Genomic DNA, 144179 nt, shown 5'->3' on the forward strand with positions numbered 1-144179 from the left:
GGGCGCGGCCATTTTGCCGCCGGATGGGCTGCCTGGGAGAGCCCAAAGGCAGCCCAAATTCTACTGAATAAGCCCAATTAACGGCTTCATAACGGGTCTCCGCTTCCGCCCAGCCACCATTTTAGGTATTGTAACCTGGTGGCTGGGTGTGAAGTTCTGTAGCTTGTCCCACCCGCCCACCCTTAAGTGAGGGCTTGGGGGGGGTGGAGTTTGGCGGCGGTTGATATCGGGCAGGTGGCAGTGTTTGGGACAGGTGCACAGGGAAAAATTTTGCTGTATGGTTTTGTCGCTTGGAGCAGGTGCAGGCGGAGTTTGGGTTGATGTTGGCCAAGTTTGGCTGGAGTTCGGGTTTTTATATTGATGTTTGGGGATTTGGGGAGCGGGAGCGGGGAAAGGGAAAACAGTTGTGGAGTTACATTAGAGGGGTTAGTTACAGTTGCAATAAGGCAGATAGGTCTGCAGGTTTTACAAGGTTTGGAGTTAAGATGTAGGGGAGAAAATGATACATGACGATGTTATGGAATTTGTATATCTGTATATGCAGGGTGGGGGGATTGTATCATGTGGGGATCGTAGGGGTGGAGGGAGACACAAACCTAAGGGGTCAGGTAACTCGATGTCTAGAGAGGTTTAGTTTTGTGAGGCGGTTGCCAGGGGTTAATACATGTGATGTGCACCTGTTTCAAATAAAGCGGCCTTTTACACACAAAATGGTAGTCGGTCTTGATTGCCCCCTTCATCCCTCCCAATCTCTTCGCCGCAGGCACCGAGTGTAGAGGGCGGTTGGCTCTGCTGATTAAACCAACTTTCAGTGAGCTTTATGTGGATTTGCACAGGATAAATGTCGGATCATGGTTCCAGGAAGCAGGAGCCTCACAGAGGTGCGGCCATTCTGCTTGCGGGCCCTCTGATGCCCCCAAGAAGTCATGAGTAAATGCTTAATAAAATGTTTAAAGAAAAAAAAGAGAATACAAATTGGTAAGGCTGCCCTTAAGTTGAGAATGTATGTTGACAAGGTCATGGCCTTGGTGATGCACCAGTTGTTGTCAGTCCCGTCCATCAAAAAGAAAGAGACTTTTGGGACAATCTTCAGATTCAAAAATCTATCTTTCTAGGTATGATGAAGTTCTACTGCTTCTGCTCCTGTGCAATGTTACTCCTTATGCAAGTTGATCCTCATCCGGTGAATTTTCAAGGTTGTCGCCTATCTGGGCATCCAATTAGCGTCCTCAATGGCTAATACCGTTGTGCTCCACTACCTTCAATTCTCAGAATACTGAAGCAAGACATTCAGAAATGGTGCTTACATTTCTCCTGGCTCAAAAAGAATGCCGAAGCCAAGATTAAGGTTCTCTTTCAGGCGATTGCCTTTCCTTTCGCCCCTTCGCAGATTAAAGAGTTCCAATTATTGATTAATACAAAAGTGATAACCTAGGGTAGCTACTACATTCCTGTACCTCCTGGCATCTAAAGGAGGGTTGCCATATCCATATTTACTGACCTACACCTCGGCCGAATAACTCAGATTCCTGTGCGAATGTGAGAAAATAGAGACAGTGAAGCAGTGGTGTTTTGTCAACCACCTCATTGGGCGTTTCTCTATTGTCCCATTGTTGCGGAGGTCTCAAAGGAGTCTGAACCTTTACTCCTCTCCCATCACCAACATGACTCTTGCAATCTGGGACAATTTAGGGACTCACCTCAATTTCTCTTCATATCCTTCCCTACTTTCACTAATTAGTTACAATTTACTTATTTATCTATACAGTTTTATATAGCGTGAACTAGATCCTGAAGGATATTAGAGCGCTTTACCAATTTTAGGCAAAGGTAACACATTCACAATTTACTTTGGTGCAGGTAGGAATTACTTATATTGCTAGAGAGAGCATAGATGTGTGATGGTGGGCTCCCTATTTGTCAAAGGAAAGATCAAGCTCCTTGAAAATATTAAAAACACAATACAGTTTGCCAGAGATTGAACACTTCTATTATTTGCAAGTATGACACTGGGGCCCAAAGCTTTCAGTCGGTCAGGCCAAGATGCCTCGTAGACACTCACCTTTGAGGGGTAGATTAAAAATGGAAGCCATGACTGTCACATCATATCTAGGTTTTATAAACAATTTTTGTGGCAACATTGGTAGTGAGAAGCCTGTGTCAGAAAAGATGGCAAAAAGTGCTGGGGAATGAGATCAGTGATAACGACAGAACTAGGCTTTATAATAGTGCATGTGTAGTGATTTACAATCTTAAGGTTTTGGCGTTTGCTTTTGGAAATTTGTTCCCTGCATTACACTCTTGAAATTTAAAGGATACATTTCAGGTGAACCATTGCACATTTTTATTAGGGTATATTAGATATGATCTGTCACATTTTGTAGCATAGGAATTATTTTACTTCTATATTTGGTATACTGAATTTTAAAGGGTCGGCTATCTTAGCAGTATATCACATGGTCATGAGCATGGTCTTGCAAACTGTTAACATTGAACGCCGAAACACTGAAGATTATTCCACGTTGGTTCCAAAACTCTTACCAATGCCTTCTTCATTACAAAAAACTCTTTATCAATGGCCAAATGGAATTTTCACTGATTGATGCTGTAGGAAAGTAGGATCTCCTTTCATGGTTACCCCCACTTTTTGCTGGTGTCAGTATGTTTTCTGACAAGTCTGACCAGGATCCTGCCAATCAGAACCCAAGTCACTCAGCTTCCTCCCTAAATTGACCATGGTAAGTACTTCTGTACCTCCACAATTGGCTATTGGTGTACCCTTGCAAGTCTCTAGTATATGGTACTAAGGTACCCAGGGCATAGGTACACGAGGGGTCTCCCATGGCTGCAGTATGTATTGTGACATCCATGAGAGACCACTCAGACTGTGACTACAGGCCTGCCATTGCAGCCTGTGTGAGTTGGTGCTTGCACCTTTCACAACAGATTTAAGTTTCCTTATATCTGAGGTCACTACACCTAAAATCTATAAGTCACCTGTATGGCAGACCTTTCAGTCCTGAAGGCAGGGTGCTTGGTTATGAGTATGAGTGTGCCCCTGCAAGAGCAGGACACCCCTACAAACCCCAGAGTTGATTTTCGAGGCTTTTTAAGTACAGTCAGCCCTTTTGATACATATAATGTACATCAGTCGTTACGAGATGTCTAACTATGTAGTGACCGCACCGAACGCAGTCATGTTTAGTATCAAACATGTTGTAATCATACTCCATCACTGAGTCCAGTGTTGAAGTATGATCCCATGTACTTGGGTGCTCCCTTAGGGTACCCCCTTGTACTCACGGTTACAGCCTTTCAAGGTCTGGCAGCAAGCTAGTGCTGCTTCTGACCGCAGACATGATTCTACCCTACTGCTGCTGAGCCAAGCTCCAGACACACATATGATGGATGCCTGTGTTTCATTATGTCTCATTGAAAGGTATCTGCTCCCAGGCACGGGTCCCTCGGATCCCTGCCCCGCAAGCGCAGCAGGCGCCACCTTGGCAAGGTGAAGAGCTTTCCCAAGGATGACCCCAGCAAGCCCATCCACCTAACTGCCTTCCTGGGCTACAAGACTGGTATGACCCACATTGTACGTGAGGTGGAACAACCAGGTTCAAAGGTGAATAAGAAGGAAGTGGTGGAAGCGGTTACTGTGGTGGAAAGTTCTCCCATGGTCATAGTTGGAATCGTCAGCAACTTTCAGACCCCCAGGCCTGCCTGCCCTGAAGACCGTCTTCGCTGAGCACATCAGCGATGAATGCAAGAGGCGCTTCTACAAGAACTGGTACAAGTCCAAGAAGAAGGAGTTTACCAAGTACTGCAAGAAGTGGTAGGACGATGAGGGCAAGAAGCAGCTTGAGAAGAACTTCACCAGCATGAAGAAGTACAGCCAGGTCATCCGGGTTCTTGCGCACACGCAGATACGCCTGCTCCCTTTGTGACAGAAGAAGTCTCACCTCATGGAAATCTAGGTGAACGGGAGCACAGTGCCCGAGAAGGTGGACTGGGCCCGCGAGAAGCTGGAGCAGCAGGTGGCCGTGGGTGGCGTCTTCGGACAGGATGAAATGATTGATGTCATCGGAGTCACTAAGGGTCATGGGTACAAAGGTGTAACAAGCTGATGGCACACCAAGAAGCTGCCCCGTAAGACCCACAGAGGTCTGTGAAAGGTGGCCTGTATTGGAGCCTGGCATCCAGCCCGCGTGGCTTTCTCCGTAGGTCGTGCAGGTCAGAAAGTCTACCACCATCGCACAGAAGTCAACAAAAAGATCTACAAGATTTGTCAAGGCTTTTACACCAAGGACGGCGAGGTGATCAAGAACAATTCATCTACTGACTACGACCTATCGGACAAGAGCATCAACCCCCAGGGTGGCTTCGTTCACTATGGAGAGGAGAGAAATGACTTTGTTATTACTGAAGGGCTGTGTTATCAGGACCAAAAAGCGAGTGTTAAAATTACGAAAGTCCCTCCTGGTGCAGAGCAGCCAGCGTGCCTTGGAGAAGATTGATCTCAAGTTTATTGACACCACCTCCAAGTTTGGCCATGGTCATTTCCAGACTGTTGAGGAAAAGAAGGCTTTTATGGGACCACTGAAAAAGGAACGCACCGCCAAAGAGGAGACTGCATAATTCATTGGACAGTCTGGACCAACAGTTGATGCTCTACAATATGCCTCTTTGTTAATAAAAAATATTTTGGATATTGTTGTTGAGTTATCAGTGGGGTTGGATACTTTGCCAATGAATGGCATACTTTGGAAGTATACTTACATCCTGTTACCTGTTGGATTGTCAGGATGCCTTCATCCCCAAGTCTTGTTCACTGTCTGCATTTTTTACAGTGCAGCTAGACTGCACTGCACCTAGCTGCCAAGGTCTGTGTGGGGACCGTCCCCCCTCCCCCCAAGATTTAGCAGCTTGTCAGTCGGGGCATTAGGATGCAGCCCTGCCACCTGTGATCCGCTGCATACTGCTATGAGACTATCCCAACACTCTTAATTAGGAAGTATTCATGAGAACACAATCTGTGTTTTCATGATCACTGCAAGCACTGTTCCGGAGTTTGCTGATTTCTATCAGTGTTTCACAGTATAACGCAATGTTCCTCTGTTATAGCGCTCTGATACCTACGGGTCTAGCCAGCGCTTTATAATCATTTTGATGTACCTTCTAATGCAACGTTCCCCTGGTTAAGCGCTCTGATACCTCTTGGTCTTGATAGCGCTATATAACCGTCGCAAATCAAATAAACTAAAAACTGTCTTTTCTGAATGCTGAGACCTGAGCAACATGACTGATGACCACTGAAGGAGTGGGTTTTTCTAAGACCCAGCGGTGCCAGGGACAGCACCTGAAACCTTTGTGGGTTACCTGTTCCGGCGTACAAATGACAGAGACACGGGACACTTCCTTCGGCGTCAAAGATTCGAGGTTTATTTACTGCAGGGAACACAGAAGTCACAAGAAGTACATAGCATGTATGTTCAAGGAGACTGCTTTGAATTGTATCTGTGGATCGCTCCTTTTATACAGTTCTTCGTCATATGATAACATGGCAAACAAAAGGTTACAACCCGGTTCCCACAGTAAATTTCATAGGGGGTCGCTTTCATGTATTCAGGGTCCCGGAACATAATTACAGTCGCATTGCCGGTTCCCAACTGTAAAAGTACTTCTTCTCATCATTAGTACATTCCATTCCGGCAGTAAACGAATCAAGGAAGAGTCAGAAACAGGTGCAGAGGAAGACGAAGACAGCGAACAGATTGAAAAGAGTGTAAGGGGGTGGTATCAGAGAACACGATTGCAGGGATCAAAGGAGACGTGCCTAATGAATGCACAACTGAGACAATAGACCGACCGGCACGGCAAGATGAGCCTCGAGCGGGGCCATCTGCCTTGCAGTGTCATCCCCCTCGTCATAAAGACACCCTCAAAGGAACACGTATCTTCCCCAAGAGTTTGGGAATCCCAGGGTCACGAAGCGGACAGTGTCCGTTCGCTGGCTACTTGAGGGCAAGAAACAAAATGGATGCCGTATCTAAAATGGAACCCGTGGGTTCAGATGAAGAAACCCACGAAACAGATGAACGGTTTAGGTTAGCACAGCGAAAACGCGTACACCCACTAGACTCGTCATTTGCGGTTCATAGATACCAGACTCGACCATATTCGGGCGAGTCGAAAACACCACTTACAATTGTCACAGAACTTCACCGGTGGAGCTGCTTAACAGCTAATGAGGAGATTGGCCCTGGTTTCCCCTTTGACCGTCACCTACCCAGCCGGACATTGGGCATAGTTCCTCCTCGTCTCCCCGCTATTACTCCTTCCTCCCCTCCCTCCTACGAATTATTGAAACATTGTTTATGTGCAGTGTACCTTACTATGCTCTTGTATCTGATGTAACTTGTAACGCAACGATCCTAAATGTAAAGCGCTCTGATACCCTCTTGGGTCATGTTCGCGCTATATAGAACTTTATAAATAAAATAAATACAAAATACAGAGCAAATCAAACATTCACCCCCAGTCAATAGATCTGGGTTAAATCCATTGTTCTTTTGCTCACCACCATGCCACTCCAGATTAGACCCAGCCATATGCAGATCAGTCTTGACCCTATACCTCATGGGAACAGTCCAGCCCAAACTGTAAAGTCAGGTCCTCACTGGACCAGAAACAAGCATCCTGGGACCGGTTTCGGGGCATCACCCCTCATCAGCCAGGCTAGCTTGAATCCAGTGACACAGTGAGCCTGGGACCCATGTCTGGGCATACCCGGCACACTTAGGGCGGGAAAGTAAAAGACACACAGATGATGGACGGAATGCAGAGCAAATCAAGCATTCAACCCCAGTCAATAGATCTGGGAAAAATCCATAGTTCGTTTGCTCACCATGCCACCCCAGTTTAGACCCAGTGTTATGCAAATCAGTCTTGACCCTGTGCCTCATGGGAACAGTCCAGCCCGAACTGCCAAGCCAGGTCCTCACTGGTCTGGAAACAAGCATCCTGGGACCGGTTTCGGGGAATCACCCTTTATCAGCCAGGTTAACTTGAATCCAGTGACACTGTGAGCCCGGGGCTGGGGCAAGAAAGCTAAAGACACACAGATGATGGATGGAATGCAGAGCAAATCAAACACTCACCCATAGTCAATAGATTTGCGGTAAAGTAATTGTTCTTTTGCTCACCATGCCACCCCAGTTTCAACCCAAGCTCAAGCAGGAGAAGGTAGAACATAGGTTTACTGTCGCAGGGAGGTGTGACCACCACCCAGACAAATCTTAATGTATTGGGCTGCGGTGGGGGCACTTGCCAGCGCCACCAGATTGCTATGAATACACATTTGGTGCCCTCCTTGCATACTCCAGTTTGAACCAGTTAAGGGAAGCCCTTGGCTCCAGCTTTGGTGCGAAACTGGACAAAGGACATGGGAGTATCCTCCCCTGTGCTTTGGAAGCTTCCTTTGCACTTACATGGGACAAAAGCAAGCAGATAGCATGCTGGAGGTGGGCAGGAGATGTTATGCAATGGGCACCTTGCACAACTATTGTAGTCTTGTCAAAAGTTGGGAAGGGTACTGGCAAGAAATCTTTTATAAGAATAGAGGAGATGCAGGGGCGGTTTCTCCATGAGGACTGTGGGGCGGCGCCCATCTGAAAATTCTTACACATTTACATTAAAAATATAAAATAGATCGATTTATTTAGAGATACAATAGTATCTCTAAATAAATTGATGTATTTAAGTCTGGGTTGTCTATTTCAGGCTTGTCCCGCCTCGCTCTGAAGCAGGAAACGGAAGACAGGCAGTAAATCAACTTTCTTAACATGACGCATGACGCAGGGCTTTCTATTTTAAAGCCCTTCATTGATATTGGGGTCTCTGGTTATACTATGCACACTGTAGGCCAGTGACGCAATAAGATACCGGCATGAGGATACAAGACGCGAGGGAGCCTGTGGAAACTAATAATAAGAATTGGAAACCCCGAACAGGGGATGGGACATTAATTATTCCGTCACAGACCATTTGATCCTTTCATTTTCCCTCACGCTACATGGACCGTGTAGCCTGGAATTATCGCCACATTAGAAAATTGAACTCTGAGGATACGTACAGCCATGAACAAGTCACATGTACTAAATTGCAAGAGGCGACGAAACACGTGTTGGCTTGGAAAAACCTGACCTACTAACATCAGGAGGACTCATTAAAAAGAAAAAGAGAGAAAGAAAAAAGTCTACTGATTTGCTTCCTTTAACTTGGTGTATTTAAGAACTCTGAAAAGATTGTTTTATGATTACACGTGTGCTTGTGTGTTACCGTAACTGTATTCTGGTTCTCCACAGAGATTTAGAGAGGCAGGTGGTTCTCTCTAACCCTAAAGCACCGTCCAAGGTATTTGAAGATATTTGAACGAATATTATGTGTTAACAACCAATAGCGCCTAGAACCTATCACCTATACCACCGGTCTCACCTTAATCCAGTGACGCAATAGGCATCACAGTTTGGGGTGTAGGAGACTTCATCCCTGTGTGATTATAGACGTCCGTGATTCAAAGACATAGAATCCACCCTTTCGACGCAAGTGAGAGTGGATGCAGGGAGGTCTGATCCAGTGCCTTGTTCCCGGTAGTGATTACAAGCTAATGCTATGTTCTGTATATTGTGCCGAGACCCCTCAGGATACATATCTAACATAAAGCAGACATATTTGAATGCCAAAACTCCTTCCACAGGCCTCAATGCTATTTAATTCAGACTCACTATTTCTGAATTTAAACATTTCCAATGTGAATTATTTATAAGACATCATTGTTGTTACTTATTTATCTTAAACAGCTAACATCCAGTGACAAAGCTAATCATACTGACAGGCTTTAGGCGTATGTCAGTTGCTTTGCCATTTATCTGGATAAAATTACATCTCAGAGAGAAACCAAAATACTGGTCTGATGGCATACTATGGGAATCACAGAAATTTCTTTGGCATGTTCCTTTAGAGCACCCACTTTTTTCATCTCACTTAAAGACCTGTCTGCACATATTTCTATATGACTGGTTACAACTAACATCTGTGGGTGCTTCTCGAAGTTGGGTTAAAGCATATTTTTCCAAAGTTAATGCTGCATGCAGTGCAAGACACTGGGCAAGCATACATTTTAAAAGGCTAAAGTTGTCATGCAGAACAATTTACACATTACAGTAACTATTGAACAAATTAATGCAAGAAAATATGGGGCAGTTTTTAATGTGTTTAATATTTCAAGACTATACGTTCCCACTTCTTAATAAGCCTTGCTTTATCACTACATTAATTTGCTTTAAAATGCACCATTTGCCAATCTTTTTTCATTTCTTTCTCGGGAGAGGGACTCCCCCTGGACCCCAGATTTGTCCATAAAACTTGTTCAAAACTTGAAATATAAAAATCATGCCTAACGTTTACGCCGCACCACTTCCAAATGTTACCAGCCGCCACTGAGGAGATGTTTGAGGAGTAGGTGCCTAGAGACCCTAAATGGTCCTTTTGGGATTACCATTTAAGAAGACAAGGTCATACCAATTCTAAAAGTGGTGAACAATTCATTTTTGCTAGAACCTCCACAATACGCGGTGACCATCTCGAGATGTTTGAGGAGTAGGTGCCTAGAGACCCTAAATGGTCCTTTTGGGATTACCATTTAAGAAGACAAGGCCATACCAATTCTAAATGTGGTAAACAATTCATTTTTGCTAGAACCTCCACAATATGGTCCATCCCTTTTCTTATGGGGTAAACATGTGGAACCACAGCTGGGAGACTAGAAAAATCCTCTGTGGGTACAGTTTAACCATGGGAAAAATTACATTGACACTGGAACACAGGCTTAAATCTCTTGATTCAGACTTGTCCCTTTCCTATTGTTAATGTCAAAAGAACTCAGGGACTCACTTGCCCTTGATATCTTAAAAACAGCATCACATCAAGCAAAAAGTGGGGGTAACCATAGAAGCAGATCCTACTTTCCTACCGTGCATTAGATGATTTTGAGTTAATCCCATAGGGGAGAAAGAGTGGGAAACATGAGAATCAGACTAAATAAAGAAATAAATTGTAGTTGATAGGAAAAGTATAGGTTGCTGGCCTGGCTGAATGTGCATTATTAGTTAGAACTGAAATAGAAAATAGAGTTTAGAGATGCTGAAGTTGAAGGAAAGGAATGAGTTGGTCTCATACTTTACTGAAATTAATAGCGATGGTGTGTATTAGTATTCCATTTAATCCAATTTAATCCAAAGAATTCTATGGGCAAAATGTTCAATAAACAGTAAGTCTTAATGTCACAGGAATACCTATGAGAAAAAGAAAGTAAGTCCCTTCACGTCTTCAGTCTGTTAGTAGTTTCGTCCATATAGATCTTTGGAGTAAACTGAATACTCACTGATCTGACGACTACTACACACCATTGCTATTAATTTCAGTAAAGAATGAGACCAACTCATCCTTTTCTCTAAAATTCGGTATCTCTAAATGCTATCTTTACTTTCTGTTCTAGCTAATGATGCACATTGCGCCAGGCCAGCACCTTATACTTTTTCTATCAATTACTATGTATTTATTTGATCTGATTCTCGCAGTTTCCACGCTTTCTCCCCTTCGGGATTTACTCAAAACCATTGAATGCACTAACTGTTATCTATGGAATCATGGAGGGAGATTTCTATTCTCTTCATTGCACAAGTGGCTTTTGGTGCCCTGTCACTTATTGTGATGGTCATTCTGGAACAATGGATTCAAATTCTTAACTTTTTTTACTGTCCTTTTGTCTTTTGATTCTCACAGCCTTGATAAAGTCCTAGGCATATCAGCATGAGGGGGAAAAACACGTGTTGGCTCTTTCCGAAACCGTGATTAAACATCAAGTATACTTACCATCAATAAAAAGTAAATGTCACATATTAGTGTTGTAAGTGTGTGTGCAAATTTGTGGACATTCACAAATTGCTATAAGACCCCTTTCCAGCCTGGAAATTGGTGTAAATTACTCCATTCCCAACTCAGGCACAGCCGGAGGTAACAACGGACAGAGTGGGGCCTCATAGACCTGAGTTCTCACCTGGCGAGGTAAGGTCCATTCCTCGTTCAAGACGGGTGGTATCTGCATCCTTTGAAGCGGTGGATCTGTACAAGGTTGCATTTATTCCAACCTCTGAGTTTTAACTTTAATTTTGTTTTTGAGTGTGCACAATTTGGTCACTTCATTTAATGTAGTAGCAAAAATAGAAATAGATAGGTCCGGAAGAAAGCCGAGGACTATCTGTCCAATAGGCTGAATCATATTGACCTTACCAGAAAGCAGTTATTTTTTTAAACTGCTTCTTGCACTGCTTTTTATTAAGAATGGTAGGAGATGTCTAAAATAAAGATTGTTTCTCTTTTATCACTCCTTTTTTATCTCTGCACTTTACACCTTTGCACTGCACATATTTCTCATTCTATGGGATACTATTTGTGATCAATACTCTTGTATAGCAAGAGATTCCAATCATTCTTTTCTCTGGTCTTTCTTCTTGACACACTTGAGATCCATTCGACAGAGATAACCTCTATGATCAAGAGGTATAGTGGTTGGCTGGCAGGATACCCAGATGATGATATTGATCAACAAGGTAATTGATGGGAATCCGACTTCTCATTGAGGGTCTTTCCAAATCCTACTCTCTTTTCAACTTTACAAGTGAGCATACAGTACTCCTTTTTTCACTCCTTTGTTGGGTCCGCCTTTTTTGTAGACGCCCGGGTTAGTTGTTGTATTTGGTAAAGTTACTACAGCTAATGGCTAGAGTAATTCTCCTTCTACAAGGAGAAGGGGACCTGCTCATCCCCAGATTTGTTAGAGTGTAGGGGACGGACTTTCTAATAAAAAAAAACATTTCCTCATGAAAAACTGTACATATGTGTAGCACGCTCCATCCCCCTATGCAGAAATCTATGGCATGTAGATTTCCGCACAAGGGGAAAAGAAACCCTTGGGAAATGAATCATGACATTCTCAGTTGTATGCATTGAAAACTACACCCAGTGCATACCTCAAATACTTGTAAACTGAAATAACAAGCATTTACAATGCAATAGGTCTTCCAATTGCGAGATTTTGAGCCACTGGCATTGAAAATGTCAATGCCTTTTATTTACGTGCTCAAAAAAACCTGCAATAATGAAAGCAATTGTCACTTTCAATACTGATAGGTCGAAGTTTCTAAAATGCAAGACCTATGGTATTTTTAAGTTACATGTTTTAAGCCACACACCGTAATTACATCGGCCATACCCCTATGAGAGACCCCCAGTTATTTCATCCCACTTAAAGCCCTGCCTGTGACCCTTCACATTGGTCCATATAATCCCCCAGCAGCCCTTCCACTAAGTCCAATGGACTTATGTGATTCTGTGGCTGCAACATTTTCTAGATAATTATATATTTGACGCCCTACCATATAATCCATCATCCTCTGCCTTAATTGCAGATTTTAAGAAAAAAGTATTTCTAGCTAGAAAAAATTACTAAATACACTGCCACCCGTGTTGCTACACAGTGACAGGTCACCTTTTAGCTGCTGATTGCTGTATATAAGAATTAAACAGATGTTTCCAATTAGCGTTTTGGTTTACATGGACTACTGCATACGGAATGTTTATTTTTCTGTTACTTTGCTTACATTCATATTTTAGCTCACACATATCACGTATCACTTAAATTGGTTGGACCAACATCCAAATTCTTCCCTCGAACATATCTGCCAAATTGTTTTAGTCTGGGCTGTTTGCCATTCCAATTGGATCTTATGCTACTCTGCTTTACACACGATTTTCCAGCCCTCCTTCCCCGCCAGCCCCAGAAAAGAAAGTGAATATTACGGTGCCCCTTGACTGTGCCGCTTCGCCTTTTACTTGTCACTTTTCTCACCAGCGTCTGCATATGAATCATGGTTCAGGGACACCACCATGTCCGTTGCCCAGACAACCGCTTGTGACGTCACTAGGCGCTGTCCGTGCCCTTAGAGTCTTTCAGCGCTGTTGCCCCTCTGCTCTGCTTGGATGTCCGATTTCAGCGTAGTTGTGCAGTGGAATACAGAGGGTCGGGATCCCTCTTCCCAGAGAAAATTGGGTGGATTTGTTACGAGAACTGGGCCGAGAGATGGAGATTGGAGAAACCCTATCTGGTATGTCATACAAAGTTTAACCAATCACTAGGAGAAAATGAAGGCCAGCTGAGATTAAAGGGCACAAGAATCTGTGATTGGTCAGTGTTCTCAGGCTTGGCGTGGGTTGTTACCATGAAACCCCTTGTGAATAAGAGGAGAGTCTTAGCAGCCCTCCTGTTAAAAGCATTGACATAGAAAGGGGATGCAACGGGGAATTTGTTACTTCAGTGTCTGAAAACAGAGTCTTAGAATCAGATGGCATGGTCGGCTATTTCGGATTGGGATCACAACCTTTTACTTCAACTACAGGAACTTTAAAAAACAATCCAAAGGTTCCGTTTTTAAACAACACAGTAAAATATGCAGGTTGTTTTTTAGCTTTATGTATCATTTTAACAGCTAGAGGCACAGTTTATAATATTAGATATCTCTGATAATTTAATTAATTCTAGCAGCAGAAAAAAGTAAATAAGTAGTGGCAAAGCAACAAGATCTGACCTAGGAAAGACCGTATGACATTTCAGTATTTTGGGAGAGACAAATTGAGTGTAACGTTTCAACCACGGTTGTGACATAGACTTTTCTCTTCTGAAGTAAAATGCTTCCTTCTGAAGTAAAATGTTTCTTATCTTTATGGGGCCATGTGTGTGGCCCCATAAAGACAAGAAACCTTTTGCATCAGAAGGAAGGCAGACTAGCCCGTCCAAGTGGGCCGTCTGTGATAGAGAAAAGTCTACGTCATCAAAAGCTCTTTCCCAATGGCTGGCCACCGTTTAGCATAAATGGTGACGCCGGCCAATGGGTAAGAGGGACAGGGCTCAAAGCCCGATACTGAAGCTCCCTCAAAAACATAAAATCTAGCCAGCGACACTGCGCATGTGCGCAGCCCATGCAGGCGAGACCTAAGACGTAGACTTTTCTCTTCTGAAGTAAAATGTTTCCTTCTGAAGATAAAATGTTTCTTAAATTTACGGGGCCATGAGTTTGGCCCCATTAAGATAAGAAATCTTTTGCAGCAGAAGGAAGGCAGACTAGCCCATCCAAGTGGGCCGTCTGTGAAAGAGAAAAGTCTACGTCATCAAAAGCTCTTTCCCAATGGCTGGTCACCGTTTAAAATAAGCGGTGACACCGGCCAATGGGAAAGAGTGGCGGCTCTTAAAGCCAGATACTGAAGCTCCCTCAAAAACATAAAATCTAGCCAGCGACACTGCGCATGTGCGCAGCCCATGCAGGCGAGACCTAAGACGTAGACTTTTCTCTTCTGAAGTAAAATGTTTCCTTCTGAAGTAAAATGTTTCTTAAATTTATGGGGCCATGAGTTTGGCCCCATTAAGATAAGAAATCTTTTGCAGCAGAAGGAAGGCAGACTAGCCCATCCAAGTGGGCCGTCTGTGAAAGAGAAAAATCTACGTCATCAAAAGCTCTTTCCCAATGGCTGGTCACCGTTTAGAATAAGCGGTGACACCGGCCAATGGGAAAGAGTGGCGGCTCTTAAAGCCAGATACTGAAGCTCCCTCAAAAACATAACATCTCGCCAGCGAGACTGCGCATGTGCGCAGCCCACGCAGGCGAGACCTAAAAAACATAAAAAGTATGTTCAGGTGGAGATGTAAATACATGCCTGAAAAATATTTGATGTGGAGCATACATTGCAGGTTTATACGCCGAATGGGGCTCCTCCTTTTGGTCCAAATAATGTAATATTGGGTATTTAACATAAAATAGAAAACAACCTTGGAGCTTGGCCATGTTAAATAAAAAACGAATTACGCATGTGCTGTGCATGAATCTGCGCACATGCATCGTATGATTAAATGCAACAATTTTTTTTTTTTAGGTTAGGTAAAAATGCCTGCACTTAAGATTTAATTTTTCACAACTGGTGCACCAGAATTTGATTGTCTTCTCTTGTTCAAGCTCTGTGTGAGAGAAAAGATTAAAATCCATATAGAGATTAAATATTTCAGAATGGAAGGATGGATTGGAATGAGGAAGACAGAAAAGAAAAGCGAGTTAGAAATGTAGTAGTGGCAGTGTGAGTGCTGTAAAGGAGACTGATAGAGAGTGATTAGGAACTGTTATTATTGGTGGAGACTATTTAGCTGTACTCCAGGTAAATAGTGAATTGCTTTCTGCTATTTACCTGGCCTTTGGGCTAAATAGTCGAGCTTGTTTTACTATTTGGCTGGCAGCATTTAAAATAGCAGAGAAACATCACTAGTTACCTGGCCACTAGCTAAATAGTAGAGATGCTACACAGTTTGGCCAGCGGACATGCAAATAGCAAGGCAACAACTATTTATCCAGCTGGTGGCTAAAGCAGAAATGATGTACTGTTTGGCCAGCAACCATACAAACAGTAAAGATGCTTTACTAAGTCCCTGACTTGGGGCTAAATTGCAGACATTATGTATTGTTTGGCCGGTGGTCAAGCATATGAAATGGAACTTCACTATTCATCTAGCTAATGGCTAAATGGCAAACAGCATGCATTATTTGTCCAGCAGCCATGAAAATTGCCAAGAAAACTCACTCTTTACCCGTTTGCTGGCAAAATAGCAGAAATTATGGGCGATATGGCTGTTGACTTCATCAATAGCAAAGAAGTTTCACTATTTACCCAGCAGCAGGGTAAACACCAGATAGTATGTACTATTTGGATGGCAGCCTTGGAAATCACAAAGAAACTTCATTATTTTCCTGTCCCACTGACTTAGTAGCAGAATTTATGTATTGTCTGGCCAGCAGCTGTGCTAATAGTGAATACACTTCAGTATTTTTCTACTTTTTATTCTTTTTAATGTTAACAAAACAACAGCACAGATTTCCATTATTACAATTAACACATCAAAGTAGTCAGTAATCTGGTACATACAGTTTAGCATTGTCATATTAATTCTGTTCCGGCCGTCATCCACTAGAACATTAGGGGTCTGACTCCTCTGTGAACAGTTACGACGGTTGCTCAAGTGCCTCACAGACGTTCCCTCTATATGTATTCCATTTCCCCCATACTTGCATCCATTTCTTAGGGCATCCCCTTGATGCATACACTGTTTTCTCCCTAAACATGCACCAATCCATATCCTCTTCCCACTCTCTCAGGGTTGGAACTGTCTGCACTCCCCACGTTCTAGCAATGTTTCTCTTGGCAACCATCAAACCCAGCGTCACCCATGTTTTCTCCCTGTTCCTCAAGTCCGTTGGTTCCCATATGTGTAATAAGCACTGTTTGGCATCCGCTATCACTGGTTCTCCCATAGCTTCCCTCATACATGAGGTGACATGCTCCAGTATCTGCTGATATGAGGGCATTCCCATATTATGTGAAAAAATGTGCCCTCTTGGCCACATGATCGTCTACAGCCAGACTACTGCCTATATCTCATTTTGACCAATGCCGGCGCTGTGACGTAGATTCTATGCAATATTTTTAGCTATAACAGTTCTAGTTTGGAGGATATTGCCCCTTCCCTTGGAGATGCTAGTGCTTCCATTCACTTCTTCCAAGTCGCTTTCCCATTTTGCACGAAGTTGCGGAAGTGGGTCAGGTGAGTGATTTATCAGCTTAGAATATGTTAGGGAAATGGCCTTCTGGGGCATGTAACCATCCAGGAGTCTATCTTTGAGGGGTGAGAACTCAGGAGGGGTTTCTCCCCTTGGGATCGCTGCTTGGAGTGGTGCCGCACCTGTATCAATCAATCAATCAATCAAGACATTTATAGAGCGCACTACCTACCCGTACGGTCTCAAGGCGCTAAGGGGGGGTGCCGTTACTGCTCGAACAGCCAGGTCTTGAGCTTCCTCCTGAAGGCGAGGTGGTCTTGGGTCAGGCGCAGGTCGGCCGGGAGGGAGTTCCAGGTCTTGGCGGCCAGGTAGGAGAAGGACCTTCCTCCTGTTGTCGCTCTACGGATGCGTGGGACGGCGGCGAGGGCGTGGCTGGCTGATCGGAGGTGGCGTTTGGGAGCGTAGAAGTTGATTCGGTTGTTGAGGTAGCTCGGGCCTTGATCGTGTAGGGCTTTGTGTGCGTGGGTGAGGAGCCGGAAGGTGATTCTTTTGTTGACGGGGAGCCAGTGCAGGTCTCTCAGGTGTCCGGAGATGTAGCCGAACTGCTCGGTCTCGGCTAACTCGTAACTCTGCTGGAGGGCCGAGAAAGGTACCACGCTTCCTTTAACCCAAAGATCACCCACCCGTGAGATCCCTATTGAATCCCATTTTTAAAATCCTTTCACTCTCCAGAGGGAACCCAGTTTTTCAGTATCCCATAATGGGGTTGCCTGCGTTATAGTCTTTGCCGATCCCATGCTCCTCTGGACCAAGTGCTTGTGGCACCCGTCAGGTGAAATCTCTTGGGCTTTGAATACAACGCCTGTGTGTGATTGCTACCGTATAGTAGCCATCTGTCCCTGGCATATCCCGGATCATTCTGGGACCGATATATACTGTGATTGATGGGCACTAGTTGTGATGCCCAGTAGTACTTTTTGATATTTGGTAACCCGATTACCCTGTCATTCCAGCGTTTTACAAGTTTCAGGAATGAGATTTGAAGCGGACTATTCCCCCAGAGCAATGTTCTTTGTGCTGCTTCCACTAATCGAAAGTAGGATGCAGGGACAAGGGCAGGTGAGTTTTGGAGAATGTACAGAAACTGCAGCAGTGACATTATTTTAAAAAGTGCAGCTCTACCCAAAAGCGACAGCGGAAGAGCCTTCCAGTGTTCCACATCGCTCCTCAGCCGTTGTAGCGTTGGTAACAAGTTAGAGGTCTAGAACAATTTGGGGCCCATAGTTATAAAAATGCCCGGATATTTAAATCCCCCGGTAACTATCGTAATTTGATACTCTTTTGGCAGGGTTGGTGTTTGGCCCTTTAATACAAAAATAAGCGATTTTGACCAATTGATAGTGTAACCCGAGTATGTTCCAAAGTTAGTAAAAATATTAAGTACCCTATGTAGGGACCTCTTTGGGGAGGCCAGGTATAACAAAATATCATCTGCATAGAGAGATATACGGTCCTCCCATCCCTCCTCCCAGCCCTCTGCCCAGCATAGCCCTTGAATTACAGGGTCCCTCTGTATCCAACAATCCAGAGATATACGGCCCTCCCAGCCCTCCGTCCAGCGTAGCCCTCGAATTACAGGGTCCCTCTGGATCCAACAAGGCAGATGCTCCAGTGTGAGTGCACATAACAGGGGGTTCAAGGGTCTCCCCTGTCTCGTTCCCCTGTGGAGCATTGAAAAATTGCTGATTTTTTATTGTTGACTATGACCTGTGCAAGTGGGTCAGCATAAAATAGTCGGACCCAGTTAATAAACTTGGGACCAAATCCCAACCTCTCCAAGACAGCAAAGAGTTATGGCCATTCTATGGTGACAAATGCCATAGTAACATCTAAGGATACCACCGCCACGTCTTCCATTATGGTGTTTGCCCTATCACCACATACACTCTCCATAGGTTTAGGGCCATGTTTTGTGACGGCATAAAATCAGACTGATCAGGATGAACCAACTCGGGTATTACCCGGACCAGTCGGGTGGCTAGTAATTTAGCTAGAATTTTGGCCTCCGCATTTAGCAGTGATATGGGTCAATACAATGTGCAACTGCTTTTGGGTTTACCGTCTTGTAGAGAGCCACCGGGGCCATCTACTACTATGTTGCCATTTACACGCATTCACACAGATAAATAAACGGCCGGAGACCGCTCGGGGGCCTCCGGCCACGAGAACGAAAGCAACTGTCTTGTGTAATTATTATTAGTGCAGCTGAGGCCTAGTTCCACCCAGGCCCCGCCAACCTACATTGGTGATAAGACCAGTCGCACCCCGCGTGTGCCCGCCTACTTGTCTGGCTCCTGCCGGGAGCGTGCGGTGCCCAACCGCGTTGTCCTGCTCCCTCTGCTGCCTACTGCTGAGTGGTGTCCTGCAGGGAGCTTGCGGTGCCCAACCGCTTCGCTCCAGTCTGCCTAACGCCTGCTGCCTCCGGAGGCCCTGACTGACGCGGCCTCGGTCACACGGCGTCTGCCCGCCTCAGGATCACTCTGGTCTGAGCCCGCCCGCGCGTCTGCGACCACGTGGGTAAGTGCCTGCTGCGCGAGTGCTCCAGATGCCTCGCTGTGGCCTAGACGCCCTGCCTGCCCCTCGTACGCGGAGCTGCTCGAAGATCATGTCTGCTCCCGCCCTCCCCGCAATCAAGCGCCGCGTCTGGGACCGCCGGCTTGCGACAGCTCTCCATGCCCGCATCCCGTCAGCGAGGCCCAGTGACAGGGCTGCCCCTTCCACTGCCTCAGCGCGCAGAACACCGTCTGCACGCAAACCTGGGATCCTCGGCTGGGGGCCGCTTGACTCGCTGCATAAATTGGACATTGTCAAAGAAACAAAGGGAAAAAATACACATGAGGGAATAGAGCTGATTGTTCGGGAGCACTAAAGGCACACAACATTGGCACGACTACGCCACTGCAGCACACTGATTACAGAGGAGGAGAGCAGGAGACATTGTGGAGAAGGATAATAAATATTGGGATAAAGCCACACAAAAGCCTGCCTCTTTCACGCTTTTCTCTCTCCCACAAAGCTGCGCCAGAGGGCCAACAGCCCCCCTGCACGCAGGTGTAGCCAGTAGGCGGCCAGCGACACAGGAGCTCGTGCTAATGCCCCCCGCCCAAACGCTAATTGTCAGCACGCAGGCCACACCCTTGCACCTACGCACCCTCACACGCCACAATGAGCAACCCACCAGCGGCTGATGCTGCTGCCCAGCAAGACGGAGGACTCAATCCAGACAGAGGTGCCAATCCTCCCCCAGGGCACAGTCACACTGCGGTTGCACCTCTGCCCCCCTTCAGTGACGCCTCAGAATCTGCCACTGCCATGCCGAGATGGATTGCATGGGTTGGATGACTCAAACTCTACTTTAAGGGGACAAGGGAAACCAATGTCACAGTGAAACGGTCACTCCTCTTCTACTATGGGGGCGCGGAAATCTATGACTTCTTCAAAACGCTCCTCAACACGGGAAATGACAATGACTACGCAGCGGCGGTCGCCGCGCTCAACAGGCAGTTTGACACCCAACTTAACCCTGACTTTGAGAATTTCAAGTTCAAGAGGGTGTGGCAGAAGGACTCAGAGTCTGTTGATATGTTCTATGCACGGCTGCGCCGGCTGGCTAGCACATGCCCATTCACCGACCAACGGGAGGAGATAAGGGACCAAATCATCCTGGGTTGCCGCTCCAAACTCCTGCGGAAGCTGATCTTTCATCAACCGGTAATCTCGCTGGACAAGATCCTGGTCCTGGCCCGCTCCTACGAGCTATCGGACGTCAGAGCGGAGATAATGGAAGCCGCCCTGCACACCGTTGCCGCCTCACATGCGCCCAAGCACCCGTCAATCATGGAAGAGAGGATGGAAGCAATTCAGTGACGCCCCACCACGGCTCGCCAAGCGCCCAAGCCGCCACCAGGTGGACCATGTGGCTATTGCGGTGAAGATCACCCTGCAACAATCGTCTGCGAGGCGAAGGGGAAGACATGCTCCCGCTGTGGTAAGCAGAACCACTATGCCAAGGTATGCCGTGGTGGGCGGTTTAGACAAACGTCGTCAAGGCCCAGAAGGATGCTCCAACGTGTTCGCCAGGTCTCTCTCGATGACCCACCTTCGACAGCAGACGCCCAGCCACAGGAACGATGCCCGATGTATGAAGATGAAGACAAGGAAGTGTTTGTGGTGTTGTACGTCAGCAGAATGGGCACTTGTCGAAGGCCACCTCCCATGTGCTCTGTCTCAGTCGAAGGCACCGCTGTACAAGCCCTCATTGACACCAGTGCGTCTGTCAATGTGTTAGACTCGGAGCAGTATGACTGCCTGTCACCCGACCCCCACTTGCACAGTCCACAGCCCGAATCTACACATATGAAGGGACTGACCCGCTTCCTCTCCATGGAGTCATCCAGACCACAGTCGCGAGCAGAAACTACTCCACCGAGGCGAGGTTCCACATCACCGAAGGAAGAAAGGGGACTCTGCTCAGCTGCTACACGCTGAGGACCTAGGACTTGTCTTCTTCGCCAATCAGATCCATGACTCCCCGCTGAAGCGATGCTGAAGGAATTCCAGGCTCTCTTCAAATGACTGGGCAAGCTTAAAGGCAAGAAGTTCAAGCTCCACATTGACCCCTCGGTACGACCAGTGGCCCCCATCCACCGCCGGGTGCCGTTCAACCTTCGCCTGCAAGTGGAGGAAGAACTGAGAAAGCTTGAAGATCAAAAAGGTCTCTGGCCCCACCCCATGTGTGTCCCCACTGGTCCTGGCACCCAAACCCAAGCAACCTGGAGCCATTCGGTTCTGTGTCAACATGAGGCTTCCAAATACCGCTGTAAAGAGAGAGCGTCACATTACTCCCACGACGGACGACATCATGGCGGACCTAAACGGGCTAAATGGTTATCCAAGCTAGACCTGAACGCTGGCTACGATCAGCTGGAACTGGAGCCCGGGAGCAGGTATATCACCACCTTCTCGATGCACGTTGGCCTCTGCAGAAACAAGAGGCTCAGCCACCGAAGTCTTCCAAAATGCCATCAGAGAAGCACTGTTGGAGCTGCAAGGTGTGATCAGTGGGGGAGTGTGGCTCAATGGTTAGAGCGGCAGACCCTGATGCAGAGTTCTGGCCCGGGACCAGGGTTCAATTCCCACCTCGGCGGGTCTTGGGCTCAATTTCCTCGCACCTGACAATTCTCGCCTCGGTGCCTATTCTAATCATGGGCCCCACGCTGCAACTCTGGGCAATAGCTTGCTTAACCTCCACACCGCCCCAACAGCGCTAGGATGCCTGGCTTCACCCTGGGGGTGCCCAGGAGTGGACACTTCACAGGGAAAGCCAGGAAGGGTTCCACAACGGTATGAGTAATAGCGCCAGGAAACTGCTTGGTGGCAGTGCGCTCTACAAATACCTTGACATTTACATTCATATTGAGTGATGATATCCTTGTGTTCTCAAACACGCTAGAGGAAAACCACAACCACCTACCAGCCACACTGAAGAGGTTAGCCGACTGGGGTTTGACTCTACACAAGTCCAAAGGCTTGTTTTATTAGGAGATAGTTGGCTTCTTTGGCTATACATTCACCCGAGATGGGCTCCTGGTGGACCCTCAGAAGGCTGAGGCCATCCATGCAGCCCCACTGAAGTGAGGAGCTTCCTCTGCATAGCCACATATTGTGGGCGTTTCATCTCCAACCTCGCGGCCATGTCGGAGCCACTCCGGGTTCTCACACGCCTTGACCACAAAAGGGAGTGGACAACGGTGGCCAACAAGGCATTCCAGGACATCAAAGCAGGACTTCTAGACAAGACGGTGATGGCCTACTTCCATGCAAGGCGACGCACAGAACTGGTCATCGACGCCAGCCCTGTAGGTCTGGGAGCGGACCTCCTCCAGGAACACGGCTCGGAGATCTGGAAGCCAGTCGCTTATGCCAGCAAGGCCCTTACTGACACGGAGACCAGGTACGCTCAAATTGAGAGAGAGGCGCTGGCTATCAAATGGGGGTGCCAATATTTCCATTTGTATCTGTGCGGCTAGGAGTTCCACGTTGTGACACACCACAAACCGTTACTCCCATTGTTTGCAGGTTCATCCCAGTCGGCACCCCCGAGGATCGAATGATGGGCCGTGCAATTACAGTCGTACAACTTCAAGGTAATCTATCGACCAGGGGCCCACAACCCAGCCGGCTATCTGTCTCTTCGCCCAGAGTCAACAATGCCATCGGACCCATCGGCAGATGCCTGTACCACGGAAGTCTTTGTTAACATGGTGTCGCAAGGGGGATGTCCCACGGCCATTATGCTCGAAGAAATTGGTCGGGCCACCGAGGACGACCACACTCTGTCCCAAGTGAGAAAAGCACTGGAGAGCAATGGATGGGCCCACTTCATGGATGGAGCCCGAGTCCTCCGGCCCTAAGTCAGCCATGCCCGACAACAGCTCTGGCAAGTCTGCCATGAACTTAGTTTGGGGGAACAAGGAGTTGTGATAAGAGGACACCTTATCGTGGTCCCGGAGAGTCTGTAGAAACAGATCCTCACGCAGGCACACATGGGCCATCAAGGGATGGCGAAGACAAAGGGCCGGTTGCGGGACAAGGTCTGGTTCCAAGTGATGGACTCTATGGTGGAGAAAATGGTGAGACAGTGCCATGCTTGTACCATCACCGCAGGAGATCCAGCACCTGCCCGTGTGATCACGGAAGAACCGAGCAAGGATCCCTGGACACACATCAGCCTGGACTTTGGGAGCTTCCCAGATGGAAGTCACATGCTGGTCATGGTTGACTCATTCTCGAAGTTCCCCATTGTCGAAGTGGTGTCGTCGACAGCATTTCCCCAGGTGAAGAGGGTCCTGGACAAAACTTTCACAATGATGGGACTGCCGGAAGAGGTGAAGTCCGACAAAGGACCCCCATTCCAGGGCCAAGAGTTCCAGGAGTATCTTGAAAATAAGGCGGTTCGCCACTGGAAGATCACCCGGCTCTGGCAACAAGCAAATCGGGAAGTAGAACGTCTGATGAGAACACCCAACCGAGCGCTGCACATCGCTGTGGATGGAGGAGAAGATGCTGAAACAGCTCTCGACCAATTACTTGGTGTATATCGACAGACCCCTCATAGCACCACTAAGTGTGCTCCGGCTCATCTACTGTTCAAGCGGGTCCCACAAGACAGTATCCCGTCAGATCCAATGTGGGTGCCTGTGGAGCGGAATGATGCAGCGGTCTAAGCAAGGAGGGAGGCAACAAACCGGAAGGCCGAAGAGCCCAAGAACCTCAGCTAAGAGGTAGTGATCAAAGACCGACTGTGAGGAAAAATATATATCTATATGTTTGCATCAGTCAAATAAGTGAATCAATCGCATATTCTCCTCCACACTATCTCAGACCCACTGAGCTAACTAGGTCTGCTCTGACCAAACTGCTTGCTCTGTGCTCCTGAACACCCCTCCCTTTACAAATCTATTAAAGCCTGACCCCATGACCTGTATTGCCCTTTTTGACACGTCCTGGGATAATAGCTGTGAAAAGCCTCTGAATTGTGAAAGTTGCTTAAACTTGCTTTGTGGTCCCTTGTGCCCTTATATTGCTCTATGTCCTGGGCCTGCATGACACTTCTATTTGTATATGTACAACCGTATTTGGCCTTGTCCACATCTTATGATTTTACTGATGACTGCACTTTCTGCCCTATATATTCTCCTTGGACTATCTATGAGGGGCAGAAGGCTTTAGCTTGTTCCAAGACGTGACACTGCGTCTGCCTTCTGACTTGGCATGCCAATAAACAGACAAAGGTGCAAGAACATTTCCTGTGTTTTGTGGCAGCTGGGGTCTGTTTGTTTTGCGTCTCTCTGAGGAGGGTTGGAGGATTTATCACCCAACTTAATGGATTTATTACCCAACACTGACACCCCCGGTGGAAGTTCCAGACGCCCTATGACCCAGAGGTATGGATCGTTGTAGGTGTTCAAGGGACCATGATCACTGCTCAAAAGGGACAGCACTCCGTAAGGAGGAATGTGTCCAGTTTCAAGAAGACAGCTGAGAGGGAGTTGGACCAAGAAGCATCCGACTACCAGGACTCCCTTCCATGTTTCTCCCCTCCTGCCTCACCCAGCATGGGGAGTACACCACCGGAGACACCCCGGCAAGTCAGCCAAGGTTGTGCTGACGCTACCCGGTCGACTCTCTAAAACACCGCCACTGAGTCGTTTGGGGTGTCCCATCCAGTCCTCCGGCCGTTCACAGTACACGGAGCCAGAAGTATGGTCTCCGGCCAACTCCTGTGCCAAGTCAGCGACTGAAGGACTTTGTATATACGTCTCAGTGAACTGGGAGGACTTGATGGTCCAGAACTGAAAGAAAGGAGAAATGTAGAGAGACACCCGGGCCATCTACTACTATGTTGCTATTTTCACACACTCATAAATAAACGGCCGGAGATCGCTTGGGTCTTCTGGCCACGAGAACGAAAGCAACTGTCTTGTGTAATTATTATTAGCGCAGCTGAGGCCTAGTTCCACCCAGGCCCCGCCGCACTACACGTCTTTGTGTAGGACTACCAATGTGGCTAATTTTGGTCCTGCGGAAGAAGACCCTTTTCAAGACAAATACACTTCAGTATTCACTGGCCGCTGTCTAAATAGCAGAGAAGATTCACAATTTGCCCAATAGCCGTGTAAATGGCAGAGAAACTTCATTATTTATATATATGCTGTCTTAACAGCTGGAATTATACATTAATTTGCCTAACACAGATTTCAATAGCTGCTTACCATCAAGTAGAACTGAAAACAAGGTGTGAACATAATTGGCACCCATCTCCTTATAAAATGTTGTGCTGAAACTCACTTACATTCAATTTTCACCTGAAAAACACAAATTAATAAATCTAAATGTCCCATTAGCAATTAAAGACAATGTTTGAATATTTCCAAGTTAGTGTGGACATAGCACAGAATGCCACTCCATTATACCATGGCCTACACACAGCGACTTGGGAGGCCTATTTTGGAGCTGCCACATGCTTCACAAATCCTCTTGCTCCTTTAGGTTTACCTGAAGAGGTCGCTAATGATAAAGACTATTAAATACTTTGGAAGACTAGGTGAAGTTGTTGACTCTTGTGCAGATATATACTCACTCATACTCACCAAGTCACAGGAATGCATAACACCAGATTTAGTATTACCAAAAGGCTACATGTTATCAGAACATCTCTTTTTCTACATTTAGTTTTCATCCACCATATCAGTGCATTTTATAATGAAATAACACCTGAAATTAGTGATTTGTAAAAGCTAAGTACAGAACAGGAAACGTTGAATCCCAATGACACTGTGCCATCTGATGTTTAGGGAGATCTTTTTATAATAGAAACAATTTCATTGGGCCCATTATGCAAGTCACCAACTCGTTATAATTGACAGGCTTCATTCCAGTCTAATGGCAGAATGAACAAAAACTACAGATCCTAATAAAATTGAATATATGTACCTAGCCAATGTCAATTAAGTCAATGCTTTTGTCTGATTCCTTCGTAGCTATGTTCTGAAAATAAATAATTAGTATGACAAAATGACTATGTGACTATGTGATAATGGCATTGGTACCCAATTCTAACTAACACCTATAAAAAGAAGTGTAAGAACAGAGGAACAACCTGATTTCCAAACTTGAAACTTAAAAGGCAGCCTCTACGCACTGCCTTTGTAGACCTATGGGGACAGTTAATTTCCATCCTCTTGTTTAAATATGTTTTAAGAAATGGTGTAGCATTGATTTTCAACAGCCAGTGGTTAGACTAAAGTCAACATATATGGCCACTTGGGGTCTGATTACAAGTTTAGGTGTTTTTTATCACTTGTGATAAATACCAATATCACGGGGTACGTTATTTATAGGGTGCTATATATAACACCTATTACAAGTTATTGGGGAATAACATATGGATTTTGGTATTTAAGACTCCAAAATCCGCATGGTATGATAAATACCATATACATTTTACCTGTTAAATTGCGGCAGATTTGAGGTATTTAACGCATCTGATAATTATCAGATGCATCGACTACTTTTTCACTTGTAATTCCGACTTGTGCATAAACAGGAGTTAATGCACGAGTCGGATTATAATGAGCAACTCATAATCAGGTCCTTAGATTCACTGTGCTTGAGTCTCAGCATCTCTTACATTTTCTGCATGTAAATATGATGCATGTAGTCTTTACCAGGCCACTGTCAGTGTCCCATAAACTGACAATAAAATGATTCTTTAATGATTCTTTAAGTTTTACTGTGTGTGGTGGTCCTTGAAGTATTAACTAGGAATGTGTTAGTGAAACTTATAGAAGCACCTGAAATGTTCTCAGAACAATCTTGGTGATAGATTGAGGTTAAAGTAGTAAAGGATTGTGACTATTTGAATGTTTCATTGCATTCCAAGATCAGAAAGTTTAACTAAGTTAATGGGAGGTAAGTCCTCTTCATCGCTTGGATTGGAAATGCTATACCATCCTACCCTGTCAGTTGTTCTGGCTATTCCTGTGTCATAACACCCCCTCTAAGCATACTTAACAGTCATGTCTGTCCCATGTAAGTTCTCCATCCTTTAGCTTTTTTGTTTAATGGGGCTCTGATGACTACGGACACCCACATTTGACCTATTCTAAGTTAAATTGACTACTCAGTCATCATCCCAGGCTTTATTATTGGCATGTCCTAGTAGCAGCACATTAATACTGCATTAGCATAAACCTTTTACCTTTACCCTGTGTTGCTCACAAGAGGCTGCGGTCTCTTGCCTTCGTAATGTGTGGAAGCTCAGTATATTTTGAGTACTAATACTGGGTGCTGGAAATTTGCCCCTTCAGCTAGGGTGAAGGATCCCCCAGTTCTACTACATACTGCGCTCCACTATTGGAAATTAGCAATAAAATATTCTAACACACCTGTTCCATATGCCCGAATGTTCCTCTATGCGGCTTACCCACGTTACAGGGTGTATTATCTGCTACTAGAGTACGCAGTTGGATGGACAATGGCGAAAATACTGGGGGGACTTATTTCTGACAGTAACTTAATGCCTCACGAAGAATTCATACAGACATATTCAGCCCCTCCCACACTGTTTTTAACACATGCTGCGATTACACAGTATGTACGCAGATACTGGCTGGTGGATCAGGAAGAACTCCGACCTTTGAACTATTGCAGACTTTACACATAATGGGCCATGGTAGCCATCTGATCAGATGGCTGAATCGAGGTGTACAGCCCCACTTGGGAGTATCCTTATTGACTATTCATCATAAATGGGAGGCAGAAGTGGCTAGAGAGTTTACTGATAGGGAATGGGTACTGATCATCGAGTATCCCAGACGCATCTCTCGAAATGCCCGGCTCAAAGTAAAACAATTGTTCGTACTTCACAGGGCCTACCTCACACCGCTGTGATAAAGCGCATGTACCCAACTTCATCCTCAGAGTGTCCTCGGTGTCAAAACCCAGAAGCAGACTTTATACACATGGTATGGGCTTGCCCCTCCCTTGTAGAGTTTTGGACAGAGGTTATACATGGCCTAACACGTCTTACTGAATGTTCCTCCTGGAATACCCCTGAGGCCTGCCTGCTAGGGCTCTTTCCTGTTCCCAAGAAGGTAAAGGTACTGCGTCATTTTGCGAGCTTCATCTTAATGCTGGCCAAGAGGCTCATCACGCAGCGGTGGAAATCGCTTAGGGCGCCACACGAAGTGAAATGGCGGGAGGAGGTTATAAAATGAGCCACTGCTGAGAGAAAGGCGTTGCAACGTGAAGAGTAGAGAGGGTTGAGGAAGAAACCAATATTTCTGGGCTGGGCCCAATTACTGGAACACTTCAAAGTACAAGAGGACACTCTTGCCGATTACTGATCGGCTACGGAGGGCGCGGACCATGCCCTTTTCTTCCTTCCTTTCTCTCCCCCCATACTACCCCCACCCTTGGGCTCCGGTGTTCTCCGGTGTTCTCGCACTGCCCGGCCCAGCAAAGGATTGGAACAGATACTAAGAGGCATATTAGGATGGCGGACGGACCTGCGTCCCTCCATACCAATTAGGATGTGACCGCCACCCTGGCGGTCACATCCCGTATCTTTAACCTTGCAGCGGGTGCTGCTTGAAGCAGCATCCGCCGCAATGTTAAAAATGCATTCTTTGCATTTTCATGCACAAAGCGGCAGGCAATGCGCGGTGCCTGCTGCTTTGTGTATGTAAATGCAGGGGGGTACCATAGGTACCGCCGATGTGCACCCCCCACCCCCCGACACCCTTGGGGCCCGCAACGGGCCCCCAAACACAAAAGACCACATGCTTTTCCATGGCAGAAAAGCCGCTGTGGAAAAGCATGTTTACGCATCCTTATGTCGCGGTGGGTGTTTGCAATGTCCGCGGCGGTGAATCTGCATCCTCCGGGCCGGCTGTGGCTTCCACCGGCCCGGAGGATGCGGATTCACCGCCAACATAATCGACCCCTTAGTTCATAGTAGCACACCTTTTCTGTGTTTTTGTGTTGTTCTATTTATTTTTCTAATCTTGACTCAGATCTGCTGCACGATATTGGATAGTTTAGTTATAATTGGTGTCATCATATTATTTCTCTTTGTGTAACATATATTTGGTTTACTCCACCTTGTTCATATATGTGACCTGTATGTGTAAATGGATCACCTATAGAAGCATTGTTTATAAACCCATTATTTGCTGTGTAACCATTGTCATCATTTGTTCCAATGATGTTAAGTATTTAACATACACATGATGGAATGTAATGTGATTTTCAACAAAACTGAACATTTAATATTAAAGTCTATGTAAAAAAAAAACAGTGGTAAAGTGCTTGTGCTCCTCCTTTCAATATGGTAAAATTGGTATACACCTGATTTGTTTATTTAATTTGCCTATAAGTCCCTAGTATATGTTACCAAGCGCACCTATCGCCTGTAGATTAAATGCTACCAGTGGACTGCAGCAGTCATTGTGCCATCCACTGCAGCAGCCAGTGTTATCGTAAGGATTTTTAGGGCCTGGGCAAAAAATATTTTGATTTCTCTATTTGGAATAACTTTCAATTTTGTTAAGGTTTTTTTGCAAATTCAAGACCTATGTTTTTTGGCAATTTTGAATTCTACGTTAAAGGTTAACATACAAAAATGCACAGAAGCAAGCTAGAGAGAAAGTTCACTGTGCTGGGGATGTGGGGGGGGGGGGCTTGAAGGGTGGGTGCCTCGGACAATCGCTCACTTTGCCCATGCCTTAAAATGTTTCTGGTAGTTGCACTGTAAAGCATGTTTCCAGGCCTACCATTGTAGCTGGCAGTGCAGTTTTTAAACTGTAAATTCAGCCTGTCAAAATAACCCATTCGGACTTGCGTAAACCTTCCTTTTAAATATTAAGTCACCATTAAATAGGCCTTACTGCCCATAAGGCAGGATGCCTAGTATTTAAAAGTAGAATATGTAAATTGTAATGGTAAAAAGTGACTTGCCACTCACAGCTATTTTTACTGTAGCAAGGATGGCTGGCTTTTCCATAGGAATGCACTGGGATGCAATATTAAATACTAATACTGTATCTCAGGAATGTGACTAGCTAGAAAAATAATAATCAACTATTTTAGGAGTTATTAAAAATCCAATTCAATGATAAAGTCAGATTTGTTTTAAATATTACAGAAAAGTAACTTTTAGGAAGTTACCTTTGCCCTACCTGAAGTCCATGGAAGCTATTTCTTCATTTTGCTCTTCCACATTGGACAGGCAGTAATTAGCATTTAAATAGACATAAATTAGGTGTGGACCTGCTACCAGAAGCAAACAATTGGCTGATCCAAAGGAGAAGAGATGACCCATCTGAACCTGACAGAATATGTGGGAGGTGGGACTGGGAGAATCCTTTCGATATTAAATTATCAAGTATTGCTTGATTGCCATATCCTGTGTGACAGGCCTGCTGGGCATTTTCATTCGACACTTGGGCCACACTTCAAAGAGGATACTAGGGGAGAAGACACCAGGATTACCATAGAACATTCACCATGTATACCCCCAGCCCTCAAAACCAAAGTTTAGTGTGGCCGAAGACTTCAGCCAACTAGAAAATGCCCAAAGGGGGTGGGGTTAGCCCCATTGGTTAGTGCGACCCCCGGATTGATTCCCACCTACTAGCTTGTGAGAGGCACAATTGTGGTTTCTCCACCCACCAACTTAAGAACACTCCTGGACCTGTGGAAGATCAGAAGAGGGCTAAAACTGATGTCTGAGACTTGAAAAGAGCCATTTAGCTGGCCTTCTAAACACTTCTACTGCATACTTACCTCCACATCTTAACCCCTTCGATGCTCATGACGGAACGGTTCCATCATGAGGCACAGTGGAGCTGTGCTGATGACGGAACCGTTCAGTCGTGACCACACCCACTATCATTATACTCTAGCACCGGAGGGGAATATTATTATTATTATTTATGGCTCTTATAAAGCGCACAGCTACCTCCGTCGGAGGTGTCCCGGCGCTAAAAAACTGTCAACAGAGATAAGAGGAGCATAACTAAGATGAGGAGAATAGCCAAGTTTTCAGGCGGCTGCGAAATAGTACTTCAGATGTGGCAAATCTGAGGTCCAGGGGGAGGCCGTTCCAGTGTTTTGCAGCAAGGACAGCAAAAGCTCTGCCGCCCATTCGAGCGCGGCGGAAGCGTGGCACCACCATAAGGCGTAGACTGTTGGAACGTAGGTCTCTCACTGAGTGAGATAATGTGAGTCTCTTTCTCAGGTAATCTGGGCCAGTACCGTTGAGAGCACGGAAGACAAGAGTGAGTATTTTAAACTTAATCCGAGAGGCTATGGGAAGCCAATGGAGCTTTTTGCGGAACGTAGAGATCGAATGTCGGAAAGGGATGTTGCCAATCAGTCTTGCTGCCGCGTTTTGAACTGCTTGCAGGCGTTCAATTTGGTACAGAGGGGCCCCCGCATAGAGACTGTTGGCATAGTCCAAATGGGACGTTATTAGCGCCTGAGTGACTGTTCTGCGCATCCATTGGCAGAAATGGGAAAAAAACATTTCATCATTTTTAGCTTACCAAAGCAGGCAGCCGTGACTTTATTAATTTGCGGGCCGCAGGAGAGCGTGTCATCAAACTGGAATCCCAAATTACGGGCGGTGTGCACCGGAATAGGAGGGGGGTTAAGAACCGAAGGCCACCACAGTGTGGGGGGTATAGTCATTTTTTGATTAAAAAACAGGACTTCCGTCTTATCCGCATTAAGACGAAGGTGGTTCAAGGCCATCCAAGTGCAGATTTCACCCAAACAGTGGCGGAAACTAGAGAGGCTGGAGTCAGAGTGATCTCTGAAGGAGAATATCAGCTGTGTATCATCAGCATATGAGATCACTCTGACTCCACATGCCTCTACAACTTTGGCCAACGGGGCTAGATAGACATTAAAAAACAGAGGACTCAGTGCCGAGCCCTGAGGAACTCCACATGCAAGAGGTTTGGACCCTGATTTAAAAGGTCTGAGAAAAACCCTCTGTGATCGGCCCTGGAGAAAAGAAGTGATCCAGGATAGTGCAGAACCACCCAGTCCAATCTGCTCCAGTCGGGCCAGAAGTATTTGATGAGACACCGTATCGAAAGCGGCGGACAGGTCGAGGAGGACCAACATGGCCTCCTCGCCCTTGTCCACACACTCTCGAACAGTCTCTGAAACTTCTAGCAATGCAGTTTCCGTGCTAAAGCCCGCACGGAAACCGGACTGGGAATCGTGGAGCAGAGAATTAGTTTGGAGATATTCTGCCAGTTGAAGTTGGACGGCCTTCTCCAAAACCTTCGCTGGTTTAGGGAGGAGGGAGATAGGCCGATAATTACAAAATTGAGTAGGATCAGCGTCTGATTTCTTCAAGATAGGCACAAGCATGGCTTCTTTCCAAGCCGAGGGGAATTGGCCTAGCTGTAAGGAGGCATTCCAAAGGGAAGTTAGTGGCTCTAATAATAGGGTTGCTAAGTCAGTCATGATCTTAGGGGGAACCGGGTCCAAAGGGGAGCCAGATTTGCATTGTATGATAAGTTTTAGTGCAAGATCAGAAGAGAGATCCTTGAATGCCAATAAGGTAGGAGCGGTGTCAAGTCTAATTGATGTATGAAGATGAGGGTACTCAGACGCCACAACAGGGCGGAAAGAAGAAGATATCTTCTCAATTTTCTCCTCGAAGAAATCGGATAGTCCATCGCAGAGGGACTGGCTGGCAACATTGTTAGGTGTGGTTGCGGGAGGATTGATGAAATCTTTTACAATTTTAAACAAGGTTTTTGCCGAGTTGTCCGCATCTTTAATTTGCAAGGTGAAAAACTCTTTCATGGCCGTTTTTTTGAGCTTAGAGAATTGCTTCAAGGCTGTTTTATATATAATTTTCGCCTCTGTGTCATATGTCCGTCTCCAGCTTCGTTCTAGTTTTTTGCAGCGACTTTTTTCTTCCCGTAAGGTCTCAGAAAACCAAGGAGCGGAGGGACGAGATCTTGCCGATGAAACCGGTAGTGATGGGGCAATACCGTCAATCGCAGATAAAAGGGCGGCATTGAGTTTGAAAACACCAGCATCTAAATTATCTATGTGAGGCTCCAGAGGGCAGCTGAATACTGGCTCTAGGGCCGCGCACGTAATTTTATGCCACTTTCTCCTAAAGTCAGTGCTCAATGTCACTGAGATAGGGGACTGAGGAAGAGGGATATCGAACGAGAGATGATAATGGTCAGTCCATGTGAGGGGCAGGGGGGGATAGGTGGGGATAGGTGGGGATAGGTGTAATATGTCTACCAGCGATGAGGTTAACAACTTGCCCTCGCTTGGTCTATTTTACCAGCATCAGACAGCATATGCAATCATTCAGAGCTCAGAGTGTAAGTTCTGGCTTTTTATTCACTTTGCATGCTCATGTTTTTCAGCAAGTTTTCACCATCAGTGTTATAAGTGTACTGGACAATCTGGGGGCTTCTAGAGGTTGACACAGTGGCGGTGCGTCCATTGGGGGCGTTGGGGCGTTGCCCCACTAGCTGGAGGACTGCACTGCCAACTTACCAAGAATTAAAAAGGATTTGAAAAATTAATTGAATCTGAGCGGCGCGCAGTGACTCAGGCTCCCGCACTGCGCACTACCGCCCCGGGACAAGCCCGACAGAATCAGGCATCTCACATGGAAGTGGGCCGTGGGGGGCGGGGCTGAGGCAGAGAGTAACAGGCAACCAAAAGAGTATAGCGTGGAAGCAGCGAGCGGCCAGCGCATGTGAAATCCCGGAGTACTAATTATTTCACCTGGCCCGCGCATGCGTAGACTGGTACACTCCCCCCCCCCCAACCCCCTAATAGCACTAGAGACTGTGGCAGGGACCCGGGGCCTCGGCCTCATTAAGGGCAGAATAGTACCTGCTCGTTAGCCAATCCTGGCGCAGTGGCGCTGTTCAGGATTGGCGGCTGCTGCAGCAGGATGTTGCAGCGCATGGGTGTTGGCTGCTCTGCATTCGGCCCGCACTGTATGGCCAATCACATACGGCTATATCCAGCCATGTGGAGGTGATTGGCCATTTCGCGCGTGGCGCACCAGACAGTGCTGCCAGTGCCACAACTAAAGTGAAAGTAGAAGTGCCTCACTCAGTTTGAGAGTCAGGACCAGTAGAGTGGACCGCGTGACTGGCCAGTGCCTGGCTGCTACTACTGACGGACGGTCCAGACGGCCTGCTGCTTCCCACTTCTCTGGCGGGGTCACGCACTAAGGTATGTGTCAAGGAAGGTGTAGCGGGTGCTTTACTTTTGTAAATGGCGCTCACCCAGGTGTGTAATGCTTGTGCTATAATTACCCCGATCCCTCTCCCCGGCCAACAAACATGGCGACAAGAAAACCTCGGCCGGGATAGGGACAAGGGCTGTGATTTATATATTCCAGTGCTGAGTGACTGTCGCTGTGTCTTATTTATTAATTCATGGCGCCATAAATATAAACCTAAACAGCAACTTCGCAAATAGACTTGAAAAGTGCCTTAGTTTGATCCTTTCACACTAAATATAATGGCGCTTTTTAACTTAAATATAGATGCAAAACCTTTTCCAAGCGCTCGCAGCAGTGTTGATAAACAAGGGCAATGAGGCACGGAGAGTGAAAGTAAAGCGTGCATCCAGGTGCAGAGAATATCGGTCAACTGCGTAAACCAGGATATATCGCAGATTCTCATGGCCTCCTTGCGGCAATGTTTACACGTGTTACACATCTTCACAGCAGTCAGTGAATTAGTCCACTGTGCTATCTTACCATAATGAGATTTGGCATTGGTGCAAACAACTGGGTGTGTGCAGCACTTACTTTGCCCTTCGAATTTCCGGATGATGGTGTCCAAGAAGGTATTCTGGGGGCTACGTGCTTGTGGACCCCCAGTGCAGTGCTGATTGTGTTGCAGGGCACATTACTTTCTGCAAACCGCTTGGGTTAAAAGAACCAGAAGTATGTGGCTTAAGGCGCGAGTGTTACGCCCAGTCTTCACGTCGTATTCTGGTGCCAGTAGTTTTGATTTTCCCTTTTACAAATTGGCTGCTGTGCAAGTCCAAACATACAAAGGAGAAAACAAAACTAGTGAAGGTTGCCCGCGCCTGCCTTTAGACACCTTTAAAAATCACAAAGAAGACTAATGACTGACAAAATCACAGCACAGCAGTCCTTTTTGTTAAGCTCCTCCTGCAGAAACCGGTGCTCCAATGCAGCCTCTCCTAGCTAGATCTGTACATTCATTTTAACTTACATTGGCGATAACGCTGTTATTAGGAGAGCTTTTTATGACCCATTTACAACTTAATGTGGTTACGATGTGAAATGTAAATGAAGTTCGGTGATGTGAGTGGTTTCAGAGGTTAGCAATATAGTTGAGTGTGTGTCTAGATGGCAGGCAGTGAAGAACGTCATTAGAGCTGTTATAATTAATGCAACTTTTATTAGACTTTGCTTATTACAATTGTCCTTCTGTAGTTGTAATAACATGCACAACGTCAGGGGTGTTGTTGTTCCAGGCATAAAACATAATCATATAGTAATGTTTTTGGTGTTTGTCATTAAATGGTTTTATTCTTTTGTGGCACATGGTTGATTGGTAAATCAAAGGTTACAGTAGTTTGTATTCATGAAACCGGAAAGACTAGTTAAAAACACATGAAACCTTCAGTTTTGAATTTTCCTCTTGCCTTGATCTGAGGGCTGTGAGGGGCAGTAACTCGCTAGAAGTGTAGCTACAAGACAGTCCAGAAAGTAGAGTATTTCTTGATCGTCTTATTTTGGGTTGCATTTTTTGGTTTGGTGCTCTGTTCTAGATTAGCTTGGTTCTCACAGAGTATCTATTGTTCAAAGATGAGCGAGTCTCATTTTACAAGCATTGCGCATGCATCTGCCATTTTTCAGTCAATTGAACGGATAATTATTTTTTTCCTAACTGTTGATATATTTTGAAACATATGTACAGTTTATTAGAAGGCATTTATTACATTTTACTGTGCTGCAAATATATGTTTTGATAATACATCTTTTTCCTCAGTTTCACACCTCCTTTAGCACAAGCAGCAAGATTGTCACACATTTGTTTCCCATTACAACATCCTCTCACTTTGCAGTCAGAGCAAACATCAATGTCAATCAGAAGAGAAAAGCAGCAATTTGTCAGAAGACACTGCCTGACATTTCACCTCTGTCTTTGACCTCCCCAGCAAATCATGTGCATGTGACAAGATAAAGATAACATTTAAAGGCCTCCTAACTGCATAATCACCTGAACTCCAGCATGGTTATTTTTGCCTTACATGTATTTGCCAACATTCAAATATTAAGGGGCCTCTTCAATAATTTTTCTCTGATGTGATTTTCCCAGCATACTATGAATTAACGTATGCGGGGTACTCAGCATGGTTATGTCATTATGAAGTTCTGTGGTTATACTGAATAAGCACCTACCTATGTCATTATCATATCAAGTCTCTTTATTTATTTATTAACCCTCTTGTTTTCTCAAATATGCTTGAAAAAGCACCAATTGCCCACTCTTTTTGCAAAACTCCCCCCCCCCCCCGACCCTCTTATGACGGTTTGGCTCGCACGCTCACCCGCACTCATTACGAACTTTACGCCCCACCTATTTCAAATGTCACCAGCCGCCACTGGGTTGACAGCATAAGAAGCCTGGATATGAACCATTTACAAGAGGGATATCCTAATACTTATAGCCTATGCACTTCCTCCCAGTCTTCTTCCTTATGTTTTCCCCTCTCCCACTGGTCCTTCTATGTCTTCTGGTCTTGGTCATTCTGGTTCTTTACCAAGTCTTCCTTTTCTGGTTTGTTTTGGTCCTCAAAGTCCTCCCTCACACCCTGGTCCTCCTCCACACCCTTCTCCTCCTAGCAACCCTGGTACTGGTTCCTGGATTAGATGCTCCTGTCTAGTCCTGCTTCGCCCAGGTGTTATATACCCCAATCTAGGCCTAGCTGGCTACACAACCTTTTACCCACATTTGTCCTATCTTGCTCTGCATAACGGTTCTAGGACTGACCTTTTACCTAGTTATGTGCTGCATAAATGTCGATCAGTTTCCTGCACATGATGTACATAACAGGATTAACATACTCTATAAAAAAGTAATGGCCATCTTCATCCTAGGGCGGAAGAATTACTTTACATTATAGCAGGTATTGATTTAGCCTCTTTTACATAATCGTACTCACAACATATTGAATGTGTATGGTGTAAAAGAACCACTCTGACACAAGACGCTGAGATCTCTGCACGCAGAAGCTCCAGCACGCAGTGGTCTGCCATCCCTTGCGGGGTGTCCAACTTTAGACCAGGATGTGGTCCTTCATCATCTCTCATCAGGTAATGGGGTTGGCACTTTCCTAGGGGATTCTTGGCTTTACACCCTGTAATGGCTGGATTTTCTGTTTAGATGGGATCAGCCCCCCCCCCGGGGCCCCTGTGACCCAGCCAAAACGTACTCACCTTCCCTCCTCAGATCGTATTCACAATGAATAGATATACAGATATATATACAGGTCGCACCTAAGGACGGGGAATGACAATATACATGTATGGATTTTCTACAATATCTTATTCACATCAGTTGGTCTCGCGGCCACCCCGACCCAGACCGTTCTACCCTAGGGCAGATCTGACACACAATCCGGTGCGTCTACACATGGGCCTGCAGAACCCAATGCTCTCTTTTCCAAACTGTTCGCAATCCTGCGAAACTACACGCCAGTATCCTCCCTGGCGTTCTCACTTATTCAAGCCACAATCCAGTGGGTATCCACACTGGTCTCCCACCCAGTGTTCTCACTAACGCCGCATATCAACGACGACCACATTCCTATGAATCATTATCGGGATAATATCTCAATGTTCTACTTGGGATAAGACTACAATAATAACGTTGAATATAGTCCCAGATTGTATAGTGTACTCCCTGCTCTTGGCATCAAAGGTCCACTCACTCCCTCCTTATTCGATCACCATTTACCTGATCGGGATTTCTCATCCGTTCACCCAAACAGCTTTCGACTAGAAGTGCAGTTTACCAAGATTGAACATAAGCACCAGGTACACAATAATTCTATATGAATTAGGGTATTTATTAACAATAGACACAAATCACATTACTATGCAGCATCACTTTAGCAAGAAAAAGGTAAAGATTAGAGTGCACATCCTAGTTAAGGTAGACTCATATCACCTTGTTAGTGGGAAGTCTGGACTCGGCAGTCATCTAGGTTCCCTTCTCGTCTCTGTATCCTGGCTCGCCTTGCAGTCACCCTCAGCCGTCACAAGTACACGTCTGCACCGCTAGGCTCAACCTCGTCTGCTTCCCCTCAGGACACTGGAACCTTGCTGATTATTAGCTACCGTCTCTCTCTCTCTCTCTGTATCAGTGCGCTCCGCGCTACTTCTCGTTCAGTCTTTCTCAGAGAGTTTCGGTCTTAAATCTTTCTCCGACTTCAAAGATGGCGATTTGTCCACCATGAAAATGAATAATGGCAGAGATGCTAACGGCTAGATGCCGCCTATGGACTAACTGAAAAACTGACTAACACCTTCGCTAATATCAAAGCCCGTTCCTTCATGGAAATTCACGGCCAGTAACCTGCCGCCCACCAAATTCTTGTACCTCCCCGTACCAAGGACACTTTCCCAGCCGGCCGGCCTGAAGTTGTGTCTTCGGAGTGGAGAAAAATACATTCCTTCGATAAGGGTCAGCCTGAACCGGTTCTCTCCAAGCGAACAACAGCTTGAAACTAAAACATTACACTTCACCTAGAAAGCCTTCTCGAGCTACCGGGCAGAAAGCAAAATGGAGTCTGTCTCGTTTAAGGCCTACAGAGCCCATAATATGCATAGCTCCATGGAAAATAGCCCAGCATGTTAGCAAATGAGCAAATCATGACTAATACTTATATATCTATCCCCTAACTTAAATTCATAAGCCTTACTCTAAGGAAAATAGTACGAAAATGTCCTTATATATGTGGGGCAGGGTCCCTGTCTATCGGCCTAATCCCTATGCTATGGGGGTGATAGGCTGGAGTCACTCTCCATCATTCTCCTTCTCCAAAGAGCTAGCAAAAAGACGGCCATAACATTACACCCCTTGACTCCAGTCTATTAACCACAAACTAAATGGAGCTAACATCAGTAGACGAATAATATGAAACAAAATTAACTGATCTATGACCCTTACTAAGTCTAAAAAATTGTAGCAGGGAAGGGATACACTGAATAAAGCAACAAATAGCTATTAGGATACAAATGGCGACAATAACCCCCCCTAAAATCTGTCGTATGAAATGCATGTCAGGGAGCCAATTAAAAAGCCAGTCAAAGAAACCCTGATCTATATGTTCTCTAATTTCTGCAGTCAAGTCGTGGAGTTTGTTAATGTGGGATTGGATAGCTTTAGAATGGTCAGACAAATTAAAACAGCATAGACCTTCAAAATCAGAACATTCATGTCCATGTTTCAACAATAAGTAATCGATAGCGGCGCGATTTTGCAAAATAGCTCTACGTTCACCTTGGGAATCTAATAATAAATCAGATAAAACAGTAGATGTTTGGTTAATGGATTTGACCATCCAGCAGGCCATTTTGCCTATTGTTTTGGCATTATAAACGGCCAATGCTGGCACTCCAATAATAGAAAAAGCTAAACCAAGATATTCAGATCTAGAATAGAGGTGAACAGAGGAATCACAATCTTCATGTAATGACATTGAATCACGTACAATACGGGAATGTGAAGTAGGATGAGAGGAAAACATTAGCAAACTTAATCTAGTGATGGCACACGGGCCACCAGAAATATTCGCAGGAATATAGGGCCAAGATGAATTCCCACAGGAAAAGAGACATCCAGCTGGCAATAGCATTGAACGATAATGGCTAGTGGCTACTAATAAACGTTTACATGTCATGTTATTTGTAACTGAAAGACATGAATTAGGAAGTCTCTTCAAGCATAACAAACGTTGATGAGATGAAAAAGTAGTAGCGGCTTGGAGCTTCAGCCGCAAACATTCAGTAATAGCTTTAGGGTTACAGGTCATTATGAAGCAAAGGTCTCCAGGGGTAATATTAAAAGTAGTAATTCTGGAATCAATAGGGACGTCAAGGTCTGGAATAAGAGTACATGAGGGACAGAATTCATGTGCCGCAAAATCACCCAGAATAACATTAGGTCGGGCATTAGATACATTGAAAATATGGTGAAGAGTTTCAGTGGATGCAGGGACAGCTACCAAACAGGTCGCTAAAATGTCAGTAACACTCTTCATGGGGGTAAGGCAAAAATGCGGAGAGTTTGTCACCCGCCTTGCGAGTGTGATCCAGAAATTGGACGATCTATCCCACGCAGACCGCGGGGCTCTTATTATCCCATCAACCGACGTCGGTGGATCCTCTCCTCTCCCGGCGTAGCAAGCCAAAAGGAGTCCAACGCCGACACATCCTGCAGCAGCAATCCAAAGAATGATCTGAAAGAATACAAATACAGGCCTTAATCATTCTCGTAAGTAACATTTATCAGCTGGGACAGCTTCCCAGCCATCTTTCCCTGGCTTCATCACCAAAACGGTGTTGTCATGACCGGTCGCAATAATATCAGCCTGTTCAGGAAGATTTTTAGGCGATTGCACCCATATTTTAGCTCCAGGAAGATCAGACGATCCGAAGCCTTTTTGTCCTCGCACAGTCAGCAACGTTGGGGCAGAGCCTTTTTTGATCTCACCACTGAAGACAGGCATAATCAGTAACTGAGCAACACGGTCAGACTTTTTGATGAACAAATCCGTCTCACTGCTATTAAGCAGGAGAACCTTAATCTCTCCCTGGTAATCACTGTCAATTACTCCTCCGAGTACTTGTACACCTTTCAGGGCCAGGCCAGATCTAGGGGCAATTAATCCAAAGCTACCGGCAGGTATACAGACACCAATGCCAGTTTCAACAATTATTCGATCCTTTCCTGGAAATTTAGCATCATTTAAAGCATGCAGGTCGAGGCCTGCGGAACCTGGGGTCGCTCTACATGGAGCCAAAGCACCGGGGGTAACTTCCCAATACATGACAGTGTTCGATATAGAATTTGGTTTTGCATCAACATGTGGAGGAAACAAACGCATCAAAGGAGATTCAGCATGTAACAAAGGACGATTATTCAAAATTAACAAAGCTTGAAGTAGGACATCTCTCCACTGGCTGTAACGGTCATCAGTCAACTTGCGCAACTGTTCTTTCAACAAGCCATTCATTCTCTCAATCAGTCCTGAAGCTTGTGGGTAATATGGAATATGAAACACCCAATCAATATTATTTTCCGTACAGAATTCCTGCACCAATCTTCCACGAAAGTGGGATGCATTATCAGATTGAATCTGGAATGGGACACCATAGTACAGAACGATTAGCTCCAGGGTTTTAATTGTATTCACTTGGGTAGCATTCTTGCAAGGGAAAGCGACCAAAAGGCCACTATAAGTATCAACCACTGTGCAAATATATTGACAATTTCTGCTCATAGGGAGCGGACCAATGTAATCAATCTGCCAAATTTGGGCGGGCATTTTACCTCGATGTAAGTGGCCTCGAACAATCTGAGGCACCTCTTTTTTCCTAGCATGCTGGCAAATGGGACAATGTAGAATGACATCTTTTATTAAAGAAAAGGGAATATGAATTCCTCTATCGGCAGCCCACCTGCTAGTGGCTTTCTCTCCAAAATGTCCTGCTTTCTGATGGGCCCACTTCGCCAATCCCGCCAAATCAGAATCCTGCATGTCAACCACTGCCTCAGAAATTTTAGACTGTTCATCTGCAATATTATGAAAGAATTTGTCAAGGGAGTCAATTGGAGTATGAGCATCCACGTGAAAGATTGTTACAGTACTCTGCGGGAGCAGTTCCCAAATTTCTTGCCACAGCTCTTTGCCCCATAATTCCTTTGAATGCAATTCCCAATTATGAGAGTGCCATGTTGGCAACCACACCGCTAGTCCATTTGCAGTGGACCAGGAATCAGTAAAAATATGACATGTACCGGGTAGTTCCTGTTTCAAAACTTGGTAAACTGCATATAGTTCAGCATATTGACTACTCTTACCATCTCCAGTTGTGCTTAGCAATTTCTGTGTAATCGGATTATAAGAGACAGCTTTCCAATGTCTTTTGTCACCAATGAACTTCGCAGAACCATCCGTAAACCACACATGTTTTCTATCCTCCGCGGACAGATCATCAAATGATTTACCCCACTTCACGGGAGACTCCTGCACTACGGGAACCGAACACTCATTTTCAGCCTCATTGGAGGGCGCCTGCGCCACTCGCTCATGTAAAACCGCCACACCTTTCGGACCCACACGTGCCCTGTCCTGAATGTACCATTTCCATTTAATCACACTAGCCTCCTGAGCATGTCCAATTCGATGGGACTTTGGTGAACTCAAAACCCACTGCATAATGGGAATTTCAGGCCTTAAAATCACAGCATGGCCTAGGGTCAATTGCTCGGTATCCACCAGAGCCCAATAGCAGGCAAGCAGCTGTTTTTCAAAAGGTGAGTAACGCTCACCAGCTTCAGGTAACTTTTTGGTCCAAAAGCCCAATGGCACTTTTTGTCTGCCCTGCTTTTGCCACAAACTCCAATTGGCATACAGGCCTTCCACGGACACATTCAAATCCACATCACCTTCACTCACGGGCCACAAATCCAAAGCATACTGAATAGCTTCTTTAGCCAAATTAAAAGCAGTCTGTTGAGGTTCACCCCATTCAAACGCATTCTTTTTACGAGTGACTCGATACAGTGGAGCTAAGATTTGACTCAAATGGGGAATATGCTGACGCCAAAAACCAAACAAACCAATAAAGCATTGAGCTTCTTTCCTATTTCTGGGAATAGCAAAATCAAGTATTTTTCGTTTAACCTGAGGAATCACCTCTCTGTGACCCTCATGCCAATTAATCCCTAAAAATTTCACAGCTTGGGATGGGGTCTGTAATTTGTCAGGATTGATTTCCCAGCCTTTCGCTCGCAAACAGTCAATGATTTGATCTAAATGGGACTGCACCTGGTCTTGCGTTTCACCTTGAATCAAAATGTCGTCAATATAATGACAAATCTGAACTTGTGGATTCGTGGGTACTTCAGACAAATGCTCCGCCACCAGCCGGTGACAGATCGTAGGACTATGTACATAGCCTTGAGGAAGACTCCGGAACGTCATTTGACGTCCATTCCATGTGAAACTGAATTGTTCCTGACATTCGGGGGCAATCGGAATCGAAAAGAACGCATTAGCAATATCAATAGAAGCATACCACGTACCTGGATGCTTTTGGATTCTCTGAATTAGTGTGACAATGTCAGGCACTGCAACAGTCAATTTAGGTGTATTTTTGTTCAATTCTCGATAATCAACAGTCATGCGCCAAGAGTTGTCACTTTTGCGCACGGGCCAAACGGGATTATTCCAAGCAGATGTGACCGGAGTAATGACTCCCGCGTCAACCAAATCCTGAATCGTAGCGGTAATTTCTTCATGACCACCTGGGATGCGATATTGCTTTTGAGAAATCACTTTCGTTGCTAAAGGTATTTTAATAGGTGGCATGCGTAAACGGCCAACCCGTACGGGTCTGGTCGAAATGTACTGTCGTGTACCAAATTGATAGTACCCATCATCCAAATGCAAAGTCATACCTTTCAAAATGTCAATTCCAATAATGTATTCCAAAAGTGGCACAACTAACACAGAGTATTCTCTACGAGGAATTCTACCAATTTTAATTTCGAGTGCAGTTTGAACTGCGGGTGTCTCTTTACCACCCAGACCAGTAATCGTAAAAGATTGTCCATGAAATTTTCTCGACTTACCATGAATTAAAGTGGCCTCCGCCCCAGTATCAACCAACGCTCGGGCCCTTTGGATATTACGATGTTTCCAAAAAATCTCAATATCTACATAAGGTCTATAATCTCTGTGGGCCCACTTGCGTACCGGAGCTTGACCTATTTCCTAGTCATTTTTCCTGCGTTCTGTCAACCAAGACAAATCAGGGTAAATGTTCTCAGTTTTCTTTGGTATTAGAATGTCTTGTTCATATCCGTCTCCAGTACGAAACGGATTAGTGTCAGGTTCAAAAAGTTGTGAGTTACGGTCAGAGAGTCTGTTACGATCCTCCCTCTTTCTTACGTCAGGGGAATAACTCCTTGCATCTCGTCGTCTGCTAGAAACATGATCATCCCTTCCCCTCTCGCGATCATCCTCTCTCCCCCTCCCTTCATTACGACGAGGGGATCCATCACGCTCATAGCGCCGATCATCACGGCGATCAGAATTCACACGTCGTCTCTCATCACCACTGTCATCCGAACCGCGATCATACTCATTCTTTCGCACACGACGGGCACCCTCCTTTCGATCCAAACCACGCTTACGAAACATGTCCCATAAGCGATTATTAGGCTCGCCATCAATGTCTTCCCTTTTGACACCATCAGCAATGAGAGCAAGAAACATGTCACGTCTAGAGAACTTATAGTCCCCACCAGTGCGACCCTCAGGTCGAGATTGTCTTTCAGGTTTAAACCATTCACCCAGCTCACCAAGCTGACGAACAGACTCAAGCACAACAGACAAAGGGTTGCCAGTTTGGTTAATTAATAATGTCATCATGACCTGCTTGTAAGCAACAGGAGAAGCACGGATAATGCGATTACGCACAGAAGATGTTAAAAGACCATCCAATAACTTGTCAGCAGTACTAAGGAAGATACACGTTTTCATGACTTCCTCTTTTAAACGTTGCGACGCATCGCGCAGAGTGTACCACGGTTTCTCATCAGTAGGCCAATCAGATTCAGTTGGATATTTATGATTACAGCCATCAGACGCAAGCTGGAGCAAAGAAATTTGACCAGCACCATTATAATTCCGAAAATGATCCTGAATCGTAGAATCAGAACTCAAAGAGCAAAAACGTAAGCAATCAACAGCATCGAGCATAATACCGGCAGCGCCAAGCTCATAAAGACGCACCATCCAGGTAAGCAAGGCCTCACCAGGCCGTTGTCGAAATCGTTGCAGAATGTCACTGACCTCCTGCTGAGTAAAATCTTCAATACAATCAAGAGCTATACCACCCGGATTACCAGGGGCCTGTTGTAATTTTCGTCGAAAAATCGGGTGAGCAGAAACTGCGGGAAGAGCTTCCGAGGAAGCTCGCATCTTAGATTTAACAGCACAATCAGGGCAAGCTACGTCATCCACACGGGAAGAACAAGCACGGTCACAATCGGGAGTTGAATCAATACATGAAGCAGATTTACAATCACGTCCAGAGCGAGAAGACTCGCGCTTGTCACCCTCCTCTGCCGAGGAGTCAGAAGTATGAGAATCCCAGATATTACCGTCCCACTCATCGGGGTTCCAATCCATTCCAGCTTTAGCTACAACCATACGCACTTTACGTGAAGACACACGTCCACGACGATGTTTATACTTATATCGTGCAATACGGACCGCAGCCCTTTCGGCAATGGTCTGATATGTTTCAAGTTTGTCGGCAAGCAGTTTATTTTGACAACGCAATAAAGTATGCGCATTTTGCAACTCAACACACTGTCCTTCCATGTCTTTAAACTGTTTCTGTAGTTGAACAAACCTCTCATGCATTATTCTATATGCATTAAGAACAATCCACCCTCTGCGTCCTAAAATAGGAAGTTCATCACCTTTCACTACTGGCGCTTTCTGCAAGCACGACACAACATCGGCAGGCTCCGCCTGCTCCAAGCATGAAGACCAATTTTCACTCAAACCAGTAGAATCGGCCCACTCACGGGCCAAAGCCTCGTAAGGAGTACATTCCCAGCCGGGAATCTGAATCGGTAATTTGAAAACCGACGATGATTTTTTCGCAAACATAATGACACACAAAAAAAAACTATATACACAATTATAAACAAAATTTTATACGTACAAGCCGAGCGCAAACCAACGAGATTAAAACAACACAATGCACACAGGCTTCGTAAACAGTTCGTGACGCCAGATGTAATGGCTGGATTTTCTGTTTAGATGGGATCAGCCCCCCCCCGGGGCCCCTGTGACCCAGCCAAAACGTACTCACCTTCCCTCCTCAGATCGTATTCACAATGAATAGATATACAGATATATATACAGGTCGCACCTAAGGACGGGGAATGACAATATACATGTATGGATTTTCTACAATATCTTATTCACATCAGTTGGTCTGGCGGCCACCCCGACCCAGACCGTTCTACCCTAGGGCAGATCTGACACACAATCCGGTGCGTCTACACATGGGCCTGCAGAACCCAATGCTCTCTTTTCCAAACTGTTCGCAATCCTGCGAAACTACACGCCAGTATCCTCCCTGGCGTTCTCACTTATTCAAGCCACAATCCAGTGGGTATCCACACTGGTCTCCCACCCAGTGTTCTCACTAACGCCGCATATCAACGACGACCACATTCCTATGAATCATTATCGGGATAATATCTCAATGTTCTACTCGGGATAAGACTACAATAATAACGTTGAATATAGTCCCAGATTGTATAGTGTACTCCCTGCTCTTGGCATCAAAGGTCCACTCACTCCCTCCTTATTCGATCACCATTTACCTGATCGGGATTTCTCATCCGTTCACCCAAACAGCTTTCGACTAGAAGTGCAGTTTACCAAGATTGAACATAAGCACCAGGTACACAATAATTCTATATGAATTAGGGTATTTATTAACAATAGACACAAATCACATTACTATGCAGCATCACTTTAGCAAGAAAAAGGTAAAGATTAGAGTGCACATCCTAGTTAAGGTAGACTGATATCACCTTGTTAGTGGGAAGTCTGGACTCGGCAGTCATCTAGGTTCCCTTCTCGTCTCTGTATCCTGGCTCGCCTTGCAGTCACCCTCAGCCGTCACAAGTACACGTCTGCACCGCTAGGCTCAACCTCGTCTGCTTCCCCTCAGGACACTGGAACCTTGCTGATTATTAGCTACCGTCTCTCTCTCTCTCTCTGTATCAGTGCGCTCCGCGCTACTTCTCGTTCAGTCTTTCTCAGAGAGTTTCGGTCTTAAATCTTTCTCCGACTTCAAAGATGGCGATTTGTCCACCATGAAAATGAATAATGGCAGAGATGCTAACGGCTAGATGCCGCCTACGGACTAACTGAAAAACTGACTAACACCTTCGCTAATATCAAAGCCCGTTCCTTCATGGAAATTCACGGCCAGTAACCTGCCGCCCACCAAATTCTTGTACCTCCCCGTACCAAGGACACTTTCCCAGCCGGCCGGCCTGAAGTTGTGTCTTCGGAGTGGAGAAAAATACATTCCTTCGATAAGGGTCAGCCTGAACCGGTTCTCTCCAAGCGAACAACAGCTTGAAACTAAAACATTACACTTCACCTAGAAAGCCTTCTCGAGCTACCGGGCAGAAAGCAAAATGGAGTCTGTCTCGTTTAAGGCCTACAGAGCCCATAATATGCATAGCTCCATGGAAAATAGCCCAGCATGTTAGCAAATGAGCAAATCATGACTAATACTTATATATCTATCCCCTAACTTAAATTCATAAGCCTTACTCTAAGGAAAATAGTACGAAAATGTCCTTATATATGTGGGGCAGGGTCCCTGTCTATCGGCCTAATCCCTATGCTATGGGGGTGATAGGCTGGAGTCACTCTCCATCATTCTCCTTCTCCAAAGAGCTAGCAAAAAGACGGCCATAACACACCCACATATATGGTAGGTACACTTAGGTAGGGTTTGCATCGTAGGAGTACACTTGATTAACCTCATGTATATATATGCCTACATATATTCACTGTTTTAGCACCATGGTAAAATTCTACCTTTAATTTGATCTGTTGGTGCTTTAAATCTTATGATTTGTTTCTGTCTAATGATTGTTGAAGCAAACATGTTATATACTAGAATGACACAGGTTCAATAAAAGCTTATTGAAAATGTATTCAAATGTGTACGATTGACTGAGCGAAAAGTACTGTACTGTTTCTGTGATCCCTGAAGCCAGAAACTATTTGCTCCTTGATAAGGTTAGAGGGCTTTTGGTAGCACTGTTAGCTAGCTGGTCTAAAGCCTAACATACCTTTGGGGGTGTCTGGAATCAGTCTGGACACCAACCCCTTAGTTTATGTTGTCTAAACGCACAGATCCTATGTATGTTTAGGAACTACACAACACTGGACTTCTTTGCCCGGCTCCTTCTTGAAACGTTCCCTGTACTGGCCCTCCCTGTGCCTTCTGGAGCCTGTTCTATTTACCCTGGTCCTCCTGATCCTCCCACCTTCATCCTGCTCATCTGCTGGGTCCTTCTCCACATTGTCTTCTTGTCCTAGTATTGCTTCGCTTGACACTCTTAGCCCACCTGGTTAGTGCCATCCTGAGTCTCTTCACCCTGGCCCCTGTCCTCATGGTCCAACCCACTGGTCCCGCACCTTTGTCTTCCTCCCCATGCTCCACAAACTCCCCTATTTCCAGGTCTTCTTCCTGGTAGACCAGCACCAGCTCCCCTTCCTCATTCCTCACAGCTCTTTTGTACCATTTGGACTTGTCCATTAGCCTATTTCTTTTAAATACCACCACGCATCCGTTGACCACTGTACTCTTCCTCCTGAGGATGTCTCCAGACCTACCCCATGCCGTCGCGGAGGAGGTCTCACCAGTTCTTCCCCCGTCCACTGATGAGGAGGCCTTACCAAACATTCCTCCCTCTTGGCTTGGGAAGTCCAATGCCGCTTTCAGGCTTGCCACCAGATACCATGCCATTGCTTCCCCTCGGGTGGGTGAGCCTCACTAGACTCTTCTGAGTTCAGACCAGTGCTTACAGCTGGAATCAAAACAAACTTGGTGAAGTCTGAGATACTGGAGCTCCTCCATAGACCCTGCCTTTCACCTCTCCTCCCCGGAACCCACACCCAGCTCCTCTCGTCTAACTTGCAGTCCCTGACCTCTGGGTTCTCCCTTAACCTCCTAGATCTCCTCATTTGGGCTCCCGATCTTTCCCCTACATCCCGCTCCCACTCGCTCTCCTCCACCGTAGGCCTCCTGTCGTGTGCATCCTGCTAGCCTTACCCCTCCCCTTCAACCACTGTGTGTTCCTGCAATCGCTTGTGGCAGCAGTGCTCTGCCTCATAACTCATCCCTGGGATAAACCATCGTATTGGGCCATTCGGCCCTCTCCAACTCCTCATCAGCTTTGGGGTATTTTGTGTGTGGCAACAGTGAGCAGGACTAAACATCTCGCACCATGTTTTCAAATGCCCTGCGTGCCAGCCAAATCCGGCCCCTGCCTGTTTCTTCCTTTGCACACTCACTTAAAAGATCTTCGTGCCATGCCTTATATAGAAGGCGTAGTGTCAATTCAACCTTCATTTCAGACTTTGACAACATTCTGTGTCCAAAACCACTTCAACAAGCATTTGCAATGCAATAGGTCTTGCATTAGCAAAGTTTGAGCTATTGGTATTGTAAATGAAACATTTTGTATTTATGTGTTGGTTTTGAAAATAGCTAAATTAATAGCTTTTTCATTTACAATGCCAATAGTTTTAACTTTTGCAAATCTGACACCTGTAGCATTTGTAACGCAATATGTGTTGTATTTACGTGACTTAGATGTATTGATATTACAAATAACAATGGCTTTTCATTTTTTAAAATAATTAATACTTAAATAAAAGTTATTATAATTTATAATGGCAATAGCTTAAACTTTTGTAAATAACTTTTGTGAAGATTATGTTCAGTGTATTTTATTATGCCGAAAATCCAAGAACAGAAGTGAAATATTAACATCTTTTTGTGGCATTTGTAATAAAGCTTGAAACATTAAGAGAACATATTTGAACCAGTTGTTGTTGAATGGTTGCACAGATTGGTGCTGTGGTGGCACTGAGTGATGTGGTAGTGGCGACGAGTGATGCTGTGGTAGCGCATAGTGATGTTGTTGTGACCCTGAGTGATGCTGTGGTGGTGCTAAGTGATGCTGTGGTGATGCAATAGATAGAGTGAGTGCGATAGATAGATAGATAGAGGGAGGGCAATAGATAGATAGAGGGAGGTCGATAGAGGGAGGGCGATAGATAGTTAGAGGGAGGGCGATAGATATAGGGAGGGAGAACGATAGATAGAGGGAGGGAGGGTGATAGATAGAGTGAGGGAGGGCCATAGAGTGAGGGCGATAGATAGATAGAGGGAGGGCGATAGATAGATAGAGGGAGGGCGATAGATAGATAGAGGGAGGGCGATAGATAGATAGAGTGTGGGAGGGCGATAGATAGAGTGAGTGAGGGCGATAGAGTGAGTGAGGGCGATATAGAGAGAGAGAACGATAGATAGAGTGAGGGGGATAGATAGAGTGAGGGCCATAGAGTGAGGGCGATAGACTGAGTGAGGGCGATAGAGTGAGTGAGGGCGATAGAGTGAGTGAAGGCGATAGAGTGAGTGAGGGCAATAGATAGAGTGAGAGGGATAGATAGAGTGAGGGCGATAGATAGAGTGAGGGCGATAGAGTGAGTGAGGGCGATAGATAGAGTGAGGGCGATAGATAGAATGAAGGCGATAGAGTGAGTGAGGGCGATAGAGTGAGTGAGGGCGATAGAGTGAGTGAGGGCGATAGAGTGAGTGAGGGCGGTAGAGTGAGGGCGGTAAGGTGAGGGCGATAGAGTGGTAGAGTGAGGGCCGTAGAGTGGTAGAGTGAGGGTGGTAGAGTGGCAGAGTGAGGGCGGTAGAGTGATAGAGTGAGGGCGGTAGGGTGGTTGAGTGAGGGCGGTAGAGTGGTTGAGTGAGGGCGGTAGAGTGGTAGAGGGAGGGCAGTACAGTGGTAGAGAGAGGGCGGTAGAGTGAAGGCGTGGAAAATGGGGGCGAGGATGAGGAGCCCAGTGTCGGGGATGTGGGTCATGGCGGGAAGGGTCGGGTAGATCAGGGTCATGGGGAGCTGCATGGATCAGGGAGGACCACGCCACGAGGTCGGGTCCAACACAATCGCATGCAAGTGTGCCAGAGCACTCCAAAATCAAGCTCTGGCATTGCGCTGAGGGGGGTGGAGGAGCGGCTTCCTTTGAAGTCTGATGGGGGGGCCGGCGAGCGACTTCCTTTGAAGTCTGATGCTGAGGCATGGTGTGGGATGTGGCTGCCGATGTGCATGCGCCTGCCTCACATGAACTGTATGCGGTCCACAGTTGGGTAGACTTTTCTCAAGCCTTACTATAAATCTCGCCTATCATGTTATAGGCAAAAACTGCCACCTCCAATTACTTGCTACAAGCCACTGTGTCACTTCACCATAAAATAGTGGCTGGTAGCCAAAAATGCCCGGGTTTATAAGGTGGTTCCACTCCAGCCTACTAACATAGGCCAAAATCCTGTTACAATCATCTGGATTGTACCACCTGCCCAAGAATCCTGGGGTGGGCATATCTCCCCCCCCCCCACACACACACACCAGGCTGCCTGCCCCACAAACCCTTATGTGGGAAACGGCTGGCAACAGCTGCCCTAATCATGGTTGTGGTTGCCCTGCTCCTGAGGAGGCCTGACAAAGAACTTTGAGACTGAACAAACACACGCTGGCACAATCTTCCACATGATGAGCGGTGATTTAGCTCCTTGATAAAATATTCCACAGCTCCTCCAGCCTCCCACTGAGCTTGCACATCTCCCTGTCTGCCCCAGGGACCAACTCTCTGAACCGCTTCATTTGGGACCGGGATAGTGCATCCGCCGCCGTGTTCTCTGCCGCTGGCACGTGGCGAGCCTTCAACTCCAGGTTCCCTTCCAGCTGTAATTTAATTAACTGCCGCATTAGCCTCAACATGTCAGGGCATCTCGCTGCACCTCTGTTAATGGCCTGCACTACTCCCTTATTATCTGACCATAGGGTGAGTTTCAGGTTTTTTATTTCCTTTTTCCAGATGGTCAGAGCCACTATTATTGGAAACAGCTCCAGGAATGTGATGTTCTTGGTGAGCCCCTGTGCATGCCACCTGTCTGGCCACTGGCTCGCACACTATCTTTTCCCCAGGATTGCCCCGAAACCCAGGCTCCCGGCTGCATCCGTGAAGAGGGCTATCTGTTTGGCCGTCACCCATCCCTCTCTCCAGATCAGAACTCCGTTGAAATCCTGAAGGAACTCATCCCACAACCGCAGGTCCTGTTTTACACCCGCACTCAACCGGATGTGGTGATGTCTGTGGGTGACGCCTGCTGTCAGCCCTGTCAGACGCCTGGAGAATACCCTGGCGGTGGGGATCACCCTGGCTGCAAAGTTCAGCCTTCCTATCACTCCTTGGATGTCACGGAGGGTGGCTTTGTTCTGGCCCCGCAACTTGGCAACCTTCTCTCTGAATTCCTTCACTTTGTCTGCGGGCAGCCTGGCCGTCCCTGCAATGGAGTCCAGTTCTATGCCCAGGAAAGTGAGTCTCGTGGTTGGGCCTGTCGTTTTTTCTGTTGCCAGGGGGACCCCAAGGGTCCTAGCCAGAACCTCAAAAGCTGCCAGCGTACTAGCGCACATAGGGGATCCTGCTGGGCCTGTGAACAGGAAATCATCCAGGTAATGCAATCGCCGCCTTCCTGGTGACTGTCATGAAGAGCCCATTCCAAAAAGGTAGCGAATTGCTCAAAATAGGCACATGGTATGGCGCAGCCCATGGGCATGGCCTTATCGATAAACATGTCTCCCTCCCACTGGAAGCCCAGTAAATGGAAACTGGAGGGGTGGACGGGCAGCAGGCGGAAGCCGGATTCGATGTCCGCTTTGGCCATGAGGGATCCCTTTCCTGACGCTTTAACTAGCTCAATTGCGTCCTCCACAGATGCATAACCCACTGAGCAGGCTTCAGGATCGATTCCGTCATTCACGGGCGATCCTTCAGGAAATGAGAGGTGATGTATTAATCGAAATTGACCCTGCTCCTTCTTGGGAACCATCCCCCAGCGGAGAGACCACTATGCCTCTGTGTAGTTCCTTTGGGAGGGGGCCCTCGATTCTGCCCAAGCTCTTTTCCTTCGCTATTTTGGCGCTTACCACTTCCGGGTGCTGCATCGCTGATTTTAAGTTGTTCGCTCCCTCTAGTGGTAATGGACCCTGGAATGGGATGACAAAACCCTCCTCAAATCCTTCCACCAGCACCCTGGCGTCCACTCTGTTTGGATATTTGTTTGCCAATCTGCGCAGCTGTTGCGTATTAATAGGGGATCTGGCCAGCTGGCAATCTCGAATATCTACCAGGTCACCCCCTCTACCTGCCTTGTGGCTAATGCTTCCTGTTCTTCTCTTTTTTGCCACCCTTTGACTCGCGCTTGCCCCCCTTGCATGCCGCCGCGGCGTGCCTGCCTCCACAGCTGGAACATGCGTGTTGGAATTTACAAGAAGAGCCCCATGAGCAATCCACTGCATCATATCTCCAACAGATCGCTTTGGCTTTGGTTGGTGAGTAAGATCTCCCCGTGGTCTGCCTCTGATAAGTTCTGCTCCTACCTTTTTGGTAAGAACTCCGAAAGGACTGGTCGTTTCTACCTGCCCAAGATCTCACTTCTTTGGCTGCGAGCATTTTGTGGATGAACCCCGAGATGTCCTCCTCATTCCACTCTATCTCAGGATGCCTCTGCATCTTCAGTCTAAAATCTTTATCGTATTCCAGCCATGCCTCCCCATGGAACTGCCTCTGTGCTAAACGGATATTGGCCTCGTATAACCATAAATCTGCAGCGCAGTGGGGAAACTTCTCTACTATAATACATGCCATAATTCTGAATGCATCCAGCCAATTTTCAAAATTACGCTCCTTCCTGGCACCGCGCCTTTCTTTCCTGTCCTCTTCTTTCCTGTCACACGTGGTGAGGTCGAGGCCCTCAAGTTGTATCTCTAGTAGTGAAAATATATCTATGAATTCCTTGCGCCATATCCTTTCCTTCACAGCAAGGGGGATGAGGCATGCTAGGTCCGTGGGACCGTACCCCCAACCGGATACCGGGGAAATTTGCTCGCCCCGTGCTGACAAACCCACCTGCTCCTGCACCCTTGCCTGGCGAGCCCACCCTGGGTCGACCATATGCCACGCCATGCCTGCTGTTTCTTCTGCGCGCTGCTACCTGGGCCCCGCTACCCCCTGCCCTGTGCCATTAAGCAATGCTGGCGCCAGTGACCTTAAGCATTCTTTTACGATGTTACTGATATGCTCACCATTCGCTGCGCTGCCAGTCGCCTCGCTCTGGTCCCCGTCGTCCAGCCTTAGCGGAGGGGCTTTCTGGCACTCTTTCCTTGGGGGGGTTCTTCTTGGATGCCTTCTTCAGCGGCGTGCCTTTGCGCTTCTTGGGTGCTGAAAGGCCTGGTTCCTCCTCTGCCCGGTCCTCCGGTCTGTTCTCCTTCCCCATGTCCAAATGAGGCTGCAGCCAGTCGTTTCCGTGGATGGCAGATACCTCCCGAATCCTTTTCAGCAGCTCTGCAACCTCTTCGGGCTGACCCTCTGCCATGGTTCCTTAGTGTAGCTGCAGTCACCTCTTGCCGGCCGTTCAGCCTCTGTTGTGGCTGCCTCTGACGTCCCAGCGCGCCTGCATCAGGCCGTTTGCTGTGGCACCGCTCGATGCGTGTGCTCTCACAGGGCTCTGAGCGTACCGATCCCCTTATGGCAAATGCTCCGCCTGATGCGTGGGCTCCGGTAGTGTGGGCGCGCTCTTACTACGCGCTCCGCTCCCCACATGGTCGGAGGGGGGTGTGCCCAGGAGTGCGGAGTCCCTGCGGGCTATAACGGCGCTGCCAGCTGATCGCAGGATCGGTGTGGAAGTCCCGGGACTGCGGAGGGAAGGTATGCTCTCTGCTCCCTCCTTTTTAGGTCGAAGACTCCATTGCAGGGCATGGCCCTGCTGGAGGCAAAGACTTATTGTGAACAGGAGAATTTCAGTACTGCGTGAAACCCCGCCCCCTTTTTCCATTGGCAGGCCTCTCGAAATGGAGGCCTGCCATTGGAAAAAGCTCCTGTTTAGCAGATTTGTCTGCTCTGGATCCCACCTCTCGAGGACTCCATATTTTCAGAAATATTGCCTTGGCAACCATGAGGCAGGTCAGGGAGTCCTGGAGGGGCGGGATTCAGTATCCTGTTTCCTCGGCGGTGGAGCAGTTAGGGGAGAGGCGGTGCTTGTTTTTCTTACAAGCGGGTCTCTGCCTAAATCGGAAGTGTTGAATCGGGCAAATAACATGCCGTCTCCTCGAACCAAGGTTCATGCTACACACCAACCCTCAAGCCCTTAAATGTGGTACAGGATCACGGTGTTGATTCAGGTTCCGCCTAAATTGCTATTCCTAGTGCTTTCTTCTTCAAAGACTTCTGCTTTCTAAGATACAATCCGTCTCTTCCGACATAAAAAAAGACCTAGTTTTATTTACGAGCGCAGCCGCTCACTCCCTCCCCCTCCCTCATCACAGAGCGCGCCTTGTGCTCCCCACAGTCACGTACCACGCTCCTTGGAATTGCTGGAAACCGTAGTGTCTTCGTGCAGTGGATGTTTACGAGGCAGCGAATTGCAAACAGTGTGTAGTGTGTACAATTAGTGTTCGTTCGTGAACGGGTAACTTGCTGTCAAACATCCTTTCACATTTTCACACGCTGTGCGGCGTTTGGGCTACCTCCTCTGCCCTGCACAGTTTCCCGGCACTGCCCTAGCGCAGTGCGCCTTGAAGCTTGGGCAGTCAGCGCCTTGACAGTGGCTGTTCCAGAGGGCACCCTTTGTCCACGGAACCCCCAGATTTCAGAGGAGCCGCGCAGTCTGGGGGAGGGGCAGGTTCCAGTCTGGAGATAAAATCTCGTTGCTCAGCTGCTCGATCACAAACCAGAGACTCTGGTAGCAACGAAATCACAATTTGTATCTATACGAAGTCCCGTGTTTCTACTGCTGCTCACACAGGAGATGGCACACCTTCCTAATTCGTATGAACACATCTACTGCCCTGTTGAACGCACGTGCACTTCTGCCGCGATTGCTTTTCACCCTTGACGCGCGCTCCCCTCCCCCACCGCTCACCGTCACAACCCCAGCTTGCTATCGGCAATTACATGCCCCCCTCTTGACACCAATGATTAGTGTGGCAGGGTAAAGCGCGCTATCGTTATCGGTATAGGTTTCCAAATAACGCCTCCAGGGCGTTTAGATCCCAAGTGGGCGTTATACGGTGATAATAACCGAGAACGACTCGGAGGGTGGGAGGACAGGGCAAACTCCCCACCAAGTATAGGCGACTGTTGTCCGATATGACCGAAGGCTCATAACTAGGAAATACAGGTTTATGCAGCTTACTTTGTTGAATTTTTAGTTCGTTTTAATCAATATTCTTGTTTTCTCCTCTTAGTATATTTATTTTAGGTCGCTGGAAAAATTAAGTAGCCACTTATATTTCCACATGTATTAAACTGGTGCTTGTATACTTGCTAATAAGTGTGTTTTTTTAGTTCTCACTAGCCACATTCTATTAAAAAAAAATATTCTCATCTGAAACTATTTTCCCTGCAGTAGAGGTCCATACTCTCATGAGCAGCTACTTCAGGTTCATTTATAAATCCTATGCCCTTTTAAACTCCCAAGTGTTGCTGATATGCATAGCTTTTGGGCTTAGTTCATCTTGACTGGCAGCAAATAGAGACACTCAGAGTGCATAATGTCTATATTTTCCAAATGCAATCTGGAAAACATGTTTCCGGTCTGCAGTATTGAACATATTATTATTAAAATAATTGAAAATCCATAGTGCTATTTACAAAAGGTGAACACAAAATATGCCCTATTACGCAACACAAATGCATCTTTTCATAGTAGTGTGCCCTTACGTGTGCATCCTAAAATTCCTTCATTTGTCACCACCACCACCCCTATGGTGCAAATTGGAAACAATACATCAGTACATTTTGCAAACAAATGTACACTCCCGACTGGAATATCCTTGGCGACGTAAAAGGCATGAGAACTCAACCATACATATGAAGAACATATTATAATGTGACTTTAAAAACATGGACCTCGTAGTAATTAGTCTTAGACAAATTCCAGAAAGTCATCTAACGAGTCTTAACCGCATCGCTGCTGTGGTCATTTTTGCGCTGTGCTGCAAATGATCATTTTGCTGTTTACATGACGAGCTCAGCTCGTCATCAGCACACGCCACCCGTGGGTGATGACGAGCTGAGCTCGTCATCAGCAGCGAAAGGGTTAAACCACCCCGCAAAAATGACAGGTGGAGTAGTGAAAATGGTAGTGTTCATAGTCATTACATTTGGGAAAGCTCAGGGCAACTTCTTCAGGGGTTAGGTAGGTTATATGAGTGGACAAGAATAAACCCAAAACTAGTTCTCCGGGAAGAATTATAGTCCCACTCAGTGCTTTAAGTGGGCAGGTACTGTCTAGCACTAAGTACCTGCAATTCGATTACCTATACTCTTCAGCAGCGTTCCAAAGCTTTCAATGGGAGGGTACTGACAAATTTATTTAGTAAAGAGGTACTCTGGTATAGTGCGTATCCTCGTCTATATTTCCATTTCAAGCACTGATCACACTTAAAACACTGTGCTTCTATACCATGTTTTACAATCTTTACGAAATTAGTTGAGAACATATTCTTGAGTCCAAAGTCCATCAAGCTCATTGCAGCAGAGTTACTTTGTTAGCACCAAAGCAAATTTCCATGATCATTTGTGGAAATCATCTCCCATATTAAAGAACGAATCAATGTTGTTCCATTATTCCCAGCCTTACGCAGATAATGTGAGCAGAATAAAGCAGACTCTCACACAATTTGGCAAGTGAAATCTTACCGAATTTTACTATTGGCATGTTCTCTGTCGGAGTACTCTGGTGTAGGTTAAAGAGGTTCTCTAAGTCAAGCGCATCTCCAATTTGTTGAATTTCTCATTGTTTTTTCCCTTTATAACTGAGCAGCAATGGAAACAAGCATTGCCATAGCCAATAGGTCTCGCTTTTGGGATCTTATAAGTGTTTAGTTATCCAGCACAATATCCTTGGTGCAACAACATCAACTGTTGCATGGCTGAACACTTATAAGGTCCCAAAGGGGAGACCTATTGGCTATGCCAATGCTTGTTCCTTTTTTAGTCCGTGAGGTCGCCGAGGCGGGGAGGGAACACCGCGCCTTCCGATGCAGCCGGAGAGCGGGGGGCGTGCTGGCAACTGCTCTAAGGCCCACCTGATTCCGCCGCTCGCAGAGCTCTCCCTTCCTCGTAGCGGCCCAATGCGCGCTATGTCCAAGGGGGGGAGACGGGGGAAAGGACAGGTTGCCTTCTCTGTGAGGGCTTGGCTGGTGTTGCCGAGCGAGCTCCCACGACGCCTACTGCGATTCTTCCCCACGCTGACTGCTTCGGCCCTTGCCTGGCTGCGGCGATGTCGTGGATGCGACCCTTTGGCGCCGCTGACTCGAGGAGATGAGGATAAGTTTGGCGCACTGCATGGCTGTTGGATCCTCTTCGATTCCGCGACCTGGAGTTCACCGACAGGGCCTCGCCTTTCTTCTGCTTCGGTTGTCCGCTTCAATTGTCCTTCAATTGTCGTTGTTGTTGCGCCGCTCTCCCAGCTCCTCGAAGAAGTTATGTCTTTGCTGGGAGAGGCGGCAACTTAAATCCCCTTGACCCCTCCATAGTGGCCTCAGGTGAACCCCCTGATTAGGGGGTTCAAACCAAGCCATGGTGACCATTGGCCGCCCTTTAGGGGCGCCCAGGTCACAGGTCACTTCCTGAATTTTTTTTTCTTCTTGTCAAACTCTGCCTGGTGGAAGCATGCACTGACGACTGATGGTGTCTATGCCTGGTGAAAGTGTGCACTGACGGCCGGTGGTGTGTATGCCTGGTGAAAGCGTGAACTGACAGCTGGTGGTGGGTGCCTATTTATCTCACTGCCCAATCCCAGCTCAGAACCTGGCTATATGCAAATCAGTCTGTCCCTGGCCCAGTGCATCATGGGAACAGGGCAGACTAAACTACTAAGCCAATTCTTCACCAGAAAGGAGACAAGCTACCGGGGACCGGTTTCTGGCATTTCAGCCTTCACCACCCCTTGTTGTAAATATTTTTGTCCACCCTAAGCGTGGAAGGGTATTCTCAGACATGAGTCCCTTTCTCACTGCTCCATCAGGATTCAAGCAAGCCGGGCCGAAGAAGGCTGAAATGCCAGAAACCGGTCCCCGGTAGCTTGTCTCCTTTCTGGTGAAGAATTGGCTTGGTAGTTTAGTCTGCCCTGTTCCCATGATGCACTGGGCCAGGGACAGACTGATTTGCATATAGCCAGGTTCTGAGCTGGGATGGGGCAGTGAGATAAATAACGGTGATGGATCAAGCCCTGATCTTTGGACTGGGTAAGAGTGGTCTGTTTAACTCAGACACTCTGTTCATCACCACCCCCTTTTTGTAAATCGTTTTTGGCCACTATAGGTGTGGCAGGGTATACTCAGACATGAGTCCCTTTCTCACTGCTCCATCAGGATTCAAGCAAGCCGGGCCGAAGAAGGCTGAAATGCCAGAAACCGGTCCCCGGTAGCTTGTCTCCTTTCTGGTGAAGAATTGGCTTGGTAGTTTAGTCTGCCCTGTTCCCATGATGCACTGGGCCAGGGACAGACTGATTTGCATATAGCCAGGTTCTGAGCTGGGATGGGGCAGTGAGATAAATAACGGTGATGGATCAAGCCCTGATCTTTGGACTGGGTAAGAGTGGTCTGTTTAACTCAGACACTCTGTTCATCACCACCCCCTTTTTGTAAATCGTTTTTGGCCACTATAGGTGTGGCAGGGTATACTCAGACATGAGTCCCTTTCTCACTGCTCCATCAGGATTCAAGCAAGCCGGGCCGAAGAAGGCTGAAATGCCAGAAACCGGTCCCCGGTAGCTTGTCTCCTTTCTGGTGAAGAATTGGCTTGGTAGTTTAGTCTGCCCTGTTCCCATGATGCACTGGGCCAGGGATCGACTGATTTGCATATAGCCAGGTTCTGAGCTGGGATGGGGCAGTGAGATAAATAACGGTGATGGATCAAGCCCTGATCTTTGGACTGGGTAAGAGTGGTCTGTTTAACTCAGACACTCTGTTCATCACCACCCCCTTTTTGTAAATCGTTTTTGGCCACTATAGGTGTGGCAGGGTTTACTCAGACATGAGTCCCTTTCTCACTGCTCCATCAGGATTCAAGCAAGCCGGGCCGAAGAAGGCTGAAATGCCAGAAACCGGTCCCCGGTAGCTTGTCTCCTTTCTGGTGAAGAATTGGCTTGGTAGTTTAGTCTGCCCTGTTCCCATGATGCACTGGGCCAGGGACAGACTGATTTGCATATAGCCAGGTTCTGAGCTGGGATGGGGCAGTGAGATAAATAACGGTGATGGATCAAGCCCTGATCTTTGGACTGGGTAAGAGTGGTCTGTTTAACTCAGACACTCTGTTCATCACCACCCCCTTTTTGTAAATCGTTTTTGGCCACTATAGGTGTGGCAGGGTATACTCAGACATGAGTCCCTTTCTCGCTGCTCCATCAGGATTCAAGCAAGCCGGGCCGAAGAAGGCTGAAATGCCAGAAACCGGTCCCCGGTAGCTTGTCTCCTTTCTGGTGAAGAATTGGCTTGGTAGTTTAGTCTGCCCTGTTCCCATGATGCACTGGGCCAGGGACAGACTGATTTGCATATAGCCAGGTTCTGAGCTGGGACGGGGCAGTGAGATAAATAACGGTGATGGATCAAGCCCTGATCTTTGGACTGGGTAAGAGTGGTCTATTTAACTCAGACACTCTGTTCATCACCACCCCCTTTTTGTAAATCGCATTTAGCTGTGGCAGTGAGACGGGGGTGCCGTGGGCGGAGTTCGCCCAGGCGCTGAAGCGTTGCCAGGCATCAACATTCTTGGAAATTGGAAAACGTTCGGTTTTAATTGCACAGTCGGCAGCTATGGAATTTGGCTTTTCTGTGTTGCTTTTGTGAATCTGGATACCGAAAAACCTGACAGAACTGCATACCATCATAATTAAATCATGGAATACACAGCTGTGGAGCGGGTTTGGAAAAGGGGGGGGTGGGGGGTGGGTAGGTGGAGCGAAGTGCACGCTAGAGAAAGTCTTGTTTTACCAGTTTAGCCCAGAAACCGCGGTGCCTTGGCAATGCATGGAGTTTTTATTTCAATTCTACACATAGCTGAAATTATGGCGGCATGCCTCCCATGTAGTTTAAATTTGAGACGAAGCCTGCTTGCAAGCTATTGAATAAAACATGCACGCATTTTGTGAAACGTTGTGCTTTTGCAGTAGGGCCATATCTTGGGAGAGACCGAGGAGGGGATTTCCCGACTATCACCGCGGTGCGACGCTGGAGGGCGCAGAGGAAAGGAGGGGAATTTGGAGAGCAGGAATCCTGTTTGAAGGAAGGACAAAGGCCTGCAATGTAGACATTATTGGTACTGATGGGAGTAGCGAAGACCATAAAAATAAAATACAAAATTCCATAGAACTATCATAGATGTAAATGTTGGACTCTTCAAGATTGAAGAACTATTAACACTCGTAGCCAGTCAGTACTTATCTTTTTAATAGCTCTCGCTTAATGTATGAGCTAAGTATGTAGGTATAGGCCCATTAATCAGGGTAGATGTCAAGATAGGGCAAATGGTGGGGGTCTGAAGGAGGAGGGGGTGCGAGGGATGAGTGAGGATGGGGTAGCAGGAGAGGGAACACGGCCTGGGGGAAGCTGGCTGGGGAGGGGGAGGAGAAATTGAGTGAGCAGCCTTTGATGTGGGAGCGAGTGGGAGGGAACAGCAGGGGGCGGAGAAGCAGATTGCCTTCAAGGCAGGAGGCAGGCAGAAGGCTCGGGCAAGCTCGTGCACGAGAGCACATGCACTCGTGAAAAAACTCTTTTTTGGGCTCATGGTGAAACTCTTGGTTTCACTGCTATAGACTCGTCCTATTCCATTCCTGCGGAATAGCCGAGACCTAAACAGGGGATCCTCCCTACAACCCCCATCCCCGCGCCCCCCATCCACCCAAACCCTCCCCCCATCGTAGCCTTGGCCCTGGCGCCACTGCACGGCCTGCACTACTGTTAATAGTGTTGACCTTGCACTTTGCCTTAGTTGGAACAGAAATGTGAAGAGACAGCTCGGACTAACTGCAAACAAGCGCCAGCCGAGAGCTACCCCTGTCCCCACACACACGCACAATAAAAAGAAGAAGGGCACGTACCCACACCAGGACAATAAACGTAATAAAAACCAATCGTGATAAACTTGTCTATGACGAGCATTAGCACCTTACGCGTCAGCAATACAGAATGTTTGGGGGGAAAGTCTACAGTGAGCAGCGGAGAAACGAAACCTATTGCTCTTCGAGAGAAACGAAAGTACTGACGGGGAGGAGCCACATATAAAAAGACATCCTCCCTCGCGCAGCACCCAGTGCTCAGCCCGCTGCGACCGGATCTACACCGTCCCTCTGCCAGCCAGGTAAGTCGTGCCTCCCTCCCCTGCCGCCAGACACCCTCCTTCAGCACTCTCTCCTGGCGCCAACGACGACGCTTCTTCCCTGCTGAGTGACCTGCCTCGAGCCAGGCTGCGTCACACAGCGGTTCTTACTGCCTTCAAAGCAGATGTTTGAAGTCTAGGGAGGCGTTTTGCTCGCCTGGAGGGTGAGAATGAGTGAGGGAGTTAGCACCCTTCAAATGAGGACAGTATGCGATACAGGCAGGTTTATTTCACGAGTACCTGCAATCCTGTCAGACACGTGGCAAAAAAGAAGACAATATTCCGTAACTATATTGTTGGTCTTTCTTCTACAGGTAACTGCATTATTATACAATATAATGCAGACACCTTAAAGGAACAAGCATTGGCATAGCCAATAGGTATCGCCTTTGGGACCTTATAAGTGTTTAGTTATCCAGCACAATATCCTTGGTGCAACAACATCAACTGTTGCATGGCTGAACACTTATAAGGTCCCAAAGGCGCAAGTTATTGCATTGCAAATGCTTGTTGCATTTGGAGCCAAGATCAGATAATAGATTATTCAAACATGATGTGAAGCATGATGGCTCATCTTTGAGTAAAATATGGCATCATACATGTTATCTTATTTGAAATCATGAATTTGCCAAGTCGGCTTTATCTCAGTATTGTCAATAGGGGGCAAACATGGTCAAATAGTAATACTGTGTACTCAGAACCCTAATGAGGAATAAGCATTTGCAATGCAAAATGTCTCGCATCAGGAAAGTTTGAGCTATTGGTATTGTAAATGACACCTTTTTTATTTATGTGTTGGTTTTGAAAATAGCAAATTTAATAGCTTTGTCATTTACAATGCCAATAGTTATAACGTTCGTAAATGTGACACCTATAGCATTTTTAATGCAATATGTGTTGTATTTACTTGACTTAGATGTATTAATATTACAAATAACAAGTGTTTTTATTTTCTTTTAATAATTGATACTTAAATAAAAGTTATTGTAATTTATAATGGCAATAGCTTAAACTTTTGCAAATAACTTTTGTAAAGATTATGTTCAGTGTATTTTATTGTGACGAAAATTCAAGAACAGAAGTGAAATATTAACATCTTTTTTTTGTGACTTTTGTAATAAAGCTTGAAACCGTGGGAGAACATATTTGAACCAGTTGTTGTTGAATGGTTGCACAGATTGATGCTGTGGTGACGCCGAATGATGTTGTAGCGTTCAGTGATGCTGTGGTAGCGCATAGTGATATTGTGGTGCCCCTGAGTGATGCGGTGGTGGTGCTGAGTGATGCTGTGGTGATGCGATAGATAGAGTGAGTGCGATAGAGGGAGGGCGATAGATAGCTAGAGGGAGGGCGAAAGATAAAGGGAGTGCGATAGATAGCTAGAGGGAGGGCGATAGATAGCTAGAGGGAGGGCGATAGATAGAGTGAGGGCGATAGATAGATAGAGTGAGGGCGATAGATAGATGGAGTGTGGGTGATAGATAGATAGATAGATAGATAGATAGATAGATAGATAGATAGATAGATAGATAGATAGATAGATAGATAGAGTGAGGGGCGATAGATAGATAGAGTGCGGCGATACATAGATAGATAGATAGATAGATAGATAGATAGATAGATAGATAGATAGATAGATAGATAGATAGATAGAGTGAGGGCGATAGATAGTGTAATTATGTTGTGTGTAATTATGTGGCACTGAGTGGTATTTGGAGTGTATGTTCCGTTGAGTGCAGTGTAATTATATGGCGTGTAATTATGTGGCACTGAGTGATATTTGGAGTGCATGTTCCGTTGAGCGCAGTGTAAATATGTAGCATATATTTATGTGGCACTGAGTAATATTTGGAGTGTATGTTCCGTTGAGTGCAGTGTAATTATGTGGCACTGAGTGGTATTTGGAGTGTATGTTGCATTGAGAGCAGTGTAAATATGTTGCGTGTAATTATGTGGCACTGAGTGGTATTTGGAGTGTATGTTGCATTGAGTGCAGTGTAATTATGTGGCACTGAGTGGTATTTGGAGTGCATGTTGCATTGAGTGCAGTGTAATTATGTGGCGTGTAATTATGTGACAGTGCTTTTTGGAGTGCATGTTGCATTGAGTGCAGTGTAATTATGTGGCGTGTAATTATGTGACACTGAGTGGTATTTGGAGTGTATTTTGCGTTGAGTGCAGTGTAATTATGTAGCATATATTTATGTGGCACTGAGTAGTATTGTGTGCAGTGTATGTTGTATTCAGTAGAGTGTAATTGTGTGGCGTGTAATTATGTGGCACTGAGTGGTATTGTTTGGAGTGTATGTTGCATTGAGTGCAGTGTAATTATGCAGCATATAATTATGTGGCACTGAGAGGTATTGTGTGGAGTATGTGTTGCATTCAGTAGAGTGTAATTATGTGGTGTGTAATTATGTGGCACTGAGTGGTATTTGGAGTGCATGTAGCATTCAGTGCAGTGTAATTATGTTGCATATAACTATGTGGCACTGAGTGGTATTTGGAGTGTGTTGCATTGAGAGCTGTGTAATTATGTGGCGTGTAATTATGTGGCACTGAGTGGGATTTGCAGTGTATGTTGCATTGAGTGTAGTGTAATTATGTGGTGTGTAATTGTGTGGCACTGAGTGGTATTTGGAGTGTATGTTACGTTGAGTGCAGTGTAATTATGTGGCGTGTAATTATGTGGCACTGAGTGGTATTGGAGTGTATGTTGCGTTGAGCATAGGGTAAATATGTAGCATATAATTATGTGGCACTGAGTTGTATTGTGTGTAGTGTATGTTGTATTCAGTAGAGTGTAATTGTGTGACGTGTAATTATATGGCACTGAGTGGTATTGTTTGGAGTGTATGTTGCATTGAGTGCAGTGTAATTATATAGCATATAATTATGTGGCACTGAGTGGTATTGTGTGTAGTGTATGTTGTATTCAGTAGAGTGTAATTGTGTGGCGTGTAATTATGTGGCACTGAGTGGTATTGTTTGGAGTGTATGTTGCATTGAGTGCATTGTAATTATGTAGCATATAATTATGTGGCACTGAGTGGTATTGTGTGGAGTGTGTGTTGCATTCAGTAGAGTTTTATTATGTGGTGTGTCATTACGTGGCACTGAGTGGTATTTGGAGTGTATGTTGCATTGAGTGCAGTGTAATTATGTGGCACTGAGTAGTATTTGAATGTATGTTGCATTGAGAGCTGTGTAATTATGTGGCATGTAATTATGTGGCACTGAGTGGGATTTGGAGTGTATGTTGCATTGAGTTTAGTGTAATTATGTGGTGTGTAATTGTGTGGCACTGAGTGGTATTTGGAGTGTATGTTGCGATGAGTGCAGTGTAATTATGTGGCATGTAAATATGTGGCACTGAGTGGTATTTGGAGTGTATGTTGCATTGAGTGCAGTGTAATTATGTGGCGTGTAATTATGTGGCACTGAGTGGTATTGTTTGGAGCGTATGTTGCATTGAGTGCAGTGTAATTATGTAGCATATAATTATGTGGCACTGAGTGGTATTGTGTGTAGTGTATGTTGTATTCAGTAGAGTGTAATTGTGTGGTGTGTAATTATGTGGCACTGAGTGGTATCTGGAGTGTATGTTGCATTGAGTGCAGTGCAATTATGTGGCGTGGGAGGATAAAGGGAGCGAGTGAAAACACAACAATTGTGCATTTGAAGCTCTCGGAGGGGGGCGGGGGAGCAGCTTGGGACGCAATAGAGTAGGGATGCACTATAATAGATCGTAAAAGGGATGGTTCACAGAAAAGCGAGTGGGAGCAATATACAAACGGGCATTGCAGCAACCAATACTGTTTGGTGCACACGCCACCACATCACAACACCGGAAACATCATGGTACATCATCATGAGAACAGTGTTAGAGTACACCAAATGGGAAAGTAAGGTTGAGACTCTGTTTGCTGTGGCTGGGGCGGGGTAGCGCATTCCTTTGAAGTCAGATGGGGGGGGGGCAGGTGAGGGGCTTGTGAGCTGGTTGCTTTGAAGACTGATGCCGAGGCAAAGGGAATGGGAGTAGGACGGGCAGGGAGCGCGCAACAGGCAGTATGTCTGCAAGCTGCAGGGAGACAGCTCTTCACAAAACAAGGAACACGAAGCATGGGCAAGTGCTAAATGCTAAAATGAGGGAAAGAATAAGAAGGGGAAAGAAACGAAGACGTGGGCAGACAAGAGATAGTGGGAAAAGAAAAGGCAAAAACATTCGATAGTAAACTATAAAATAATATATGACATGTCTTATACTCCATTTAACTTAACTGAAGTATAACCGCGATTACGTGTTATAAGAGTGCACCAGCAAAAAAAAGTCGGCATCCATGCTGTTTTAATTTATTCTCAAGACTCGACAGCTAAAGATAGCCCGGTAAAGAATTGGAACCCCAGATTTTACCATGTTAGTCCATGCGGGCAACGAGCTTGAGCGCCTCCAGTTAGGGCCTGAAGATTACCACGAGAATGTCCTTTTTTGGTAAATGATCCAAAATGAATTTTTACAGCACAAATTTTGAAATATGATTCTAAAAAAGTTACGGGTTTGACCTGCTGCTCTGAAGAAACAATTCAGAAAAGGGGGTGGTGATGAACAGAGTGTCTGAATTAAGCAGACCACTCTTACCCAGTCCAAAGATCAGGGCTTGATCCATCACCGTTATTTATCTCACTGCCCCATCCCAGCTCAGAACCTGGCTATATGCAAATTAGTCTGTCCCTGGCCCAGTGCATCATGGGAACAGGGCAGACTAAACTACCAAGCCAATTCTTCACCAGAAAGGAGACAAGCTACCGGGGACCGGTTTCTGGCATTTCAGCCGTCTTCGGCCCGGCTTGCTTGAATCCTGATGGAGCAGTGAGAAAGGGACTCATGTCTGAGTATACCCTGCCACACCTATAGTGGCCAAAAACGATTCAGAAAAGGGGGTGGTGATGAACAGAGTGTCTGAATTAAGCAGACCACTCTTACCCAGTCCAAAGATCAGGGCTTGATCCATCACCGTTATTTATCTCACTGCCCCATCCCAGCTCAGAACCTGGCTATATGCAAATTAGTCTGTCCCTGGCCCAGTGCATCATGGGAACAGGGCAGACTAAACTACCAAGCCAATTCTTCACCAGAAAGGAGACAAGCTACCGGGGACCGGTTTCTGGCATTTCAGCCGTCTTCGGCCCGGCTTGCTTGAATCCTGATGGAGCAGTGAGAAAGGGACTCATGTCTGAGTATACCCTGCCACACCTATAGTGGCCAAAAACGATTCAGAAAAGGGGGTGGTGATGAACAGAGTGTCTGAATTAAGCAGACCACTCTTACCCAGTCCAAAGATCAGGGCTTGATCCATCACCGTTATTTATCCCACTGCCCCATCCCAGCTCAGAACCTGGCTATATGCAAATTAGTCTGTCCCTGGCCCAGTGCATCATGGGAACAGGGCAGACTAAACTACCAAGCCAATTCTTCACCAGAAAGGAGACAAGCTACCGGGGACCGGTTTCTGGCATTTCAGCCGTCTTCGGCCCGGCTTGCTTGAATCCTGATGGAGCAGTGAGAAAGGGACTCATGTCTGAGTATACCCTGCCACACCTATAGTGGCCAAAAACGATTCAGAAAAGGGGGTGGTGATGAACAGAGTGTCTGAATTAAGCAGACCACTCTTACCCAGTCCAAAGATCAGGGCTTGATCCATCACCGTTATTTATCTCACTGCCCCATCCCAGCTCAGAACCTGGCTATATGCAAATTAGTCTGTCCCTGGCCCAGTGCATCATGGGAACAGGGCAGACTAAACTACCAAGCCAATTCTTCACCAGAAAGGAGACAAGCTACCGGGGACCGGTTTCTGGCATTTCAGCCGTCTTCGGCCCGGCTTGCTTGAATCCTGATGGAGCAGTGAGAAAGGGACTCATGTCTGAGTATACCCTGCCACACCTATAGTGGCCAAAAACGATTCAGAAAAGGGGGTGGTGATGAACAGAGTGTCTGAATTAAGCAGACCACTCTTACCCAGTCCAAAGATCAGGGCTTGATCCATCACCGTTATTTATCTCATCATGCACTGGGACAGGAACAGACTAATTTGCATACAGCCAGGTACTGAAACTGGGATGGTGCAGTGAGCAAAAAAACGGTGTGATCTTTTGACTGGGTGAGAGCTTTCTGCTTAATTCAGAGACTCTGTCCCTCACCACCCCTTTTTGTAAATATTTTTGTCCACCCTAAGCGTGGAAGGGTATTCTCAGATGTGAGACCCTTGCTCATTGCACCATCAGGATTCAAGCAAACCGGGCCGAAGACGGCTGTAATGCCAGAAACCGGTCCCCGGGAGCTTGTTTCCTTCCCAGTGTAAGAATTGGCTTCTGTAGTTTGGTTTGTCCTGTTCCCATCATGCACTGGGACAGGAACAGACTAATTTGCATACAGTCAGGTACTGAAACTGGGATGGTGCAGTGAGCAAAAAACGGTGTTGGATCTAGCCCTAATCTTTTGACTGGGTGAGAGCTTTCTGCTTAATTCAGAGACTCTGTCCCTCACCACCCCTTTTTGTAAATATTTTTGTCCACCCTAAGCGTGGAAGGGTATTCTCAGATGTGAGACCCTTGCTCATTGCACCATCAGGATTCAAGCAAACCGGGCCGAAGACGGCTGTAATGCCAGAAACCGGTCCCCGGGAGCTTGTTTCCTTCCCAGTGTAAGAATTGGCTTCTGTAGTTTGGTTTGTCCTGTTCCCATCATGCACTGGGACAGGAACAGACTAATTTGCATACAGCCAGGTACTGAAACTGGGATGGTGCAGTGAGCAAAAAAACGGTGTTGGATCTAGCCCTGATCTTTTGACTGGGTGAGAGCTTTCTGCTTAATTCAGAGACTCTGTCCCTCACCACCCCTTTTTGTAAATATTTTTGTCCACCCTAAGCGTGGAAGGGTATTCTCAGATGTGAGACCCTTGCTCATTGCACCATCAGGATTCAAGCAAACCGGGCCGAAGACGGCTGTAATGCCAGAAACCGGTCCCCGGGAGCTTGTTTCCTTCCCAGTGTAAGAATTGGCTTCTGTAGTTTGGTTTGTCCTGTTCCCATCATGCACTGGGACAGGAACAGACTAATTTGCATACAGCCAGGTACTGAAACTGGGATGGTGCAGTGAGCAAAAAAACGGTGTTGGATCTAGCCCTGATCTTTTGACTGGGTGAGAGCTTTCTGCTTAATTCAGAGACTCTGTCCCTCACCACCCCTTTTTAGGTCTCGCCTGTCGATGCGCATGCGCATCGAGCAAGGCGAGAGTATTGGCACTTATCCGCTCTTTATCCACACTGCAAGGAATCGTGGCGATTCCTTGCAGTGCACGAGAAATTTAAGCTCAATGCGCATTGAGCTTAAATGCGCGTGCACATGCCCCAGCCGCCTGCCTTGCCTACTCTCTCTCACAGCCTCCCCCAGCTCCGCCCCCTCACTACTTGATTGCACGGCCGCTAGGCCGTGCCTCCCCTACTCTCCTCCCCCCTCCTCCTCTCCTCCCCTGCCTGCCTGCCGCTAGCCTTGCCTACTCTCTCTCACAGCCTCCCCCAGCTCCGCCCCCTCACTACTTGATTGCACGGCCGCTAGGCCGTGCCTCCCCTACTCTCCTCCCCCCTCCTCCTCTCCTCCCCTGCCTGCCTGCCGCTAGGCCGTGCCTCCCCTACTCTCCTCCCCCCTCCTCCTCCTACTCTCCTCCCCTGCCTGCCTGCCGTGTCGCACCTCTCCCCTCTCCGCCCCCTCCCCTGCCCGCCGTGTTACGGTGAAAGGCTTGTTTTCATTTTACTTTTTAGTCAACCGCCGGTTTATGTGCGCTGCCTCTCGGGTTGTTTCGAAAGCGTTTCTGTTTTTATTATTTCATATTTTTAAAGCGAGAAACCAGCAAATATGGTGTTTATAAACGTAAATGTTTCCTTATTCTTCTATTTTTTTATTTATCCGTGGACAGTTACAAGTTGATTAAAGTGAAGCTTTTATAAGGGCATACGAAGGACATCTGGACTTTGCGGGCACTCGGCAGAAATGTGCATTTTAGTTAAAAAAATTACCGCTGTAAGAAACGCCCATCTGTAAAAACTGTGTCCAGCGTTGGAGACACAAGGTCAACTTTAGTCTACACAACACCGTGCATTTAAAATAACAGAAAAGAAAAGAAGGGCCAGTGGAAACTGTCAGCGACGTGTCATTTAAAGCAGCTTTGGCATTAAGATGTCCGCCCTCATTCTAAGCACCGACCGTGGTAGCACCAGCAGATACGACAACAGAAACAGAGGCATTCGCTGCCGCGCCAAAGATCACACGGTTTGGCAAAGCGGAGAAAACACGAGGACCGAACCGAAGAACTAGACAATGTAAGCCTCACCCTCACTCACTATCAGCCCCTCACCCTCAACCCCTCACCCTCACTCACCCTCACCCTCACCCTCACTCACCCTCAACCCCTCACCCTCACTCACCCTCACTCACCCTCACCCTCACTCACCCTCACTCACCCTCAACACCTCACCCTCACCCTCACTCACCCTCAACACCTCACCCTCACTCACCCTCAACCCTTCACCCTCACTCACCCTCACTCACCCTCAACCCCTCACCCTCACTCACCCTCACCCTCACTCACCCTCACCCTCACTCACCCTCACTCACCCTCACTCTCACTCACCCTCACTCACCCTCACTCACCCTCAACCCCTCACCCTCACTCACCCTCAACACCTCACCCTCACTCACCCTCAAACTCAACATACATACATACATACATACATACCCTCACTCACCCTCACTCACCCTCAACCACTCACCCTCACTCACCCTCAACCCCTCACCCTCACTCACCCTCACTCACCCTCAACACCTCACCCTCACCCTCACTCACCCTCACCCTCACTCACCCGCACTCACCCTCACCCTCACTCACCCTCACTCACCCTCACTCACCCTCACTCACCCTCACTCACCCTCACCCTCACTCACCCTCACTCACCCTCACCCTCACTCACCCTCACTCACCCTCACTCACCCTCACCCACCCTCACTCTCACTCATCCTCACTCACCCTCACCCACCCTCAACCCCTCACCCTCACTCACCCTCACCCACCCTCAACCCCTCACCCTAACTCACCCTCACTCACCCTCACTCACCCTCAACCCCTCACCCTCACTCACCCTCACTCACCCTCAACCCCTCACCCTCACTCACCCTCAACCCCTCACCCTCACCCACACTCACCCCCACTCACCCTCACTCACACTCACCCACCCTCACTCACCCTCACCCTCACCCTCACTCACCCTCACTCACCCTCACTCACCCTCACCCTCACTCACCCTCACCCTCACTCACCCTCAACCCCTCACCCTCACTCACCCTCAACACCTCACCCACCCTCAACCCCTCACCCTCACTCACCCTCAACCCCTCACTCACCCTCACTCACCCTCAACACCTCAGCCTCACCCTCACTCACCCTCAACCACTCACCCTCACTCACCCTCAACCCCTCACCCTCACTCACCCTCAACACCTCACCCTCACCCTCACTCACCCTCACTCACCCGCACTCACCCTCACCCTCACCCTCACTCACCCTCACTCACCCTCACTCACCCTCAACCACTCACCCTCACTCACCCTCACCCTCACTCACCCTCACCCTCACTCACCCTCACCCTCACACTCACCCTCACTCACCCTCACCCTCACTCACCCTCACCCTCACTCACCCTCACCCTCACTCACCCTCACTCTCACTCATCCTCACTCACCCTCACCCACCCTCAACCCCTCACCCTAACTCACCCTCACTCACCCTCAACCCCTCACCCTCACTCACCCTCACTCTCACTCATCCTCACTCACCCTCACCTACCCTCAACCCCTCACCCTCACTCACCCTCACCCACCCTCAACCCCTCACCCTAACTCACCCTCACTCACCCTCAACCCCTCACCCTCACTCACCCTCACTCACCCTCAACCCCTCACCCTCACTCACCCTCAACACCTCACCCTCAACACCTCACCCTCACTCACCCTCAAACTCAACATACATACATACATACATACATACCCTCACTCACCCTCACTCACCCTCAACCACTCACCCTCACTCACCCTCAACCCCTCACCCTCACTCACCCTCACTCACCCTCAACACCTCACCCTCACCCTCACTCACCCTCACCCTCACTCACCCGCACTCACCCTCACCCTCACTCACCCTCACTCACCCTCACTCACCCTCACTCACCCTCACTCACCCTCACTCACCCTCACTCACCCTCACCCTCACCCTCACTCACCCTCACTCACCCTCACCCACCCTCACTCTCACTCATCCTCACTCACCCTCACCCACCCTCAACCCCTCACCCTCACTCACCCTCACCCACCCTCAACCCCTCACCCTAACTCACCCTCACTCACCCTCACTCACCCTCAACCCCTCACCCTCACTCACCCTCACTCACCCTCAACCCCTCACCCTCAACCCCTCACCCTCACCCACACTCACCCCCACTCACCCTCACTCACACTCACACTCACCCACCCTCACTCACCCTCACCCTCACTCACCCTCACTCACCCTCACCCTCACTCACCCTCAACCCCTCACCCTCACTCACCCTCAACCCCTCACCCACCCTCAACCCCTCACCCTCACTCACCCTCAACCCCTCACCCTCAACCCCTCACTCACCCTCACTCACCCTCACCCTCAACACCTCAGCCTCACCCTCACTCACCCTCAACCACTCACCCTCACTCACCCTCAACCCCTCACCCTCACTCACCCTCAACACCTCACCCTCACCCTCACTCACCCTCACCCTCACTCACCCACACTCACCCTCACTCACCCTCACCCTCACCCTCACTCACCCTCACTCACCCTCACTCACCCTCAACCACTCACCCTCACTCACCCTCACCCTCACTCACCCTCACCCTCACTCACCCTCACCCTCACACTCACCCTCACTCACCCTCACCCTCACTCACCCTCACCCTCACTCACCCTCACCCTCACTCACCCTCACTCTCACTCATCCTCACTCACCCTCACCCACCCTCAACCCCTCACCCTAACTCACCCTCACTCACCCTCAACCCCTCACCCTCACTCACCCTCACTCTCACTCATCCTCACTCACCCTCACCCACCCTCAACCCCTCACCCTCACTCACCCTCACCCACCCTCAACCCCTCACCCTAACTCACCCTCACTCACCCTCAACCCCTCACCCTCACTCACCCTCAACCCCTCACCCTCACCCACACTCACCCACACTCACCCCCACTCACCCCCACTCACCCTCACTCACACTCACCCACCCTCACCCACCCTCACCCACCCTCACTCACCCTCACCCACCCTCACTCACCCTCACTCACCCTCACTCACCCTCACTCACCCTCACTCACCCTCACTCACCCTCACCCTCACTCACCCTCAACCCCTCACCTCACTCACCCTCAACCCCTCACCCACCCTCAACCCCTCACCCTCACTCACCCTCACTCACCCTCACTCACCCTCAACCCCTCACCTCACTCACCCTCAACCCCTCACTCACCCTCAACCCCTCACCCACCCTCAACCCCTCACCCTAACTCACCCTCACTCACCCTCAACCCCTCACCCTCACTCACCCTCACTCACCCTCAACCCCTCACCCTCACTCACCCTCAACCCCTCACCCTCACCCACACTCACCCACACTCACCCCCACTCACCCCCACTCACCCTCACTCACACTCACCCACCCTCACCCACCCTCACTCACCCTCACCCACCCTCACTCACCCTCACTCACCCTCACTCACCCTCACTCACCCTCACTCACCCTCACTCACCCTCACCCTCACTCACCCTCAACCCCTCACCTCACTCACCCTCAACCCCTCACCCACCCTCAACCCCTCACCCTCACTCACCCTCAACCCCTCACCCTCAACCCCTCACTCACCCTCACTCACCCTCACCCTCAACACCTCAGCCTCACCCTCACTCACCCTCAACCCCTCACCCTCACTCACCCTCACTCACCCTCAACCTCATGCTAAAGATTTACAAAAAAAACCCATAAACAATTCTAAAAGCACTAACTCTAATGCTGCGAGACCTATTGCATTTCTAATGCTTGTTGTAAATATGCTCTGAAGAAACAGGCAGGAAAGTTGTTGCCCTGGAGCAACATTTCTTTGTAGCAAATGTCGAAATAAGAAGGGGAAAGAAACAAAGACGGGGAGTACGGGGGCAGACAAGAGACAAGAGATAGTGGGAAAAGAAAAGGCAAAAACATTCGATAGTAAACTATAAAATAATATGTACAAAAAAATTTGACAGAGGCGGTAACAAGGAGTAGAGTGTTGAATGTGGTAAGAAATGGCAAGTCTCAAAATGCTGGATAAACCAATGACTACATGAGACTGAAGAAAATCTCAGGGTGACAGAGAATACAACATGAGAAACGTGCTATATGATTACTATTTTTTTAATGCGAGCCTACAGTCTTGCTATGAAAAGCACGAAGAGGAATCAAAGGAGGCTGCTTAAAAGATGGTTTGTAAGGCTATATATTTTACCATTTGTGCACTGAAAAGAGAAAAAAATTGCGTAATAATTAAGAGGTTCCTGGTAATAAATAGCACACTAGTGGTATACCTGTGTATGTGTCATCTGTTCCCCTGGCCCTCGGAGCTGTGCAAAAACTGTCCGTGGGGTCTGGAGATTATGCATCACTGTCATAAGCAGGCCAGAAACATTACCTCCTGAGGAGACAAGACTGAAAACCAGATCCCAGTTAGCAGAATCCAAGTGTACGTCGTATGCGAATCGAGAGGATTTTGCCACAAAACCGTAAAAAACTTATATTGAAGTTCGACCTGTGTACTTTAACAACTGCTTAATAAAAAGAATTAAAAAACAATAATCATATGTTGAAGTTAATGAGCAAGGTTCAAGGTCATTAATCTTTAATGCCCTGAATGTGTAGAGTCCGTTTTAGGAGCAAATTTCCATTTGCTTCTAAAACAGGATTACAGTAGGGGGCACAACTCAGAAGTAGTTGGTTCCGCGATTTGCGTCTGGTGAAAAGTAAAGCAAACCACAGAAGCAAATAGTGCACAGGCATTGGCATTTGGAATAACATGCACTGTTAGCATGTTATTCCCCATTCCAAGGTAGCCAACATGCAATTGGGCACGCATTGTGCACTCACCTAGTTGCAAACCTTGCCTATTCTCAGATTAGCGGGTGTGTGCAATTTTCCCCAGATTTTAGCAGGCCGGTTGTGATCAGACCCTGAGCGGACAGTGATGGTAAAGGTGCAGATTTCAGTCATGAGCAAGTCTTTTTCTGTGTTTCATTTTTAGAGTCGAAGGAGAAGGAGGAAAGCAGGATGTCTTGGGCTTTGCTTGCTTACATCACTGTGGGTGCAGGTAAGGCATTACCCCTCTTCTCTTTCTGGAAACATTCTGTCAAGGCGTTCTAGGCCAACACGGCAATGTAGGCACCAAGGGGCAACAGGTCGGTGGTTTATGTAGCATTTTAGTATTCTTATGGTAACCCACATTTTGAGTGGCACAGGCGGTCCTATTACTCCCAGGATCCGGGCCAGGTCTACGGGTGCAGGGCCTAGGGAGTCAGATAACCAGAGTGCGAGACCAGTGGAGCTAATTGTAGGTGCCTGAAGGGGATCCATATGTAAGGAAGACTCAGCTACTGAAGGACTCGTTGGTAAAACCTTCTGCAGTGCTTGAAATGAGACAACAAATCCTAGGAGCAGCAGAGAACCAGGCAGCCTCGAAGTCCACAAAGTGCCATGTTCTCTTTTTGAAAGTAGTGATTCTGGCACCAGGGGCACATAGATGACAAGGAGAAACAATCAAATGGTGGAACTTTGAGACAAGGAGCACAGGGCGGGACAACCTCTATTTTGTGCCAAAACTTCATCTTTAGAATAAAGCTAATGAACACTTACACCAGTGGAGAAAGAGGTGATGCATAATTGCTCCTTCTGCATCTAAACATCAATTCACTGTAACTTCCACCTTTCCGGCACAGGTTCTGTAGAGGAAGACTGCGGTGCATTGGCACCTCTAAGTGGGTTGGCATCATTGTTGGAATGAACGTCCAGAGGGGCTGTAGATCAGAGGTGAGCTAGGTTGACAGGTAGTTGTATTAAGGCTGGAATGATGGGGAATTTGGGCGCTTTGGCATAGTTCATTGTGAAGGGGCGTGACGTTGATTGCTCGTGTAACATTGGTCTCTGTCTCTTCTTCTGTACAGGGATTGGTGCAGTCGCTGCACCCGCTGCATTGGCTGCAGCTGGTTTCACAGCAGCTGGTATAACAGCTGGGTCCTGGGGAGCCGCACTGATGCAGTCGACAGCCATCGCCTGTGGTGGTGGAGTCCCAGCTGGATCGTTAGTCGCCATCCTGCAGAGCGTTGGTAAGAGAAGCACAGTGTGAACTGGTGGAATCTCTAATTTGAGGCACCCTCAGTCAGGTTTGAGCGCTTACAAAGGCTTTATGGTTACTCTCACATACATGTTTCTTATTGAAAGTCTTGCCTTCCTTATCTTGTGTGTGCTTCTCCTCCGGTGCACACCTTCTTTATAGTCCTACTAGCAGCCCGTCCTGACGTTGTCCAGGTATGAATTGCTGCCAGCCAGTAGTATATTGTTTTGTATGATTTCGTTTTGATAGCATTTCTTATCTGTGACAGGCCTGTGAAACGCTCCGATTCACAGTGCACTGCTGATGCACTTAAGAGTGCGCGTTCAGTAGTGTGTGAACTCGAGTTTCCCTACTTTATTTTTCCTTGCAATATTATATAGCGCAAACTCGACAACATGGCATCAGCACAATTTACATTACAGAAGAACACATCCATTTGTGGTAGGCACGGGGAGACAAAGCGATTTGCCTGGAATCACAGGATGTTGAGCTGATGCAGAGATTCGAACGTAGCTCCCCACCTCTAAAGTTCGCAATTCTAAAACTTGTGCCGGTAGGTGTGTCTAAAAGTGTATGTCGGTGCTGGCCATCAATGAGAGAGACTTGTGCATTTTTCAAATGGGTGGTGAAAAAATATGAGTATGTTGCTGGAGATGTGGGCCGCCGTGCCACCAATGTACTAACTGGGGGAGGGTAAACACCCATTATTCCACAACTTTCTTTCCGCATACCATCACTCTGCATACTTTCATTACGAAAGTACCATGACTCCGCAATGCCATTATAACGCATGGCATTACATTTTATATGCTTTTACCACGCATACATTTACAACGAAATTCGTTGTAAATGCATGAATGGTGAAAGCATGTTTTTTTTAAATGTTTGGATAAGGTAGGTATGGGTATAGGTGTATATGTTTTGGGGTACTGAGGTATATGTTTGGGGTGTTTGGGTATTTTAAGGGTTCAGATATAGTTTTGGGTTATGGGGTACAGGGGTAGTTTTAGGGTTTAGGGATAGGTATGGGTTTTGGGGTACAGGGGTATTTTTAGGGTTCAAGGCTAGGTTTGGGTTTTAGGGTATTTTTAGGATTCAGGGGTAGGTTTGGGTTTTGGGGTACAGGGGTATTTTAAGGGTTCAGGGCTAGGTGTGGGTTTTGGGGTACGGGGTATTTTTAGGGTTCAGGGCTAGGTTTGGGTTTTAGGGTACAGGGGCATTTTAGGGTTCAGGGGTAGGGTTGGGTTTTGAGGTACAGGGTTATTTTTAGGCTTCAGGGCTAAGTTTGAGTTTTGGGGTACAGTGGTATTTTTAGGGTTCAGGGCTAGGTTTGGGTTTTAGGGTACAGGGGCATTTTTAGGGTTCAGGGGTAGGTTTGGGTTTTGAGGTACAGGGTTATTTTTAGGCTTCAGGGCTAGGTTTGAGTTTTGGGGTACAGTGGTATTTTTAGGGTTCAGGGGTAGGTTTGGGTTTTGGGGTACATGGGTATTTTAAGGGTTCAGGGTTAGGTTTGGGTTTTGGGGTACAGGGGTATTTTAGGGTTCAGGGGTAAGTTTGAGTTTTGGGGTACAGTGGTATTTTTAGGGTTCAGGGCTAGGTTTGGGGTTTGGGGTACAGGGGTATTTTTAGGGTTCAGGGGTAGGTTTGGGTTTTGAGGTACAGGGGTATTTATAGGGTTCAGGGCTAGGTTTGGGTTTTGGGGTACAGGGGTATTTTAGGGTGCAGGGTTAGGTTTGGGTTTTGGGGTACAGGGGTATTTTAGGGTGCAGGGTTAGGTTTGGGTTTTGGGGTACAGTGGTATTTTTAGGGTTCAGGGCTAGGTTTGGGTTTTGGGGTACAGGGGTATTTTTAGGGTTCAGGGGTAGGTTTGGGTTTTGGGGTACAGGGGTATTGTTAGGGTTTAGGGATAGGTTTGGATTTTGGGGTACAGGGTATATTTATAGGGTTAAGATGGGTTAGCGTTTAAGGGTGTTGGGGAATTTTAAGGAGTAAGGGTGGGTTATGATTATGGGCTGCAGGGGTATTTAAAGGGAGCAGGGTGGGATTAGCACACAATATGAGACATGGCATGAAAGGCGGAACGTACCACATGCCCCCAGCGTTGATCACGTCCCAGCACATGCCCACAATAACAATCCAAATGAAAAATATGTATCATTTTATTTAAACAGTACACCAGTTTTTTTCAAACAGAATAGTCCTCTCTATAGATTCTATCAAGATGTACTAGGACTAGGCTCACAATGCCTTCTGGGAAGTATACTTTTGTTTCAAATGTACACCGCTAGGATGCACACTTCTCAGTTCAATCCTTTGTGAGTGATAACAACCATGTCTCAATTCATAGAGGGAGCAGATGCGTTTCTAAACCCGAAATTGATGTAACAGGTTTATCTTCAGGGCTGGACTATGTACCTCTTTACTTTTGTAATTCATCCTATCTCTACCCGTGTTCACTGATAGTGTCTTGAGCTCTGTTTTCTAGTTCCGTCCGTAAACAGGTACACAGTCCAGCCCTGAGGATTGTTTTGCATAATTTGAATGTTGTGTTATGTCAAAACTCGAACATATTGAATGTTGAAAATTAAATTTTTGCTAATCAAATGTGTTTTAAAAAAAAAGATGAAAATTGTGCCTAAAGAAGTAACATATTTAGGCACTAAGTCTGTTTAAATAAATAACAGCATCACAAAATCGAGATCAGGTCATCTGTTTATTCAAGTTGATCATTTTACAGAGGGCTGCCTTACCCATCAACGAAAGAGGAAGCCTCCTCCAGTTGGCAATGTCACTCTTAAGCCTCTGCAGAGGGGGAGGAGATTCCGGGCAGATCTAATCAAGGGATCCAAAGATACAAAGACTCCCAAATATTTGAACCCTTCTGTGTTGACATGTGTAGGACAGTTTTGCGGAGGGACAGGGGATCTCCGCTCAATACAAACAGCAAGGATTTCTCCCAATTGATTGGGAGTCCCGAATATTTCCCAAAGGAGGCCAGGACATCGAAGAGCACAATAAGGGACTTACGGGGAGCGGTCTGGTAAAGCAAAATGTCATCCGCATATAAAGATATACGATCCTTCCATCCGGGGGACCACCTCATGCCCCTAATCAATGGTTCCCAACGTATCCGGGCGGCGAAAGGCTCCAGGGCCAGAGAAAAGAGAAGGGGGGACAGCGTGCAACCCTGAAAGGTGCCCCGACCAAGCAAGAATGGAGTTGAGACTCTGTTGTTTACCACTACTTGGGCGAGTGGTTCCGAGTATAACAGACGCACCCACCGATGAATTGGGGACCGAATCCAAATATTGCCAAGACTGCCCACAAATAGGGCCATTCAATTGTGTCGAAGGGCATTGTTGTGTCGAGCGATGCGATTATGGCAGGCTCCCGCAGAGTGTGGACTCTGTCTATTACTCCATGCAGTCTACGAAAGTTTAGGGCCGTACTCCTATGAGGCATAAAGCCCGATTGATCGGGGTGTATCAGACTGCTGATCACTTTCACTAATCTGCTTGCAAGGAGCTTGGCCAGGATCTTCGGTTCAGCATTTAAAAGAGAGATAGGTCTGTACGATGCGCAGTCCATTTTAGTTTTGCCCTCCTTATGAATAATGACCACAGTAGCCACTCTCTGTTCCCTGGGCAATACTCCTTCATCTCTAGATTTCACAAACATTGCTCTCAGATATGGTGCCAGCTTATCCGGTTTGAGTTTGTAGAGTTCGATAGGAAGCCCGTTGGGGCCTAGTGCCTTACCAGAATTTATTGAACGGTTTGCTTGTGCAATCTTGTCTGCTGCTAGTGGGCTATCCATATAGTCCCGGTCTTCAGGGGAAAGATATGGGAGCTGTATTTCTCGGAGTAGCACATGGGAATCAGTTTCTGAGTGAGGGGATACGGATTTGTAAACCATCCGAAAATGGTCCGCAAACTTATCTACTATGTCCTGTGGTTCGGTAAGTGATAGCCCTTCCCTCTTTAGGAGCTCTGGGACAAGACGGCTGGCCCATTCTTTCTTGTACAGCCATGCGATAAGCTTTCCAGCCTTACCCCCTAGGTCATAGAGCCTGCTCTACTGTTCCCTACTACGAGACTTAGCCCTGTCAGTGACCAGTTCCTTGTAGTCATGTTGTTTTAGGCTCAACAGGTGAAGTTTTGCCTGCATTACCCCCGGCTCCAACTCACCCTCCAACCTACTAATTTCAGTCTCCAGCTCCACTACCTCCCTCTGTTTCTCCCTTTTAGAGCCCGCTATCAAGGACAGAGCCTGTCCCCTGATAACAGTTTTGAAGGCCTCCCACAAGGACCGGGAGAAGGATACCGACCCCACATTGTTTGTGAAGTATTCGTCTAGCTATGCAAGAAGGTCTTTTCGAATTTTGGGATTACGCAGATACCAAGGATTGATGGGGGCCACCCTCCCTGCAGTGCCCGGAGTTATGACTATGTTGACCCACAGCTGAGAGTGATCTGAGATGCCTCTGGCCAAGTGTGTGGCTTCTGTTATGTAGGACGCCTATGCGGCGGGGGCTAGACAGTAGTCCAGTCGCGAAAGGCTGTTGTGGGTCCCCGAGTGAAATGTATACTGCTTCTGATCCGGGTGAAGCAATCTTAACTATCAACCAGGCCCATTGCCTCCATGAATTCCGGTAGCCATCGTGTCGCCCGCCCCGTTTCCCGTGGGGGATGTCTGTCACTCATACCGGAGAAGACTGCATTAAAGTCGCCTCCCAGGAATATAAGCCACTCAGGGACCGTGAGTAGGACCGCCCCCAAGTCAGCAAATGTCGTACCTTGTAGCCCTGGAGGAATATAGATCGATAAGAATGTTATGTGTCGCACTTCCCACATGCCCGTTACTCCAGTATATCTGCCTCTCTCATCTTCCCACGTGGAAGTGACTGCCAATGGAAACGCTTTGCGAATCAAAATGCCCATCCCCCTGGAACACGATGTGAAACCTGAATATGCGACCAATTTGTACCCCATTCTGTGCAGAGCTTTGCACACATTTCCAACTAGATGTGTCTCTTGAAGCAGGACCACGTCCGGCGCCTGTCTTTTAAGATACTGAAACACCACACTCCACTTGATTTCGTCTCCCAACCCGTTTACGTTCCAACTTAAAACCCTCACTTCCCTACCCCCCATCGTCTACATGGAACAATTTATAAACCTCCGCATATCCACTGCCAGACAAATGTACTGTGCCGATGCAACAAACAAACCACCCAACAGGTGAACCAAACAACCCTCCCCAACACCCCCCCCACACCGATGCCCTGCCCTCTGGGCTCTAAACTGCCCATCGAAAAACGCAGAGTGCCTGTCGCCCCAGAAAGATTCAAAGAAAGAAGAAAACTTAGGGGGTAGCAGGTCCCGAGCTCCGGCCTGTGCCCCAGACCAATGAAATAGTTAGTCCTTATAAGTTGAAAAATAGCAATCTATAAAACACCATGCGACCCCTTTATCCAAGCGCAAGTTGCCCATCATCCCCGACCTCCCCAGTTCTCCATGTGGGCAAATCAAGTGTTCAACAGGCCTCAGACTCAGGATGGCTGACTGACCGGCGTATAACCATCACCATGGTCCGCCGGGGTTGGGATTCCTCGATATTCGAGCCACTCCGCCACCGCCTCCGGCTGATCAAAGAACCACGCCTGGCCCTCCACCTCGACTCTGAAACGGGCCGGGAACAGCATAGAGTATTTCAAGCCCCTTTCCCTTAGATCTCGCTTCACCGACAAAAAGGATCTCCTCTGAGTTTGCACTCTCTGCGTGAAGTCTGGGAAAAAGGAGACAGCTGCGTTCTCATACCTGAGTGGGGCGTTGTCTCTCGAATTTTGGAGGATTACATCTCTATCTCGGTAGTTGAGGACTCGGGCCAGCATAGGCCGCGGGGGAGCGCCCGGTCTGGGACGGCTGCCCGGGACCCTGTGTGCCCTTTCTATCACGAAAAACTTATTGAGGCCCTTAGGTGCTTGAGAATGAGATCTTCAACAAACAGGTCAGGAGCCTGCCCCTCTGATCTCTCCGGCACTCCCAGGATGCGGAGGTTGTTACGACGGAGGCGGCCTTCGTAATCATCCAGTTTTAGTTCAACCGAGTTGCGTGAGTCCTGTAGTTCCCAGACCTCTTTTTGTAATTGCGAGACGTCCTCCACCAAGCTGGTGGCTGTTATTTCTATTTGCTTCACCTTCTCATTGAGTTACCCCATATCAGCCCTAATAAGATTAATGTCAATGGCCATGGAGTCCATTTTGTGTTCCAACGAGGTTTTCACCCCCGTGATGGCATCCATTACGTCTTTCAGGCAGAGCTCAGGCTCCTCCTCACCTGGGTTCCCCCTCGCCCTTTCCTCAGACAACCTGCCCCACTGTGTCTCCTTAGAGATCATGTAATGATCCAGTTTGTTAGTCTGGACTGTCTTTGAGTCCTTGGCACCAGCACCCCTTCCACGATCCATCATGCCGGCCAGGGCAGGACTCAGTCGGGGACAGGCCGCCAGGGGTGACACAGTACACTCCCACGTGCGCAGCGCGTCAAGCCTAGGTCCGGCAGTCAGGCCTTGCACTCCGGAGGATCTCGCCGAGGGGATAGAGAAACTATAGGGCTTGGTAACAGCAACTCCGTCCTCAATGAGCCAGCTCAATGCGGGGCATCACAGTTCCAACACCCCTTATCGTGTCACCATCCCGGGGAGTGACCCCTCGCACCCTCCAGGGACACGGTGACAGTGTTCCTTCTTGCAGGAGAGCTAGGCACCACAGGGGGCACCGCCGATTCACCTTCGTCAGGCCTCCACTTATCACAGCCTCCAGCCAGGTGACTTTGGGTTTGTATGAAGCCCAAATCTCTGCCAACAGCAGTCAACTAAGTCCCACAAGTGCAGCCACACTCTCAAGGCCCACCACTGTAGATCCCCCAGTATTTACTGCAAGGCACCACTGTGAGAAGGCCCAGGCTCACCCTCTCCTCACCAGGTCATGTAGCACCATTCCATCTGCTTCAGGCTGTAATGTCGATGGAGGCTAAAAGTTCGTCTATTGCCCCGCGACTCTTCACCAAAGTCACTAGGGGGGGAACCCCCGGGGTCTCATTAAGCGCCCGTCTGCCGCTTTCAGGGCCGCAACCAGCGCTCCGTATCTCCCGGCCGTAATGGCAGCCGCTCCTCCGTCACCGCTCTTTACCCTCCGCAACACCTCTTTGCCGCTATCTCCGCCGCCGCCACTGCTCACAGCCCAGACTCAGGCCACCAGGGCGACAGCGGGCAGACAGCCTCAGCGGATGCAATCTCGCTGCTGGGGCGAGCCAGGAGGCGTCACTGCCAGGTCGCGGCCAGCGCTCCGTACCTCCCGGGTCGCAATGGCGGCCGCTCCTTCGTCACCGCTCTCTCATCTACGACACCTCTTCGCCGCTATCCACGTCTCCGCCACTGCTCAGATCCCCGATCCAGGCCACCAGGGCAACAGCGGGTAGGCGGCCTCAGCGGACGTGATCTTGCTGCTGGGGCAGGCCGGGAAAAGTCACTGCCAGGTCAGCTATCTCTCTGTGGGCCCTGGCTTCAAGGCCCTGTACAGGCCCGCACTTGCCGATGGCTGAAAATCCCCGGTACAGAGGGCCTCAAGCCCCGGAGTAGGCCTGTTGAGTTCCGCGATCTCATGGGGACAAGGGGCAGCTCACAGGACTGTCGGATGGGCTACAGGATAATCGGTGGGGCACTCGGGCGATGGAGCTCACATTCTATGCGGCCATCTCTGAACGCCCTTGGCCACGCCCCCACTTCCTCTATCTATATATATAAAAACAAAAGTATGTCCATTTGTCCTTTATGCATTACTACACCATTCATCCGATCGGCATGAAACTTTGGGAAGTTGTTGAGTACACTCCCGCGAAAGTTTCTGGCAAAAAAGAAAAAAAAGAAAAAAACATTTTTTAAAAAGTTGTTGTACACTCCTGCGAAGGTTTCTGGCAAAAAAAAAAAAGAAAGTGTTAAATATTGGCCCCCCCGGCCCCCCTAGGGCCCTCATAATCTTTCCAATACTGAACGTTTACAGTTTCCGGTGCGACTCGCTTTTGTAATGACCATCAACAAAGCACAAGGACAATCGCTGCAAGTGTGTGGACTAGATTTGGAGAATCCGTGCTTCTCAAATGGACAACTGTATGTGGCCAGCTCACACGTCGGAAAACCTTCTGATTTATTTGTGTAAGCACCAGACGGAAAAACAAAAAATACCGTGTATCCACAAGCACTCGAATAAATGAACAGAATTAAAACAACACTTTATGCATTACTACACCATTCATCCGATCTCCATGAAACTTTGGGAAGTTGTTGAGTACAGTCCTGCAAAGGTTTCTGGCAAAAAAAATGTTTACAAATCAACCCAGAAGGGCCCTCATAATCCTTCTAATACTGAAATTGACAGCGAATTTGCGAGCATCGTCGACAGTTATGCCCCCCCCCAAACGGAAATCGATTTGTCGAACTACATCTAAAGCACAAAAGAAAAAAGGCATTACAGGCTTCAGAAACAGACAAGCAACGGGAAGCAAGATTAGAAGCTGTTCGAACACAAACTGGTCAAGCACGTTCTTCTCAAACGAGCGAGCAACGAAAATCAAGATTGTAAGCCGATCGAGTACGCACTGCTCAAGCCCGTTCTTCACAAACGAACGAGCAACGAGAATCAAGATTGGAAACAGATAGATTACGTACTGCTCACGCCCGCTCGAATGAAACAGGAGAGCAACGAGAATCAAGATTGGAAACCGAACAATTACGCACTGCTCAAGCCCACTCGAATGAAAAAGGAGAGCAACAAGAGCAGCAACGCGCGACGGGTAAGCTAGTTCTTAATAAAATTCTGTTCTGATTTTCTTGAGTGAAAAGTATTAGATAAATAAACCACTGCATGTATAAAGACTGGAAACATTTAATTTAATTCAATGGCCAGATTTGAGATACCATAAAAATGTGTTGGCTTTTTCTCCAGTATTGAAAAAAGTTTTTTTCTCTTACATTTTTTTACACAATACTTTACAGACAAACATTGGCAAAGCTAACAGATTGCTTCTCCGGTTGTAAAGGCGAAACCTATTGGCTTTGCCAATGCTTGTTCTAGTAGGGCACCTGGATTTGGCTGAACCTTGTAAAAATAGGTACTGTGTTATTATTTCCGCTTTCTATGACGTCAATTCTTCAACCAATGCACGTCACTTGCTCCAGTGCCCTTTAGTGCTTCTTTAATGGGAGAATCCATTTTGTTTCAGGAGCAACAACTGGAGCGGCCTACGTCAGTGCTGCTGTTGGGGGTGCTGCTGGAGTTGTGCTGAGAATGTTATGATAATGTAACACGCAAGTCCGACAAAACGGAGAAAAAGTAAGTTGCCTATTTTAATCTTCCCAAGAGAATTCTGCAATGGGAAACCAGCGTGGGAATTCCAAGCATGCCAGTGGGCTGTGTGGTTCTGCATCCTTTACTGTTGCTTTCTAGTCAGTTGTAATCAAAAACCTTGAGATCCTTCTCAAGGGCAGATTCTGGAAAACGTATGTATGGGCTGGGTTTATTGTAACACAACTATTTACACGTTTGTGTAATGATAGTGTATTTCATTGCAGTAACATAACCTCTTGCACTCATTTCCCGCTAGTTACTTACCACCCAGGAGCACGGGTCTGTGGGATCAGCTTTAAAGCACATGGATTTTGCAGAGGCTGCCCCCGTTGGGGGCCTCAAGGGATGGAACCATAACGGCCGCCGGGACCCGGAAAAACTGGTTTGGGCTGCTTCAGGGCACCCAACAACAGAGGGGGATTACACCCCTCCCAGGGAATGCGCCAAAGGTGGCGCAGAAAGACCTGGCCAATAGGTGGCCAGGTGATGTTTTGAACCCCACCCAATGGGAGGAAGCCGCCCCATGCCAGGAGGGGACAATGTGGGGGTATAAGTGCGCCACCATCCCAGCACAGGTGACTTTTTAAGCTGGGGACGGTGCGCTGAAGAACTTCGAGAGACAACCAGCATACCTGGAAACTACTGTGCAAGGAATCCAGCTCACCTCCATGGCCCAGTCTAACCAGTGTTGGAAAGTGGGTTATTGGTAGGGGCAAATGTAGGTCTGCCACTGGCAATAAGGCCACTAACATATGATAGGACTCAGGATAGGTCTTAGAAAATTATTCCTATGCCCAACTCTTTGTAACGTGGCTGCGAGCAGACAGGCTTAACTTCAAAGACAGGTATGTAAAGCATTTAAAAACACAATTTCAGTAAATAATAAAGACAATGCACATAATAAAAACCCAACAACATTTTATAAAAGTAGGAAATATTTTTATCTTTAAAATGACACCAAAACGACAGAAATACAATTTAGGGAACCTGAGATATGATTTTTCAAAGATTTAATAAAATATAGCACTTAGAAGATTATAGCACCATATTCTGATACCTGCTCGCGATAAACCGGGTCAAAGTAAAAGTTTCAGGCCGACCACGATGGAGCACTGAGCAGCTACAGCTCACGGCAGGTCCCGGTCTCAGTTTATACCTTCGGGCTTAGAAACTTTTCTGCACTTTTTCGTCTCTAGGCCCCTCGAAGCTCCCAGCCAGTCCGGATTCGGTGAGGGTTCGCCGGCTTGACCTATGACGAGGTCCCGGTCAACTTCCCTGGAGCGGACTTAGAAAATTTCTCAAGATTGCTTCAGCGGGACAACCCAGGAATCCAGGCTGATACGAGATGGAAGGCAGGCGGCTTGGCGTTCGCGGCTGCTCCCGGTCACCTTTTCTACAAGAAACTTTTCAGGAGCTTTTTCTCATGGGGTCTCTCAATGCTCCTCATGTAGCCGGATCCGGTGAGGGTTCGCCGGCTTCAGATTTATTCTAGTCCTGTCCAACTCTGGAAGATGGACCGATGGAGCTTTTAGTGGGATGAACCTGGATGGCTTGGCCGGCTCGTGGTTGAAGGCAGGCGGCCTGGCTGGCCAGGTTGAGGCGGTCCGGTCCCCCTATGGAGTTTTTTTCCAAAGTTCTCCAAACTTCTTGAACTTCTTCCAGAAGTTCCTCAAGGGGTCACAAAGTGTCTCAAACTCACTCCAAGGGTCTGGAAGATCCAAGATGGTCTTTGAAAGTGAAGGACTTCAGTTCCCACAATCCACTGGTACAAAACCCTTACAAATCTACTGATGATTCTCCAAGGTGTAGATTTAGTTGGTGATGTTCCAGATGAGCTCTTTTAACCTGTAGCTTTCAGGGAGTCCACTCTTTAGTTCTTTTCAGCAAGATAATCCACAGGGCTGTAGTTTCAGAAGGTGCAGTCTTCAGAGGTCAGGCCTTAGTAATCTTTGCATAGCAAACCTTCTCAACAGAGACTTCTTGCTTCAGTAAGTTTCAAGCAGCAGATCTGGAGGGCTCTGCCCCTCTCAGATACTTATTCCATGTTCTGTGGGTCAAGCAGGAGGTCACTTCTGACCAATGGGGGCAGGGTAACTCCTCCAGGACATGACCACATCCTGTAGAGTGTGGCATTATTTTTTCCCAGAGTGCATCAAATCTTTCAAATCCATTATTGCTGATTTTCCAGCAAGGAGGTAAGAGCTGGCTAAACACACCCCTAGGATAGCTAATTTACTTAGACTCTCCCCCTGCATCTGCTCATACCTTCCCTAATCTTACCATCTGACTGAGGTGGTAAGTTCAGAACTGTAAATGACACAGGTCTCTGCTCTCCTCTTGGTTTACGACTCCTCCCCCTGGCCTGGCATCCCTATGGAACAGCCCTCTGCCCTCCCAGCAGAGCTGGTCAACCCCAGGGGCACAATGCAGCCTGGCTAATCCACTTAACTCTGACCAATCAGGGCAGACCACTGGAAGGCTGAAGGCTGGAGGGCTGAATTTCGACTTACAAACAAGAAAGTCTTGTAACTTCTTGTATGTACACTTGAGAAATTCAACAACATGACATTTGAATGGTATTTCTAGCCTTTTCCTATCAAGAGTTATTAATTAATAACTCCCTACCATGTTAACCTATGTCACTGGGGATTTTCAATGGGAAAAAGGACTTGGACCATTTTTCCAGCACCAGGACTTACAAAAACATATTTTATAGGTACTTGTCTTGTATCTACAGGAACCCCACCCCATGTGCAACTAGGGGAGAGAGACTTCAGGGGTTCTGAATCTGTAGAAATATTGCAGATCCTCCGTCCACAGTGCTCCTAGCATCAAAGTCGAATTTGAGCAGCACTGCACCACAATCTGGGGAGTGAAATGTGAAATGTCACTTTACCCAGGCATATAAAACTCATGTTCTGTGACTGTTCGAGGACTGGTTGGGGACGCTGAGCCGCGCTCCTGGGATGGTAGAGACCTGCCGGAACACCAAGGCGGACTCCAAGTCCCAGGAGCCTCTCTGCCACACCACCTGGGTCAGAGTGAGACGCGCACACACCTGTGGAGGATTCCTTAAAAGACCTCGCCGCACCCGCTTTGCGGGTGCCTCAGCGTGGAGGTCACTGGGCTGATTGTGTGTTCTCTTTGTTTGTCACGGACATATCCCTGCTGGTTTCGCCCCTTTGGAGCTGTGACTGTTCGAGGACTGGTTGGGGACGCTGTGCCGCTCTCCTGGGCTTGTAGAGACCCGCCGGATCACCAAGGCGGACTCCAAGTCCCAGGAGCCTCTCTGCCACACCACCTGGGTCGGAGTGAAACCCGCACACACCCGTGGAGGATTCCTTAAAAGACCTCGCCGCACCCGCTTCGTGAGTGCCGCAGCGTGGAGGTCACTGGGCTGATTGTGTGTTCTCTTTGTTTGTCACAGACATATCCCTGCTGGTTTCGCCCCTTTGGAGCTGTGACTGTTCGAGGACTGGTTGGGGACGCTGTGCCGCGCTCCTGGGCTTGTAGAGACCCGCCGGAACACCAAGGCGGACTCCAAGTCCCAGGAGCCTCTCTGCCACACCACCCGGCTCGGAGTGAGACGCGCACACACCTGTGGAGGATTCCTTAAAAGACCTCGCCGCACCCGCTTTGCGGGTGCCGCAGCGTGGAGGTCACTGGGCTGATTGTGTGTTCTCTTTCTTTGTCACGGACATATCCCTGGTGGTTTTGCCCCTTTGGAGCTGTGACTGTTCGAGGACTGGTTGGGGATGCTGTGCCGCGCTCCTGGGCTTGTAGAGACCCGCCGGAACACCAAGGCGGACTCCAAGTCCCAGGAGCCTCTCTGCCACACCACACGACTCCGTCCATATAACGTTACTACCCTCCCCGCCTCGTGGGAGCGCGCAGGAGAAGCCCGGGACAAGGGCGGGACCGTCTGTGGCCGTCCGTGGCCATACGTGGATGGGCCGGGCCCTCCCTCCCTTTTCCACCTGAAGCAAGGACTAAGCCGTATGGCCTTTGTGCCAAAGGGGGTTCAGGACATTCCTATTACCCTCCCAAGAAAATCTAACTTCGCAGTGTATAATTTTGTGCCTTTTAGCAACCATGTCCCCACGCTCTGGGAAAGAACGAACTGTACATGTCTCTACCAAAAGCGGGGTGGTATCCGGAACCCTTGACCATTTCTTTAAGCGGGCTACAGGTATCCTCGAAAAAGAAATTGCCTTTGCCGAGAAACGCCCATCCATCGATCTTATATCGGGTAAGTGCTCGTCTCTGGGCAAAATTGGGTCCGTAGCATCTCCCCCACTCTCGAGCTTCCCAGCTTTGATCGAAAATCACCAATTAAGTCCTGTTTCGGTGCCCGCGAAACTGGATGTAGAGGGTTGTAGGCCTGATAAAGATTCCATGATTTGTTTTTCCCCTAACAGCTCACAAGATGGCACGGGCGTATCACCCAAGCCATCTAGCCCTCCATCTGGATTTTCAACTGAGGAGGGCAAAACAAATTCCAAACCAAGTAAAAGGAAAAGAGGGTACACAACACAGCAAGGGGGAAATGCAAAGATCTCTAAAAAAAAACAATATAGTCCCGCCTCCTTCTGCTCTAACTAGCTTACTAAATTCCAACACGGATCCTACAGACCCCTACGTCCAGTGTACGACCTATGGTATGGATGACGAGCTCTTGGGCAAGATAGAAATCCTTATTAAATCTTTGTTGCTACCCCTTTTGGAACGCACAAGGCTGATTAACTCTAAATTGGACCAACTAGAGAATTTGGCTACAGTCAATTCGATTACGCTGGACAAATTAGTAAAAGTCTCCGATAACACAATGGTGAAGCCCATAGATCACCAGCCAAAGGGGTCTTGTGTTACATCGAATCTGGATGCGAGTGCTGCTGCTATCAACCTTCCGACCGTATTGTTAGAACACCCACAAATGGGGAAACCCTCTGAGGATATTAACCATCTGATGTCTGCAAAGGGCAGGCCTCCTAAGGAAGGCGCGGCACTGCGGGTCAAGCCAGCCCGTATCGCACAGGCTAACAACACACAGTCCTCGAGGAAGGGACTGCAGGGTAATGAAATTGCTAAGCAGAGATTGCCGTGCGTCAATCTACCCCCCGAATCCACCCCCTACACCATCATCCTGACGGGAGTTACACCTATTGGGGAGGGGAAAACAGAATCTTCCAGGGACTTTAAGAATAAAGTCACTTTTTGGCTAAACAAGAACAGAGCTCTCCCCCATCAGTCCAAAACAGAGATTCTAAATGTTAGAAGAGTTGGATGGGTGGGACACTGCCCTAAAGACTTGGAGGGCGACCGCGTCATTATAAATGTAAGGGACCCATGGGTGGTGGATCTTATTCAAAGAGAACCACGATTTGGAAGAGTGGGAGAGGTTCAAACGCTAGGTCTTTTGTACTTCTACCCCAAAGTAGTAGGGTTCTCCCCCGCTATTCATATGGGCGGCAAAGGAGTAGCAATTCAAGAGGGTTTCCTCTTGATAGGGCGACTCATTTCTTGCAACCTCTTCCATTATTCAACCGGTTCCAGTCCCTCTCAGGCCTAGAGGGAGTCGACTGACTCCAGGCAAATGCAGGCTACTCCTTCCAGGTGATGAGACTAAATTCGGGCCTTGCACGAACATGTCCATTTAAGGTTGGACTGGTCGGCACAAGTAGATGGGCCCTGTGTAGCCCCAAGGGTCTGGATAAGAAGAGACAGACTGACATCCATAGAGTGGAGACATGTAACAAGGACCCCCTGTCTAATGATCTTCCTGTTATCACTCCAACAGTGCTTTTGTGCGAAGTGACCAGCCTAAACACTTTTTCCTAGTCTGACCTAGGTAGTACACTGACTTCCACAAACCCCAGCCCTAGGCAGTTATCGGATCCAGCACCCGCCTCTGGTACAACCTGCAACAGAGGGCCCACGAGGGAGGGCCCACCTGCAGCTACCTCAGGGAGGGTGGGTGACCTAGGGACTGAGCTTCGAGGGGGCCTGGCCGGGGAGGCATCTGTGCTCAGGATTCTTAGTTGGAATGTCGCAGGTATCGCAAGAAAGCTGGACATACCTGACTGGAATTCCTTGATAGAGGGTTACTCCATCTGCATATTCCAAGAAACCTGGAGTAAGGAGCCCTGCCATAAGGTGGGGTATATGTCATTCTTCAAACCAGCAGTCTCCCCCTCTTCAGGGAAGGGCCGCCCCTCAGGAGGCCTCCTCATATGGGTTGATGTTACTCTTGGGTGCCAGGTTGTGCAGCAGGAGACGAATTTGCCTGACTTGCTCAGAATCTCACTCAAAGGGCCTAGGAGAGGGCTTACCCTGGACATTTTCAACATCTATGCCAGGGGTACCAAGGGAGGCTCCCGGTCGCCAACAATTGCAGGCCTGGAGAATCTCCTTAGGCAGTGCCCCAACAGATCGCATGTCCTGGTCGCTGGGGACTTTAACTGTACGTTTGAGCCCCTGGCGACGGAGGACATTTTGGACACTGCTGACGAAGATGCCAAGAGAGGAATACCCGTTCTAACCGTCTTGCCCATCCAGAAATGGTCCCAACGGGTTGTACAACTCAACTCCTTGGCCTTGGAATTTGGCCTGAGGGCAGTGAATGGGAGGACGTTCTCCGATCCCTCCGGAGCCCATACTTACAACAGGCCAAATCATAATTCGAGAATAGATTACATTCTACTCGACTTTGGGCTCTGGTCTTTTCTGCACGACATGGTAGTCCTCCCTTTAGTCGATAGCGATCATAGCCCTCTTTCATTGGCTCTGCTCCCCTTGTGGGGCGAGGAACAGGGAGTGCAATTGCAGCTTAATTCGGCTCCTACCCCAGAAGTGCGTACCTCCAACTGTGGGAAGCGGCTGAAATGGAACAGAGTAGCTATGGATGTGGAGAAAATGATGGCCATGGGGGAAATTCTAGTAGCCTCTGTGTCCACTCTAGATGCCTCCACCTTGACGAATAGCGAAGTCTCAGGCCTTTTCTGCAATACAATCAAGGCCTTGGGCAATTTTTTTAGGCTCCAAAATAGGAACTGCTCAGCGGGTGGTGCTAACAGCACCAAGAACAAACCAGGTTGGTTTACCAAGAAATGTAGGGAGACAAAATCTGCCTTGATCTCAGCTGTTAAAGGTAATTCCCCGGTGGAGATTAGGCTTGCCAGGAAGGAGTATAAACAGACCACCAATGCAGCAAAGAAAGAATGGGAAGACAGGTATTGGATTGACTTAATGGAAGCAAGTGAAGGTAGAGATGCAAGAGGGTTCTGGAATTTGATAAGGTCAAGGAACCATCCAGATTGTACCCTCATTACGTGCAGTATTCCAGCACACGCTTGGTACAACCACTTCCAGTCCCTCTATACCTGTACAGAGGGGAACTCACACGTGCTTACCAACAGTAGCCTTTCGTTTGCCCATTGCCCGGGGACCTATTGGCCGACCTGTTTACCCCAAGAGAGGTGGAAAGCGTAATAAAATCACTGGTGCCCCTCAGAGCAGCCGGGCCTGATGGGATACCGGGTGACTTATTACGCGCCAACAAAAAGGAATGGGGGAAGCTGATCTCATCCTTGTTAAACGCTATTAACAACGGTGCACCTGTCCCAGAATCCTGGAAAGGGGCGGAAGTCGTCCCGATATTCAAGAGGGGGTGTCGGGACGACCCAGCCAACTACAGGCCCATAAGTTTAATTGACACAACCCAAAAGGTAGTTGGTAAAGTAATTCTGGGAAGGGTTCTCCAGTGGATAGATGGGAATAACATCTTATCGGACCTCTAGGCCGGCTTTCGCACGGGGACAGGGACCATAGAACAGGCCTTCAGACTGGTTCTTCTCTACTGGAAGGTGGTGGTGCTGGGCAAGGGCAGCCTTTACCTGGCCTTTATAGATCTGAAGACTGCCTTTGACCTAGTATCACAGGAGGGGTTGTGGAGAGTCCTGTCTGGGATGGGGTTGCCCCCGTATATCCTATCCCTTTTAGTCAGGCTTCACGCTGATAATTTCGCACAGGTGCGGTGGGGTAAGCGTGGCGAAAAAAACTGATAGGATCCCGGTTGAAAGGGGTGTCCGTCAGGGTTGTGTGCTTGCCCCCACTCTCTTCTCACTCTATGTGAACGGAGTGGTGGAGCACCTGCTTAAACACCCTGCAGATGCACCCTCCCTGGCTGGTAAGCGCATCCCCACTCTGCTCTTTGTGGATGATACCCTGCTAATTTCCAAGACTCCTGTGGGCTTGCAGAGTCTCCTAAACAGTTATCAGGAGTTCTGCTCTCAACTAGGCTTGATAATCAACTACAACAAAACAAAGTTCCTGGTTATGAACCCGCCCAAAAAAATGGGCCGCCACCCGGTGCTGAATTCCGTGCCCCTGGAGAGGGTGTCTGAATTTGACTATTTAGGCATCCGTCTCTCGGACTCACTGCACTGGAATTCGCACATTCAAAAGATGCTATTGAGCCACAAAAGGGTGGGCGGCGCACTACTTATGGAGCAACGTTTTTCTACATTCAAGCCTATTGCCCCAGTTTTGGAGATTTATAAAGTTAGAGGGGTTAGCGCCGCCCTGTACGGGGCGGAATTGTGGGGTATGTGTAATCTTGATGTGCTAGCTGGATCGGAGAGAACATTTTTGAAAGATCTGATGGCTCTCCCGCAGAGCACTCCATCAGTACCTGTGTTAATGGATTTGGGTTGCAGATCGATCAGGGACCAAGCCCGAATTCGCCCTTTATTGCTTTGGGCGCGTCTGGGGCGTGTGCCCGAGTTGATCTCATATGCAGAGGTCTAGGATGTGGTCATGTATCTGGAGGGCTGGTCTAAGGTCAAGTGGCTGAGGGATGTTAAATGGCTGCTAGGAGCTTTGGGTGTTGGGGATGCGTGGGAAGCCAGGACCGCCCCCCCTAAAGCTGCTCTAAAGAAACTTTACTGGAGTTGGGTCCATTGCAAAAACTCCACTGATGTGAATCATTGTAAATCTACTGATGAATTTTTGAAAATGAAGGATGTGGTGGCATATGCACCCTATCTTGATATTATTTCTAACCCAACAGATAGAGCTCTGTATTTTAAATTCAGAGTGGGGACATTACCCATAGGCGAATTTACTGCCCATTGGCAATCCCACTTGTCCTCCCCTTTCTGTGTGACCTGCCCCACCCGCATAGAATCGGTTGCCCACATGTTCTTTGAGTGCCCAGCATATGCATCGCCCAGGCGGAGATGGCTTAAACCCCTATGTAGATTACTAGGCACCCGGCAGCATAGAGAGGCGCTCCGCATCTTAAAATCTGACACACGCACTTTAGTTGTTTGCGGGGTGTCCAAATTTTTAAAATGGTTATGGCTAATTCGTTTGAATAGGCTTTCTCTGGCTATTTAATCTTTGTATTATCTGCTCTTATGTCTTTTATTGTATAAACAGATTGTGATTGTTTTTATTGTTTTTATGATATTTTATATATCGAAATAAAGCCATTCATTCATTCATTCAAAACTCATGTTATAAGGGTGTACCTTATAAATATCTGATCCCCCATCCCTGGGATTCCTAGGGGAGACCCTGGGGGTCCCTAATATGCCAAAACATTGTAGGTTATCCATTTCTAAGTCCCCAAACACAAAGGTCGAGTTTGGGCACAATTTACTTTTTAAAAGCAGTCCAGGCACCCAGGGCCGTTTTTAAACTAACCTCAAGCTTCAGCAGTGAACACATGCAAGTGCAGAAAAAGACTGCTGGCCTCTAAGTTGCCATGCTCCAGGGCACTGGGGACTTCTAGGTAGTTACAATCCCCCTAGACCTATTATATACTAGGAGCCTATAGGGTAGGTCATGCCAATCACAGGGGTACCCCACCATACCATTGTGTACCCTAGTGTATGTAGGTGTCTTAACTGTATTCTAATGTGTCTCTTTCTGCATAATACTGGCCCTGGGCCTGGTTAGGCAGAGCACAGGGTCAGTCAGAGTAAGTTACCACCAGTATCAGTCAGCAAAAATGTGGGGGTTGCCCAGGCCACAGGATGACTATGCAACAACCAGTAGCTGAGTTACCTCCAGCAGCCGTGGCCCGGCAGGCCCTGTACCCACCGAGCATGTAAACACAGCCTAACTTGCCGCCCCAGCCTGGCATTTTATTGGGACGAAGGAGTGGTCACGCGCCTGGTTATGCAAGGACCCGCCGCAGACCTTCAGCCACGCATTCCCCAACTCAGAACAATTCTTAAAGGGGCAGGGTGCGGCAGAGCGGGACCAGAAGAACACAGAACAATTCTGTAAGGCGCAGGCTGTGGCAGAGCAGGACCAGAAGGCAGGTGGACAAGAGGCACGTTGATGACCCACACCCCCCCCATGAGGCAGAGAATGAGGAGGAAGCTCTCGGTCCGATGGCGAACCGGCCGGTACTGGGCAGCCGTGGTTGCAGCAATGTGTCTCTACATGGCCAGGTCGAATGAAGGCCACCGCAAGCATCAATAGGTGGGGACTTTTAAAAGAAACTTTCATGTATCAAGGCGGCTCAGGACGAAGCACAAGGCACCATTTGAAGATTTGCCCAACAGCAACCACCAGAGGAATAGGCACACGGTCCCAGTCGGAACACGCCACCTCCTCCCCCCATGTCAATAGTAAGGGCGCAATATTTAAATAAAGATAGCAGAATGGCTGCTCGTCTTTTGTGGCAAGACCGGCGTGAATGAGTGGGAGAATGGGGCCTTACGGTCCAAGCTGCCAAATTTGGAGCAGGGGAACCAAGCTCAAGCCATGGCGTTGGTTCAGTCCCCTGCGATTCTGGGCAAATGACTTAATCTCCCTGTCGCAAACACAAAATGAATGTGTCCTTGTGTAACATAGCAGGGGCTCTGTGGAGCGCTCTGATACCTTCAGGGCGAGTGCTGATAGATAAATCCAACTTGAGCCATCCAACGTGATGAATGGGTTTTATGGTCATAGAAATCATTGTTTGTAAGCATGCAGGGGTGATGATACGGTGTAACAACCAGAGCAATCGACTTTGAAACTGGGAAAGCAGGTTTATGTCAGGGCGTCTGCTCAACTTTCCGTGATTATGAGTGTACGGACTAAAAGCAATGTACAGTATTTGGGTGAAGAACTTCTTTATTGAAGTAGCACCAACACAGGCTCCGCTGAAGAGCGGAGCTTAGGAGAAACAGCCGCCCGTCAGTAGCCAGCTGCCAAGTGTCAACATTCTAGTACTGACAGCTGGTGACAGGGAACATAGAACAATACGGTGTCCGTGTGCGGACAAAAGTGTAAAGATCGCAACACATCTTCCCCCCCATAGGAGATGAGGGAACAGAGAGGGATAAAGATAGAGAAAGAGAGAGCAGTAGAGATATGACAGGCAACTTATAACACATTGCATGAGCATAGAGCAGTAATGGTATGAAAGCAATATACTATCACAAACATAATCCAAGAGTTTTAATGGAGGCTCCAACCTTCTTCCTACTCTACTCGTAATTCTGGGACCAGGGGTATCCTGCATGGGAGCAGAGCTGGGACGCGAGGATGAGGCATGTACTTCACTATCAGTGGGATAAGACTCGTCGTCAGCTTCCTCATCTGACAAACCACTAAGTGCTCTACCCTGGGCTGGGGTGCGCGTTTCAGTGTTGGAGTTGTCTTCCCGGTAGGGACTGTCTAGATCAGAGTTAGCAAGATCCACTGGGGTGTAGCAGGGATTCTACTCCTACACAGAACTGTGCACAGAGACTCAGGACCTCAGTGAATTAGGGTGTGCCAAAACTCACCTTAGTACCCATAATCCCCTACCAGACTAGCATCAGTGTCTCATTGGCTCTTCCATAACACCAATGATTAGACAACCCAGAACATGGAACTTAGATTACCTCAGGCAATGTGGAACCCATCAACACTCTTTCGTTATACTAACAGATCAGTCCAAAACAGGGAGTAAATGAAGACATGCGCAAGTTTGAAATATTTATTTCTAATGCCGTGTTCTCATGCGCAGTATCTTAGATAATACAAGCAGACATATTATAAGCAACAAGATTATCAGCATAGTTAAATACAAAGGGAGAAAGCATGTTATAATGCTAAATGGAAACAGGTTTAAAATATACATTTATTTCACCCTCCCTTGCTAGTAGGTTATTTTATATCTACAGAAGGTCTCTTGGGATTATAAAGGCGGCCCCATACCTCTGGTCCTAGCAGAAATGGATCACATCAGTTTCTGCACCAGCACTCTGCATGTAATGTTCTCCAAGTGTGTGTGAGCATGCCTACGCAGTGCATTATTAAACGTGCCAAAATCAGAGGTGGCCACAGCTGCATATATGTTATGTCTAGAACGTGCGCTGATCAGACCGAACAACATCCACTGTGTTGAAATAACCTTGAAGGTCTCTGCACTCACTGTTCAGACTAAGCTTACCACGCAAGGCTGCTAGTACAGAAAAACATTTTATTCTCGTGTGAAGCAAAACACTCTGCTAAACTCTAAACATTTATTATAATGTGTGCCATGTGCAGAAGGCAGCAGAAAGGAACAAGCATTTGCAATGCAATAGGTCTCACGTTTGCGAGAGTTAGAGCTATTGCCATTGTAAATGACAATGTCTTTTATAAAGCCACGTTTAGGTTTTTGAAAAAGCAGATATTAATTACAGTGGAACAGCTGCTGTCACACGTAGGCGAGAGCGGAAAGGGAGGTTGGTGAGAATGGGGGAGGGGTAGGGATGGGGGAGATAAGAGGCTGGGAGAGGAGACCCAGTTGAGTAGCCTGCCTACATTTATTGCAAGAAACAAACTGTGTGTAAATATACACCAAGCACAGCGCTTTGAGTAGATCAATAGGTTAGTGTTGTGTTTTCAGTACAGATATCTGACTTCATAAGTACACAATATTTACAGTTCAGTGTCTGGTTGCATTTAGTACATTATACTATTGTGCTGTTTCACTGAGAACATGATTTACAGCTGTGATCTGAGAGTGTTGAAGGCAATAAACACAACAAAGCTAATCCACAAGTGGAGGCAAAAGAAACCAAAACCAGCAAAAGAATATTTTTTTTTAATGTAAAGAATTCTCTATAGTGCTGCCAAAACCAGCACCTAGGAATATTACGTTGGACCGAAGACTGGGATGCTAAGCAAAGTAGTTACTTTGGACCTCATGCGGCAGTAAAGAGAAAGGTAAAGCTTCCTTTTCGCTGCGGGTTATTACGACCTCCAGGGTAGTGTGGGAAAGAGCTGAAGCACACTATGTCACTGCATTCAAATCTAGGAAAATAACTGCAGTGGAAACTTTAAAGAGAATGCAGGTTTCTTTATTTTGGAAGCCTTTGATGTGGGAACGCTGTAAGATTTAAAGGGGAATGACTGGCAACAAATTGCAGTCAACTTACTGCAAAACATTTCGGAAAAAACAAACTAACTCTTCAGGAGCAGAGCTACTGTAGGCAGTATTACATGTCAGCCTTCCTATTGTTGGCTTAAGGTGCTGCACTAGATGGATTTCGAGGAAGAATCTTTCATCCAGTTTCGTTGGCCCTCGCACCCTAATCACAACCCTTGTTGCAGGATTCATGCATAGTCGCTGAACAGAGGCGGGCACAAATCATACATACATCGGTTAAAATGATAAAATATTTACTGAAAGTTAAGGGAGTAATTTTTAGATACGCAAGTGATTGTGCTCCATGCGTTATCATGTTTCATCCTAGCATTGGGTATGAAACATTTACAATATTTACAAAATTACATGAAATACCCAAGCACATGTATGCATATGCAAAGTTTCCATGTATCCTCCTACTGTCCTATACTGGCTCCGTAGGAAAGAGAAGTGGACACCCTTGCGCTCCTAACGGAACATTGTTCGCTCATCTGCCACAAAAAACACAAGCCTTCATTGCTAAATAGCAATTAGCAGTGAATGGCTAGATAGTTGCATAAGTGAAAAGTATTTTGCCTTGTAGTTGTAGCTTAAAAAAATGAAAACAAGCAGACTGTAAAAGACCTCCCTATCTGCATTGTCCCCATTAAGAGCGAGGCAAATGATCGGCAGCAATTAACGTAACAGACACACCAAGCATTTGCAATGCAATTGGTCTCACATTAGGAAAGTGTGAGCTATTGGTATTGTAAATGACAATTTTTTTTAAATATATGTTTGCTTTGAAAATATATAAATTAATAGCATTGTTATTCACAAAGCCAATGGCTTACACTTTCCTAATGCAAGTCCTATTGGCAATGGCAATGCTTGTTGGTAGCAAGCAAGGACAGTCCTGTAGTGGTGCTGAGTGATGCTGTTGTGGTGCTGAGTAATGCTGTTGTGGTTGGGCTGAGTGATGTGGTGGTGTCCCAGAGTGATGTGGTGGTGTTCCTAGAGTGATGTGGTGGTGTTCCTAGAGTGATGTGGTGGTGTTCCTAGAGTGATGTGACGGTGTTCCTAGAATGATGTGGTGGTGTTCCTAGAGTGATGTGGTGATGTTCCTAGAGTGATATGGTGGTGTCCGTGAGTGATGTGGTGGTGTCCGTGAGTGATGTGCTGGTGTCCCTGAGTGAAGTGGTGGTGTCCCTGAGTGATGTGGTGGTGCCCCTGAGTAATGTGGTGGTGCCCCTGAGTGATGCCCCAGAGGGATGTGGTGGTGTTCCGTGAGTGATGTGGTTGTGTTCAGTGAGTGATGTGGTGGTGTCTGTGAGTGATGTGGTGGTGTCTGTGAGTGATGTGGTGGTGTCTGTGAGTGATGTGGTGGTATCCCTGAGTGATGTGGTGGTGTCCCTGAGTGATGTGGTGGTGCCCCTGAGTGATGCCCCTGACTGATGTGGTGGTGCCCCTCAGTGAAGTGGTGGTGTCCCAGAGTGATGTGGTGGTGTCTCAGAGTGATATGGTGGGGTTATGAGGGGTGCAGCAGTGTGAGGCATGCAGCAGTGAGTGGCGTGCAGCAGTGAGTGGCGTGCAGCAGTGCGTGGCATGCAGCAGTACACGGTGTGCAGCAGTGCATGGCATGCAGCAGTGCATGGCGTGCAGCAGTGTGAGTAATGCAGCAGTGTGAGTAATGCAGCAGTGTGAGTAATGCAGCAGTGTAAGTAGTGCAGCAGTGTGAGTAGTGCAGCAGTGTGCGGGGTGCAGCAGTGTGCGGCGTGCAGCAGTGTGCGGCGTGCAGCAGTGTGAGGCGTGCGGCAGTGTGATTTGTGCGGTAGTGTGATTCGTGCGGTAGTGTGCAGCATGCAGCAGTGTGAGTAATGCAGAGGTGTGCAGCATGCAGCAGTGTGAGGCGTGCAGCAGTGTGAGGCGTGCAGCAGTGGGAGGCGTGCAGCAGTGGGAGGCGTGCAGCAGTGGGAGGCGCGCAGCAGTGTGATGCGTGCAGCAGTGGGAGGCGTGCAGCAGTGGGAGGCGTGCAGCAGTGTGAGGTGTGCTGCAGTGTGAGTAATGCAGCAGTGTGCGGCGTGCAGCAGTGTGGGGCGTGCAGCAGTGTGAGGCGTGCAGCAGTATGAGGCTTGCAGCAGTGTGCAGCATGCAGCAGTGCAGCAGTGTGAAGCGTGCAGCAGTGTGAGGCGTGCAGCCGTGTGAGGCGTGCAGCAGTGTGCAAATTGCAGCAGTGTGAGTAATACAGCAGTGTGCAGCAGTGTGAGGCGTGCAGCAGTGTGTGTTGTGCAGCAGTGTGTGTCGTGCAGCAGTGTGTGTCGTGCAGCAGTGTGTGTCGTGCAGCAGTGTGTGGCGTGCAGCAGTGTGAGGCGTGCAGCAGTGTGAGGTATGCAGCAGTGTGAGGCGTGCATCAGTGTTAGGCGTGCAGCAGTGTGAGGCGTGCAGCAGTGTGTGGCGTGCAGCAGTGTGGCGCGCAGCAGTGTGAGGCGTGCAGCAGTGTGAGGCGTGCAGCAGTATGAGGCGTGCAGCAGTGTGAGGCGTGCAGCAGTGTGTGGTGTGCAGCAGTGTGTGGTGTGCAGCAGTGTGTGGCGTGCAGCGTGCAGCAGTGTGAGGCATGCAGCAGTGTGTGGCGTGCAGCAGTGTGTGGCGTGCAGCAGTATGAGGCGTGCAGATTCCTAGTAGGCAGAGTTCAGAGCAGATAACTGCTTGGCTGCGTTTTAAGTTGCTTTGGCTTCGCAATTGTCTGTGAAATCCTGGCCCCAAAGCTGGGTTTCCCTCCCAAATGTTCTTTTGACAGCTTTCAGGGGTTGCCCGGTGCTTAATGCACAGAATTTTTCCCACACTGCCTCAGGATAGATAGCATGCTACTGACTGCCATCAATGGAAAAATAATAAAGCAAATGGTGCTTACGAGTTCTCACCATGAACTCTTCAGAAACAATACTCACACTTCTGCCAACTTGAAGAACAATCTCAGTGCGAGAAGGGGCGGGGCCTCGTGCCGAGAAGTACCTAGGAGGCACTTTTGGACCCCACCCGCCTCCTAGCCCCCCTCCCCCCACCCTCCAAAAAAGAAAAGATTAAGGAGGCTGGTGCCGATGTCCTGGGGTGTTTTCACTCCCCTCAATAGACTTCAGGCAGTTCGTTTTCCCTGCTAAAGTGTGATGATGAGAGCAGATATCATGTGTCACACTGTGGCACTGTGTGAGTTAGCAGGTATGTACTCATTTTGTTCCTGGACCGGTCTAGTCGCCCTGCAATCAGCCCGTCTGCTGAAAATACAACTGCGTCGCAGTGCTTTAGCGAGAAAACAGTGCATGGTAAAACACTGCTGAAGCTCATAGAAATGATTACTTCCGTAAAGCAAACCTGCGAGTCATCATTCTTACTTAAGTGAAAATATAAAATAACGGCGCATGCGGATTAAAAAGTGTTAGCATTAGAAATGGGTGAGCTCGAGAATTTATAGTAGGAGCTGAGCAAGTAGAAGAGCCGAGCCAGGGGCTCTGGCCAAAGTGCGAGCCGAGTCCTCAAAATATGGTCATGTCAACCTAATTTAATGTACGTCATGGGTTCCTTTTAGGCATGTTACCTCTCTTATGACACAGACTGTGGGAGACTGGAGGAAATGCTGGTTGTAAATAGTAGGGCTGGTTTACCCTATTACAGAAAAAATTAATTCAAATGGCAAACAGCTGAAAATGCATTCTAAAGTTGTGTGTTTTACTGGTAATTCAATAAAAGTCTTCAATTAAGGATTCGTTCGGAGATTTAATCCCGAGCACAAGATAGTAACGTGTAACTAAAAATAAACTAGGGGAGGGCAAACAAAAGTACTGTTCCTTCACTGGGAATAGTTGAAAGGGAGAACAACTTGCCCCGGAAGAAGCCACCCCAACTTCAGGAAGGATCACACAAAAGCAACCACACATAAAGATGCTGTTTCACCGACCCGGAAATGACGTCCCAAGTAGGCGGTGCCGGTAGTCAATATTCCATAAGTGCTTTAATGGACTGGCTGAGTGGTTTGCACTCCGGTTGATGAAAGCGTTGTGACTTACCAAAGCGTAGAGGTAAAAGTGTCCCGTACGGAGTTGCGGGCAGCCTGGAAAAAAACAGAAGAAAACACAGTGACGCTGTCTGGCCAGTGAGTAAGACGATCTGAGTTTTCTGCTCGTTATTTTCGTTCCTTTACATTGATATTTTCAGACACTTGCCCTTCGCTAGGAGAGGCGCACAGATCTGTGAAATGTCATTTGAGCAATTAGGCCCATCGTTTGCAATGTAACGTAGTTGCAGTGCTTTCAACATTGTTTAGTGTGTAAAGATTTTAACTTACTTCACTTACGGTGTGTAGCAATCCACTGTAGTTCTTGGCGTACCCCTTTCAACAATGGCCCACAGTAAGAATTATCAGGGCACAAGTCCTAAAACAAGTCGAACTAGAGCCAGAACAGCCATGAAAGAGACGCAGGAGGGCAGGAGCGTGACGCAGTGAGCGTGCACGTTGGCGTTCCCTGCGGCTCGTCCCAGTGGCGGCACCTGCAGTCTTCACCCGTTTCTGGGAAACGCGTCATAGAAGCGCGTTCACAGACCGGTGTCTGCTCGTGCACCGGTCTGTACCACTTGGGGGAGGCAACACACCGACAATAAGGCTCGCTGGCAGCAGCGCTTTGCGCTGCAACGCCAGGCGAACCCTAAAAATGGCGTTTAAACTTCTAATAAGCTCATGTTAACTTAACACAGTGTGAATGCAAGGCTCAGCCCCATGACAGGAATTTGTTTGCATAAGGAGAGAGTAGAGAAATGCCAGACCTTACCATCACTATGGAGTGCTGAGTTGCAAAACGGTTGCGAGAAGTTGTTAATTCCCTTGCTTGTGTGCCCACTCCTCTTAACTCTGACCATGTCCCCTGTGTTAAGTGTGACAGGTCTGCACCCATGTTTCTTGTCATACTGGTCCTTGCAAGTGGATTGTGCTTCCACCAACTTACTCCTCACTTGGTCAGCCGATCAATGAACTCTTTTAGCAGCCATCAACCAACCTACATTTTCCTTCGACAAAGGAGTTCTACCTCTCATTAGATCAATAGGCTGTGGCCAGTACTGCTGCATGGTGTGATGCGATAAGCCCAGAGAGTTTTAAGGACTTCCTGTCTCCACACCCACTTGTTATTGTTGGCCAAATGGATGATACCCCTGATGACCCTGTTGAGGCGTTCAACAGCACCGTTGCCCGCGGGATGGTAGACTGAGGTGATTTTGTGGATTATCTTGTTTCTGTCAAGGTAGGACTTGAACACATCTGAGGTAAATTAGGGTCCATTATCGCTAATTATGTGTTTGGGTAAGCCTTCAGGGGTGAACACGTCATCAAGGAACTGAAAACACTGTGGGCGTCTGGCTTGTTGACAAACTTTATCTCTGGCCACTTGGAGAAATGGTCAATGAGGACGATCGTGTACACTTGCTCCCCCTGTTCAAGCGTAATCTTCCTTGCCCTCAAAAAATGGAAGGTGTAATACTAGTGCAGGAACTAAGGCGTTGGACTATAGGGAACCGGTGCTCAGGCAAAGCGCTCTAATACCTATGGGTCGAGTTTCAAAAGTCTATGCACCAGTTAATATGGCATGGTCTGATCGCTCTCCAGGTGTGACGTTGGTTCACGACCAATGCAGCTAACATGGATCCTCCTGTTTAGAGTGGGGTTCACTTGAGTTCAAGCAGTGGAATTTCCAGATCGTACGCACCCCCAATGCGGCTCACAGTCATAATCGCCACAAGACCTTAAGTTTTGGCCAGCAGCACTGGCTGCTCTCGCAATGATGTCACTAAGTTACAATGTGAGGTGACGAAACCTGTGGGGGGCATAAGCAGCCAGAAGGTGGGGAGCCACCCACCCTGGAAGAGAGGCCACCTGCATTAATTTTGGTCACGTTAGAAAAGATCAAAAAAAGTTATAAAAGATGTTACAGCTGAGTTAGGGAAGGGCCTTTCAGTTAAGACAGTTTTTGCTGTAATTGATGGGGTAGTACCACGTCACAGAATGCAAAGCCCTTGCCTGTGACCACCGACAAAAACTCATGGGAAATGTTTGGATATGTCGTTTATTGGTCAGAGTGGGATTTCTGATTGCCATTGAGAGAGTGTCACACACTTGACACTTGAATGGGACTCTTGAGTGAACGGAAATTTGGTAAATGCCACTCATAAGCAATCTGCTAACATGGCAGCTGCACATGGAGAGCCCAGACAGACTAGTTGTCATGATGGTTTGTCCCTTCCTGGTGCTTTTCCTGCGACTTAAATGGGGCGGAATTTATGATCTTTATGTTCCCTGCGTATACATTTTAATTTTCATTCAAAAGTGTCGCCCATAGTCGTTGAAGGTCACTCATGACCACACAGAAATAGGAGAAATGTCACACATTAGTAATGTGTACACTGGGAGCTTTGCGGTTGGTATACAAAAAAAAAACACACAAAGAGGAACACTGCGACCTTATAGGTTCTCAGTACAAAGATGGAGGGTGCAGACACATGCCACTGGGTGCTGCTATATGGTTAGGCAAGAGACTGGGCGTGGAAGTATAAAGTGGGTTTTTTGAGTGTGCCTCCCAGGGCATGGGGGCACACCTGTGGAGACAAGCCAGGTATGCTCTAGCAGGCACGTTTTTATTTCATATTATAAAGGTTGGCTTCGCTGGGGTAAGAGGAAGACAGAATCAGGACATTAGGTTCAAGCAGTACGAACCACTGATTGCCATCCTTGAGCAGGGCCAACTGCAAACTAGGTGGTTTGTGGTTCCCATGGTGGTATGGAACCATGCTTAAGTGGTAATGGGACACAGGACACCACCCTTGCCTTATTATGGTATTAGCAAACTGGTATGTCCATTTTGTTTAGGGACAGTGCCCACACAGTTTCAAGCAAAGCTAAAGAAATGCACACCTGTTTTAAGCTAGGACAGTTGCTTAATGCGATGCATTCCCACTATATAAATACAAAAAAATGTACTTCTTTTGCAAACCTTACAGCATAAATGGCTCCCCCGGTTTGAAGTATGGTACAAACAGAGAAATGTTTCTTGCAGGTAAGTCTACGTGACACCAGCCTTCTAACTGGGATACTGACGGCGGCAGCCTATAGAATAGTCTGAATTTAGAAAACTGGCAGTACTCAAGGATAAGCTGGCGGAAACGTCAGCTCTCTGCCACAAGTCTTCACACATGCACATGAAATCAGCTGCAGACAGAGAACTGGGGCTCTAGGCAGATGTGCGGTGCAGTGCTTTCAGGTCAAGATGTAACAGAAGTAGGTTAGCCTCACATGTCCCGAGGTGTTTCTGGGTAATCCCTGATAGAGCTAAGGGCATTAAATCAGGTAACAGTACCATTGGTGTCCAGCCTGGAATCCACAAAGCAGGGCTGGGGCCAAACCTCGCGGCGGTCAGCCAGAACAAACAGGAAAAGTATTCCAACCCTTTTCAACCACTGAGCCACTGAGCAACCTTGGCGAAAAAGGTTTAGAGCGTAGACCGTGGAACCAAAGTGTTGCCTCGCGCTCAGGTTCCACTTCTTGTTTTCAGGTGCCTGTGCGCCCAGCTCAAAGGTTATTTCTTAGGTGGTCAATTAGGAAGCCAGCGTTCCACAGTATGGGAGTCTAACAAAGCCATGTAATAGAGTTAATCAAGCAAAGGAGTTTTTTGGGGGACGGTGTGGAACTGCACTCCCTCTCAAAAAAAAATATATATATATATTCAAAACCGCTCCTGGTACAGACGATCCTTCACTCGGAACAAAGAACCAGAGTCGAGGCACAAATAGTGCTCAGTGCGATTTTATTGGCACACAAGGAAAACACCCAACGCGTTTCGAAGTTCCTTCACTTCTTTCTCACGGGTGAGGTTTGTTTCGCGGCCATTCTTTTTTAAAAGCACAGTGTTTTTGTTACATGCACGTGATACATAGACACAGAAAATGTACATTGTTGCCACTTTTTGTTCGTGTTGAAACAATAAAGTTTGAAAGAATGCAGATACAATCACAGTAAAGCTATACATACAGTTTGACATGTTGGTCTCACATATAGCACTCCGTTAATCATTGTTTGGTAAAATAATGAAACAGACTAAAAAAATGCAAAAAGCTTTTTTTTTAAGTTTATTGATAAACCCCAAGTGGGCAAGTGGCACAACTCAAGTTATAAACAAACAAGTGGTTAACCGTAGGCATTTGTTGCAACACGGCGCATTCAAAATTCACATAGTGCTCAAACGAGCTACAAAATACTGCATAATTCTACGAGATACCCAAGTGGGCATAAATCTTCAAATCTGCACAAGACTTCCTCTCTTGTTATCTGAAATTAAAAGAACAAAAGGCAACATTTAAGGTCTATATCCAAATTCACCACTACTCATTATTAAAAACGATTAAAATTCAAAGAATGAAATTCCTTGAAGAGACAGCCTACTACAAATTACATTTAACTTTTAGTTATGCAAGTGAACCGCCAGTTCCTCGTCCAAATTATGACCTACAGGGTGTGTAGTGTTATACTTAATAATGAATCTCGATTCAAGTTTTCTCAATTCCAACATTCTGTTGCCTCGCCTATGCCGGTATGCAATACAGTCAAGTACATAGAATTTTAGTAAATTTGGATTTGATTATGTACCGCTGCAAAATGGCGTGCAATTGGATATTGTTGGTTGACATTTTTGATGGCTCTCAAGTGCTCCAATACTGTGAGTTTGGCTTTTTTAATAGTGCTCCCTATGTAAAACTTATTGCACGGGCAATGCAACGCATATACAGCGTATTCTGTGTTACAACCCACATGCTTCATTATTTTATGGGGTGCCTGATTTCCATAGATTTTCAGATTTTTGCAATTTTTGCTATTCTTGCACGCTTTACATTTTTTGCAAACAAAAAATCCCTGTATCTGATTAGTTTTAACCTCTTCTTTGATCAGATCTGTACTGAGTGTGTCTTTCAATGATTTAGCTTTTCTAAAAGTTAAAGAAGGATTTTTACTCATAGCCTCAGTCAAATCTTTATCCTAGTTTAGAGTATTCCAGAATTTTTTCAAACTCCTCCTGACTTCCCATGATTGACAGTTGTAGTCTGTGATGAATCTTATTTGTTCTTTATGTTCCCGCTGTTTGGGGATAAGCAAATCATTTCTCACCATCTGATCTACTTTTACCTCCACCTGTTTGATCACACTTTTGCTGCATCCTCTTTCAAAGAATCTTTGGGTCATTATTCTTTTTTCTTTCTCATAGCCCAACTGTGAACTACAATTGCGTTTAGCTCTTATTAGTTCACCCAGAGGAATACTGTGGATTAAATTGGTCGGATGATAGCTCCCTGCATGAAGCAGGCTATTACCAGCTGTTTGTTTGTGAAAGAGGACACTTGTCAGTACATTATCTACTAATTCCAATTTGACATCAAGAAAGTCAAGCTTTGTTCTTTCCATGTGACTTGTAAATTGTAGATTTAATGAGTTATCGTTAAGGATGGTTTGAAATTCCCTTGCCTGCTCCTCTGAGCCATTCCAGATGCAAAAATGTCGTCAATGTATCGGACCCAAAAGACGACGTGGTCACTGAAGTGGGAGATGTTATTCACCACATGCTTCTCCCACCAGCCCAGGTATAGACATATATATATATATATACTAGCAGCCCGTCCCAACGTTGTCCAGGTATGAATTGCTGCTGGCCAGTAGTATATTGTTTTGTAGGATTTTGTTTTGATAGCATTTCTTATCTGTGACAGGCCTGTGAAACGCTCCGATTCACAGTGCACTGCTGATGCACTTAAGAGTGCGCATGCAGTAGTGTGTGAACTCGAGTTTTCCTACTTTATTTTTCCTTGCAATATTATATAGCGCGAACTCGACAACATGGCATGAGCACAATTTACATTACAGAAGAACACATTCATTTGTGGTAGGCACGGGGAGACAAATCGATTTGCCTGGAATCACAGGATGTTGAGCTGATGTCAAGATTCGAACGTAGCTCCCCAGCTCTAAAGTTCGCAATTCTAGAACTTGTGGCGGGAGGTGTGTCTAAAAGTGTATGTCGGTGCTGCCCATCAATTAGAGAGGCCTGTGCATTTTTCAAATGGGTGGTGAAAAAATATGAGTATGTTGCTGGAGATGTGGGCCGCCATGCCACCAATGTACTTACCGGGGAGGGTAAACACCCATTATTCCGCAACTTTCTTTCCGCATACCATCACTCCGCATACTTTCATTACGAAAGTACCATGACTCCGCAATGCCATTATAACGCATGGCATTACATTTTATATGCTTTTACCATGCATACATTTACAACGAAATTCGTTGTAAATGCATGAATGGTAAAATCATTTTTTTTTATGTTTGGATAAGGTAAGTATGGGTATTGGGGTATATGTTTTGGGGTACTGAGGTATATTTTTTGGGGTGTTTGGGTATTTTAAGGGTTCAGATATAGTTTTGGGTTATGGGGTACAGGGGCAGTTTTAGGGTTTAGGGATAGGTATGGGTTTTAGGGTACAGGGGTACTTTTAGGGTTCAGGGCTACGTTTGGGTTTTGGGGTACAGGGGTATTTTAGGATTCAGGGGTAGGTTTGGGTTTTGGGGTACAGGGGTATTTTTAGGGTTCAGGACTAGGTTTGGGTTTTGGGTAGCAGGGGTATTTTTAGGGTTCAGGGGTAGGTTTAGGGTTTGAGGTACAGGGGTATTTATAGGGTTCAGGGCTAGGTTTGGGTTTTGGGGTACAGGGGTATTTTTAGGGTTTAGGGATAGGTTTGGGTTTTGGGGTGCATGGTATATTTATAGGGTTAAGATGGGTTAGTGTTTAAGGGTGTTGGGATATTTTAAGGAGTAAGGGTGGGTTATGATTATGGGGTGCAGGGGTATTTAAAGGGAGCATGGTGGGATTCGTTTTTAGGGTGTAAAGAGTAATAAAATAAAATAATAAATAAAAATAATATAAATAATGCTCTTTAAAAGAATAAATGTTTTAATTAAATTTAAAAAAATATGTATATACATATATATATATATATACACATATATACAAACATATATTTGATGTTTTAATAATGTACTTTTGCAATGTATATGACTTTACCACACATGCATTTGCGTTATAATGGCATGCGTGATAAAGTCATATGCGTTGTAAAAGTTTTAGTAAGGATGTCTTTGCGGAGTAATAGTCCTCCGTTATATCATCACATATTCCCGGGGGAGGGATAGTCCCTTTCTTGCTATTTCCGTGGAGGCAGGCCTTGTGTCCGGATGTGCATGGCGCAAGGCATGTGCACAACAGAAGTGGAAAATCTCCAGTGTGCGCTTCAGGCGTAACCTGAAGTTAAGGCGAGATTACATTTTCTGCACAATTGCCCCTGTTTGCGCTCCTTCCGGCCCTTGGGAATAGCGCCATGCCTGACCTCCATACAGTGAAGCAGGTGCACGTCACTGGGAGCGTGGGGCAAGCACACCCGGAGCTGGAATGTACAGAACCTAAGAAGAAAAAACAATGAAATATTGGGCACAACGCTCGCTTTTATTTTAACCGTAATCGCGCGCCCGCACATGCCCACAGCACACAATATGAGACATGGCATGAAGGGCAGAACGTACCACATGCCCCCAGCACACGCCCACAGCACAATGCAGACACGCCCACAAGGGACTACTTTGCTGGCACGGTTCTTTTACCTTTTAAATGTATATGGTGGGCGTCTGCATAGCCTATGTCCTTCTGCTGCAACTGCCCTTTCCAACGCTGTATTGGGTGTTGTGATTGGTGCTGTGGTTCCTGAGATTACCCGCCTCAAAGGTTTGGGCTCTCTCTTTATTATATTAGTATAGAAATATATATAATTTTTGGGGGTTATATGACTGACTTTTCTTTCATTTATGACATATGCGAGTGGAGACAACACACTGGGTGGCTGAAGAGGACCCGACTGTGCCCACACACGACTGCGAGAAACGGAATCAACTTTCACTGACCCAAAGGTGATAACAGGCAGCGTCCGCATTGCACAGCAAGGTTTAGTGATCCAACTTGAGGCCGCAACCTCGCGCAGCTGGAGAGGAGGGACCTCCTCCACGCCATCCAAACAGGCTTGGCGGAGGCAGCCAGGCTGTGCGGCAGCACCACCATCATATGGTCTGAAATAATTGCCAGGCGGGCATGATGAGGTGCCCTTTCAAATAGCACAAAGGATGGCGCCAGGAAGAAACTAAGCAAGCCAGCAGATGTTTCAAAAACAAAGCCCGGAGAGCAGCCGGCATGGCTGGATCAACACAGGACAACCAGAGCTTTTACGCCCAGGTTGGGGTTGCATCTCGGGGCCTAACTCCAGGGAGAGGCAACCCCCTCACGCAATCAGCATGAAACTGGAACTTTGTGACCCCATTGTACGGCATGTATGATGGCCTGAACAAACTATGAGGTGCCACAAGTATGGTCGACAGATAACAGAACGTGATTGTGATATGTCAGAAATGATTTATGACCTGTCAGCCATTGTGAGTTATGATCTGTCACGTGATTTACAAGCCTGTCAAAATGATTTATGACTGCTAAATGGATGGATTAGTGAACTGTCATGTGTATGATTTATGAGCGTGTCAAAATGATTTATGACATCTCGTGATGTTGGTTCTGGGCCTGGTCATAGCAGGTTATGACCACACTACTGTAACGCAAAGTAATTTGTACATGTGATGCTGCCAAGATATATCATAAGAAATAAGACATACCCATGTTGGCAAACTTTTTGGGAAATTATATGTGATGAATGACATGTATGGCAGTTTCGGAGTGGGCCCAGTGCGCAGGTTATAGAAATTAGGGCCTGAAGAAGGTCTAAAGACCCATACAGGAGTAGGAGATGCCCAGTGGTGTTCTGTGTATCCTGTGATGGTGAAAGCTCAAGAATTGGTGACTTAACAAAGGCTCACCATTGACCCCCTCCATGGTTACAGGGCAGAGCTCTTCAAATTATGGGTCACAGCAAAGCCCCAGTGAGGGTCTGCTAAAGCTTCCTCTTGAATGAAATGTAGAGGTTGGTCAGGGGAATGCTGTGACTTGTCACAGTGTGGATTTAGGCATGAGGAAGGTTATTGACCTGTTAATGCTCCGTTTGAGTCCCTTAGGTGTCAGTGTTACACGTCGCTTAATAGGGGCGGATAACTAGAGGTTTCCTTGGCTACCAATGATTTGATGCTGGTGTTCCATGGGGCATTTTGAAGCTCAGTGTCTGCTGGAAAGAAAGCTGATAGACCAGCTGGTGCTTTAGCCTCATCGCAGCAGTATTCATGGAAAGGCCCTGCTGGCGAAGGGTCAGGGTATGGTGGGAGTGCAGGACAGTGACTGTAAGGTAGTCAAAAAGCCAGACTTAAACACCTCAGCTCCATCCTGAGACCCTGGTTAGGGCTTCCCTTGGGGTCTTAACCCTTCGCTCCTCAGTGGCTGCTACCTGCATTGGGGTGTCAAAGCTGAGTAAACGGGCAATAATGTTGAGTCACCACATTAAGGCCACAAACCCAGCAGATAGGTCTAAACAACAGTCAGTTCCCTGCTTTCTGCTGGGTGGATACTGACAAGAAGACAACACTAATGCTGGGCATTACCTTAGCAAAGGAGCCTTGGCTGTCTATTTCAGCCCTGTACAAAACTACACAATGCATACCTTCCTTAGGTCGTACCCTAATGAGGTGGTGATGTTGCATGGATTCTGTTTAGAAAGGCGGCCAACAACGTGTGCAGTTAGGCTAACAAAGAGGAGAAATACAGTGGACACCAAAGTAAACTCACTATAGCGAGAGATGGGGCAATGTCTTCAAAGACATGGCATCATCTAGCCAGTGATGTTGCTGTTACTCTTGTAGGTTAAGGGCTATGAGGGAAGCCTCTAGGACTAGAACAGCTTGTGTCACCGACTGTGAGTAGATCTCAAGGAACAGGGAATTAGGACCTAATCCCACTCTCTGTAACGTCGCAGGTGAAGGGGCTTGCAGGGCCTCGTTTGTTTGCGAATCACCAAATAAGGGCTTATGCGTGTCTTAAGAAGGTTGGTTCTGGAAGGTCTAGGTGGCCTCCATCTCTTTGTAAACAATTTTTTGATTTGCCCTCTTCGAAGTGGCACTTAAGCCCTTTATATTTACTCACAATAAAGCAGCTTGCACACAATATGTTGGTATGTGTTCATTTGTAAATGACTGAAGCCGACTCCACACTGCCCAAAAAATCTAGGTGGAAACCAAGGTCTACATAGATTAGAGCTCATGGGACACTGAATGCACCACACATCACTCTTTCATCCATGGCTCATATTAATCTTTTGGCTTACTGGTCCTCATGTCCCTCAGATTTATAGGGAATAACACCCTATCCTGGGGACCTCATAGATCCCAGGAGGGACATGTGGCCACGAAGGTCCACAGGCTTTTAATGTTACATTACGTTTTTTAGAAAGAATGAGATATGCTTACATCTGACGCTGTGCGATTAATATTAGTCCCCTGGGATACCACTTGAGAACGCTGTTGCACTATATAAATCTTCATTTTACACATTCAAAGAATTCATTGAATATGGAATTTGTAAGGAAGGGCTGTTGGGCCCTTCAACATGCATACACTCATTACTAATAACTTGTAAAAATATATCAAAATTGTTTTATTTAAACTGAACGAGTATTTTTAGTAGTAATACCAGATATTTAGGTTCTGTTACCCAAGAGGGAGGGTAATCACAGGGAACTATTGACAGGAGCCGAGTCACGGGGTCCGCCGTGAAAATGCCCAAAGACATATTCCATCCTGCATGTGGGTTTTGAACCTGGTAATGTTAATATTGCTGTAATATACAATTGGGCACATGCATCAAAGTAGGGAATTGCGAATCCTTAATAGCGATTATTAAGGAATCACTATTAGGGAGTCGCAAATACCTATGCATGTAGGTTTCGCCCAAATATTTGCAATTTCTACATATTCCTTAACAGCGAATCGCAAATTGTGATTTACTATTAAGGAATGCCCTCCCATTCATTCCTATGGGTCTAGAGGCCCATAGGAATGCATGGGAAGGCATTCGCAATTTGCGAGTACCAAATAGGTACTCGCAAATTGCGAATGCAATTTCAAGGGTGATAGGGAGCCAAAAGGCCACCCTGATGTACCCCCAAAACAGGTAAGTGTGCAAATGTGGCGCATATACATGCTGTAAGGGCATGTGTGTGTGCCACATGGCACTTAGAAAAATTCAATTTTGTGAATTTTTCGGAGGAATCGCAAATTACCATCACCTTGAAATTCTCAGTGATTTGCGATTCCTTTATGCAAAGTCACATTCTGAGAATGCTTCTTTCATTGCATTTAGGGATTCACAAATTGCGATTCCCTAACTTCATTTGCAAAATAGGTAATTGCAAATTTTGCGATTACCTATTTTACTCATGGCTCATGGCTCATCTAATATATACTGGATGATTGTCCTCACTGATTCCCATCTTTTGTAGGTTGGTTGAGAAATCACAAGACAAACCCTGGCATCCTAAAGTGAAAATCTGATGGAACAAACGTCACAGCAGGAAGCAGCTGGACAATCAGTCATTGAAGCAAGGAACTCAGTTACTTCACAGCCCAGGAATTTCTTAATACGGGGTTTACTCTGGCAGCATAGTAATTTAAAAACCTTTGCAATGTTTTCATCATAATAACCATATGTGTTAAGGAAATCCTGCTCATACGTTCTCCTTTGAAGTGTGCCCTTCCCCTGAAGATTGGAGGACTTTCATTACCACTGACTTAAAATCAGGTCTATAGACTTTAAGCTTAAGTTTGTCTTTACTTAATGTAATCATTTTAGGGAATTGTCAATTAAATCATTACAACCACTAATAAACTCATTGTCTTCTTTTGCAAATTAAATACAAGTATAAAAACAAACACTGAAGCATTCATCAACACGAAACATGAAAAGTCAGGTCAGCTGCCAATGAAGACCACCATTATTACAAAGACTTTTCCGTATAGTACATTTTACACCAGACCTCAATTACGAGATCCCTGCTATTTTAGGCTCTCCACGCATACTCCTGTTTCAGCAGGTATCTCAATTACACATGCAAAGTTTACCACATCGAATAAATGTCACGTGCAATAAAGTCTGCATCTCCCACATAAATGCTGGCAGGTCAAACCTGCGGGAATTTGACGGGTGAAAAATGGCTGATAAATATCAGAACATGTGGTTTTAGTGCTACAAGCATTAAAATCTAAATTTTATGCCCCATTTTAGAGCAAATCATGGCAAAGGTGCCATTGATCGAACTCACTAAATTCCGAACCCTTGCGGTGTCAGATTTTATGGGGTGCTAGAAATACAGCATACTCTTGCGAGGCACTTGTTATTGAGGCTCAATCTTATGCGAACTCCTCCCTTCATCCTATCATCAGTTGTGACAATCCTTTCCTGCTATGGAACACGTACAGTCAATGAATCAACAACATTTCTCTCATCACTATCCGATGAATATTTTTCACCACAGATTCCGCACCTTTAAAATATTCCCTGACTGGATCCGGAGAATTCTACAGCAATGCCCAAGTGCTCTGGTAAATTGCACTGAGTGGCTCATTGGTGACTCTTTGCTGCTCCAGAAGTGACAAGAGCAGTGCCATATATAAGCATCACTCTTGCACACTAATGTCAGGTTATTCTTACTGCACCCTTTGACAATGATCCACAGCACCGCTCCTACCGTCTTCATTTTTTTTAACAATTCCAAAACATTTTTCAGTGTACTAGCGAACATTGTTCCTACCGAAAATGACAGGATTCAAATCATGTAGAGACTGAAGAAAGTAGATGTTCCACCAACCTGTATGAGCAGTGTCTATGGTGCTTCGGCTCTGGGCACGACCGTTAGTCGTGCGCCCTCAAGCCTCTGTAAGCGATTTAAGACCAAGAGGTGAAACATCATGGCCATCATTACGATGTCGGACACCGTTGCAGGAAAGGAACCGCCCGACCATAAGTCGCCGGTTCTGCATTCCCATTTAGGATGCGACTGCACATAGTGTGGCAAGAAACTTACATTTTTCAATAGGAGCTTGAGCAGCTGGCTAAAATCTGCCACAGCACAAGCTCCCATTGAAAAATGGAAGTTTGTAAACATCCCAGCACCATGTAGCATGGTGCCTGCCACACGGTGCAGGGATGTTGAGGGGGCACCATAGGTGGCCCGAAGCCCAAATGCGGAGGGCTAGGAGCCCCCAAAATCAGTTTCTGACAGCCAATCCATGTCAGAAAGGCCGACATGGATTGACTGTTGGAAACCGATATCATGATCCAGACTGTGGAAATGCCGTCATTAAGGGACTATGGTGCATTTTCGACTGACTGACGGGTTCCTTGAGCCCATCAGAACCGTGTTGGAGTCCCACACAGGTTTAAACTCGCCGTCATCCTAATGTGGAGGTCGGGCTTTAATTCAACCATGTCGGGCGGAAAGGATCCGACCAGTGATCGGAGGCTTTCTACCAGACATCGTAATGAGAACCTATGTTGCCTCTATGAGGCCTCTGATCTCTGGCAGAGAGCTGGAGCCATATCAATCTTTTAGATCTTCAGGCTATTCGTCTGGCCCTGAAAGCCTTTCTACCGCCCATCAAAGGGAGACTGGCGCAGGTGCTCATGAACAACACGGCCACCATGTGGTAGTGCAACAAGCACACCAAGGTGGGGTCCTGGATGCTGTGGCAGGAGGCGCTATGCTTCTGTAGTTTGCATGACTGAAAGAACATCTTCCTGATTGCCATACACATGACAGGTTCTCTGGATGGCAGATCGGACAAGCTGAGCAGGTGTCATCTAAGGGACTACAAGTGGTGTTTCATCCTGAGGTGCCACAGGGAGAAGGATGTGCCCTGGCTAGAACTATTCCCCACCCCCGAGAATGTGCAATGCCAACAATGCTGTGCACTGGTGTTTCCTCTAAGGCACTCATTAGGAGGTGTATTCTGGCTGGAATGGACAGAAGAGCTCCTCTAAACATTTCCAATGCTAACTTTACTACCTTAGAGTTTTGAGAAAGATTAAAGACAGGCTGAGCCCTACTCATTCTTATCACCAGCAAGGCTTTACAGTGGGCAGTCAAAGAGTATTTGCCAGCTCTTTTGGCCTTTCTGTGTTTATCTCACCAACCATCTTTAAGTCACTAGTTGTGATGCATTTTATAAAAGCTTTGACACACGTCTCTACTCAAACAATTAATTATGCCTCAATGGCATCTGAACTTTGTCTTCATGTTTCCCATCTGCACGCCCTTGGACCCTATGCACAGCTGTTCTTTAAAACTATTAACCCTTCTTCATTGCTATTATGTCAGTGCGCCACACCAGCACTTTTAATCCACCCTCCCATACACCACCTTTTTCCCCAACAACCTGATACCGATGACTGTAGCGGCCACCCTACCAAAGGTAATGACTCTCCCTTCTACGTTGGGCAATCAATTACTCTCCCAGTGTTTTTTGTGCCACCTCACCCCTCAAAGGAGGAGGAGAGACTTCATCAGCTTCTAGGAGGGCTCTGAGTTTTTACATTTATCGCAGAAAAGACCATAGTGTGAACGATCACATCTTCATCAGTTTGTCGATGCAAAGAAATGAAATGCCGTACAGCAGAGGATCTTGTGAAGGTGTCTAGTCCTGTGTATTAAAATGAGCTATACACTGGCCATGAAGCTACCCACCGATGGCCAGTGGGTGCATTGCAGCAGAGCCAAGACCCCTCAAGGGATTTTGCGAGATAGATATCTCTTCTAGACATCTGCCAGGCTGTGACATGGGTGCTGGTGCATAGGTTTACATAGTACTACTGCCTTGAAAGTCAAGTCCAGTGTGAAGGTCACTTTGTCTGCTCGGTTCTGCAGGACATTTTATTCTGAGCCCACTCTCCAAGCCCTCCACCTTCTGGAGCTACTGCCATAATATTTAATCTAAAGGCGAGGAATCTGCGGCTAGAAGCATCCAGCAGAATAATAAGTTACTTACCTTCAGTGACACTCTTTCTGGTGGCTATTCTATCTAACCACAGATTTATACCTGCTTGTTCTGTGGAGTGGCCTCTTTTACGTCTAAAAAGGTGTTAAATTAGGAATCAGATCACTCTCTCGTGCAATTTGTTCTACAGTCCACATCTGTAGGCTCGGATGGAAAAAGATTCAAGAAACTAACATCAGGACTCACAGGTGACGCCTATATACAGCTCTGCTCTGTCACTAATGGGGTGAAATGGAGTCACCACAGATCCACACAGTGTCATCTACTGCCATGTGAGAGCAGTGCTGGAGAATTCTTCACATCCCGTCTGGCGCCTGTGAATATTCTTCCATGTGAGTGAATGTTTTACATTTGATCGCAAGTGTGCTGTGGTACCACTATTTACTATGGAGGTGTACCCTCTTGTGTGAGGATTTTGTAAAGTCTTACCACATCCCTCATATGGTATGCCCTTCGACAGCAGATGAATGAAAGTTTCCCTCACCCAGAACTTGCATCCTCAACTCTGATTTTGTGACATGGTAAGGGGAAACATCAATCGCCACACATTCAAAACCACGCAGTGCCTTTACGAGGTGGGCACTGCAATGAATGCGACGTTACTACACATTCCTTTAGCACGTAAGTCATTACAACGACTTGCTTTAAGGGATGTTATGTTGGATCTTAAGTCAAACATTCCCTACTCATACCCAGACTGGAGTTGGAATAGTAAATTATACTATTATAAAGTCCATTGCTTCCCTAAAGCGAGTCTTTGTAACAACTTGCGTGCTAAAGGAACACATCGTAATGACGCAGTGTTTGTTTAGACTGCGATGTTAAGGTATGTATGGTTTAGGCATGCGTGGTTCTGTCATACAACCTGTGGTAATTTTAAAGCACTCCCATGACTTACTTGGAAAATCATTCTCACACTAGGCCATGAAAGAAATATTACAGACAAGTCAGAGTAAGGTATATTTGCATCATCAAACTGAATTAGAAACAACGTTCATAACACACATGATTTAAAATAATGACCTTATCAATTAGGCTCAGTAAAAACAAACTTTTTCGGCTCAAGTGCCTATATTGATCATACCAGAAACCTTTTAATTAACCACCGCATTTGGCATATTTAGAAATAATTGAAAAATATCTGAAAATTAAGAACGTTGAACATTTCAGTCAGGCTACACATAATTTGTATATTGTGCATAATAAAGACCTTCCACAGGCAATACCGCTTATTAAAGGCCTTCAAGTTTCACACCTGATCTGCAAAGATGGGCCAACTCTGGTCTAGCTCAACATAACCCATCCCTCTCAGGGGTCCTCCAAAACGTGAGTGACTTATCCCAGGTCTAAAGTCTGTTCATAGTTTCAAATGTGCAACTGATTCTGCAACAACTCTACTGGCCCTTCAGAGATTCTGGCATCAGACTGACTTTCATCATCAACACACTTCCAACCTTTTACAGGAGTATCAGACGTGAATGATCCTAGCTCATCTTCTGTAAAATTCAGTCCCCTTCAGGTGCCATCAATGAGCACTAGCAAGGAACTGACCACTCAGCGAGTCAGACACTTCCGTGCTGTTTCTAGAACCGGTTGGCCGTAGGGTGGAGCCCTGGAGCCTCCTCCCATTTTTCACTCCGATAAGGTTGTTGGATTGTAGGCCGACTGTCCCTCAGCAAGTGCAGAATGACAATTTTTTCACACTCTAGGACACCTGTGTATAATATAGACAGTGGTGGACAGCTTGACTTGTGGGTGCCGGGTGCGGTGGAGTGTAGGGGCGCGGGGGGGGGTGCAATGGAAAAAATATATATACACTTATCTTGCCGCCGGGTCCCGCGTCTCTGCTCCTCGTGGGGCAGGAAGCCAGGAAGAACAGCCAGGCTCCCCTGACCAATCAATTGGTAGGCACCCAGGCTCCCCTGACCTATCACAATGCTGCAATGCAAGGTTGTGATTGGTTTTGAGCATCCTTGTTTGACGCTCAACCAGGAAATGGGGGCCTGGGCATGTTCTCCATGCAGGCTGTAATGCAGCCTGAATGTAGAACAGGGAAAGTGTGCATGATTGTTTTGGCCTGCCGAAACAGTCATTGTGCACTTAGGAGTGGTCAAATCAATCCTCCACTGCCCTGCTCCAAGAGCAGAGCAGCCCTGTCCCGCCCGCAAAGGAAACATAAAATGATCATAACTCAAAGTTATGATCATTTTATATTTCCTTTACTTTGCACTGCTCAAACGCGGAGGAGCCGCCACTGAATATAGAAAGTTCTTTACCACATCTATTGCATGCATACAAGCTCTCTCTCTGGGGCAGATTTACAAGCCCCTTGCGACACTTTTACACTGCTGTTGCGTTCTCTTTTGTGACGCAGCGGCGTCGTATACAATGTGCCACGTTGTGACACATTTACAAGGTGACGGATCTAGGGAGATGTGTCATGTGGTAAAGCCTTGCGCTACATTATACTTGCGTCAGGTATAATGTATGCACGGTGGGCGTTCCGATGCAAGAAAGCCTCGTAAAAGTGATGCAGTGAAATCTACAAGATTTTACTGCGTCGCTTCTACGACGCCACTGAGGCGGAGCTTCCAGCCCGGAGGCGGAGCTTGTGGCTTGGAGGCGGAGCTTCCGGCTCAGAGGTGGGGATTTAGCCTTGGCTGAAATCTCCACCTCTGGGCCGCAAGCTCCGCCTCCGGGTCAGAAGCTCCGCCTCCATGATGCAAGCTCCACCCCCAAGGCGGAAGCTCCGCCTCCGGGCCGGAATTTTCGGCCCGAGTGCGAACGGAAAGTTAGTAGTCTTAAATCTATTCTGTGAATACCGAAAGTAGTAAGTTCATTCTGTGAATCCCGAAAGTAGTAAGTTCACTCTGTGAATTCCGAAAGTAGTAAGTGCATTCTGTGAATACCAAATAGTAGTAAGTTTAGGATTTAGTCTTAAGTTCATTCTGTGAATCGGGCCCTATATCCCTGGGCCGCATTACTCTAAATGCGTTTTGTGTACCCTTCATGAACAGGAGTACGTCACTGATGAGAAGCCGAGCCAGTTGGAACTGCTAAAAACAGGCACAAGGTGGTTACTAATGTGAGGTGTTTCCTATTCCCTTTTTTAGCATCCATGGTTTTCGCTTCACGGACTAAGTAGCCACCTGATGAACCTAATGTTTTTGGTCTTTAGTCCTACCTGGATTGAAGCTGTTACAGAGATGAGACTAGAAATAACTTTAGTACGGTGCTGGAAATAAAGGTTTGTTGTTTGTTAAGAATGGAATAGAAGCACCGAACCCCTACGTTTCCTCTCAATCCAAGGACCCCAAAGAGACATCCGTACAATAGCAAGGTCTACAAATACCCTCTGTTTATAGGTTTTATCTGCATTCAGCCATAATACATAGTGGTGCTGCATGGAAGTATGCTCTTTGGTCAGAGTTGCTTCCTCCCATATAAAGAACGAGACCTTTGGCTGTTACTCTTGGTTTCCGTCCGTCCCATATGAAACTATTGAGAGCCCCAAGGAGAGGCTTGAGCAATGATGATCGCAATGGAAGGGCTATAGTTTGAAACAGTTATAAAATCTTGGCATCTGCTTTCATTTTTACAGCAGCAACCTTATGCAGCCAGGAGAGATGTAGCATGTGCCACTGGACCACCAGCAATGTTATTTGTGGGGGAGCAGCAGGCTGTAACAACATTTCAGGCCCGCTGGGGAGAGGGAAGGACAGGTTGCAGTGTCAATCACCTACTTTTCCCACCTTGGGTAAGTTAATAGCAACACTCAACTACCAGAATTAATTCTTGGGTGTGAGCGCCCTCCACCCCTATCATGTTCGGAGGGCGCTCCTAACCATAATACGTCAGAGACAGCAATGAACTTCAATGGCTGCAAACACAATTCATTGTATTGCTCCGGCAGTAACATGGCTTAAAGGCACAGGCAGTATCTCTGGATACATGACGAGGGGAGGATGACAATGTAGGTCAGGTCAGTACCAAGAGTTGAAGTGAGTTTGCTGAACCCAGCTGTGACACTCTATATAGTTATCACTCATGTGCCTTCTTTACCCCTACGTTCCCATGGTGTAGGGAATAAAGAAGTGTTTGTATTCCCCAGTATTTAGTGTTTACATGGTAAAAAAATATAGTGCTATGATATTATACATGCCAGGGTTCTATTTCATTCTCTTGCCCGATGAGAGTGCCCCAAGACGACACACACTCACTAGGCACCCACAAGGGAAGGTCGCCCTACACAAACTCCAATTCATGTGCTTATTGTCTCACCTATCTCTACCTACCCCTTTATCTAGCTAGCCCTGCTGCCAATCTTCCAAATCAAAGCAACAGTTTAAATATTTTAAACAGAGTTGTGTCAGACCTGCTGATGGTGCTCTCTTGCACCGTCAACACCTCAAAGCCTTGCCTTTCCGGTTATTGATCCTTGGCTAGTATGCCACATAGTATCCTGTCTTCCATGTTCATGTGAATCTCTCTAGTTACCCATTCTTCTATGGCCACCGGAATATGAAGTGGTGATGCTCGATTATGAATGTGTTCAGGTAGCTTTAAAATATTCTCTTGTGAAAGAGGAAACGTCAACATGTTTCATTTGTTTGGAAATATCGCGGATGACTAGAATCCCTTTGAATTGGGCCAGTACCAATCCTGCTGCCTTTTGGGCTAGATCTCCTTCAAGGTATCCTCAGAATTTGTCTGACATGGGTTAGTTGGCAAAATCACATTGTTAGTGACCTTGGTATAAAGTTGTGCAAATCTTCATCATAGCAGCTCTTGTTCCGAGCCTGAAGACTCCCTTCAAACATTCATGGCTGTCAGTTTTTCCTCACAGCCATGGTACACTGTCAGTTGGCTTGTAGGATTGTCCATCTTTTCTTGCAGGAATGACCATCATGAGTGTGGTAGCTTGAATTGCCACATCCAATTTTTAGACTATGAGGCGGTTATGTTCCTGTGATTTTGTTAGGGTGGCACCTCCAGTGTATCAGGCTATGTCCCTCACCAGATGAACACCACTGGATGGTTCTTGGGGACAGCTCTGTGGCTAACCCCGAAATTAATGCATGGTCGGCTCTTCTGTTGGAGTAGAGGAGCGTTGCCCCACTTAAAATCCCCCAAAACCCTACGAAATAAGTTAATTTATTAACATTTTATTTTTCATCCCTGTCTCGAGCCAAGCATTAGTATGGGGCGGAAGTAGGGTCACTGCTGGGTGACAGCATCAGAGAGGAGGATGGGCTGTCTATGCACTTATGTTTAAAGTGCGCTTGTCTTTTAGCCAGCTGTCTTAAGAGCAGGGCTCCAGGGCGCTGTGGAGCGCAGAGTGAGACCGCTCCCTCCAATTAAGGTGCTGCTCTCAAAGCATGAGAGCAGCACCCTGGTTGGTCAAGGGAGTTTCAGGCTCCATCTTCCAGTCCCCGTGGAGGTCCGGAGTGGAGTACTTCGCGTTCACCTGGTACGTTTTTAGGTCTCGCGCCTAGCGTTGCAGTGCACAGCTTTGTCGCGCAGCACAAGACATTTTGTAGGGGGTTTCAGAAACTGAGTTAGAAATCGCACACGCGCGAGCGTGTGCTTTTCCTTTTGGGGCACCCTATTGGCCTTTGCGTGTGTATTTTTATGAAAGACTGCACGCAATTGGCCAAAGGCGGGTGCAAGGTCGGCCCATGGCATATTGGTGTCTATTATGCGCACCAGCCGTCATGTGGTTTAAATTACTGTGCCCAGACACGGGCGCGATAATTGAAACCACATGTTTCGCTGTCGCGCGGGCATGCACCACTTGCAGGATTGTGTTTTTTTGGATCAAAGTGTTAAAAAGAGCCTGACAAAAGCCAAAAGGCTGGGAGTAAACACTAGAGCTATTTTCTTTGCCAGTGCTTGTTGATCTTTATTGAAGGTCTGCTTTTTGTACAGAAGAATGTCGCGTTGCGCATGGCGGCCGCTGCAGGGAGGTCCGTTATGCCCCAGCAGACAAGCTGGCGTAGCGAGTTAATTCTTCACTGTTCATATGTTATTTACAGTTTTTTTTAAAGTTAAAAGCTGAAGTATTAAGTGCTGTGTGAAAGCACAATTACCATTGCAGGGTCGAGTGGCAACTGCAAGTCCTGAAAAGAAAGTGTGTTTTTTTTATACATATAATAGCACACCACATGTCCATTAATTAACACGCTGCAGTCAATAAACGGTGCATATACATTTAGAACCGGTAGCATGTGAACAGGATGTGGCTGGCCACTCTTTCTAGGAGGACTGTTCCAGATCCTGGGAGGAGAGAGCATGTGCGCGTCACCCAAGCCCTGCTTTACATATCAGCTGTCAGGCGAGGTACCCTATTATGGAGGAGCTGGCCTCTCAAAATGGAGTGTCACAATACAGACCAGGCTGAGTCATGGGTGTTCGTGGCAACACCCCATTCCGACTCCCTCGGCTTCTCATGAAAATAACTTGGTAACTTCTCCGAGATACCACCTCCCCACATGCCGCTCACTGAACGTGAAACCCAATCCGCTTTCTGTATTCACAGACCTGTGCAAAGCTCTGCAGGCCATGCATGGCAGGGGCCTGCTGCAGAGGTAGCAGTCGGGGTGAGACCAGCCCTACATGGCTGCCTCTAGATTGCTTTTGTTGGTTCATACGATGGTATTTTTGGTGCATTCGTAAAAAAACATATTCCTAACTTGGAATGCCTTTTTTTGTTTTACACTTCTTTATTATTTTTTTCTCCAAAAAAACAGAAACAATGAAAAATGGACAACAGTCTAAAACAAAATTCAATACCTTTATCACTTTTTCAAACATTAATTCACTGTGTGAAAATTGAAAAAAAGCAAAATAAAGCAGTGGTTGGGCAACGAGGTAGGACGTGTTTGCTACGGTTAACTACTGATCTCAACCAGAATCAAACTCTTAATGCACTGAACTTCATGCTGGATTCGCTTCTACTACAGTAAAAATGTTGTGTAAAGCGTGCTGTTCCACGGAGCTTGGCCTGTGCTACATCACATATTAACATAATGGATCCTACCATTACAAATATATACACCAGTAACTTCTATTTTTATAGCGCTAAGAACAGATGTGTTGGAGGAAGCACTATACGGAAACATCTCATATTAACATAATGGGTCTTACCATTACAAATATATACACCAGTAACTTCTATTTTTATAGCGCTAAGAACAGATGTGTGGGATCAAGCACTATACGGAAACATCTCATATTAACATAATGGGTCTTACCATTACAAATATATACACCAGTAACTTCTATTTTTATAGCGCTAAGAACAGATGTGTGGGATGAAGCACTATACGGAAACATCTCATATTAACATAATGGATCTTACCATTACAAATATATACACCAGTAACTTCTATTTTGATAACGCTAAGAACAGATGTGTGTGATGAAGCACTATACGGAAACATCATTTAACTTTTATTGTTTTTTTTATAACGTGTTCCGCTCCCTTTACCCTCATTCCACTGTCTGTGTGTTCTCGAAAAATAAACGCTGTCAGCCTGTCAACCTAACGTTAGCAGGCTGTAAATAAATATTGGCTCAGGTGTAACCCCTTCGTTTATGTTTTCACACAAGAACAAGTTTGCGTTCCAAGTTAACATGAAAGTACCACGTTTTATTTCATGCGGACTACTGTGCAAATATTAAAGTCCAAATAGGCTCATGCCGAGAGAAAGGAATAGCGCAGAGCATCTCCAATGCTTTTCACTCCAAATAAATTGTTAATTGACTGCGTGACGTGTGGGCCTACACAGGTACGTACGTCAGCATTAGAAAGTTCTTCGCTGCTGCATGAATTTGAGCTTTTAAAACAGTTAGCGCTAAATGCGTTTCCGAAGTGAGACTTTGGGGACTGGGCTGCAAAGGCAGAGAGAACAGGAAGATGTGGGCATATTACCAACAAAGTGGCGAAGAACGGTGTTAGCCGCCTTGGCTTAACGCCTCTCTTCGCCACTTCGGAAACGCTAGGCTGCACCATATTACCAAGGATATGGTGCAGCCTAGGGTTTCCCCCTGCGATGGTGATACATTTTATAACTTAACGCCAGCGCAGGCAGGGAAGGTTTGTTTATGTACAGAAAGGCACAAAAGCTAATGTTGTACTCAAATGTTGCTGTGTTTGAAACATCTCTTTTTAATTGTGTTATTCATCAAATACAGCAGATTCTGAATATGACGAATTCAGTTGAACATACTGTTAAAAATTAGTTCTTCCTCTAGCACTGGGTAACTATTAAACACAGCAACATTTGAGTACAACATTAGCTTTTGTGTAGTTGAAAACATACTGTTAGAATCTGTATATTACACTTTGTACCTTTACCTTTCCCGCCCGATTGATGGCATGGTATTTTTGGAAGAATAGCCTTACTATAGTGTGCACTCATTAGGATTGGACACACCTTCATTTTGTCCTTCTCGTGGGGACACCCCTGTCCTTTTTGATATCTATTATCCCCCCTGTCCCCTATTAGCCTGCGTGGGGTCCTCCTTTCATTTTTTAACTGTTCACTCGGCTTGTGAGCTGAGGAGGTTCTCGAGTCCTATTGCAAATTAGCAAAAAGGTAAAAAATTCAAAAAAATACCTCAATACTTAATACAAGAAGTATATTTAAAAACCTTTGAAATGGAAGGTATTAAAACATATAGTTTTTCGGAAGATCAATTTGATAAACTAATTAATAGGAGATCCCGCAATACCACCACAGTAAGATTGGATAAAACAGACGAGGAACAATGGGAGAAACTGTGGAACTTAAAAAAGAAAGTAATAAGAGCGGAACTACACGCGGAGTTCCTTGTCAAATACTGTAAAAATGGGATTATTCCCAAAGGTCTACAAGTGACTAATGAACCGGGCATTTTTATTACAGATAAAAAATTTATAGACAAATGGACACTTGTGGCTAACAGGTGTAGTAGGGATTGGATCCTGCTTATTATAGAAACAGCGAATGAATTTATAGTTATTGAAAAGAAGGAAATAGAGGAACTGGAGAGTCAGCTAAGGGATAGTACAGCATTAGAAGATGCTAAAGCTAAACTAGAAGAAATTCAAAAAGATGTTGAAGGATATAGTTGTTAGACGGACCGGGAGGGTCGGCCGAGATTACGGGGAGAGGTCTCCAGGGAGAGCCGTCTCCAACGACTGTACAGGTAAGTAACTTCCCCCCCCACAGACGGACACCACACAAGATTGAAGGTTAACGAGACTTTATATGCAATTCTTAGGTTACGTCGTTATGATACAAGGAGGTCTGGACTCAGGGGTCCCCTCGGTTCTGATCTCTGGTTGAGGAGAAAGGGTAGCGGGACAGTCTTAGTTACCAATGAGTTAAATAGCTCTCAATCCTCGAGCTCGGCGTGGTTGCTGATCGGGCCGTGGAGGAGCCAAGCAGGTCCCGAGATGGATGAAGGATGGTCGACGGGCCGTGGAGAAGCCAAGCAGGTCCCGATGAAGATGATGGTTACAACGGTCCGCGGCCTCGCCAGCAGATCCGGACGACGGTGAAGAATGAAGGTTACGACGGCTGTGGCAGCGCCAACAGGCAGGACGATGGTGCACAGGACAGAGCTACGGCAGCGCCAGTAGTCCGTCCAGGATGAGTTCCTCTTACGTCTCTCGACTCCAAGATACAACTGACTTCCTGCTCTGGAGCTGCCCCAGTTATAGGGCTGGCGTGCTTTGATGTCCGGACCCTCGCACTTGGAGGTCGGGAGGTCCGGGATGAGGGAGTCCAGACACCCAGCAGGGGGGTGGAGCCAGCGCCCGGGGAGGCGATGGGCGAGCGGCACTGGGCGGGGGGAGAGCCATCGGCACCTCTTTCTCCCATTGACTTGCCAAGTAGCCCGCTCACCTCCTGGGTGGAGGGTGGTGCCGGATTGTCTGAGGCTGGGCTAGGCCCAGGGTTGAGGTCGATCGGGGGCCAGGCGGCCTCGTGGCGAGGTGCACGTGGGGCAAGATCGGCAATGCTGGTGCACATCGTTTCTCATTTTGGGCCAGAAGAAGTGGGTCACTAGGCGGCTGTAGGTTTTATCCTGTCCCAGGTGCCCTGCCAGGGGGGCATCGTGGGCCAGGTTTAGCAGGAAGTCTCTAAAGCGGAGGGGCACCACTAGTACTCGGTTGGCCCCCAGCTCGGCGATTCGTTGCTCGCTGTACAATAGATCATTGTCCCAGTAGACCCAATGAGTTCCGGAGGTATCCCCGGCGCTTTGGGCGAGCGCTTGTTGTCGGAGTCCCTCAAGGGAGGGACAGGTCTTCTGTTCCTGACGAAATTGTTCTTGTGTGGGTCCCCCTTCTTGAGCCCACTGATCAAGATTAGCGAGGTCGGAAGGTTGAGCAAGTTCGAGGGGGATGCCATGGTCGGGGGTCTCGGCGGGGGCGACCGGAGGCGGTGGCGCCGGCCATTCTGGTTCTTCCGGGTGATGGTTGGCACGGGCGGCCATGGACCGGGTGGTGACGCACGCCCAGTCTGGGACGCCCAACATCCCCAAGTGTTCTTTTCGCTCCACGGCTGCCCACGGGGAGCTTTCCAGGTCATTTCCGAGGAGGCATTCCACGGGGGCGTCGTCTCGGACCGTTACCTTCAACATGCCGGAGACCCCTCCCCACTCAAAGGGGACGCAGGCCATCCGACACAGACTTTCCGAGTTGTCGGCTGATCGCACAGGGCAGAGAACGTTCGGTAGATATTGTTCTGGGGTCACCAGATGACAGCGGACGGCTGTCACACTGGCCCCGGTGTCTCGAAGGGCTTCGGCCCGTTGTCCATTGATGCTCACCCATTGGCTGTACTTCTGGGTGTTAGCGGGTAGGGGGACCCGCGGGACCATGTCTCTTCCCCCTAAGCACGCGAGAGTCATGGCGGCTGGCTCCCACTCTTGATACTCTTGCTCGCCTGTTTCTTGTTCCTCGGAGATCTGTTCTTCCCCTAGTGCCGCGGCGGCCACCTGGCGGGGTCTTGGACTCTGATACTGCGGGCAGCTTGGGTCGTTTGCATAGTGGCCGACTCGTTGGCATCGGTGACATGTAACATTGGCTCTGTATCCCGGTCGCGCCGGGGTGCTGCCCCGGTTGGCCGGGGGGGTGGTGCTGGTAGCGGGGGCGGCCGGAGTATTGTCTCTTCCTCGTCCTTGGCCCCCTCCTCCTCCTCTGGGTCGGTAGTGACCATTGTTGTTCCTGTTCTGCTCGTAGGACCCATTCCGGCCCACTCTGGTGATCTCCCACCGGTCAGCTTCGGCTGCGAGCTGCCGGGGATCGGTTAACTTGCTGTCGAGGAGGTGTTGGCGTAGTTCAATGAAGCAATTGTTGGACAGATGCTCCCATACCATCAGATTGAACAGCTGCTCGTAGGTCGTGACGTTGTTCCCTCTGATCCAGCCTTCGAAGGCTCGGCTAAAGTACGTTACATAGTCCACCCAAGTTGTACCTGGAATGCGTGTGCAGTCTCGGAACCTCTGGCGGTACATCTCGGGCGTGAGGCCATAGCGGGTGAGGAGGGCCGCTTTCATATGGTCGTAGGAGGTCATCTGGTGGTCTGGGAGCTGTAACAGAGTATCGCGGCCCTCATTGAGGAATTTGCCCCATAGGCCGGCTCCCCAGTCGGCTCTATCGATCCGGTGCGCAGTCATCGCGATTTCATAGGCCTTAAACCATTGCTGGATGTCGTCTTCTCGAAAATATTCTCGGACCACATCCTTGGGGATGTGCACTTTTTTCTCCGCGGTCCCTGGGGTGGACGGTCTGTCGGGCACCCCTAACTCTTTATTTTGTTTGCGCAGGTTGATCTCGGCTAGGTTCCGTTCGTGCTCGTACGTTAGTCTTTTTTCCTCGAGCTCCCTTTGCCTCTGTTTCTCCTCTCTTTCTTCTCGGAGGCGAAGGTGCTCTAAGTTTATTTTTTGCTCGGCCAATTTGAGTTCTATGTCCATCTTGAGTCGGGCCATTTCGAGTTCGTGTAGTCGGGCTTTTTCTCTTTCTTGGATCTCGTCTTGCGAGAGACTGGTTCTTTGCCCCTCAGGGGCCGTGTTGGTATTTTTCGCGGTGCTTTGCTCAGGGGCTTCGACATCCCCGGTCTCTGCCCAAGATTCTAGGGCATGCTTAAAATCGTCCTTGGTACTTAGTCCGGTGGTAGCGATACCTAGTTCGATGCAGAACTGCTTTAGTTCACGATGGCTGTATTCCTCTAGTTTTTCCATTTGGAACTTCTCAGTTGATCCGCTCTCTTTAGTCGACATTGTTGTTCGTTGTGGGGTGAGCTACTCTCTGTACGTTATGCGGTGGTTCGGATCGCGCCGCTGGCCACCAATGTTAGACGGACCGGGAGGGTCGGCCGAGATTACGGGGAGAGGTCTCCAGGGAGAGCCGTCTCCAACGACTGTACAGGTAAGTAACTTCCCCCCCCACAGACGGACACCACACAAGATTGAAGGTTAACGAGACTTTATATGCAATTCTTAGGTTACGTCGTTATGATACAAGGAGGTCTGGACTCAGGGGTCCCCTCGGTTCTGATCTCTGGTTGAGGAGAAAGGGTAGCGGGACAGTCTTAGTTACCAATGAGTTAAATAGCTCTCAATCCTCGAGCTCGGCGTGGTTGCTGATCGGGCCGTGGAGGAGCCAAGCAGGTCCCGAGATGGATGAAGGATGGTCGACGGGCCGTGGAGAAGCCAAGCAGGTCCCGATGAAGATGATGGTTACAACGGTCCGCGGCCTCGCCAGCAGATCCGGACGACGGTGAAGAATGAAGGTTACGACGGCTGTGGCAGCGCCAACAGGCAGGACGATGGTGCACAGGACAGAGCTACGGCAGCGCCAGTAGTCCGTCCAGGATGAGTTCCTCTTACGTCTCTCGACTCCAAGATACAACTGACTTCCTGCTCTGGAGCTGCCCCAGTTATAGGGCTGGCGTGCTTTGATGTCCGGACCCTCGCACTTGGAGGTCGGGAGGTCCGGGATGAGGGAGTCCAGACACCCAGCAGGGGGGTGGAGCCAGCGCCCGGGGAGGCGATGGGCGAGCGGCACTGGGCGGGGGGAGAGCCATCGGCACCTCTTTCTCCCATTGACTTGCCAAGTAGCCCGCTCACCTCCTGGGTGGAGGGTGGTGCCGGATTGTCTGAGGCTGGGCTAGGCCCAGGGTTGAGGTCGATCGGGGGCCAGGCGGCCTCGTGGCGAGGTGTCCAAGATGGCGGCCCGGGCTGGGTGCATGGGCCGGCAGTGGATCGGACCCACGAGGTTATCATGTTCGAGGGCAGGGGTCCCTGAGGGGACGTAGGGCGTGCAATGGTGGTGTGTGGTGCTTGCGTGACTGGGCTCGGGCCTGGTCGAGCCGGGGGAGAGCGGCCCGTCATGTGGCCTGTCCAACAATAGTGAATATCTGATTAAGAAGAAAAGCAATAAATTGAAAAAAGATATAGAAAACTATAATCCTGAAATCGTTTACCCTTACCTCCAGAAAGACTTCTATGATCGTTCAAAAGAAAATTTCCAACCCCGTAGACAGTGGCAAAACCGACCTAGAAACCAACCTAAGAGACGTGTGAGATTTTTTGACTCCTCATATAGCAGCACAGACTCAGAAGGGGAATTAACAAATGAGAAACAACATAAAAATGGGGAACCTAATAAACAACAGCAAACAACCTTGAAAGAGGGCCTGGCTTTTTTAGACAGACGCAACCAAGTGTTCTGACAACAACGGGGGAGAGGGAGAGGCCGAAACAACTACAATCACCAGCCACAATATACTCAAACCCAAAACCCTCAACGTCCTCGAACCAGGAGCCAGAAACAGTGGGACTAAATAAAACGAAGAAAGCAGCTGTTATCAATCTGTCAGACCATCAGTTAACTCCAATAGAGACCAAATTATTTGAAAAAGGACTAGGATATGCAATATGCTCGCCTGTAGATCGATATGCCCTAGAAAGAGACTTGCAAAATTTTTTTAGAAAGGTGAGACTCCAAATTTTCTTTGAAGGGAAAGAGAAACCCGTGAGACAAAATAAATCAGGGTTAAAAAATAAATCCACATGGGTCCCCCCATTGAATATTGTGCTCAAGGATGTAGAAGCCTTTGAAAGATCTGTAGATAAGAGTGTAGACAACCTTTTAAAACAAAAAAACTGGACACCCTTTAACCTCACTAAGGATGAGAAAACAGCACTAGAACTCCTTGAACAGGACAATACCCTAATAGTAAAGCCAGCAGATAAGGGCAGTAGTGTAGTACTAATGAATAGTCAAGACTACGACAATAGAATTCTTAAACTTTTGAATAATAGCGACCACTATAAAAACTCTAATAGGGAGGAATGGCAAAACTTAAAGGGCGAAATCGAGAGACTGTTGAGACTGGCAAAAGATGACAACATTATATGCGAGGAAGAATTCGCGTTTATGCTTAATAGTGCCCCTCTAATCCCGGCACTGTATGGCCTGCCAAAGGTGCATAAAGATATCCGCGACCCCCCTATGAGACCAATAGTATCGTGCATAGGGTCACTCACTGAACCTTTGAGTAAGTACTTGGAGGTGTTCCTACAACCCCTTGTACAACAACAAAAAGCCTATGTAAAGGATACTACATCTATGATTAAAAAAATTGAGAACTTAAGCTTCAATCCAGAGACACAGGTGTTGGTGACTCTGGATATTGAAGCACTATACACTAATATTCCCCAGGACAATACCATCGAGATTATGGAGGAGATCCTTAGAGACAGTCAGCAGGATTTAACAGACCACCAAACATTCATTATTGACTGTATCACTGTAATTCTCAAAAACAATATTTTCTTATACAAAGACAACCTTTTTAGACAGATCAAGGGGGCCAGCATAGGGGCTACTTGTGCCCCCAGTCTGGCATGTTTATATGTGTCGAGATTTGAGGAGAAACATATCTACAATATAGCTGCCCCATTTTTTGAAAACATCTCGGAATGGGGTCGCTATATTGATGATATATTCTTTATATGGACAGGTGAGATGGATGCCCTGAATGAGTTCCTTATTTGGTTAAACCTGGGAGATGTGAATTTGAAATTCACATCACACATTAGCAAAAGCTATGTGGAATTCCTTGATATCATCATTAAACACATGGATGGCCATTTAGTAGTGGAATTATATACGAAACCCTCGGATAGAAATAGTATGTTACATTATGATTGTAACCATCCGGCATCACAGAAGAACAACATCCCTTTCGGGCAATTTCTTTGATTAAGAAGAAACTGTACTTCAATGGAAGATTATGAAACTCATGCCACTAATCTAAAAGAAAAATTCTTAGAGAGAGGGTATCCCAAAAGAATGATAAGGCACGCCTTTAAACGGGCTAAATATTTCAACAGAGAAAGCCTTTTCAATCCAAAAAACGAGAGCCAAAATAGTTCACAGCCAATTATGTTTGTAACTAACTTTTCACAAGTAAGTTACAAGGTTAAAAATATAATAAATAGAAATTGGCATCTGATTTCGGATAAGGCACAGGTCCCTATTCCAAAACCCATGTTCTCGTACAGGAGAAATAGGACAATTAGGAACTCACTAGTACATACATATAGAGAGAGGCCCAAAAACCTTCAGACCACTATTGACGGCAGCCCATTACCAACAGGGACACATCCCTGTATGGGCTGCGTAAACTGCGCCAACATCATCAAAGGTGATAAGATCACAGCAAATGATAAAATAATACATATCAAAAGTTTCATCAACTGCAGGACTAAAAATGCAATCTACCTCATCCAATGCCACTGTAATAAATCCTATGTAGGAGAGACATCTAGGGAAATCAGGTTACGTTTAAATGAGCACCGATCAGCACTAAGAACGAACAAAACAGGAGCGCCCCTCACTGAACATTGGAGGGAGGCTGGCCACAAAATTGAAGATCTGAAATGGTGTGGATTAGAAAAGATAACTGGTAGTGCAAGAGGTGGAAACCAAGACAATAAGAGGAAAAGAAGGGAGCAATTCTACATGTCCACTCTCAATAGTGTGAGGTGTGGTCTAAACTCGAGGGAAGATTGGGAAAGGATTGTCCAATAGAACTTATGAGAATTGTCATCTTTGGACTTTCTAGCAGTAGAGTACAGACACTAATACACCCCCAAGAGCTGAATAGAATGGGGCGTGAGCAATATAAACCACCTACAATAAGAGGGCCATGAATTGTTTTCTACCTATATGAGAGTAATGTTAGATTGATAAATAGGTAACCTTCGAATGCTTCATTAGCTTAGACAAAGTGTGTTTGAGGCATCGCCACAAAATAGACCAGTGTGGATTCTGAAAGGCCAGAGTAGTTGCTTCATTGCATATATATTGTTTCTAAGAATAAAAACGTGGGAGACTAAAAGAAACACGGGGTCCCCGACTGAATTAAATCAACGAATATCTCTAGGGGGTGACTAGACCATCTAAACACTACCGCTAATTAATGGCTGGTAATCTAAACACTACCGCTAATCAATGGCTTGTAACTTAATGATGTCAGTTATCTCTGTAAATAAGAACCATGGCGAAACTAAAGGAATGCGTGGTCTCTTAAATAGAAAATCGGTAAAACAAAGCGCTAAGCAAATAACCATAACAACGCGTCTTCAAACCACCTATAAGAACGAACTAGCAGAAACGTATCAGCGAATAGGAAATGAGCCGAGAAATATACGGAAATGCGTTCGGTTTCCATAGAAACCCGACGACAATTGGCCCTGGATGAACCAATAGTTGTTTAGACGAGGGGCGTCCAATTAGAGTGCGGGAAGCTTAAAACCCCGGAGAAACAAACACTCAGTGTTCATTGCGGCTCGGAATACACCGGCCGAAGGAACTAGTGACGGACTGCCAGGAAGAAAGGAGCAGGGAGGCCGATTGAAGAACCAGAGGTAAGGGTAAATTGAAATCAGGGTCCGCTTAAGTTTAATTAGCGACTTGGAAGCCCCAATGTGACCTAGGTTTACTAACTAATAACTCTCATCCGCCCACTATATCTAAAATAACAGTTTGGTAACTTCTTCAAAAATTAGACAAAACGAGATAACTTAAAAGCAAAGAGATTATGGGAGGCTAAAAACAGAACATAAAATTAATAATAGCATCAATACTTATTATTTATAAACTATATGGGTTTCCATTTGATTTGTGTTTTGTGTTGTTCAATGCAGTACGGACCCTATCCCAAAACGGAGCGCTCTGGAAGCAAGTATCCAAGAAACTATACCCGTCACCTTAATTTAATTGGTGAGTGATTCCTTTATAGTAAATAAAATAGGCACAAAAAAGAGGGGGGTTCCTAAACAAATACGGCCTTTACAAGATATTAAATGGAACAATTATAATTTTCTAGGGTGAATGACGATATCCACAATTGACAAAATGGTGGCTCCTCCTGGCAGTAAAATACCCAGCATATTTATGCTAAAAAACAGGTACTGAAATTGAAGAAAACTTTGATGAATATAATAAGTGATATCCTTTTTCAAGATACATAGGAGTCTACCTTTTTGGACCATACGGATAAGATAAATTAAAACATATAGGTGGACTGAGAATATATACCTTTTCACCTACTTAGGCATGAAACATAATCTGTCTTTGCTATAGAATAAAAACTTTTCTGGATAAAGCTATATTGTTGTGGTAAATAAAATACACAGCATTTATGTATTTATCCCACTTAGTGACATCACAAGCTGAGCATAGAATCCTGGGACAGGCCCATCATTCCGAAGCCCACAGGATCCTAATAAGAAGTAACATTGTCCAGTGGGGATATGTACTCCATCTGGCATAAGGTATGCGTTATGATGAGAATCTCATAAACATAATCCCAAGATGTTTACAAAGTTGGTTTTAATAGCATTGGACTATATAGTCCAAGGGAAAGGTAAACATTATTAGTTTTGTTAAAGTGTAGCTATGCATATGAATAGTAATTAATGTATCAGTGTGAAGGGATGAGAAATATAGACCATTCGATTGTATATAAGACGTCTATACAATAGGGCTCTTGAGAGTAAAAAATAAGACCTTGTGTTAGAAAACGATGCCCTGGGAGAAAGAGATCTTAGTTAAAGAAGTCATGACAATATGATGTTTTAGATCCTTTAGTTACGATTATTAAATGTCTGTAACTATGAGAAGTACCTTGAATCTGCACCAACAAAAGAATGGTAACTCTGTGTCTTTTTAAATCTACCCAGAAGCAGTCCTGAAGAAGGTATACTAACAGAATACCGAAACGCCGCGTCAACTTGTTGATTCTTTGTGTTTTTAAGGCAATTTTTATGAAATGTATAACGTGTGTTTTTAAATATTGTAATAATGCAGAATGATTATTTGTTTTGTAATTGTTTTTTGAATTGTAATAAATCCAAAACAGAGGTTTACCAAACTTATGGTGTGAAAAACATCTCTTTTTAATTGTGTTATTCATCAAATACAGCAGATTCTGAATATGACGAATTCAGTTGAACATACTGTTAAAAATTAGTTCTTCTTCTAGCACTGGGTAACTATCAAACACAGCATCATTTGAGTACAACATTAGCTTTTGTGTAGTTGAAAACATACTGTTAGAAGCTGTATATTACACTTTGTACCTTTACCTTTCCCGCCCGATTGATGGCATGCTATTTTTGGAAGAATAGCCTTACTATAGTGTGCACTCATTAGGATTGGACACACCTTCATTTTGTCCTTCTCGTGGGGCCACCCCTGTCCTTTTTGCTTCTTCATGCAGCACACATGTAAGTTACAAATTGGCATTTTTAAAAAGAGGTTTGTTTATGTACAGGAAGGGACACCTTCCTGGACATAAACAAACCCTGGCATTTTGCTTTTTCCATGTGTGCTGCACAAGGCAGCACACATGGAAAAAGCAAAAACGAGGAGAAATGAAGCATTTCTCCTCGTTTCGCCACCTTAAGAACAGGTCTTTCCTGTTCCAAAATTCGGCGCTGCCACCTATTATCGCCTCTCTTGATAATAGGTGGCAGCGTCGAAGTTAATGGGTGTTGCGGTGGAACGCCCACCGCAACACCCACTGCACGCCCCATTTCACGATGAGTTTATCGTGAAAGGGGCCCTATTACCAACGCAGCGTTAAGTCAATTAACGTGGCTTTAAGCCACGTTAATTGACTTAACGCTGCCTTGATAATAGGGCGTTGCAAATATCGCCGCGTTATCGGCAGAAAAGTGCCGATGACGCGGCAATAAGGGGCTTGATAATATGCCCCATGGTTTTTAGGTTGAGCATGTTGGCATTGCAAATGCTAATGCTAATGTTTGTTTTTTGGTTAAAAAAATATCCGAGCATCAGCATAAAAAAAAACACTTACCAAGGAGGGCGTGGTATCAAAGGCTGTTACTAGGTGTCCCTGTGGGTTGTAAAGGACCCTATATTAGCCACCTAAGGTACTGCACCCTTAATGCAATTATAAAGAGAAATATTGCAGCTCAGCATACGTTTCCATTTATTTTTATTGGAAGTGTGATTTTGTTAGCTTGCGTTTAACAAATGCACCATTGTTGTTTATTTTAAATGGTATTTTTTAAAATGCAAGCTAACAAAACCTCACTTCTAATAAAAAATAAATGGAATGTATGCTGAGCTGGAATTTGTATCTTTTTAATTGCATTACGGGTGCAGTATATTATGTGGCTAATGGAGGTCATTTTACAACTCCACAGGGACACCTAGTAACAGCCTGTGGTACTGCATCCTTTCTGTGCTTTGTGGAATATGTTTTAGTACCAATGCTACTGTTTATAAAAAAAACATCATTTGCAATGCCAATAACTCAAAGTTTATTAAAGCGAGACCTATTTCATTGCAAATGCTTGTTTTTGCGCTTGCGCCCGAACCCCCACCATCCCTGTAGATGCCAGCCGCTACTGAATTAGCGGTATTATGGTATGCGTCCCTAACTTTCTCTATTACAACTGCAAATTCAAATGTCTTCATTTATTTCTCTACCTTGGCACAGGCGTGTAAATGAATGCACAAATCCTGCAGCTCCACATGCTGTACTTTCTTTTCAATGTGTAAGTGCACCTCATTATTGCACAAACTTTGGTTAACACTGGTTGTTTTTCATTGAGAATGCCATTCACCTCCAATGTTCGGTCCTCAGCAGGAAGTGAATGAGCCACAGCCTCGCAGCAGGACTGCATTTGAGAAGGAGACCAGTCCAGGATTCTGCAAGACAAATTTCTTCGTACCCACATAGCATTTTTGGGTTCAACGTGCCACTGAGGACTATTAGTGAAACACTTCTAAATAACAAGCATTTGAAATGCAATAGTTCTCGCATTAGGAAAGTGTGAGCTATTGGTATTGTAAATGACAATTATTTTTAATATGTGTTGGTTTTGAAAATATATAAATTAATAGCATTGTTATCCACAAAGCCAATAGCTTACACTTTCCTAATGCGAGTCCTATTGGCTATGGCAATGCTTGTTGGAAGCAAGCAAGGACAGTGCTGTTGTGGTGCTGAGTGATGATGTGGTTGGGCTGAGTGATGTGCTGGTGTTGGACTTGGCCCTTCTGGTAGGTTCACCCCTGAACTTTTTGCTTTGTGTGTGTGACCCAGTGATAGTGACTTCTGGTCTTTATGCACTTTGACACTGTGGCGCAGTGTAAAGTGCGTGCGCTCCCTGAGTGTGTGTGTGAGATTGGCCTGCTCTCCCATAGGAATGCATGTGGAATGTCTGTGTCCCTGGTAGTTCCTGATGCGTGAGGTGTGCATGGTCAAGTTTGGTATGTGCGAACTCGTGAGAGTGAATGCTAGCCAATGGTATGTGCGGCGTGTATGTGTCTTGTGCGGAAGCGCCACTTCTAGGAGTTGGCATATTAGTGTAAAATATGCCTGCCGTGTGAATGGCTGAAGGTGGCTGGGATGCCAGGCTCCAGGAATTCTGTGCGGGTCTGCCCCGGTGGTGAATGGAGAGATTAGCATGATGATGTGAGGGAGGGGCTGCGCCTGTGGGCTGAATGAGGCTGGGTTTCCCCCACACAATGCTGGCTCCGCCCCCTGTGGTGCGACTGATGACCCTAGCCTGCCTGATGAATGAAAGGGGTGGTTGATCCATCAACAGTGCTCACAGACCAGCTGCAACTGGTTCTGCCCCCACCCTGCACCTACAGACAAAAGAAAAGGTGTATAAAAGAGGGGCTGTGACCCCATGAAAATGTTCTTGTTCCCAACTTGAATCTGACCAGGGGCATGCTGCTGCTGGGGCCCGGGGAAGGCTTGCCTCCCTGGGCGCTGCCCAGCCCCTGGACTCCTGAAGGACTTTTGCTGGACTGTTGGCTTCTCTTGTGCCTGGGGGCCCTGGATTTCTTCCATAATGCGCCTGGGAGCGCTTGTTCTTTGCCCTAGTGCTGTGGAGCGCTGTGTCTTGCCCTTATAGCACCTGGAAGCGCTGGATTTTTACCTATAGCGCTTGGGAACGCTTGATCAGCTGTTAGGGCGCTTCGAAGCGCTGTATTTGTGAAAACCGGTGCCCACCCGGCATTTGTCTGTTCATTTGCCGATCTTTTGGCGCTTCCCCACCCCGCATTTTGCGTGGGGAAATCAGGTGCCACCCTGCGTGTTGCCGCTGGTTCGCGGCTGCCCACACCGCACCTGTTGCCATTATTCTTGGCCCCAGCGAGTGCCCACCTCGCTTGATTGTGTAATCCACGCAGGTGCCCACCCGGCATTGACCCGTGTTTTCACCGCCGCTGCCCGGAGTTTGCCTCGAGGGCCCGCCTCCCGACCGAGGGCCGCGCTGCCATTGGCGGCCCCCAGTCACAGGAAGTCAGGCAGGCTGTAGCGGGACAACCGGAAGTCCCGTCCTGGCCCCGGGCCCCAGGAGGAGAGAGACCCGTGCCTGGAAGCAGCAGGAGAAGCAAGGCGGAGGGGGCCCGAGGCACATTGCCGGTGCCTGCCCCCGCCGCAGAGTGAGGAGATCCGCCGACTCCTTCTCCCGGTCTGGGGAAGCCAGCAGAGTGTCGCCAGTGAGCCCCGCAGTCCCGAGGGAGAGACTGGAGTCTCCGCCGAGAGACGCTGCCGCAGGAGCCCCTGAGAGTGGGAGCTCCAAAACCCAAGAACAGCCGGTGAGTGATTGCCGCCGGAGAGGGGGGCGTCGGGGCACATTGCCGGTGCCCGCCCCTCCCTTCCAGTGCGAAGCTTACGGCACCACAGTTGTGCTCGAGCCCCAAGAAGCTCGCAGAGGCACAGGATTATTCAGAGTCCAAGGGGCTCTTGGGCATTTGTAAATTTGGAGCCCCGAGGCTCCCCGGGGCCATTGTCTTCATTCCAGAGTCCCCCAGCAGCGGGACTCCACGAGGCCCCCGAGTGTGTTTTGGCCCCATTTGTTTAGTTAGAGCCCACGAGGCTCTTGGGGCATTGCTTGGTATTCGAGCCAGAGAGGCTCAGTGGCAGCCCACATAGTTTTGTTCAGAGCCCAGAGAGGCTCCATTTGATCTCAAGCCCAGAAAGGCTCTAGGGGGCACACGTGATCTGGCCAGAGCCTGCGAGGCTCCAGCTTGTGGCCCCATCCTTACCCAGCTGCCCAGCACTTCGTGGGCACCTGCCACGTTTAGGACCCTGACTTTGGACACAGGGCGTCCTAGCCCTAGAGAGGCCAGTTGGCCTAGGGACTGCCACAGGTGGTGGCTAATGTGATTTTTGCGCTATTGTGTTGTCCTGCACCGCTGAATGTGTTGTTGATGCATCATGTGCCTTGTTCCTTACACCGCTGAATGTGTGTTGATGCGTCATGTGTTCCTTACACCGCTGTTGTTGATACATCATGTGTTTTCCTTCCCTGCACCTCTGAATGTATGTTTATGCATCATGTGTTTTGTCCCCAGGTCTATGCCCCTACTTGTATTGTGATACTTAGGTGGTTGTTCTTGATAGTACAGGTGGTGCTAGTGAGGTCCTGGTTCCCTGCGTGACCTGTTCCTAAGGTGGTTAGGATTGCGTAGGGTGTACTTACCTGATTACCAGTAGTTACTTGTTTTGTGCTACAGTGATTTTCTGTTATGTTCTAAGTGATATTCCAAGGGCTTGATACTGAGCTCGCCCGCTGACCATAGTCCCAGGACCAGTGGACTCTAGTGTGCCTTCCCTGACAAATTGCTGGGACTTGTCTGATCTCCCTTGGGCCATTGGGGCCTCGCTGAAGTGTGCCTCTCTCACTCCCCTCGGCAGCTCGTGCCGGCCGCCCGTCCAAGCCTCGAGCCGCGCCGCTCTCCCCTGAGCCGCGCTGCTTCGCTGGGCCGCCCGCATACTGCCTCCCCCTCCTCTTCTGAGCTGCACACATTGGTCGCCCCAGAGAAACGCTAGTACCTTGCCGGCCGCACGCCCAAGCCTCGAGCCGCACCACTCTCCCCTGAGTCGTGCCGCTTCGCTGGGCCGCCCGCTCAAGTTTACTAAGGAGGTCACTCGCATTATCCCTGCAACCAGGACGGGAGGTACTGTCCGTTAGGCTCTATGTTCTAAGTTCTAGGCCTACAAGTATTGTATTCTAAGTTCTAAAAGTGCTGATTCCTGACAGTGGTCCAGGTGGCCCTGTCTTGTACATATCCCTTGTAAATTCTGCCCGTGCCTGTTGGCACATTGTAAAGTGTGTGTTTTATCTAATGTGTTTTGGTGTAATACAAAGGCTATTTTTATATATACCCTTGTGTGGAGTTTCCTTTGTGGTGGGTCTTGGGTGTTGTTGCTGGGGTGCGTGCGCAAATACTTAACTCATATCGCCTCCAAGTTTAGCCTTGCTGCTCGCGCCACGTTACCTAGAGGGTGAGCAGGGGTTATCTTGGCGTGTAACTCCCTTGCCCTGACTTAGGAGTGGTGGTCTCTGACTGACTTTGGCGCAAGCCCTGGCCAGCCAGGGACCCCATTTCTAACAGCTGGTGTCCCAGAGTGATGTGGTGGTATCACGTCCTATAGTCATGTGGTGGTGTCCCTGAGTGATGTTGGGGTGTCCTGAGTGATGTGGTGGTGTCCCTGAGTGATGTGGTGGTGTCTGTGAGTGATGTGGTGGTGTCTGTGAGTGATGTGGTGGTGTACCTGAGTGATGTGGTGATGTCCTAGAGTGATGTGGTGGTGTCCCAGAGTGATGTGGTGGTGTCCTAGAGTGATATGGTGGTGTCCTAGAGTGTTGTGGTGGTGTTGTGTGGCGTGCAGCAGTGTGAGGCTTGCAGCAGTGTGTGGCGTGCAGCAGTGTGTGGCATGCAGCAGTGTGGGGCATGCAGCAGTGTGAGAAATGCAGCAGTGTGCAGCAGTGGGAGGTGGGCAGCAGTGTGAGGTGTGCTGCAGTGTGCAGCATGCAGCAGTATGAGTAATGCAGCAGTGTGCGGAGTGCAGCAGTGTGTGGCTTGCAGCAGTGTGAAGCGTGCAGGGGTGTGAGGCGTGCAGCAGTGTGAGTAATGCAGCAGTGTGAGGCGTGCATCGGTGTGAGGCGTGCAGCAGTGTAAGTATTGCAGCAGTGTGCAGTGTGCAGCAGTGTGCAGCGTGCAGCAGTGTGCGGCGTGCAGCAGTGTGTGGCATGCAGCAGTGTGTGGCGTGCAGCAGTGTGTGGCGTGCAGCAGTGTGAGGCGTGCAGCAGTGTGTGGCGTGCAGCAGTGTGTGGCGTGCATCGGTGTGTGGGTGCAGCGGTGTGAGGCATGCAGTGGTGTGAGGCGTGCAGCAGTGTGAGTAATGCAGCAGTGTGCGGCATGCAGCAGTGTGCGGCATGCAGCAGTGTGTAGCGTGCAGCAGTGTGTGGCGTGCAGCAGTGTGTGGCGTGCAGCAGTGTGAGGCATGCAGCAGTGTGAGGTGTGCAGCAGTGTGAGACGTGCTACA

The 144179-nt window shown here is 47.1% G+C and overlaps 1 protein-coding gene, 1 long non-coding RNA gene and 1 pseudogene across 3 annotated transcripts; all 3 read left to right on the forward strand.

Moving 5' to 3' along the window:
- The first annotated feature begins 3424 nt into the window (after nucleotides 1–3424).
- Nucleotides 3425–4711, forward strand: LOC147733033 (large ribosomal subunit protein uL3-like; annotated as a pseudogene).
- Nucleotides 4712–62779: 58068 nt separating this feature from the next.
- Nucleotides 62780–116120, forward strand: LOC147733034 (interferon alpha-inducible protein 27-like protein 1). Of its 2 annotated transcripts, none has more exons than XM_086958903.1 (5): nucleotides 62780–62894; nucleotides 76321–76386; nucleotides 77237–77398; nucleotides 86688–86797; nucleotides 115743–116120. In XM_086958903.1, exons 2-4 carry the CDS (start codon nucleotides 76347–76349, stop codon nucleotides 86759–86761), a joined length of 276 nt encoding a protein of 91 aa, XP_086815029.1. In that variant the 5' UTR covers nucleotides 62780–62894; nucleotides 76321–76346; the 3' UTR covers nucleotides 86762–86797; nucleotides 115743–116120. The 2 variants fall into 2 exon arrangements, with proteins under 2 accessions (XP_086815029.1, XP_086815028.1); XM_086958902.1 differs by lacking the exon at nucleotides 62780–62894 and adding an exon at nucleotides 62942–63015.
- Nucleotides 116121–136137: 20017 nt separating this feature from the next.
- On the forward strand, nucleotides 136138–136764 carry LOC147733035 (uncharacterized). The gene is made up of 3 exons (XR_015308698.1): nucleotides 136138–136221; nucleotides 136501–136576; nucleotides 136683–136764. It is a non-coding gene; the product is annotated as an uncharacterized LOC147733035 (long non-coding RNA).
- The last annotated feature ends 7415 nt before the right edge of the window (nucleotides 136765–144179 follow it).

This window comes from Lissotriton vulgaris, chromosome 2_1, assembly GCF_964263255.1.
Source record: "Lissotriton vulgaris chromosome 2_1, aLisVul1.2, whole genome shotgun sequence".
Taxonomy (NCBI): Eukaryota; Metazoa; Chordata; class Amphibia; order Caudata; family Salamandridae; genus Lissotriton; species Lissotriton vulgaris.

What these genes read in the sequence shown, in the direction of transcription:
- LOC147733034 (XM_086958903.1), top strand. Translation starts at nt 76,347, where the DNA reads ATGTCTTGGGCTTTGCTTGCTTACATCACTGTGGGTGCAG. An exon ending in TTACATCACTGTGGGTGCAG is followed by an intron (nt 76,387 to 77,236) that starts GTAAGGCATTAC and finishes TCTTCTGTACAG; the next exon opens with GGATTGGTGCAGTCGCTGCA. An exon ending in CGCCATCCTGCAGAGCGTTG is followed by an intron (nt 77,399 to 86,687) that starts GTAAGAGAAGCA and finishes ATTTTGTTTCAG; the next exon opens with GAGCAACAACTGGAGCGGCC.